Source organism: Eucalyptus grandis, chromosome 9 (genome assembly GCF_016545825.1).
Source record: "Eucalyptus grandis isolate ANBG69807.140 chromosome 9, ASM1654582v1, whole genome shotgun sequence".
Lineage (NCBI taxonomy): Eukaryota > Viridiplantae > Streptophyta > Magnoliopsida > Myrtales > Myrtaceae > Eucalyptus > Eucalyptus grandis.
Window position 1 is genome coordinate 25,645,282 of NC_052620.1, and position 138,580 is coordinate 25,783,861.

Consider the following 138,580-nt stretch of genomic DNA (forward strand, 5'->3'; position numbering starts at 1 on the left):
TGGTCGAGTTTGTGTTGTCAGCCATCCGACAAAATTGAAACGACACAATACAAAGACGATTAGCATGGGGTGTAGTTTCTTATATGTCTTTTGTTTTACCCCAATTGGGCTGAGCTGATAAACATTCGATGACAAGAAATTGAGCCAGAACCGAAGGTGGTCGATGGGTCGAGTCTTCGTAGGTGTAGCGGCTGTCTAGAACCGGTGGCCGTCTTCTGAGAGACTTCACTTGCAAAGTACAACAAACTATTAACAAGATTTTTGGCTATTCCCTTTTAACGTTTTCTACTGATGATGGCTGACAAATGCGAAATTCGTGGGTAAAAATGGAGTGAAAATTGTATCACTAGCAACGATAGGTTTAAAATTGAACGCACCTCTTAATTGAGAGTAGAAACATTGAGCTCAGGACCAGGCATTAAGGCAGTCACAAAAACAACAAGGGCAATCTTCTTGGGAAATGTCTCCATCACCTAAGAAAGAACCAACCCACCCAAGCTGCGATCGACAAGGATCACTCTCTTGTGTGAAGCTAGAACTTCCATGACATCTCTTAGGGACTTGAAGTACTCGATGATCGATTGCAGAGATTTGGCCTTTTTTTTTTTTTTTTTGGTCAGTTCAGAGATTTGGCCTTTGATGGGAGAACAATAACAAGAAGATGATTTTTTACATAACGGAACAAAACGATCTCTCATCTTATATAAACCTAATAGGAACCAATATAGTAGAGTAAAATATATACTAAGCACGCAAACACAAGATTTTTTACACGGAAAACTTGAGGAGATCAAAGACAAGAGGTCGAAGTCCACTCAAAATCTTCACTATCAACAAAATCGTGTGAACAAAGTTCTTCTCTAGTAAATATTAAATGTACATAGTAGCAAAGACGTCAAAAACATCATTTTTAGCACTACACATAAATTTCACAAGAGATGAAGTATAAATGTAACCAAAAACACAAGTTTTGATCAACCCATGAAAAACCTGATGTAGGAATTTCAAACGAAAATCAAACCGTTCAAATTCGATAAGAATGCACCATGAATACATGGACAAAAAATTCAATTTAATCAGATCACGAATCAACCTCCGATGCCAGCTTGATTTAAATCAGACTCTTCCTTATATCCTATATTTTATGCTTTCTCTTTCTTTCTTATCATTGCGTCTCAATTGACGTTTTTTGCGGCTACCATTTAAAAGATAGTGAGAAACCTTATTTTTTTTCATTTGACTTATTATACGAGCTCAAGCTCTTTTGGGGTTGCAATTCATTGGGCTTCTTCCACAAGAGTGAACCCAACTAACAACCTGAAGCAGGTCGATACCAAAAGTCGCTAAGTTAAGTGTAGTGACTCTGTAACCGGATGATCTTAGCAATTTCCCGATCTTGTACCAACACCTTGCACCGTGGCGTGAACCATGAAACAATGCAAATTGGTTGCTTTCAAGTGATGCTTCCTTCTACTCGAAGCAGAAGAGGAAGAAGATGAGGAGGGCAAGTGATGCTAGGTTCAGGTTCTTGTCCATATGCCTCTTGCTTGTGTTGGAGAAATCTTCCTGGAGCATTTTGAAGCTAACAAAACGTTTCCATCAGTCTAGTCTGAAGATTTGCATACTCTACTATTTAAAGTCTGAAGACCTCCGGACTGCCAAACTCAAGACTCAAAGTCTATTCTCATTGACAATTTCTAATCCGTCGAAGAAGGGCTATCCAGGACTGGATGTTTCGTTAAGGATTTGACCTTATCGACTAGAGAAGATCTCTTGGTTGGATATGACATAACGGAATCCTTTATTGATTCAAAGATTGAGGATCCGATGATTGGCGAAGTATACTTGGAATGTTCTACTTATGGAAACCAAGATCCTGATTGTATGGGCAAGCGGGATTGATGGGCTATCGACATGTTCCTTAAATAACTCGAATGATCTTCCTAATTGATTCTGTCCAACGGGAAGATTGGAAGAATTCCTTTGGTAAGTGCCAACGGGTATGATGGCATAAAGGAGTATAAAAGGAAGACGTTCCAATTATTCGAGTGCGTGCGCGATATAAGAATTCCAAAGTCTAAAGTTCTTTGTTCTTAGTCAATTCATTTTCTGAGCGAAATCTTGTACACAAAAGAGAGTTCATATTACTAAGAAACCTTGAAGAAGTGTGATAGAGTATCTACACTGTGGAATCAAGGGAGAACCTTGCTATAACATCTCTTTTGTTCATAGTGAAATCCAACCGGTGGGCTGTCAATGCGGAAGAGTGGACGTAGGCTTGGAATAAGCCAAACCACTATAATTTCTATGTTCATTTTCTCTTCCCTACTCTATGCTTTACTTTGATCATAATTTGCCTTGTTAACGAAAGGAGAACTTCCTATCTATTGTCTGCTTAGTATTACTCTCTTATCTTGAGAAAAAAATTTTACACATATTCACCCCACTCTAGGTGCTTATACTAGCTATCTCAATTGGTATCGAGCACATGTGTACTCACTTTATTTGAAGTGTTTTACTTGAGTTAAAGATCCATGGCTAGTATGTTAGCTCCAGGGCTGGTAAAAGGGCAAAGCAATACCAGACCGCCTTACTTTGATGGAAAAGAATACAACATATGGAAAAACAAGATGAAGGCGTTCCTAAAATCAAAGAATCCTCTGGAATGGGATGTTGTAGACAAAGGAATCATTCCTAAAGTTGCATCTGTCTTAGAGAGAGGAAAAGAAGCTGTTGAGTCTAGTGAAATGACTCAGGAAGAGATAACCAAGAGACAAGCTCTTGATGCAAAAGCAATTTATTCTTTATATTGTGCTTTGTCACATACTGAATATAACAGAATATCTTCTTATGTTATAGCGAAAGAAGTTTGGGATAGATTACGTATTACCTACGAAGGAACCGATCGAGTGAAAGAAACCAGAGTCAACATTCTCCTCGGTCAATACGAAGCCTTCAAAATGAAATCAGGAGAATCTATAACTGACATGTTTAGTCGTTTTACAAAAATCGTGAATGGTCTTGAAAATCAAGTTCAACTAATTTCTGATCCCATGAAAGTAAACAAGCTACTGCGTGGACTCTCTAAGGAGTGGAATCACATAAAGACTTCAATAAGGGAGACACAAAGAATTATGCCACTATATGTTGATGAGTTGGTTGGAACTCTTCAGTCTTATGAAGTGGAACGAATCAATGAAGGCGAAGATTCTAAAGGTAAGAAGTCCATTGCATTAAAATCCAATGATGATTCTGATGTTACAGATTCTGAAGATGATATGGATGATGAGGAGCTTGCTCTTATGATAAGAAGATTCAGAAAGCTGAATAGAAAAGGAAGAAGATTCAATCAAAAGAAACAAAGTTTTTAAAAGTAACAGACTAAGTCTGTTGAGGATGATGATCAAATAGAGATGTAGTCTGCTTTGAATGTAAGAAAAATGGACACATCAAACCCAACTGTCCTCTTCTGAGGAAGAAGAAAGGAAAAGCTGAAAAGTATCGAAATGCTCTTAAAGCATAAACCTGGAGTGATACAGAATGTGAAGAAAGTGATGATGATTTTGCCAACATATGTCTAATGGCACAATCGGATTCAGATTCAAACTTTGAGACAAACTCGGATTCAGATAGTGAATTTGGGGTGAATAACACTAAAATCCCTATTAAAGTTTCTAAATACATTGATGAATTGTGTTTTAGTCTTAAGATTTCTCTTAAAAGGATTTCCGAACTTAAAAAGGAAAATCCTGCACTGAAACAACAGGAAAATGTTTTGAAAGAAAAGATGAAATGTTTAGACATGAATGTTTCTACTCTTAAAGAAAGAGAAGACAACCTTTCGAAAGGAAATGTATTTTTTAAAAATGACATATCAAATATTTCTAAAAGATTTTCAATAGGATCTGAGAAACTTGAGAAAATTCTTTCAGCATAAATACCTTATTTCAATAAATCTAGTTTGGGAATGATTGTGGAAACCATTCCTTTAATTGATTTTCCTAAAGTGAAGGAAATAATTAAGCAAAGACCCACAAGAGATGCTTACAAAAATCATTTTAAAAAGGTCTTTGCAAAACCAGTAGGTCGCAATGCTCTCAGATGTTCAAAGTGCAAAAGTTCAGATCACTTTGAGAAAGAATGTCCTCTGGTTTGGAAACCTGTTAAGAAAGTATAGGCAAAAACCGCATATCATACCAACACCAATGGACCCAAGAAAATATGGGTACCAAAGAAAGTTTGAGTTTCTTTTTTAAATGCAGGTCACTATCAAGAAAAAAGGTAAAATGGTATCTAGATATTGGATGCTTAAGACATATGACAGGAGATTCAAATTGCTTCATAAAGCTTATTCAAGTAAATTGTGGAAAAGTCTCTTTTGAAGGAAACAACAAAGGAAGAATTGTGGGATTCAAAACTGTAAAGATTGGAAACCTCACAATCAGCAATGTTTCCTTAGTGAAAGGACTCAACTACAATCTGCTCAGTATCAGTTAGCTATGCGATACCGGTTTCAAAATCAACTTTCAAGAAGGATTATGTTTAGGAACCAGTAAAGATTCTACTCAATCATTCATGGGTCGAAGACATAGAAATATCTATCTCTTGGACGTGAAACCAGATGAATCGCAATGTCTAATCTCAATTCAAGACGAAGCGAACTTATGGCAAAGAAAACTTGGGCACATCAATATGAAGCAAATAGCCAAAATTTCAGCAAAGACGCTAGTTCGTGGTCTGCCCAATCTATCTTACCAAAAGTCTGATTTATGTACACCATGTGTATTGGGAAAGCAGGTAAGAAATTCATTTAAACCAATAAATCAAGTTTCCATTAATCGTGTACTGCAACTTTTGCATATGGATCTCTTTGGACCAACCAGAACTCAGAGCATTGGAGGTAAGAAATATTGCCTAGTAATTGTGAATGACTACTCACGATTTACTTGGGTATATTTCCTAACAAGTAAGTCTGAAACCTTTTCTTACTTTGAAAAGTTTGCTAAAAAGATTCAAAATGAAAAATGCTATGTTATTTCAAGTATAAGAACAGACATGGAGGTGAATTTGAAAATCAAGATTTTACAAAATTTTATGATGAATCTGGTTTTCAGCATGTGTTCTCCTCTCCATATACTCCAGAGCAAAACGGAATTGTGGAAAGAAAGAATAGGTCACTTCAAGAAATGGCTAGAACACTTTTAATTGAAAGTAACATCTCTTCACATTTTTGGGCTGAAGCAGTTTCTACAGCTTGTTATATTATTAATAGAATTTTTCTAAGACCAATTCTGGAAAAAACCCCCTATGAGTTATTCAAAGAAAAGAAGCCTATTGTTTCATTTTTTCATGTGTTTGGATGTAAATGCTTTATATTGAAAAATGCAAATGATCGAGTTGGCAAGTTTGAAGAAAAATCAGACGAAGGCATCTTCCTTGGATATTCTACCTCAAGCAAAGCCTACAGAGTCTACAATAAGAAATCTCAATCTGTGGAGAAATCAATGAATGTCAAATTATAAGATTCTATGCAAAACGAATCTATTCGGACTCATCTTGAAGAATCAACTGCTCCAAACTCTACAAAGTCAAAATCTCAAGAAGCAGCTCAGACTTCGAAAGACCAGCATCAAATGATTGATGAGGATTCAAATGAAGAAAGTGATCATCAACCTAACAAACCAACCAGTAACTGGAAGCATAAGTCCAATCATCCCAAATATCTCATTATAGGCGACATTAATGAAGGAATTCGCACAAGATTCAAAAGGCACGAAGAGTCTAGTGTTGTGGCTCTTATTTCTGAAATAGAACCCAAAAGCATAGAAGAAGCTTTATCTGATGAAAGTTGGATTGAAACTATGCAAGAAGAACTCATGCAATTCAGTATTAATGATGTCTGGGAATTGACTCCTAAACCGAAAGGTAAATCTATTATTGGAGCTAAATGGGTTTTCAGGAACAAGATGGATGAGAAAGGAAAGGTCGTAAGAAACAAAGCAAGACTCGTGGCCAAAGGATATACGCAAGAAAAAGGGATAGACTATGATGAGACTTACGCACCAGTAGCGAGGTTAGAAGCAATTAGATTATTACTTGCTTTTGCTTGTTATAAAAATTTCAGGTTATTCCAAATGGACGTCAAAAGTGCTTTCCTGAATGGATTTATCCATGAGGAAGTCTATGTGGAACAACCACCTGGGTTTGAAGACCCAAGGAAACCAAACTCAGTATTCAGACTGAAAAATGCCTTATATGGTTTAAAGCAAGCACCTCGAGCTTGGTACGACAAGCTGAGTAATTTTTTAATTCAAAATGGCTTTGTCAAAGGTAAAGTAGACACTACTCTGTTTATCAAAAGAGAAAGCAAAAGTTTTCTGCTTGTTCAAATATATGTTGATGATATTATTTTTGGATCCTCTAATGAAAGTATGTGCAATAAATTCTCTAAGTCCAAGATGAATTTGAAATGAGCATGATGGGTGAACTAACCTTCTTTCTTGGACTTCAAGTGAAACAATTGAAGGAATGAACTTTTATTCATCAAGAAAAATATGCTAATGATCTTGTCAAAAAGTTTGGATTGGAAAATTGCAAAAAGACTGATGTACCAATGTCAAGCTCTTTGAAGATAGACAAAGATGAAGGAGGAAAGAAAGTTGACCAGAAGCTATATAGGAGTATCATTGGTTCACTTCTTTATCTTACTGCTTCTAGACCTTGTTTAGCGTTTGCATTTGTGCCAGATTTCAAGCAGATCCAAAAGAATCTCATCAAAGTGCTGCAAAGCGTATTATCAAATACATCGCATCAACTTCAAGCATTGGTCTTTGGTATCATAAAAATGGAGACTTTACTCTTCTTGGATACTCAGACGCAGATCTAGCCGGATGCAGAGTTGATAGAAAGAGCACCTCGGGTACCTGTCAACTACTTGGAAGTAGGACAGTGTCTTGGTTTTCAAGGAAGCAAAATACAGTGGCTCTTTCTACAGCAGAAGCAGAGTATGTAGCTCTTAGAAGTTGTTCAAAAATTCTGTGGATAAAACAACAGCTAAGAGACTTTGGAATTGAAGATTCATGCACGGAGATTAACTGTGACAACACCAGCGCAATCAATCTCACCAAGAATCCAATTCTTCATTTAAGAGCAAAGCATATAGAGATTCAACATCACTTCATTAGAGATCATGTTCAAAATAGAGAAGTTTCGATTCAGTTTGTTGACTCGAAGAACTAACTGGTGGATATATTTACAAAGCCTTTGGAGAAAAATCAATTTGAAGTTATTCGTACCATACTCAACATCTTGAGGTTTAAAGAAGTAAAAGTCTAGAGTCTCTCAGACTTAGATAATCAAGATTTTTTATTGTAAGTTATTTCATTCTCTCTCAGATTAAATCTTGAAAAGGTACAATCATCTGTCCATAATTGATTTTTGCTACTTTCAATTTCCGTTATTAGTGCAATCTTTCTTTTTCGAAAATGGAGTTAATTTTTAAATGGCAGTTATCTAATTTTTTGAAAAATGTAGTTATTTTTAAAAGGGCATCTTTTTACTTTCCATTACAACGTTTTGTATGCCTCTCTTCGACTGACCTATATACTATCTGTTCCTCTCCGTTTAACTCCAAAACCCCTAGAAAGCATCGATCTTCCACTTCTGTCTTATTCTCTTGTTTAATCTTCGAAAAGTTGTCATCTTTTTTGGGAAAGTCAAGTTTGGAATCTTTCAAAGACTGTGAAAGATGTCGTCTCAAAGGAAGTCTTCGAGGATTGCGAACAGGGGACCGCAACAAATGCGTGAGGGGCTTACGCACTTTGATCTCACCGAGGAAGAAGATTTTCCTAGTCAGCAGCAGAGCCTACAACATTCTCAGCAGCGTCCATCTTCACCATCTAGACCGCGAGTGTTGCTTGTCAAGAAGAAGAAGAAATAATTGAAGATGCAGAACCCGTAAGAACTCTTAAGCCCTCTTTTACCTATAAGCTTTATCGTGCTTTGAAAAAGGGTGGAACTCCTTTGAACTACATTGATGAATTTCTGAAAGACAAATGGTTCAAAAATGAAACCTTCTTTTTACGCAAAATGGAACGGTTGGGAATTGCCCCTGCTGGGCCGGCAGAAGAGGCCAGCAGGGGCAAACATTCCAATCGATCCACGTGTTGGAGGGCTGAATTAGCCAGATGGGAATGATGATGACAAGTTGTACAATCAGTTTCAACCGAGAATGGGTGTTTCGGCAAAAATTAGGGGCAAAAGGATAGACTTGTTTCAATCGGAGGAACACAAGCATCTCTACTCTAAGTTGTTGAAGCGTGGGGTCATAAACCCTAGAAGTGTGGATTTTGATTTCCTTAATGCTGTGAACATTAATTTAAGGGAAAAATTCAGTCTTCTTCAACTTGAACAGTTCTGTTCTGAATCTACAGAAGCCTATGCTGAACTCACTGCATATTTCTATTCGAATCTCGGTTTCCTAGATGCGAATAGATTCTCTTTTAGTGTCCGAGATCAGGACTATGTGGTGGATGTAAATATGTTGGCTGATGTGATTGGGGTTGAGAGAGGAAGATATCAACCTTTCAATGTCTTTATTGCTCGTACTACGTTGGAACTTGTTAATGATAAAAGGACAGAGGGAAAGGTTTCCTACTCAAGGATGAGTGCATTCAACATTCTGCTTCACAAGATTGTGATCAATTGCCTCAAACCAAAGTCTACTTCAAAAACTGATGTTTCAAACTCAGAGACAAAGTTGATGTATGCCATCAATGTTGGAAAAAAGTTCTCTCTTCCTCATACTATTATATTCCACATATATAGAGTAGTGGTGAAGGACAAGGGTCAACTTCCTTATCCAGCTCTTGTGACAAAGTTATTCAGACATTTGAATGTTCAGCCTCCTCAGATTCTTTATGTTCTATCTTGTGATCAAATGGTAGTGTGACTGAAAATGGTGTCTAAAATGCGTTTGAAGGAACTCAACAAGGCGTTGGAGAAATTCAAAGAGAAAACTCCTGTCAAATCTCATCAAATCTCTTCGGCAGCAAAAAGAAAAGGAATGAGCCCATGGTTGCTCTATCCAAGAAAAGAAGAGCTCTCATTGTTGAGGATGAAAAAGATGAGGAAGACATCACCATTACTGCAATGGCATTGAAGAATCTGAGTCGTTCTGTTCCAGAATCAATGGAACGACAAGAGAAAGACTCTGAACAGAGGACTAGAGAAAGAGAAGATTTGGAAACATAAGAGAAAGAAACAGAGGAGAAAGAAGCTGAAGAGAGAAATGTAGAGGAGGAAAGAATTGAAGAAGAAGAGGAAAGAGGAGATCAAGAGGAAGGAGAGAGGGGGGAACAATCTTCTCCACCTGAAGGCATGGAAACAGGGGGAGATCATGAGAAAAGAGGAATGTCCTCATATCCTGCTACCAGTGAAGGAGTCAGCCGCTCTCCAGCAGATCCAGAGGACATTTATGCTTCTCAATTTCCTGAGGAGGGACATGATGTTTCATCGCCCAATCTGTGTGGCTATACTGATTTGCCATCGTCTACCTTTACTCCATCTAATCGTGCAGAAGCTAGTACGCAGACTGATAATTCAGCAGATTTTCGCAAAATTCTGGATGTTCTCCTAGAAATGTGGGGTCAGATATATGATCTTGGATGCGAAGTACAGAATTTGCAGAATGCGAGTCAAGCTTCTTCAGGTTCTTTGAATGATCAAATTCAAGCCATTGCTCTTCAGATTCAAGCAAATGCTAAGAGTGAAGAGGTGACTAAACTGAAGGAAGATTTGACAAAGCTGGAAGGCCTTGTCCAAATCAATGGGAGATTTCCAGCTTATTCGTATTCCCAAGCATTCTTGATTCCTTCTCAACCTTTCTTATGATGACAAAAAGGGGGAGAGATATGATTTGAACCTACTTTGAACCTTGAACCTTTTTGAACTTGAACTATTTGTTTTGATGTAACTTTTGTGTCTGGCTGTGGACTGCATTTTGGATTTCGGATTGACTGCTTATATTAAGTATTATTAATATCTTATGGATGGCTTTACTTAAATGCAAGACTAACCTATTTTCTGTGGTTGCAGATTTTAGTGTTTCTAGTGTTATCAATAAACCATTTATCTTTATGAGATATCCATATTTGCTTGAGTAATATTTTACAGGTCAAAGTTATCCAAATCCGTATGAAAGTTTTGTCACCATAAAAAATGGGGAGATTGTTGGAGAAATCTTCGTGGAGTATTTTGAAGCTGACAAAACGTTTCCATCAGTCTAGTCCAAGATTTGCAGACTCTACTATTTAAAGTCCGAAGACCTCCTGATGCCAAACTCAAGACTCAAAATCTATTCTCATTGACAATTTCTAATCCGTCAAGAAGGGCTATCCAGATCGGATGTTTCGTTAAGGATTTGACCTTATCGACCGGAGAAGATCTCTTGGCTAGATATGACATAACGGAATCCTTTATTGATTCAAAGATTGAGGATCCGATGAGTGGCGAAGTATACTTGGAAGGTTCTACTTATGGAAACCAAGATCCTGATTGTATGGGCGAGCAGGATTGATGGGCTATTGACATGTTCCTTAAATAGCTCGAATGATCTTCCTAATTGATTCTGTCCAACGGGAAGATTGGAAGAATTCCTTTGGTAAGTGCCAACGGGTATAATGGCATAAAGGAGTATAAAAGGAAGACGTTCCAATTGTTCGAATGCGTGCGCGATAGAAGAATTCCAAAGTCTGAAGTTCTTCGTTCTTAGTCAATTCATTTTCTGAGCGAAATCTTGAACACAAAAGAGAGTTCATATTACTGAGAAACCTTGAAGAAGTGTGATAGAGTATTTACACTGTGGAATCAAGGGAGAACCTTGCTGTAACATCTCTTTTATTCATAGTGAAATCCAGCCGATGGGCTGTCAGTGCGGAAGAGTGGACGTAGGCTTGGAAATAAGCCGAACCACTATAATTTCTGTGTTCATTTTCTCTTCCCTGCTCTCTACTTTACTTTGATCATAATTTGCCTTGTTAACGAAAGGAGAACTTCCTATCTATTGTCTACTTAGTATTGCTCTCTTATCTCGAGAAAATATTTCTACACCTATTCACCTCCCTCTAGGTGCTTATACTAGCTATCTCAGCTTAATGTTTTTTCTTACCCAAAATTGGGCCTCTACTAAGGTGGGAAGGCGATGGGTTTTGTTCAGCAAAATCGTTTGGTGTTGACTAAAGCTAGCGAAGGATAACCTTCATTGGTCACCAATTACGAAATCAATGGCGTTGACTATTCTTGCGATCCCACATTTTTGTCCCTTTTGAATTGAAAAGTATTTGATAAATGATATAATCAGTGCACAAGATAATCTGGAAAGAAAAGAAATTGCTTAGGAACAACGAAGCCATTTAAAAGCATGGTATTCCTAATAGTGTCATCCATAGTGTACCAACGACGTGGAGAAACTAATTATTGATTTAAATTTCAAGTGTCAACCAATTCTATCTCTATCTGAAACGATTGATTTATACAATCAAGCTCTCCCAATATGGAAAATTTCATGTTGGGCTTGGCTATCTCTTTATGATTGCTTGTTATCCAAATCTCAACAAAAACAAAAGAAAAAAATCGACAAAATATATTTTCTATGGACAATATTTGTATGTCGTATGCTCACGAAATGTTTCTTGATCACTAGACTATCATGTCGAGCAAACCAAGATCTTACTATGTAAATGGAAGAGAGGTCATTAGAAAAATGTATCCATTTCTTTCTATGTGTCAATTGTAGTTTAATGGATTTGAAGATCCGAGAATCTACTTGAACTAACGCGGTTCAAGTGGCAATCGGAGATTATAGAGAATATATGAAGCGTTGCTTTCTTTATGTTTATGTTCCATTTTTTTTTTAATCTCTGTCAGTTTGCAATTAAAATTGGTAGGGTTATGCTCAGAGAACGGTACCGTCACTTTCCATAAAGTGACGGAGCCCTCCTCACGACACATCCCAAAGTGTAGGATTTTGGAAATTGGTATATCAAATTGAGAAAATCTATTGTCAAAAATATCAGTACTATAAAATTGCCCTACTGTAAAATTGACCATACAACTTTTGAGCTTGTATGATGTCACTTGTTATTTTGTGAGATTGTCGTTTTCATGAAATTGACGAAATCCCCCTATCACTCAATTCAAAACTTAATATTAAATGAAAACAAAATCAACACAAACAAAAAATGGAGGCAAAGCATAAAAGAGGAACTGGACATAGATAAATAGTGGTGCTAGCAATGGCAGCTACAAGAGGCGAAATGGTGGTGGGGCTGGGTTCAAATGGAGGGAAGGCGAGGTTGTCGGGTGGCGGTGGATGTTGCGACGAGGAAGGATAGGCGGTGACAGCGAAGACAATGCTATTGCGGGGGTTTCAACATCCGACTCTCATGAAAGTCGACGCCTTCATGTTAAAGTTATCCCTCGCCGTTGCTATCGAAGCTTGCAATCACTCCCTATCGTTTGTCCAATCTCCTTCTCTGGTACAAATTCCATTCTCTGATCCTTTTCTTTTGGGTGGGAGTGGAAGTCGAGGCCACAACCCTTATTCAACGATGAAGACAGGTTTGGCCAAGCAAAAAGTTTGAAATCTATTACATTTATGCAAATTCCATTATAAATTCTCTAATTGTATCAATCGAGTACTAAACATCTTCATATTTTGCTAATTGAGTATATACGGTCAATTTTAATTGGAAGTCGCTGACTTTGATGTTGACTATCCTATGTGACATAGCCGGCGTTGATGACAATTCTTAATAATATTTTAATATTTTTTCAAAACTATTTTTGTTTTCCTTTTTTTTCTTTAATTTCCTTATTTTATTTTTTCTTTTTTTGACTTTTATCTTCTCTTCTCACCCTCAGTGGCTTGGCAAGGGCGAGGGTTGCCCTCACAAGGCTAGACATGGGCATCCCTCACCCAAGGCAATCGCTGGCCATCAACGATTCTCGACAATGGTTGATAGAGGGAAAAAATGGGAAAAAGATAAATGAAAAAAGAAGAGAAAAGGAAAAAAAAAAAAAAAAAAAGGAAAAGTAAAGAAGGGAAAGAGAAGAAAAGAATAAAAATAAATATAAAATAAAATTATTAAAATATTATTAAAATATTATAGAAAATTATTAAAAATTTATTAAAATATTTTTAAAAATTATTTACATCGATATTGGACTTGTCGTATAGAGCAGCCGGCATCCACATTAGTTGTTTTTTGTCCAAAATTGGCCCAACTCAACTAACAAAATATATCGACCAAAAAAAAAACTAACAAAATATGAAAAAAGTATAAGATTTAATAGGTATAATGTTAAAATGTTTAGAACTAAATTGATAAAAGTGTAATAAGTTCGGGACTTTTTTAGACAATTTTTTCTCAGTATCTATTGCACAAGATCCTTTGGAACAAGCTTATCATTCTTGCAAACCAAAAACATCCTGCCCAGAAAACCATAATTTTATGCGATAATGTTATTTGCCTTGACATGTCCTCGTCGCTGAATAAAAGTAGTGGCCTTATCAACATGTTCACCAACATCAAATCCTGCATATTCAGAATAGAATATGGAAAACAAAGGGAGAACTTTGATTGATCAAATCGTAGCAAATTCACAATCTTGCACCCACACCATGCCCCGTGGCCTGACCCATGAACCAACGCAAAGTGCTTGATTTCAAGCGATGCTTCATTCTACTCGAAGCAGAAGAGGAAGGTTGAGCTCCTATCGTCCGACGTTTTTCTTGCCCAAAACTGGATCTCGCAAGGGGGGAAGGTGATGGGTTTTTCGTTTAGCGAGATTGTTTGGTGTTGATAGCAAAGGAGAACCCTATACGCATAATATACTTGATGGTTTTTATTCATGTGTTGATGGGCCTAAGTGGGCCCGTCCGCCCATGTTGGGCCTAAAAATCCGGCCCGCAAGATAAGGGCCCATGGAGGAACGGTTGCGATGCGAGGGGTTGTGTCTTTTGGGATAGGTATTACGTTGAGGGGTTGCATCCTTTGGAGGAGATGCTTTGAGGGAAAGTAAAAAGGAAAATGAATGTGCCTTTTGGCGTACGTAAGTTCCAGTATCTTTCTCTCCCAAAAAGAACGTAAGTTTTCTCCCTTTTTGAAGTAACAATACGCTCCTCGACAAACCGGATTAGAATCCTTCCTCAATCTTCAACATTGGTGTTTAATCTGTAAATAAGAAGGTACGCTCAACTCCGTGGTATGTCTTTGATCGATGATACATGTTTGTTCTTGGGCTCATCTTCCGCATTTGTTTTAGGGGTTCGATTTAGTGTCGAATCCGTTTTAGGGAATCATTAATTCCCAACATTGGTATCAGAGTTATAGTTCATGTTTCTTGATCCCATTTTATGTTATTGAATTATTTTTTGTGGTCGAAATTCGAGAAAAGCCACTTCTGGTTGATCGGGGACGAATAATCCCGATACCCGTATACTGTTCACCCCATTTTTTTGATTTTCTGTAAGTCAAAATTCGTTTCTAAAAACGTAGGATCGAAGCTCTCGTCGATACGAGAAAAATGAGTGGCGGATCGCCGCTAGGGGCCGCTGGATGCGCCGCCACGCACGGCCGAAACGTTGCACGCGCCGATTAGGTCCCCCGCAAGCGCGTGCGATGCACGCACTGTTTCGGCTGAAGGCGCGTGCCACGCACGCACCGAATGACGTCATTGTAATGTCAGCCAGGCACGCACATGGTCTATGCCGGTCGATTCGTCCGACCGGTCCGATTGATCCGACCTAGCCCGACCGGTCCAACTCGATCGTCCGTTGACTCCAACCCGGCTGACCGTTAACCGTTGACTTTAACCATTGACTTTGACCATTGACAAAAAAAAATGTGTTTCTTTTTCCAATTAAGTTTATATGGATTATATATAATCACAACCACCCGTGGTGACGGCATAGTTGGTTGAGCACTCATTCCTTTTGCGAGAGGTCCAGTGTTCGACTCCCTGCGTCGTCTGCCTTGTTGGAAAGGAACCCACAACTTACTCGGCAGGCAAAGGTGGTGGTGACTCTACTTGTTCCAGCGTTTACAAAATATCAACGGGAAAATACAAAATGTCATATGGAATGGTCGTCCCATGCCACAATCTGAAATTGTACGATTTTTCATGAACACTCTTCCACTAGAATGGCAAGGAGTGTTGAATCACTTATGGGAAGTCAACACAGTTACTTCGTATAAGAGTCTTGTGATGGCTTTTATAGATGAATATTACTGGATTGTTACAAAAGAAAAGATTAAAAAATTGAACAAAAAAGGATCTTTCCCAATTCATAAATTGAATGGCCGTTAGATGTTTTGGCTGGCCTTTATTTAGTATGCTTTATGAACATATTATGTAATGTTTTCTACCTCGCTAGGCTGCTCGCTTACGGGGGTTCCCTAGGTTACCAAAAAAAAAAAAAAGATTATATGTAATCCCTTATTTGTTCTGTATTTGTTGTAGGAACAATACCTCCCCTTAAGTTGCATACACCTATTCGCGTAATTACCGATGAACAAAATGAAAGGCTTTCTAAGCTGATAGCTAAGCTGACTGATTATCGATGGAAGAGTGGCGACTTAATTGATCATGTTCTTGAAGTCAACAGGAAAATACAAAATGTCATATGGAATGGTCGTCCCATGCCACAAACTGAGATGGTGCGATTTTTCATGAACACTCTTCCACTAGAATGGCAAGGAGTGTTGAATCGCTTATGGGAAGTCAACACAGCTACTTCGTATAAAAGTCTTGTGATGGCTTTTATAGATGAATATTACTAGATTGTTACAAAAGAAAAGATCAAGAAATTGAACAAAAAATGATCTTTCCCAATTCATAAATTGACTTGGTGTTAGATGTTTTGCTGGTCTTTATTTAGTATGCTTTATGAACATATTATGTAATGTTTTCTACTTAGTTGTTGTTAGTGTGGCAACTGATATGTTAGTTGTATTATATGAAAGCATTATTATTATATCATTGTTTGATATCAAATATTATTCGCTTTTTGTTATTATTAACTATTGTGGGTAGTTCATAGAAATTTTTGTAATTTCAAAGAATTTATTTTGCATAAAATGTTATATTAATAATAACTCAAAGTTATGATTTTGGATGATGATTGGAAACATAGTGACATTTAGATTCTGAAATCTTACTTGAAATTATTCATTAATATGATGATTTTGTGCAAAATGGATGCATAAATGATAGGCATTAATAATTCGAGCATATATGTCTAATATGTTCAAATCAATGGCTTCAACCACAAAGAGCATAGTCGATGAGCTAAATAAAGGTGAAAAGCTCAATGGCGATAACTATGAAATATGGCACATAAAAATATAATATGTGCTGGAAGAGCAAGAGGCACTAGAAACTCTTAACCTGACCATGGTAGAACCTAAATAATGAAATATTGCGCAGCATAAGAGAGATAAGGATGCATTTTCTGCATGAAAAAGAAAAAACTCCCTTACTTGCCTTATGTTGCTGAGTAGCATGGAAAATGATGTCATGCGAGAGTTCGGGCGTTTTAAGAATGCTAAGAAAATATGGAAAGCGTTGGCAGCAAGGTTTGGTCATACTTCGGTAACCAGACTAAGACAACTCACTATTAGGTTTGACTCTTATAAGAAGCTTCATGGTCTGACCATGAAACAACACCTTAGAAAGATATCAAACATGATTAATGAACTGAAATATGCTAGTCATGTCCTGACTGATGAGCAACAAGTGCAAGAAGTGATTCGTTCTTTGCCTCAAAATTGAGAGCATATGAAGGTGCACCTGACCCAAAATGAGAATATCAAAATCTTTGAGGATGCTGTGCGTCATCTTGAGCTGGAAGAAGACCGCCTTTTGGCGGCTAAGCTGGAAACTGAAATTTATCATGCTAGTTCCAGCTCACATATAGCTTCAAGCTCTAAGCGCAAACGCCCTAATTGGTTCGATAAAAGGAAAGGCAGAGGAACAAGTTCTTCAGGGAAGAACCCTAACATTGACCAACATGAAGGAGGAAAGCGTCCTCGAATGAAGAAGCTGACAAGGGTGAAGTGTTACAATTATCATAAGAAGGGTCACTATGCTCGCGACTATCGTGAGCCAAAAAAGGTAAACACCCCTTGTACATTTCAGAACTTTATTTACGTGTCGTGTATTCTTAATTGAGTCTAATCCTTCGTGGACTGTGGATTCAAAAGCGACAGACCATATAGTGAAGGATAGAGAATCTTTCATGGAATTCTGATGAGTACCAACTGGAACTAAGTGGATCTATGTAGGAAACAACTTCAGAGCATAAGTAAAAGGGATTGGCACTTGCCAACTGAACATACGTGGTAGACGTACTTTGTTCTTACATGATGTATTGTATATTCCAGAGATTCGTCGGAATTTAGTATCTATTTTAGTATTGGTTAAGTTTGGTTTTAATATGAACTTCTATAATAGTGGTGTGGATTTGTATTTGGATGCAAATTATTATTGTTGTGGTTATTTTCTAGATGGTTTTATTGTATTAAATGTTAACTATAGTAATACCAATATTTGTTATTCCATTTTCATGTCTCCTAATTCATATGATAATGATGTGAGTGTGTGGCATGATAGACTTGGTCATATTGGCCAACAACGTATGAATAGACTAGCCAAAGAGGGCTTGTTAGGCAATATTGAAAAAGTCGATTTGTCCATATGTGAGCATTACCTAGCAGGGAAAATGACAAGAAAACCATTTGGAAAAGATAAAATAGCTGAATTTCCTTTGCAATTAATTCATTTTAACGTCTGTGGTCCGATGAATGTGAGAGAAAGGCATGGGGCTGTCTATTTCATCACATTTATAGATGATCATACTCGATTCAAATATATCTATTTGATTTATCATAAATCTGAAGTATTGAGTTGTTTCAAAAGGTTTATGAACTTGATAAAAATCAATTAGACAATAAAATAAAAGTATTGAGATCCGATTGAGGTCGAGAATATTTATCTGATGAGTTCAGAAATTTATGTAATGAAAAATAAATAAAAAGACAGTTGTCTATTCCATATACTCCTTAATAAAATGATGTTGCGGAGAGAATGAACATAACCATATTGAAAATGGTTAGATCCATGATGGCACATACTAACTTACCTATCACTTTTTGGAGTGATACATTGTTAACTACTACCTATATACTTAACAGAGCGCCTTTCACTCCATATGAGTTATGGACAGACAAAAAATCGGACTTAAGTTTTCTTAAACCATGGGATTGTGCTGCCTATACTTATGAGCCCTCTCACAAGTTTGGAAAATTAGGTCCTAGAGGAAAGAAGAGTATTTTCATAAGATACTCTAACACTCGAAAGGATATGCGTTCATAGGTAAGTAGAAAAGTGAAAGTATAACTGAATTCGAATAACGAGATGTCATGTTCTTAGAGAATAAATTTCCTAAGAATGGCGAAATAGGTGAGGATTACCCCCATTTGAAACCTTGGATCCAAAATAATGAATTTAATAAAGTTCGTCCAAGTGGGAGTAACATGAGAAGTGATGAATTTAATTCAACTCACTCTCAATTACAACCACATGATGAGATGATATCATCATTATTTAATCCGAGTGGGAGCATGATGGGGAATGATGTGCAAAGTGTACAATCTCCCATACAGGGGGTAAGTCGCAAAAATATTCCCCGTCAACGTTTTGACATTGAATGGGAAACTTTTATGGTTGCTCCACAAGATGAGGATGAGCCAAGAAATATTAATGAGACTCTAAATTGCCCTAGTAAGGAAACATGGATGCACGCAATGGAAGATGAGATGGAGTCAATGAAGTCAAATCATGTTTGGGAATTGGTTGATCTCCCAAAAGGATGCAAAGTTATTGGGAACAAATGGGTTCTCAAAATAAAGCGTAAAGCTGATGGCTCGATAGAAAGGCATAAAGCTCGCATTGTGGCGAATGGGTATAATCAACAGGAATGAATTGATTATGAAGAAACTTTTTATCCTGTAGTGAGATTTACCTCAATTCACATTATTCTGGCAATAGTGGCAAGTATGGATCTTGAGTTACATCAAATGGATGTAAAGACTACTTTTCTCAATGGAGAATTAGATGAAGAAATATATATAAAACAATATGCTGGTTTCATAATGAAAGGCCAAGAAGAAAAGGTATGTCGACTTTTGAGATCGATATATGGCCTTAAGCAGTCATCAAGACAATGATATATATGTTTTCATAATGCTATAATGGTATATGGTTTTACAATGATTGATGAGGATCATTGTGTATATATCAAAAGATCCAAAGATCAATTTGTGATCATATCATTATATGTTGATGAAATACTAATTGCCGGAAGCAATATAGAGTTTGTTAATACTGTGAATAGTTGGTTATCTTCCAACTTTGAAATAAAAGATATGGGTGATGATGCATACATTCTTGGAGTTAAGACTTTAAGAGATCGTTCGAAGAAATTATTATCTCTTTCGCAAGAAACATATATAAATAATGTTCTTGAACAATTTCGTATGCAAGATTGTAAACTCATAAATACTTGCAAAAGGTAAAAGGTTGAGCCATAGATTGTGTCCAATGACTCCATAAGAGAATGAACAAATTAAACATGTTCCTTATGCTAGTGCTGTTGGGAGCTTAACGTATGCTATGATGTGTACAAGACCTGACATATATTTTGTAGTTGGAATAGTGACTAGATACCAATCCAATCCAAGTCAAGCACATTGGAAGGCTGTTAAAAGAATACTGAGGTATCTTAAAGGAACTGTTAATTACAAACTAAATTACCAAGGAAAAGATCTGCGACTTGAAGGCTATTCAAATGTTGATTGGGGGGAGATTTAGATGAAAGAAAATCTACCTCTGGTTTTGCTTTCTTACTGAATAATAACGTCATATCTTGGAGCAGTAAGAAGCAAACGTGTATAGCATTGTCCACGATAGAAGCTGAGTTCGTGGTATTATCAGCAGCAGTACAAGAATGTATTTGGCTTAAAAGATTTTTGGATCATTTAGGTGTTATTGGGTATGCAGCAAATCCATTATTAGTTAACTATGATAGCCAAACAGCTATAGCGTACACCAAAGATCCAAAATATCATAGCAGGACCATACATATAGATACTAAGTATAATTTTGTCAAGATATGGTTGCATGAAAAGATGTGAACTTATAGTACATATCTATGCATAGAATGATAGCAAATCCTATGACAAAGTCAATACCTAGAGATGTGTTTTATAGTCATGTAAAATCTCTTGGACTGCGTAGAGGTTGATGTACTGAATATTGTAATTTTCCTGAGGTGTTCACATTTAATGAATTTGTATTTTTTCATCATTAATGCCTATGAATCTGTGTTTGACATTTATGCATCTTAATGCTCAGTGCATTATATTAAGTTAAGAAAGTATGTTGAACAGATAAAAGATTAGCCCACTCACACGGGTAATCGCCTCTATTTACTGTGTGATAAATAGAGATGAAACGTTTTTTAAGCTTATTATCTAGGTGATAATTGAAAGTTCAAGCTTAAAATACATATGTCACCTTAACTAAGTGTTAAGATGATGACATAATATTTAGTATGTCTGAAAGTAAAATAACTCACATATTTTATTTTATCTGTCTATGATGTCAGATGTGAGTTCTAATGAATTATGTGTATGAGTAGATATGTGAACTTAAGTTAGACATTATATATGTTTGAACTATCATCTGTACGGTATTGATGGTATAGACATACGCTCAATGGGAAATGAGTTAATACCGTAATACGTATTTCATACTACATATGCATGAGACGACCAATAAGAGTGATAAATGTTTTATCTCAATTTTTATGCCGTGTAAAACTCTTGAAGAAAAGGGTTCCTCAATTTAATGCCCTCATGACTCTTATTTATTCTCAAGATTTCTATTTAGTATTTACTATCTTAGGATGTTGCCAATGATCATGAATTGATTCGATCTAATGGGACATTTCTAGAAAAGCAAGCTAAACTGAAATTGAGAGTTTGAAGGAAAGAAGAAAATCAAATTTAGAGAATCACATATTAGTTATATATTCACTGGTCGACCAATTATGGCTGTTTTTGGGATAATCATAATTGTGAATACAATATATCATTATTTAAAAAGAAATCAAGAGAGAGATATAAATGTGATCGATCGATCTAGGGTATTATACTCAGAGTGTGATGCCCATTATGAGTTGCTATATATTTCTAATAGATATATAGCAACGAACTCTCAAAGTATGCTAGTCGCACGGATTATTCACTGGTATAAATGTTGTAGAGAAGTAAAGTGGATCATGTTCGGCCCTTGTGCGAGTGGGAGATGATGGTTTTTATTCATGTGTTGATGGGCCTAAGTGGGCCCATCCGCCCATGTTGGACCTAAAAGCCTGGCCCGCAAGATAAGGGCCCATGGAGGAACGGTTGCAATGTGAGGGGTTGCATTGAGAGTTTGCGTCCTTTGGAGGAGACGCTTTGAGGGAAAGTAAAAAGGAAAAGGAACATACATTTTGGCGTATGCAAGTTCCAGTCTCTCTCTCTCTCTCAAAAAGAATGTAAGTTTTCTCCTTTTTGATACGCTCCTCGACAAACCATATCAAAATCCTTCATCAATCTTCAACATTGGTGTTTAATCTGTGGATAATAAGATACGCTTGATTCCATGGTGTGTCTTTGATCGATGATACATGTTTGTTCTTGGGCTCGTCTTCCACATTCATTTTAGGGGTTCGATTTAGTGTCGAATCCGTTTTAGGGAATCAGTAATTCCCAACAATACTCAAATAAAGAAAGATGGTTTACAGCAAAAAAGGAACAACGCAGCCACTTTATTGAATTGCTCTGCGCACTGCTCAGCTACATTATTTATTTAGGTAAATAGACAATATTCACAATGCACGGTCGCATTTATTACATTCTACTGCGAAGTTTTCAAGTTGTCAATGCTAATGGAAAAGCTTCAGCTACAATTTGCTACATAAACTCCAGCGACTCAGCACAACAGATGGTCATCTTTTGGAGATTCTACTGCCCAATCTCATATCCTGAAATGGTCAATCTGGAGGTTCTCGACATCGAGCTTCTTGAAGTTGCTCGTTTTTCGGGAGACCAGGTACTTGCCCCAGTTGTACGGCCTGTACTTTGGAGGGTTGTGCTCATCGGTCAGTTCCTCCAGCGGCTGCACCATGGTGTAGTGCGGTGGCATGAAGAAGAATGGAATCGAGATCCTGTCTTTCTTCGAGTTCACCATCGCTCTATGCTCCACGCTATCATACGCCTCGTTGCTCCAAACCTTCACATAGTCAAGAGTTAATTAACCAAGATTACTCTGCCGAGTACTTCACCCACATTCACAAATGCGGTACACATGCATGACCAATGATTATGTTTTAAAATCACAGATATTGATCAAGTTAGAGGCAAGCGCGTGTGCATAAACTTGGAATTTGATTAATTGATTATTTTGGTTTGGCTGGAACATGAAGATTGACTGGTTTCATTAGAGAGAGATCCATAATAATCTTCATATTCTTCAAGAAACTACAGATGATCATGCCTTAAGAGTTAGATTGAGTAAAAGGGACGGATCTTAGACATTAGGCATAGGCACAACCACTCGTGGGCCAAATAATCTTTTATGTACACATTTTCGAGCGATAAATTGTGCATAAAGAAAGTTCTTTTTTTGATAAGCAGTACCTTAATAATGTCGCCGACATTGATAATGAATGTATCAAGGATGGGCTTGACTAGGACCCACTCCCCATCGCTCTTCCTCTTCACCTCGAGGCCTGGGATGTCGTCTTGAGCCAGGATGGTGAGCGCCCCCGAGTCCTTGTGGTGGCCTATGCCCAGAGCGAGGTGTGGTGTGGGGCACGGCGGATAGTGGTTGATGCGGACGAAGCTGGTATGGTCCTTAAAGAATTCATCAAACCTGTTAGCGGGCAAGCCCAGGCTCCGAGCTATCAGTCCCATCAGCTTGTGCGCGAGTTTCTGCACTTCCTGTGCATAATCTTCACATGCTTCCCTGAATTTAACAGCCGCAAGAGAGTCATTTTGGATGGGGCATGAGATGCGAGCTCCGTAAGAAAGGTAGGGAAAGAACAAAATCAACATTTTCTTTTTGGTTAAAGGAGGCACATTTCACAACGTGACTTCTTATATGATGTAAGGTACCAGCTTCTATTGAAACGCCATGTAGCCAAAGGAAAAACAATCATAGAAACACTAACCTTAGTCCAGGAGGGTACTCGGGCCACTGATTGGTCCACCCAATGACACCCTCTTCGTCGTCCTCGAGCGAGGCCGGGACTACGGTCGGTTCTTGCACGGTGAAGTCGAAGACCTCCTTCCAGTCCCTCACGTTCTTGGTGTGCTCCGTCTCGTAGTACCCCGGCGTCCTCTTCTCATCCCTCCGCACCTTCTTCTTCTCCTCCAAATCCTGCCTGAAGAACTCCCTCGCCTCGCGCTCAATCCTCTCCCTCTTCTCCACTGGCACCCCGTGGTTCACCGCCGAGAAGAACCCCCACTCCTTGCACGCCTCCCCTATCTCCGCCACGAGCCCTTTGATGGCAGCAGAGTCAGCGGCAGCACCATCTGAGGGTGAGTAGCCGGCGAGGGCAGCGAGGTCGATGAGCGGGATGCTTTCGGCTTGAGGGGGTGCGAGATTGGGCCTGTGTTCGACGTCTTGTATGAAGGCTGGATCCACGTCTCCCATTTTCTTTTTCTTGACAAAGATGGTGAGTGTGAACTTTGGGTTTAATCGTGAGTTTGTGACTGATAGGAAAGATCAAATTTTTTTTCTTCTCCTTCTTCTTGCCGTCGGTGATATTGAAGCAGTTATCGAGAGGAGCATTTTTATAGAGGTAATGGTGGTGGCTGACGCACGACCGATCCTGGACGCGATTGCGTGGATGATTCGGAGGAAAGTGAGGAGTGACTAGGATGGTGTCTGGCCATGTAGAAAATCATGAGGAGAAAGGCAAATTGAGGACCAAGAGTTCGGGATTCTTGACGTAAGAGCTTGCATATTTGCTTATTGAGGTAGTTTTGTTCGTGGAGTTGGCGGTAAATATTTTATTCCTGATTCCATCACGATGTGGTTGAAAAGTATTTGGACAGGCGATGCAATTGGTGCACAAGATAATTTCGAACAAGATGTGATGGTCTAAGAACAAGCTAGGGCTCAATGCGATATCAAAGAGTGATCATGATTCTATAATCTCTCCCATAGTATACAATGGTGTTACCGAATTAAAATTTTAAGTGTGATTGATTTTATCTTAATGCAATGGAACATTCTCACTATGAAAAAAAAATGGGGAAAATTACCAAGAATCATAAATATATTGTACGGATCACATTTAGTTTCAAAACATTTCAATTTGTTCAATTTAATCATTAACATTTTGACAATTTACCAATATAATCATTCCCATCAATTTTGGTAAAAAAATCGTTCATACATTTTGTGTGATATAACTAGCATTGACATGGATAAATTTTTATTTTATTTTATCTCTTTTTCTTATTTCCCTCTACCAGTTCGTGGCCTTGACAGTGGCCTACAAAGGGCGCTAGCCCCAAGCGCCGCCCTTGCTAGATTTGGCTTGAGCGGCCACACCCAAATCTGATGATGGCATCTCGACCCTTGTGTAGGGCCTCATTAGCCATAGCAAGGACCTGTGAGCCCTCACCCAGTAATCAACAAAGGCATTGCGGTCCTCATATAAAAATGAAATTAAAAAGAAAAATGAAAAAATCCAGAAAAATTATTTAAATATTGCAAAACTTGTCTACGTCAGTATCGATTATGCTACATAGAATGAATGGTATACACGCTAATATTTTTTGGCTAAAATTGGCAAAAATGACTAAATTGGTAAATTGTCAAAAAGTAATTGGTAAAATTAAAACATTTATAATTAATAGCAACAATACAATATGTTTAGGATTTTTTTTTTCTTTTGATAATTATCCCAAAAAAATTGTGATGGGTTAGGCTGTCTCTATATGATTGCGTGTTATTCTTAGGAGAAAGGAAAGAAACCGATAAAATACTTTTCTTTGGACAATAATTGGGCCTCGTGCTAAAATCTGTTGGATGAATGACAAAGCCAACACGGCATCGAATTCCTGCAATTCAAGTCACGCCAACTCTCTGGTAATGGGAAGCAGGCCATCAACCATGTAATCAAAGAAGTGATGCGTTCTCTGTTAAAGTTTTGAGCTTGTGCGTGGGAATAGTTCACTGGCAATTCTCTGTCTGGAGCGCAATGCGGACAACTTACTTATCGAAATAAAAAGGGATATGTTCAGCAGAAGTCCTAAAACTTGTCTAGAAAGTACAATTGAGTCCTAAAACTTATAAAAAGTTCAATCAAGTCCTAAAACTTGTCAAGTTAGTTCAATTGAGTTCTAAAGTTAACACCGTTAGCATTTTCCGTTAAAAATGCTAACGTGTAATTTTAAATTATTTTTTATTCATTTAAAAAAATTAAAAACTAAAAAAATTAAATTTATTCATTTTATCTTATTTTCACCAAAAATTAAAATAAAAGTTATAAAAGTTATTTTTAAAATTGTTTTAAAAAAATCAGCCCTCTTCTCCCCACCGCCGCCGCCGCCCGCGCGGAGGGGCCGAGCAACGGTCGTCGGCCCGGGCGGGGGTGGCCGGCCCTCGCCGGCCCCAGGCGAGGGCCGGCGACCGTCGCTCGCCCGGGCGAGGCTTGCCGAGATCCGCGAGCCTCGCCGGCCCCGAGCGAGGGCCGACGAGGCCTCGCCTGGGCGGTCGCCGGCCCCCGTGAGGCCCGGCGAGGCCTCGCCCGGGCGAGGACCAGCCACCCCGCCTAGGGCCGGCGACCGTTGCCGGCCCCTCCGGCAACGGGCGGCGACGAGGCGGCGGAAGTCCACCGGTGCCCTTTTTCTTTTTTGAACAGTTTTATTTTTTTTAATGAATTTAGATTTTCCTTTTCAGTTTTTAATCTAATTTTTAAAAATTTTGAATAAAAAATAATTTTAAAAAGCCATTTAAAAAATAAAAAAATCATTTAAAATATGACGTCGCACCACGTCGCAATTTCCGTTAATTTTCTTGACGGTGTTAACTTTATGACTGAATTGAACCAACTTGACAAGTTTTAGAACTTGATTGAACTTTTTGTAAGTTTTAAGACTCAATTGCACTTTCTGGACAAGTTTTAGGACTTCTGCTGAATATATCCCAAATAAAAAAGTTATGGAATCCACAAGATACACGCGTAAGTACACCGTACACCGAATTTTCGAGACTCTACATTTGCGTCGCCCATTCTAGATATGGTATGCTTACGGAATCTTTCTTGATCTTTAAGAATGTCATATCGACGAGAAAACTAGGATCTCATGATGTCATCAAAGAGAGAGATCTTGGAAGAGAAGTCCTAGGTGTTAACTGTGTTCGATGGATATGAAGATCTGAGAGTCTTCTCGGACTTTGTGCGGTTCATGCGGCAAATCGAAGTTTTCTCTGTGCTTTTGACGTTTGGCGAGGCAAATCAGGGTATTGTCCGGAGGGTGGTGGAGATCAGAGGCTCCGATTGATAATATGGTCATGATGTCTGAGCCGATAACATTATGGGTTGCCTGAATTCATTGCTGAGAATCCAGGACTAGAAAGAGACTGAATGGTTTTGCTGCAATAGTCAGGTGCTGCTGCTGAATCAAATGACTAACTTCCCATTTTGAGTTCAAAATTCGTCACATTTTTTTATAGGAAATTGACCTACTAATATACTTGCTAATATTGGTATAGCAAAACATTCAGATACTATGTTTTAATCGCAGCCTCCTAGGAGAATTATCTTATGTTTTGCTTAGTGATAAAATTGACATTATAGACTTAAAACGTTAATTTTTCTTAGTTTTGTATCTTGTATTTACAGACAAAAAAAAAAAGAGAGAGAGAGAGAGACTACCTTCAGGCTCACTTCAAAGAAGACTCATTAGATTTATTCATACTCTGATGATCAATGTGTTCATGGTATAGTCAGTTGTGATATGGGGATTTATGTGCTCCACCCAGTAATATGTTTGGTCTAATGTTGTAGCAAAGATATAAAAATGGGTTTCCCTTGACATATACTGGATCAACGCTCTTTTAGATGTAGAATACAACCTGATATAGCACAACACGATTTCTAAAACTTGATATGATCTATATGCATACGGCTTAGATTGACAAGGAAAAGAAAATGACTCATCACAAGCTCTATGGAGATTGCATCATCCAAATTTTGCACATTCCCTTGGCGATGCCATCATTCATTTCTCATGAATTTTCACAATCATTCCATCAACTTTACAATAATTCGTGAGGTAGGCGCAGGGCTAGTCTTGGGTTGCAAACATGTCTTTTCACAACTACCACAAGGCATACATAATCAAACGAACATTGACAAGCGCAAGGTGTTGAATTCATGATACATCGATCATGAAGTAGACATTGTGAATGTTCAAAAGGTAGATGATCTAGGATAAAAGGAATAATTACTCAGATGGCGAAAATAAGTAAAAATGTGCCTTTGTGGTGGGTGTCCTAAACATGAAGTTTACCCTATTCGTAAAGCCTCAACAATGTGAAGTTGTGAGCTAAAGGTTAAAAAAACCTAACAACAGCAAAAGCAAAGCAAGTGAACGGAAAATGTCGCTTGAAGAGACTGGCAAAGGAGGATTAAAGTGAGCCGAGCTTGATTTATTAATAAAATGGGTTGAAGGCAGAATTATAACATACTTGTTTAAATTCATATGTTTTGAGTTTTTAACTTTTAAGCCTATTACAATTCATATTTTAAGTTTGAAGTCAAAACGTGATTTAAAATATAGATTTTTTACTCATTTTGATAGTCCTATCATTAAGGCATAGACAAGTGTCTATTCCCTAAAGAAGCTCAAGAGATAAGTCCAATCATTAAAGATGAAAGTGACCTTATCATGTATTGACCATTGGTTGGTTGGCAGCCCTGCATCACGAAAAGTCTAAATGGTGTGAGCCAAAGTCGAAGATAAGAAGTTTGGCACCATCTTAGCTTAATTCGAGGAAGATAACGATAGTCTACGTAGAATGTCAAAGACCATTCAAGGACACCAATTATCTTTTGCTCGGGGTAAAGGGTGGCGGCGGTGGCGGCTATTTTCAGGTGCACGACAATTCAAAAGGAGGAACATCATGGGGATCGCACGAAAGATCTACGGTTTCGATCAATTTAGGTAGCCAAGTCAAAGGAAATCACCCTCTTTCTTGGGCCTTCGTGAAGGATGGATGAGCCCAACCTTCCCAAACGCCGATCCAATTCCTTGAATTAAGAAACCAATCCAAACATGCAGCCCGTGCAGAGGAAACTAATTCTCACACTGCTTGCGGTTCTCATCTTCCCTCTCTGCTTCGCTCCAAATGAAGCGGCGAACGCCAGAGGCAAGCACTTTGTGCTGGTCCACTGGGCGTGTCATGGCGCGTGGTGCTGGTACAAGGTGGCAACCTTGCTGAGATCGTCCGGTCACAACGTCACAACGATCGATTTAGCCGCCCCTTGACATCAATCGATTCAAGCTAGCTCGCTCCTATCGATTTCCAACTACTGCGAGCCCCTAAGAGATGTCATGGAAGGTCTATCTTCGCACGAGCAAGTGATCCTTGTAGGCCACAGCTTTGGTGGATTGAGAAGATACCCAAAGAAAATTGTAGTTGCTGTGTTTGTCACTGCCTTGATGCCTGGTCCGATACTTAATGTCACTACAATCTATGCCGAGGTATGGTAATTAGGTGACAGACACAATACTAGCGAAATAATAAGTACATACACTACCTAAAATGAATCAATTCTGTGGCATTTATTCTATTTGGTAACTTTTCCTTATAATTTTATTATCATGAAAAGTCAATTCTTATTAAAAAAAAGAAAAAAAAAGCAGTTATATCCTCAATTGACCACTGTGATGACTTCTCTGCTGTTCCTTGTGTCCGAAGTCGTCGAGAAGGACGGGTTCTCTAGGAGACAGCCGCTATAGCTATGACAAATGGGCCAAACAACCCACCGACCGCCTACACACTCGGCCCAATGTTCTTGGCCTCGAGGGCCTATCAACTCAGCCCGATTCAGGTACCTCCGAAATTCTCAAAATCAATCAAATTGGAGCTCCTCTTTAATAAAAATAACTTCTTTTTTTCCCTTCCGGTAGGATTGGACGTTGGCCAACACGCTAATGAGACCGCAACGCCTGTTCAACGACGAGGACATGACGAGGGAAGTAACGTTGTCCAAGCAAAATTACGGGTCTGTCCGAAGGGTTGCTGTCATATTCGAGGACGACAAGCCGATAGACAAAGACTTCATGCTGTGGACGATCGAGAGGAACCCACCGGACCCAGTGCTGGAGGTGAAAGGGTCAGACCATATGGTCATGATGTCCAAGCCCATGCAACTGCTCGCCCTTTTTCAGCACATCGCCAATACTACCCATTACTGATGTGTTTCGGGGTCTGTCGCCTCCGATATACTCTACCTAGTGTTTATTTTTCTGGATGCCAATAAGATTTCCATACAATAATGATTTGTCTTTATTAAAGCGGTCAAAATAAATCATTGACTCATTTCTTGACCTCTATAATAAATTAGTTTAAGCATAATATGGCTATTAAATAAGTCATAAACGAGTTTACAACTAGTTTATACCCAATACACATCTATGATTCCATCTTTCGTTCTTTTTCGTCCTCACTTGATCTCGCATTCGTCCATTCTGTACTCTCAACTCAATTTGGATATAAGTTTTATCATAACAATATGAGCCAAATCAAATATAACTCACTAAATTTGTATTGTATATAAATGAGTCAAAAACAGTTAAATAAATCGATTTCAATTGGACCATTTTCAACCCAACTCAAACCTGATTCAAGTCACCCATTTGACAGGTCTAAATTTTATATAGGGCTGGATTAATCTCCATTTGACAGGTCTAAATTTTACGTAGAGTTGGATTAATCTAAAGAAATCGCACTCGAATATGATTGGATGTAGATATAAACAATGGGCTTAATCACAAGCTCGATGCAAATTATCACTTTATTCATATGTGCTGAAGTCTCCTCCACAGTGCCAGCATCTTATGATCCATGGACTCTGATGTCCACTCCATCGGCAAATAACGACTTACACACATAATGACCGCCGTTGCTTCTTTCGATCCTAATTCGAGATCGATCACTCCGATACCTTGAAATGGTCGATTTGGATGTTCTCGACCTCTTGCTTCTTGTAGTCGCTTCGGTTTCTCATCGCGAAGAACACGCCCCAGTTGAACTCCTTGTACTTGGGAGGATTCTCCTCGTTCGTTATCTCATCCAGTGGCTTCACCGAGACTTGATGGCCTGGGAAGAAGAAAAAAGGAACGGAGAATCTCTCCTTCTCTGTGTTAACCACCACTCTGTGCTCCGCGCTCCAGTACAAGTCGTTCGTCCAAACCTGCACGAAAAGGCTATCCTTAGTTCATTTAATAGGAGCCGCAAATCGACTAGCTTCTTTTATCTCTCATTATGTGTGTAGCGTGCGAAGTTTCATCCCTTCGTCATTGAATCAGAGACATGAGAAAAGACTGACATAGATGTGCATGTTTTACTGAATTTTTTTAAGCAGCAGATGCTTAATCATCCTTCTAAGATTGGGGACTTCTCATCTCAAATTGTTGAAAGAAGAAATTTCCTGACCCTAGCATGGGGGACACGTACAACTACCGATAATTTTATTTTGGTTCCAAAATCCCACAAATATCACATGGAATGTCACTGCTTCAGCACATGTGCATATCTCTATTCAAGCAAGTAAATGAACCCAATTGCTATGAGGTGATGAAGATCACTTGAACTAGCGGAAGCAAACTTAAGGAAAGCTGAAGGTAGTAGACAAACAATTGAGGCAACTCTAGCTCAAATGAATCAACCAAGAATTCTGATGGCATCGCATGATCAAGACAAATTCCTCCACAAACTATATTTGTTCCTCTTGTCGGAGGTTTTCAAGTCCTTGTGACATGAGTGTCATTGCCATCACAAGTTCAAAGTTTCTCTTGTCCCACCACGGAGCATTCGCAGTTTTGCCTATGTCATACAGGACTGATGCATGCATTTTGGCGCTGATTTCATCACCACCACCTACTCTGCTTCACTAGTAGTCAATTAAGGGAACAAAAAGGAAGTTCATGGATGATACCTGCATAGCATTGCCAAGATTGATTACATAAGCATCAGGTGTCGGCCTTATTGAAATCCACTCTCCATCTGATCTCCGCTGTATCTGGAGGCCTCCCACAGAGTCTTGGGAAAGAACGGTCAGGGCCCCACCATCCTTGTGTCGGCCAACCCCGAGAGCCAACTCAGGCTGGGGGCACGGAGGATAGTGATTGAACCTGAGAAAGCTGGTCTGCTCTTTGAAGTAGCCATTAAATTTATCCGCTGGCAGCCCCAAACTGAGAGAGATCAGCTCCAGCAACTTAAACGCAAGGTTCTCCACTTCTCTTGCATACTCCTCACACGTCTCTCTGCACCAATTATGTTAAAATGAACCCTCATCAGTCCAAACTAAGATTGATGCGAGAACGCTCCAATTCAAAAGTTTTAGCTAGGTTCCTCCGAATCTGTCTTATGTATTTGTCATAAATATTTCCACATTTCTTGATAAAGCCCAAGTTTCTTAGAATTCTAAACACTCATGACTGTACAAGTACGTCGCTCCGACTGAACTGACAAATAACTGGTATTGGTCATCCATCAAGTCTAAAAGATAAAAGATCGAATTTTTAAGAGGCCACTTATCTGCAAAGAGAAGAGTAATCAAAGAAATAATTACATGGTATTATTACCCGCAAGCACTTCTTTTCTACAGAAAAATTAATCAAGTGTGACCAAGAGAAATTCTAGATCGCACCTGAATTGCGGGGGGCTTTGGGGCCACTGATTGGTCAGCTTCCTCAGGGACTTGTCCTCGGGGTGAGACAGAGCAGGGATCAGAGTGGGGTCCTGCAAGAAGAAATCGAAGACCTCCTTCCAGTCCCTCACGTTCTTGGTGTGCTCGCTGTCGTGGTACCCCATGGGATGGACCTCGTCCCTCTTCACTTTCTCCTTCTCCTCGGGGGGCTGATCGAAGAACTCCTTGACCAGCTCCTCCACCCTCTTGCGGAGGCCCAGGGGGACCCCGTGGTTGACCACCTGGAAGAAGCCCCACTTCTTGCACGCGTCCCCGATCTCCGCGGCGAGCTCTTCCCGGGTCCGGGCGGGCGAGTCGGAGAGGTCGATCATGGGGATGCCTTCGCCTTCCACCATCTTGAGGTCGGGCCTCTGCTCGGCTTCTTGGATGAAGGCAGCGTCGAGAGCACCCATGGCGAGTGGATATCTATGGACGGACGGACGGACGGGGCAGGAATGAGGAGAGGCAGGGCAATGACTTGGGAAGCAGTAGCCAGTTGGAGTTGGTGAAGAATTGGTCCAGATGCTTGTGCTTGTGGGTTTTGAAGACTACGTGTTCATTGAATCTGGACAAGATCATACGATGTGGAGGGAAAACTTCAAGACTGACGCACAGATCATCGTCCACATTTGACAACCCCAAAAAAGAACTTAAGCATTTTCCACCTCTCTGATTGGACGAACGTCTGTTGCATTGGAGTGAGTCGGTTGTTCGCCAAAAGAGGAACAAAATGAATAATTGGATCGAATTTGGAAGCGTTTCTTTCTCTGTTTTTTTGGGGAAAATGCGTGGGCGGGACAGGTGCGCTTTGTTTGGTCGCCCGTCCTTTTCGTCTAGAAGCATTGTAGCGAGAGAAAGGACAAGCAGACAATTCAGCACTGCAAACGAATCAGGGCCCGGCCCGCGTTGAATTTCACAACGGTGAGAAGTAGGCTCTACTGGTCACGAAGCTCAAGAACAAAAGTTTGTTTCAATGAATGTCGACTAGATTTCGGACAAAATCCTCACTCAAGGACAGCAAAACATCGAATTAAGAGGTTTATTCTGCTTCGCCATAACATCCATAAGGTAGTGTACAATTCCAACGGTTGACGTTCACAACCAAATCGACATCGTGAGGAACTTCGGTGAAAAAAAGAAAAGCTCCTATAATTCCAAATTCAAACAAATGCGAAGCAGTAAAAGAAAGGTTTTAAGCAATAACCGGGTCTAGGACTAAATATTTACAAGCGTCTGGATTTCATAAAAACTGAACGAAGACCTGGGTATAAGTTCGTCATGGAGCTGGCATTGAGGATGAGATGACCACATACGCCAGGTACTGCAGGCCGTCCTGAATTTTACCCACCGCTGTAGTCTGATTAGTCCGAAGATGCTCTGAGAAAGCACTGGCTTTCTGCTGGATCGATGCCTCATGAGGAACTTCATTTGAATCTGCAGTAGCCCCTTTAATAGCTGCTGAATAAGCTTCAGTTACGTCCGAAATTCCTGCATTGTGGAGCAACACTCAAGCTGTCATGCAGGAAGCTGGACAGTGTACATCATATATTAACTCCAGAAGAGCAAAACCTATGAGGTGCGAATTATGCAAGTATCAAGCATCGATCAAAAAATTCTCATGCTCAGATCTGATTTTCGATTCATATTATGTCTTCCTCTTGCAGCCAATAAAGTTATCCTGCTTCAAGATGATAAGACATATCAATGAAAGACTGCCGAAATAAAATGCCGAGGATCTCTCTGAATCTATATCAAGGATCAATATTGCCCAATGGTGCAAATCTATAGATAATGCCTCAAGCTTCAAACACGGATGCATACAAATAAACTAGATACCAGATGGAGAAATGGTGTAGAAAGTACCAACCAGTAATAAAGCTGCGAGAAATTGCTTCCACGTAGACTGTCATTGACTGCGCCTTAATCCTAATAATCTTGGCCTTTTCAAGTGAATCTTCAGGCCATTCAATGTTCACCACATCCATGTCATCATCATTCTTATCTTTGTTAGTGCTGGATATGACTGATTTACCGAGCACCAGCAGTTGAGTCACCGCAAAACAGCACATCTCTGAGAGCCTCTGCAAAAAACGCCAGAGACATTTTATCATGGATTAAGACCATCAAGAAATGACTGCATAGTGATATGCTTCCTCAAGAACAGAAAAGTTCCGTACATGAACCCCTTCAGAGTGAAGAGCTTCCAGTCTGCTTGCAGTCCTTTGAATCATTTCGCCGGTTGAAATTCCAGAGATGGCATTTGTAAATCTGGGAAAACGCCATGAGAGTTAGAACAGATCATTCAATATTGTCTGCTATATCTTAGACAACTAAAGCAAGGAAAAGACACCCTACCTTCATGATCAACTAAGAACCCCCATTGATCAATGAAGAATAATTAAATTGTCTTAATACAGTCCACATTCATGTCTATCACAGGAAGAATAAGAACAAAAAGTTATAAATCACAGTGAAAGGATTGTTGCTCAGCTAGTCTGCCCAAACCCTAATACAACATCTTCAACAAATTAATATGAAGTCAACGAAAATTGCTGAAGATCTTCAAAGAACAGCAGCAATGTCCCTTCTTCCTCAATGAAATGCCTCCACACACCAAAAACCAAAAGAAAAAAAAGAGAGAAAAGGCTATCCTGAAGCTTTGGAGCTAAAGGCATCCCTGAATAAGCACAGTAAGGTTGCTTCATCCTACCATCTTCTTTCATACAATATAAAATCCCGTTCAATTGGTACACTCTTAAGCAGAACCAAGAAGTTCATATGCATTAACCAAATGTATGCCTATAATGACATGGATTTTTGTATCTGTAATGTCAAGGAAATTGACTAAAGCAAGTTAACAATGAACAACAATAATTTCAGGGCCAAAGATGACAGATAAATGCAGAAAGAATAAAAAAATTGTCCTGTGCAGGCAATGTAGCTTCTTTTAAAAATTGAAGCAGAAAATAAAATAGATGGCCACTTTAAAGATAAGACATAAAGGACTCAAAAAAGAACAAAAACATTGGTTTAGTTAAAATTCAAAAAAGGTAAGCAGCACTAACCCTGTGGCCATGTCAGCAGCCTTGCTGACACTTGAATCATGTAAGTTCTTCATCTCGTTATCACTCATTTCAGGTACAGTCTCAACTTTCTTTCCTTTATCTACCTCTGTATTACCTCCATCTACTTCTTCACTAAAATTAAACATTTGCTGGACTTCTTTGAGCTTTCCATCATATAAAGCTTTCTGTTCTGAAGGCAACTTCGCTTTTCTTCGGTTGAATAACAGAGCATAGTGACTGGATAGTGCCTCCAATTCCTGAAAGATTTCCAATCAACAGTTTCTGTAATTAGTACTGCCATCATTACAACCACAAATACTCATTTTTAAGAATCAGCCATCAACCTCCAGCTGTTCTGGACCTCCATATATGTAGAAGCAGCGATCAAATGAGACTTCCTCAAACAACTGATCATCCTCAGTAAGTTTGTCAGTTTCCTTAGAATTCTTCTCAACTTCAATACCAGTCTCGCTGATAAGCAGATCTATCGTCTCCTTTCCAACATACTCAAGCACTTGAATTCCCTTGGCAGTAAAAGCTTTTCCAGTCTATAACACACGAATTAAGAATACTTTGTCACTTCCAAACGATGGTGTACATAAGGCAATAGCATGATCAATGAGCTAAAAATAACTAAGATCTGGAGAAACCTCGAGCAAAGATGGTGCAACAGAACCAGGTGATCTTGGTAGACCCCCCTGCTGAACGGTTTCGGCAAGGTTGACAGCAGAATGCTCGAGCCTGAGTATTTATTATACAATCAACCCGATATCAATACAATATAATAGCACAATATATAAAACATAACCATAAACACTTGAAGAAGGTGGCTGGCCTAAAACAAAACTTTGGAAAGGTGCACCCAAAACTCTACTTATTAATTAGCAGCAAAATGCCTATGCAATGCCCCACCAGCTTCCCCCACCCAAAATAACAACCCAATCCACCAATGAGAGAGAAGAAGAAAGCAAAGGAAATCGTGCAGCATCTAAGTTCTGTCATTCTTCTCAAGAAACCCTTCCAACTCGGCACCAAATGCTTGTGCACATTGACATACTTGCAAAACCTTTTTCCCTTCTTTCTCATAACAGACTCCACAAACCACATAGATCACCGAACATCCAACATCTCTCTACACAAAATGGTGAAGCAATACTATGCTGTTAAACATACTTATGAACTAGATTAGTGCCCCCTTTCCACGCATTTCCCAAAGCTTGCCATGCACCTGAAGCCAAATTCTCCACAGAACTATCAAAAGCCTTCAATTTCTGCACACACAATAAGAGGGGTCAACCAAAGAGGATTAATAATTTGGCATTGCAGTGATCATTCTTCCATAATCATATCTAAATAAAACAATTTGAAAGCATAGACTACCAGCACAGTATGTAATCCATCAGGCACGAATAAGTAAGCAAAGAGAAAGCTCCTGATAATCAGCTGAAGGGAGAAAGGTTTTTAGGGGAAAAAATAAAGAATAAACCCCACAACCTGATGACATAAGATGCTGCACAATGAGGCAGAGTCTGAATGCTAACTAATCATTGGAGCAACAATCACTGAATATCAGAAAAAAAAAAGACAAATAGCAACACTCAATGCAGCAATTTTTTTTTCAATGGAGTGTGATTGGTGCATGATTTTAATGGGAAAAGCACACATCTGAGAACCAAGGGATAAAAGTATAAATAGACTAATGTGCTAACTATCTCTATGCGGCTAAAAAATATAGGAAATCTGGGCAAAACAAAAGGGCACTTGACATTAATTCACTTGCCTGGCCAAGAAGCGATTCTTCACTTGCATTCTCCAGCTTCTCCAGTGCAGATTTCCGCCGCTGGTCACTCTCATCCTCCTTTTCCTCTACCACAGCAGACTGATCTGCCCCTTCTTCCTCCTTGGAAGAATCTGAGCTCTCATCAACGTTTTGAACATCAGAAATGCTCTTCGCAGCATTTTTAGCAGCCTCAGCAGCCTAAATGTATAAAGCGCAGCTTAAATAAAATGCACAACCAAGGACCTCTCAACATTACAGAGCTTGAAGCAGGAACTTATGGTAAGCCAAATTCCCAGTAATCAGATAAGTGCAATGTTGAAGCAAATTCATGAATGACTTAATTATTGTCATAAGTAGAGGACGGACTATCGACACAACAAATTCGTAAACGATTTAATCATTTTCATAAGCAATCAGATCTTCTCCTAAGTCCGGACCTCTGAACACTGTTATAACATACAAACGGGCTATCAACGCAACATGGAACTCAGCTATTTGTGGTCATTCTCAGATCCCACTGGCAGCTAATAATACCCAAAACTACATCAATCAGCGTAAAAGAAGATACGAGAAAAGCACACTGTACTCTAACAGCCACTGATGGCCATTCTCAATTATCCTGCAACCCATCTTCTAGTTCCACCAAACATGTATAGAAACAAATAACCGTTTTTTAGCCAACGACACCAGATCCGACGCCCGAGGAATCGGACCAAATCAAAACGAACAATGCACTCTATTCCAGCTTCCGAAATCGTAATCCAAGTACAGTGATGGACAAAACCTAACAATCAACGACGACGAAGATAAAAGGGAGAAGTTTTCGAGTACATTGCGCGAAATCTCCTCGGCCGCCTTCTGGAGGTCCGAGAACACGGACAGCGGCGAGAATCCCCACCCGCCCCATCCTCCCCCGCCGCCTGCTTTGGCAGCTTCCGCTGCCGCCGCCGCCGCCGACGCTTCTTGCCGCTGCTTCGTCTCCTCTCCGACCGGCGACTTCTCGTCGTCCTCCATCGCGGCGACCGGGCCTCGCGGTCGAAGCTCTGTGCTGCGATCGAACCTCTTCCGAGTAGAATCGAGGAGTGAGGGAATCTCGAGATCGTGAGAATTCCGAACTGAAATGTTCTCCCGAACTACTGCGACGAGAGATCTTTCACCGACGCGACGTGCGCGTGAAGTCTTCTCCCCCCAAAACGACGGCCCGCACCATGTGGACGTGGACCCGCCCTATACGACGTCGTCCCTCGCCGAGAGCCGCAACGGCCTGTCGTCTTGGCCGCTGGCGCTTTAGATGTTTTCTTGAGACCCTTTTGCCCTTCCTCTTTCCGAATAATCACACGAATCGTATTATACTTTTGCGATCTTGACCGGTAAAAATTATTTATTATACTCTTGCAAGCTCTTTCTATCGCAACTGGGCTTTTCGCTACAAAAATCTCGAATTCGATCGAGTCAAGTTTAAATTGTAATCTGAATGAAATATTTAAAATAATTCAGAATTCGATCGCTATAAATCATTATAATCATCAATATTTTTAAATGGATTATAATCATCAATATTTTTAAATGGAGCATTCGAATTTCTTATATGAAGAGCTTTGAGATGGAACAAATATAATGAAGATTTAACAACAACATGTATAAGCAAAAGAGGAAAGAGAGAAGAAAACGGAGTTTGAGGGAAAAAGATGTTGCCCAGCTAATATCCTTAAATCTATCACTAATAACATATATCGCAATTGCTTACTTATTGTAGGCGCTATGCAAAGAAAAATGCGACCATAGTTATTTTCAATCTCCACTATAAAATGAACGTGTTGATTTTTCTCTGGGACAACGTCACGACAGAGAAGATAGCCAAAAATACAACAATGGGAGAATACTTAGTATCCCGGGAACATTGGAGGAGGCGGGGAGGAGTACTGAGATCCAAATATTGGTGGCAGGACGATGTTGTCGTCGTAGCTTGGTGGTGGGGGAGATTGGGCTGCCGGAGGAGGCAGAGACCTGACCGGAGGCGGCAGCGACCTGACCGGCGGAGGCGGGGAGTGCACCGGTGGTGGGGGAGAGAAGACCGGCGGAGGCGGGGAGTGCACCGGTGGCGGGGGAGAGTGGACGGGTGGTGGCGGGGAGCGGACCGGTGGGGGAGGAGAGTGGACGGGTGGTGGCGGGGAGCGGACCGGTGGGGGAGGAGAGTGGACGGGTGGTGGCGGGGAGCGGACCGGTGGGGGAGGAGAGTGGACGGGTGGTGGCGGGGAGCGGACCGGTGGGGGAGGAGAGTGGACGGGTGGTGGTGGGGAGCGGACCGGTGGGGGAGGAGAGTGGACGGGTGGCGGTGGTGGTGGGGAGCGGACCGGTGGGGGTGGAGAATGGACGGGTGGTGGTGGGGAATGGACAGGGGGTGGAGGTGAGTGGACTGGTGGTGGCGGAGAGTGGACGGGTGGGGGAGGAGGAGAGTGGACTGGTGGTGGCGGTGAGTAGACGGGCGGGGGCGGAGGAGAGCGGACGGGCGGGGGCGGAGGAGAGTGGACGGGTGGTGGTGGGGAGTGGACCGGTGGGGGAGGAGGAGAGTGGACGGGTGGTGGTGGGGAGTGGACGGGTGGCGGTGGAGAGTGCACCGGTGGAGGTGGTGAAGGAACCGGCGATGGAGGCGGTGGAGAGTGGACTGGTGGCGGCGGCGGTGGTGGAGAGTGGACTGGTGGTGGTGGGGGTGGAGATTGGACCGGCGGAGGCGGAGGCGAGTAGGCTGGTGGGGGTGGGGGAATGTACTCGGCCGCCAGATGTGGGAGGATGTTTGGGTGATGGCCCTGGTTTAGGAGATGGCTCAGGTGATGGTTTTGATGATGGGGCTGGTGCGGGAGCCCCTGGGGCTGGTGCGGGAGCCCCTTTCGGTGGCCTATGACGAGGGACTTCTCCCCAATCTTTAGGTGATGGACCGGAAGCCGGAGGTTGCTTAGGTTGGCTAGGAGCCGGAGCCCTGGGTGGAGAAGGAGCAGAAGAGGTCGGAGGTGACTTCTGCGTCGGTGTCGGGGATGTCGGAGGTGTCGGGGCCTGTGATTTCGGTGTTGAAGGCGGGGGAACCTGTGGCTTAGGCGGTGTTGGTGCTTTCTTAGGCGGTGTTGGTGGTGTTGGTGCTTTCTTAGGCGGTGTTGGCGGTGTTGGTGCTTGTTTAGGAGGTGATGGTGACTTGCTTTTGGGTGGAGAGTGGACAGGAGGCTTCGAGGGACGTGGCCCACCACCGCCTGGGGATGCCGGCGATGGGGACGAGGATCCGCCGCTGCACTTGTCCTTGCTGCAGTCAACGGGCTTGCTCACGACTGGGAAGCATGTCTTCGGCAGCTTCTGTCTCGGCCTGTTGGGCAAACAATTGCTGCCATCATCCAATGCTGTCTCGTCGTGCGAAGACGGAACACAGGCACCATCCTCCTTTGTGAAGTAGTTGTACGAGAATGTGAAATTCAAGAGACTCGGCAGCTTGCAGATCTTCTCCGACACCAAGCCTGTCAGCTTATTGTGGGCGAAATCCAACACCTGAACACTGTCCAAGCTCGACAAGCTCTTGGGCAAGGTTCCGATGAATGAATTGTGACTGGCGTCGAAGAGCGTGATGTTGTCGAGCAACCCGATCTCTTCAGGGAAGCAACCGCTCAATCCGTTCTGCAAGAGGACGATCTCATTCAAGTTGGTCATGTTGCCAATGGAACGAGGGATGCAACCGGTGAACTTGTTGTTGGCAAATGTGATAGCTGATGCCGGGGATTTGCCAATCGTATCCGGGATGGTCGAGGTGAATCTATTGTTGTTCAAGAACAAGGCGTCCAACTCCCTCAAGAAGAGCTCCGGAGGCAATTTCCCTTCGAAATCGTTGAACCTGAGATCGATATACTTGACACTGGGCCATGAGAGGACAACCTCCGGGAACGGACCGACAAAGCGGTTGTTGCTCACGTCGAACTCGTGCATCAATTGGAGCTTGGAGAAGCTCTTCGGGATGATCCCACAGAAGCGGTTCGAGTTAAGGTGTAAGAGCGCAGTGTCCGTCAACAGGCCCAACTCCGCAGGGAGGTACCCGGCGATGTCGGCATGGTTCAGATCGACGCCGGCGACAACGCTCAAGGAAGGGTCATCGAGTGCTGGGGCGCAGAACACTCCATTGTAGGCGCACACGTGAGGGCCAACCCAGTTCCCGGTCGTGTTGAGAGGGTCCGAGTACATGGCCTTCTTCCAGGCCTGGAGGGCAATGTAGGCCCTCCGTAGCCTCTGGTTCGCGAAAGTCACCTTGATATCGACCTCGTATTCGAAGTCCTGAGGGAGATCATCGGTCTCCTTGAGCGTCAAGAGCTGACGACGGGCGATATAGGACGCCTCGGCATCGGTGAGGGCGGAGGAGAGGGTCGAGAAGGAGGCAAGGAGGAGAGAGAGCAAGAGAAAGCAGCCCGAGGCCGGCATGTTGACACGGGTACCCATTGGAAACGACCTTGGTCAGGCCCAAGGCTGCTTATAGGAGGTGGGGATACGACCAGGGTGTTATATGGAGGGAGGAGAAGGCTGGAGTTGACGATGCGTTGAGAGGCTGTACAAAGGACTCTCGACTCGCGGCCTTCCTGAAAACTTGGATGCACCTCTCATTCTCGTGACAAATATAGGGTGGAGGTTATAAATTCACAGAAAGCAAAACCACCTCTTGACAGAGGAGTTTGTTTTGTTGGGGCCGAAACCGTTTGCCATTTTTGACGGACGGCTTTTTCCACCTCCAGATCATATAAGAGAGTGAGAGGAGATGCCATGTTTTACTCTCTACCACCACCGTAGGCTCAAATAACTTCTCCATCAGATAGCATCGTAACTTCTGGAGTTCCCTTGAAGAACTCATCGTGGGCTTAGGAGACGGTGAAAATCACCATTCGCTGTCCAAGCATATAGACGTCAAAGTAGCATGCTAATGTCATGGAATCATTAATCAAGGAAATGTGAGCATGAGATATTGATTAAGAGGGTTTTGGTCCAAAATTTAAGTAATTTCGCAGGGGTGATGATTGAAATCCGACCTTTTCAGACTCAACAGAAGGTGTTCGCCATTATTATTACTGGAATGTTCCTTGCTTGTTGCCGCAAGTATGAAAGTTTCCATCGAACCAATAAAAAACATTAACCGGTTTATTATTGAACAGGATAAACTAAGCGCAAAATCTCTAGATTCATATCAGATGACGGACCTTGGAGACTGGCAAGTGAAATCAACGAGGGCAAGCGAAATGAAAAGCATGCAAATATGACTTTTAATCAATTTTATGCATTTAACCTTCGCATATTGGTCATAACCAGCCTCTTTGTTGTGTAATCTTGCAAGTCACATTCTCATTCTCACTTACTTTCTTTGAGCTAGCTTGTGAAATCTCAACCAACGCAAAGCATACTGATTGGGCAATACTTCCTTTCTTTGAGCTGGCTCTTGTTTGGACGTGAGCCTGTAAGTCTATGTCTACCTGTTTCGTCCGGTAAATAATGGCCTCTCTTTTCTGAATTTTTACACTTTCAGCAGCAGAAAATCAGGTTACCTCAACATAGATCATACTGCAGTAAAGTGAAGTCAAATCTGATGGATAAAATCCTGCATCTTCCACACAGCTCTCCCGAATTGGAGAACTGCAACAGAAGAGTTCTTTTCAGCAGCAACAAAGACAACCTCGTAGATGTTAGGAGAGACGATCCCAATTCACAACTCTTATATGATCCATATCTACACAGACGACAGCCTCAATCACCAACACCTTCCCAGCAACCTAGAATAAAACTCACTCACTCTCATCAGCAACACATCCTACAATATATCCACACTAATCAGCAATTTTAGCTCAAACTTGCAAGAAATCATTTTTTATAAAAGGGTTCGCTGCTTCAATCCGTTTCGTGGTCTGGGGCAGGTGAATACCAAGCAGGAAATCTTCCCTTGCTTCTGAGCAATCTTGTATAGGGCGAATCAGGCATTCTCCCCATCTCTTCTTCCTCCAATTCTTTCAGCGACTTCGGTAACCCATCCGGTATGGGACAGTGCTTCTCCATACCTTTCTCGGAGTTCGATGGCTTTGGCCCGGCAACTCTGTCCTTCTTAGCCTTATGGATTTCTGCTATACCGTGGAGGCACCCGACTAAGGACTTCACACCCCCTGATTCAATGATCAGCCTCTCAACTTCTTCTTTAGGCGACTCCTTCTGCAGCCATGCCAGTATTATCAATATACCGCACTCGATTACAAAGCCATTGAAACTGGAATCTCCCACTTTAATGTAAAATAAGCGAAGTTCGAGCATTCTGACTATTCACTTTCTTTCCAATTATGGAAACAAATTCCAGGGAGACCTTATTTAGAAACATATGATACTGTTCCAGACAGTACTGGGAAAGTAAGACTAGGTTTTTAATCAGAATCGCATAAGCGATTAGCAATTAACCGCGAAATTTCCCAGGCTTTTGTTTTCACTCGAAAGATAAGATTGACCTTCAAAAAGAATGACCTTCAAACTAACAGATAAGACTGACCTTCAAAAAGAATGACCTTCAAACTAACAGATAAGATTAACCTTAAAAAAGAATGACCTTCAAATTAACAGCTCTCTCTCTCTCTCTCTTCCTTCTTCTTATTCTATCTGAAGACAAATCTGGGAATTTTCCGATCCGTTTGAGCAGGAAAACGAAGAAAATCTCACCGTTTGCACACTATCTTCTTGTCTACCAAACAGGAACAGCACAAAACCATTAAATAAGAGCAAGAGCAAGCGAGCTAATCTGCAGACTTACTTCGAGGTCCTTCAGTTCAAAATAAGCTCTCCAGCAGCTGTACGAGCTGTCCCCTTCGAGCGTCGAACAATAATCTAAACAACAAAGCACCGCATCAAGAATCTCCAACGCCACAAATCCCACCCACCGAAAGATCTTAAAAAGAGGAAGAAACACACACGCACGCACGCACGAACGAAAAAGGCATCGACAGAAACCGGTCCTCACCAGCAAGTTCGTTCTCGCACTTTTGGATCAAGGGGGGCTCCCTGAGGCCGCGCTCGAGCCTGGTCCTGCTGAAAGGCTCGAGCTTCGGTATGCAGGCGTCGCTCCGGGAAGAGCAGCGCACCGCGGGGGCGAACCGCCGCGACGGCGATGGCGCAGCCGCCCTCCTCGTCGCGGCGGTCGGCGACGATCTCAGGCCGCAGAGGTCTCCCGCTTCCGCGAGCGGAGGGGACGAGCAAGAACGGATCAGCACGGACTCCATCGGCGTGCGTTCCTTCTCTCGCAGCAAAGCCAAGGGTAGAGACGGTGGAAACTGGAAGGGATTGAGATTTTCTTCTTTTTTTCACGACGGAGATGGTGATGAGAGAGATGATATTATGGGCAGTGGCGTTTCCGGATAGGAGCGAAACTGTGGGACGAGAGATACCATTAAATACGAGTCACCAGCGCCTACGAGCAGCGGCGTTGTGGATAAGGATCGGAATATTTTATTCCTGTTATTTGTTCCTCATTACATAGGCTTCTTTTTTTTTAGGATAAGTGTTAATAAAATCTCTGAAACAGGTTCTTCCCAGTTCCCATCGCAATTAAATTTTAAAATTTCCAAAAATGATAATTAAATCATAAAATTTATTATGAAATGTAATTGAATCTCCGAACTTTTGGAAATGACTGTTCACTTTCCCATCAGGTTTTAAATTTAATCGTACTTTCTTAAAATTTTATAAATTGATTATATTTTTCTGATAAATTAGAGGGTCTGATTACATATAAATATATATATATACGTACTTTTATGATAAGTTTTGAAGTTGTCGGTGTATTTATTTGTTTTATAGAGTTCAGTGCCAGTTAAGAAAGTGTAGCGAGATGAGTGAATCCCGGCCGTTGAGAACGGTCAGACGGACGGCCACCGTGGGCTGTGAGAGGGCATTTGATCCGACGTGTACGGTGAGTAAGCCGATGCTAGAAAGCCCGTGCGATCGGGGTCGTTGGTTTCGATGACTCTTCGCTCGTCGTGGGATCAGGAGGAGGAGCGGCGGAAGCGGACGGGCCAATGGCCCGGTCGCTGTGGTGGGGCCCGGAAATGATGCGATGGGGCGCAGGAGTTGTGGGGACCACAGGCTTATCTACACCTTTTTGCCTTTTTAAGGCGGGGGGTCAAATCTGGGGGTGGGGCCCACGCACTCTCTATCTAAATCGCCAGTGGGCGGGGACGAGATATTTGCAGCGCACGCCGTTTTGCGTTCGGTGGTTTAGTAGGTCCCTTTGTGATTGAATGGAGATATTTGATGAATAGGGTACCGATAAGATACCTTTATTTTGATAACACCAAAATCGTTTTTCTAACATTTCGAATTTATTGAAATGCTTTGTAGGTTAACTTTTTTTTTTTTTTTTATGACCCAGGGACCCTACGCACCGTACCAATATGAACCGCATGAATAGTATAAGTTTATAGATGAACTTTGTAGGTGAACCTTTTGGAATATGGTAATTCTTTTAAATATCTTTTTAACATGTGTATAAGTTTTTCCCCCTCTTTTGCAATTTTTTTAACTGCGAAAAGTGGAAAACTAACCCAAATAGTATATATTGTCTAGATGAAAATTATTCACAAGGATCCTCTTGTTTTAATGAGAATATAATAAAATACGAAAAATATTTACTAAGAAGTTAACTTTTTGGGAAGATAGTAGTATTTTTTATGACATGCGAAAATTCAAAATTTACCATTTGGAATATAAGGCTAATAGGAATTGAGTATTCTTTCAAAAGCACTTTGTTGCATTGCTTGATTTCTATGCTCTGATGGATAGTTAAGTGTCAGTAGAGGTGTCAAAATGGGTCTTAGACCCATATATGACACATTTAAATCATAAAATGGATCATATATGGATCACTTGTTTTTGACAAAAAGTAATTAAATGGGTTTACTTTGATAGGTGGATTTTAAGTGGGTCTTAAGTGTGTCTTAAATAGGCCTTAAATGGGTTTGGTTTTAAATGGGTCTTTAAGAGAGACTCTCTTTTCTCTTTTTAACTTTACAAAAATATTTTTTTATAAATACTGAAATTATAATTTTTTTTTATTTTAATTTTCTTTTCTTTCTTCTTCCTCCGATCGCCTGTAAGGGAATGCCCAGAACCGGCCAAGCAGCTCGAGCTCACCAAATCTAGTGAGGTGGAGGCCTCATCATGCCCGACAAGGCTTAAACCTCATCGATCTAGCGAGACTTGAACTCATCGGCGTCGAGCGAGGCTCGAGCCTTGCCAAATCTCGGCAAGGTGCGAGCTCGAGCTCGCTTGATGCCGGCGAGCCTCACTAGATTCGGCGAGGGGCGAGCTCGAGCTCGCCCGACGCAAGTGAGCCTCAAGCTCACCAAATCGGCGAGGCTCAAGCCTTGCTAGATCTAGCGAGGGGTGAGCTCAAGGCTCACTTGTGGCCGGCCGTCGGCCGTTGTTGTGGCCTGCGGCCAGCCAAAGAAGAAGAAGAACCAAAAAGAAAAAAAGAAAATTATATTTTAAAAATAAGAATAAAAATAATTAAAAATAATTTTTAAAATAAAAATAATTAAAATTCGATTTTTTAAAAATAATTATTTTAAAATTATAAAAATTGTACATTAAATTTGTGGTGTATAAAACTATTTTAACAATACCATTTTAAATATATATATATATATATATATATATATATATATATATATATATATATATATAATAAGAAATAAGCTTGGAATTTTTTTAGTAAGATAATCTTTAAAAAAAAAAACATAAGAATAAGTTTTCCTAAATTTGGTTAAATATTAATATGGGTCGGGTCGGTTATGGGTTGAAATTTTTGCATTATGCTTAAATGGGTTATAAATGGGTAAATGGGTCAATTTGGGTCGACCAATTAATAACCCGACCTAAACCCGATCCGATCCATCCGTTTAACACCTCTGTGTCAGATTGATGTATCTCCAATTCACGTAATAACTATTACTATTTTAGCAGGACCTCCTTAGTTTTAAGTAAACCTTTTTGGGATATCATATATTTTTCTCTTTGGAAATGACTTTCACCTTTTAAGCTATGAAGTTGTTTTTGTTAGCTTTTTAAAGTTGGTTTGTATGGACTGAAATCATTTCCCTGCGATCGGTTTATTTTCCTACACTAGACACAAGTAAATGGAAAAAAGTCATTTCTGATATAATGTTTTATTCCAAATAAACGAAACTTTACTCTCATTTGCTAAAGACAAGAATAATAAAAAGTCGTTTATGATATAATGTTTTATTCCAAATGAAGCTTTAATCTCATTTATTATCTTCGCATTAGATGAAAAGATAAGAATAAAGTTGGTGTGATTTTTCATTTTTCTTTATTCTTAGGGAAAAAGTTAAAGCATCACGTGAAAGCAGTAAGAAGATGAACCAAAGAGATGGAAAAGGAAGATGATGGATAGAGAAAAAGAAAAAAGCACATGGACGAAAATGCCCCCATCACGGTGGCATGTGAGATGCACCTGTTTTGTTGAACCCTTAATTGAGACTATATTATCACTTGAAGCCCTTAATTGGACCATGGTGATCACTTCAAGCCTTAAATGAAACAATGTTTACTTTGAATCATTTTTTTTAAAAAAATGGCTACACTTTATGCCCTTATTTATAATTTTTCCTTTATTTTGTTCACTCACACCTAAAGAAAAACCCAAATTTAACCCCCCTCTCTCTCTCCCCCACTTCCCTAACCCATTAGAAAAATATTTTTATGCATAAAAATTAAATTAGTATGGTTTATCCAAAATTTAGTAATGTTTGTCAAAATTGATTTGGCGTAACAAGTTATAGGTTAAAATAATTACTAATTTTGCGTCAAAGGTTTATTTATTAATTTAAAATAAAGGATAAGTTGAATCTTTTTAACTATGATAATCAGAAATTTTTCTATTGAAAGGATGGATTTTTCGATTTTGTTTTCGAAACAGACGATTTCTGATACACGCGAAACAAGAACGTGCAAATACTCATCTTGCATGAAAAAAGAGATCTCTTTTGACTCATTTTTCAGGACACACAACCCTTTTCTTCCAAAAGAAACCACGCACAAGTCGAACGTTAATTCATGCACAAGAGCCATCCTCTGCAATACAAAGATCACCAACCCTCTGACATTGAATTTGCAAGGCTCGGGAACAGATGTCTGAACCTGAATTCGGGTCGTGACGAGTGCGTTCCTGCGAAAGCAACGTTGTAGCTGTTAGAACTCGCAGTCCGCCTCTGCCTCAGCCTTTTTCTTCTTTTCTGTCCACTCCCGCACAGCAAATTACGGCAACAGTGGACAGAGCCATGGAGATGTTGAGGACCACCTGCATTTGCCATATTTGGAAACTTCTTGACCCAATCTTGATTCTCACACGCGAAGACGAAGACCAATCTTGAATCCAACTTATTAGGACCTTTGGCGACCGAGGCGGGTCTCCTCCATTATTGCCGTGGAGAGCTCTGAACTGCGAAGAGAGCTCGCTGAAGAAGAAAAAAGGGATCGAGGAAGAGCAAATTTGAGTCGGGTTCAGGAGAAGAGAGCCTGCTTCTACAAGAGAAGTCGACGACGACCAAGAACGCCACTCCCAAAACAGGACGAGTTCCGTCTGTTTTGTTGAGTCCAGCGGTTGCAGTCATTCCCGTGGTCGCCTTACTCAAGTCTGATCAGCGATCATCGCAGGTAACGATCCTCTGCTTGTTCAAACCGAGGTTGCTCTGACTCTGCTGCTAACTAATGTAATAGAGGCCATGAACCCTATTTGATGTTTGTGAAAAAATTAGTTGTGATCGAAGCTCTTTTAGTGTCTTGAACGTGTATTGATGCTGTCGCGATGATCTGAACCAGATTTTTGTTGTTCGTGATGACTGGGAATGAATCGCTTGTATTAGATCCCGGATGAAATGCTCACAATCAGCTCAACAAAATGAGCTCTTCTTCTGAACAAGAACGAGTTTGTCGATTTGTGAGATCATTCGGTAGGGAGTTAAGGGAAATGAGTGCGGGGATTTGATGAGCCGTCAGCAATGCTCTTCTGTGGAAAGTGGTTCACTGAGCATCTTTAGATTTTCTTCTACCCTAGACAGAATATTGGGCAAGTCAAATCTCCTATTGTCCCCAAACAGGGGTTAGGAACGCATGGCATGTTAAATGACGTAATTTGTACAAGATTTCAAGAAAGCGCTACAAGAGCATTTGTTTTAGCATTCCTAATTTATGATTATTGTAATCAAATCTCAACAAAATGAATCTCTTATTCTAGCTATCATTGATAATTTTTTTATTTTTCTTTTAATTGAAGAAAGCAAGTCGGTGTCATAGAGTGAAACCGAGATCCCTCCTTCCTGTTCCTCAGTCTTTCCGATTCATGCCGTTCTCTGCTCTGCTCTGCTTTAACTGTGCTCAAACAAGAGGAGGGGGTGATCTGAGGCTTTCAAAAGTAGACTTGCCTTGCAACCTGTCTTGGAAGAAACCTTTCTTGTCATCAATATTCTACTAAAATAGGTTTTCCTTCTTGACTGATTGGCTTTTAAGTAGTACAATAATTGTCGATGAGGATGCGTTTTGAGCATGGTTTCCGAGAGCATGGTGTCTGTTCGAATTGATATTGCATTCACCGAGATTCTCTAAGCTAGCTTACATCAAACTTTAGGATATCGACTCCCCTCCACCTGCTAACAAAGAGAAGATGGAGAATGCTCGAGCGAGAGCAACGATGAGCTGGGTTCGGGACGAGAGAGACAGCTTCTGCCAGTTGATCTTCCAAAAGGAACCCATGCGAAACCTGGTCATCTTCTTTTCCTCTGTTTCCTCTGGACATTTTTCTATCATGCATTTATCTCAACATTAACTGCTCAGCATGTTATTTTTCGGTTTCGTCACCTAATGCCAATCAAAAGCGAGGCTGTATATAATTAGCGCATAGACACTAATTTTAAGTACACTCAGTGAGATTCATGCATTTGAGTATTCGTGGAGGCAAAGCTGTAATGATAGCTTTCAGTCTCCTTAGTGTGGCCTGATTAGTCAGTTTTGCTCAATCTTTTGTTTCTGGTACTTCATCCATCACCAAGTTTATCGTAGGAAGAACTGATGCAACGTTCAATGGATCCGCATCTTAATTTGTCCATGATAAAAAGTATATTAACCTTCAAATCCCAAGTCTAATTGAAATTAAAAAATCAGCTGCTAACTACTAGTCTACTTCGATATATTGCAGAGAATTCCCTCAGAGTTTTCGGAGCTCTATCATCATGAACTTCCTGATACAGTGATCTTCAAGGGCCCATCAGGCAACGAATGGCCTGCCAAATTGCAGAAGGACATTGATTCCGTGTGTGTGCAGGATGATGGATGGCAGAATTTTTACAGAGACAATGCTCTAGGAAACAGTGAGTTCTTGACTTTCTGGTATGATGGGAAGAAATACTTCAATGTGCAGGTTTTTGATCCAACTGGAGTGGAGAGACTTAATGTTGATCCTAGCAAGCATAGACCAAGAGGCGGACCCCGAAAGCATCCCGTTGGCTCCCAAAATATCCCTCTGTCAAAATCTCCCAATTCTCACGGTAATGCACTTTCTGTCCTTTAGCAGAATAAAATAAGTCAAGACAACACTCGTTGCCTGTCATGAATTAACTATTCAAGTCATCTCTCCTAGATTGCTCCATGCTTCCTCTTATGTTTTTGATACTAAGGCATACCGATGGAAGAAAACGTACCTAAAGCTATCGTTTACATTGGGCAGGCAAGCATAATCCTGAACTTGAGCAAAACAGGCTGGAGAAAATCCAAGTGGAGGAAAGACTGAGTGAGTTAAAAGAAGAAGGAAAGGACCTTCCTGATGTTAGAATGAGTTCGGATCCTGGCAAGCACAAAAACAAGAACAAGCAAAGGCAGGTCAAAGCCGAAAAAATTGCTCCACATTTCCCGATTTGCCAATCGAGATTGCGGTGTCGCCATTTAGAGAAGAATGCTTCTACTTCCGAGGAAAATGCAAGGCTGGAAGCAGTAAAAGAGACTTTTACGTCAGACTTCCCCTTCTTCATGAGTTATATGAGAAGGTCCACCGTGGAGAAAGCAAAACTGCTGGTTAGTATTCACTTTCTTCTCAACCACCCTATCTTAGAACTGGGCCATTGTTTGCCTTTCCTTTTCTCTGATTTTGAGAGTGCGGTGTGAACCAATGCAGCCTGTTCCGTCGAAGTTTGCTAAAGAACATTTCCTGTGGCGAAGGACGAACATTGTCTTGCGCGATGCGGAAGGTCAAACTTGGAAAGTTGCCCACCATTGCAACGGGAAGAGACATTACTTTTCTCGAGGGTGGCGAGCCTTTCTTTATGACAATGAGCTGAAGATTGGAGATGTGTGCATCTTCGAGGTTCGCAACAAAAAGGAAGTCCAAGTTCACATTTACCGTTTGCCAGGAACTTCAGCCATATGAATGAAGACATGGCCAGTAACATTACGAGCTGACTGTATTCACCTGTGGTCCGTCTACAACAGTATCTTGTGATAGTCCTCTATGTGGTAGTAGTCTTCTTAATATTGGTCGGTAACTGAGTGGTAGTTGCTTTTAGTATTGACCATTGAGTTAGTAACTTCCCAAACAAATCAAGTAATGATCACGAACCATAGAAAGACCGATCTTGCTGTTGTGCTGCTAACTGGAATCATTGTACTTATGATGATGAACAAGCAGTGGTCTTGTTGGCAAATGCCAAAGCTACGTTTAGATTGTCTGGTATCTCATAGGTTCACAAGGAGAATGTTTTCTTTATGACGTAATGCTTGTTATGCCATCATCGTTGTGATTCATAGTTACTCTCTTGTGATGTAGTTTTTGAGTTGGGGATGATCCGAACTTTAATTTGGATTTATGATTCTGACAAGTGTTGATCTCCTTTGGTTTTTAGAGGCATTGGCACTTCTGAAGTAGCATCTCAAAGAAAAAATGATTCGATGATCCAATGCTTGACTATGAATCAGGCTTCAGTAGTTAGTCTTAGTAGTCCTCTGGCTCATGGTTTTTTGGCCACTAACAGAAAGCAGCCCACGAAAGTCTATCTCCAGCTACGTTGTCACCTAGGAAGTTAAGTTTCTGGCTAAACGAATTCATGGATAAGTTCTTCCTGATAGCGACGGATTTTGTGACACATGACTTAGGTTCAAAGTTTATACATTGCAACTCAATTTCATTCCAAGTCTTGCTTAACTTCTTTTCTTTTGATGATTCAAATATTCCTATGTTATATCATCTCATAACCTTTTGACAATGTTAACACCTAAATTTTGCGATTTGTTTAAGTGTTTATTAATTTCATTGGAAAATTATGAATTAATTTCTAACCCTTAACAAAAAAATTTCATTAAAATTGCATCACATATAGACATTAGGAGCATTTGCGTCACTGGTTTTAAAATTTATCATAAAAATTTACAAAAAAATTAAAATAAAAAAATTCGAAAGAAGAAGAAAAAAAGAAAAAAAAAAGAGGGGCAGTCGGGTTAGGTTCGGATAAGCCTTGGGCTGGCCCCTTCCTTTCTTTCCTTTTCTCTTTCCTTCGCGCTGGGCCCGGCCCAGCCCTTTTTCCCTTCAGCCCAGCCCGCGCATGAGCTGGTCGTCTCCCTCCCGTTGTCCTTCGACGACCTGCAGAAAAGAGAACAGGGGCAGCAGGGGCGAGGCAGGGGATCGCGAGGTCAGAGGATCGCGAAAGCAGAAGACGGCGTCATCTCAGGGTCGGAGATCAAGCGGCCCAGGCTGGCGGTGGCAGAAGCCATGCGCGCCTGTCGTTGGCCGAACTTAAAAGGAAGAGAGCAAAGAGCTTTGGAGGGGTTTTTTTCTCGCTGGGGGTTCAAGGGAAAAACGAAGCGAAGAACAGAGAGCACCAAACAGAGAGAGAGCTTGAGCGAGAGAAGCGAGCACAGAGAGAGAATTTGGAGCGAGAGAGGTGCTGGAGAGAGGGTGTGGAGCCAAAGGAAGGATCGACTGTGCACAGGATCCCGCTCCCCGACGCCTTTCTTCTGGAACGCAGAGAGAGAAGGAGAGGCGGAGGAGACCCCCCCTAAGCCGTCGATCGCTGCCGTCGATCGCTGCCGGAGTTTCCGACCGCCTCCAACCCCACCGGAACCCTGGAGGCAGAATAAACAGAGAGGGGGAATCGGAGACAGAGAGAGACGAGGAGAGAGTTCGAAGGGTAGAGAGCGGACCAGAGGGAGGAAGGAAGCACGAGGGAGCAGCTAGCCGTCGCCAAAGGCCCGTCCGCCCGCCGTCGTCCGCCGTAGCCCTTCCCCGGACGAGGTAGGTCCCCTGAACCCCGTTGTCCCATTTCTGGAAAATGCCGGGCCGGAGCTCGCGGCCGACCAGCTCGCGCGAGCTCCGGCCCTCGTCACCTTTACATTTTGTCCCCATGTTCCTTATATGTCACGTTCAAAGACTCCTAAAGCATGCTCGAGGCTCGGTTGAGCCGGAAACCTTTGAAATCAGTAGTGCCCATTAACTGTTCGACGAAATGCCTCATTGAAATCGCCGAACACAACCCTCGACCGAAGCTTGGTTTTTGTTTTTGTTTTTTTTTTTGCGTTGCTCGGAGTTATACTGTTGTCACGCACCGTTCCAGTCGATTTCCTAGCTTTTCGGTAGGTTCCTCTGCGCCGTTAGGGTGGGACGACGCGTGCGCATCCCGCCGGAGTCTATCCGGCGACTCTCGGAACGCCGGCCAACCGGCGGCCGGCGGCGCTCGATGTCGGTCGGACAGAGCCACCGACGCTAGGCGATGGTACGGTGACTTCCTTAGGGCGGCCAGTACTCGCAGCGGTGTCGGCGTCGGTCCGGCGAGGGAGCTGAAGGAGTTTCGGGCGTGCAGCGCAGGGGGAGAAGAAGACCAGAAAAAAAAAAAAAAAAAATATATATAAAATATATATATAAATATATATATAATACAAAAGGGCCGAAAATAAAAATGAAGAATGGGCTTCGCTTCGGGCTTGTCTTTGCTTCGTGGGCTGAATATTTTGGGCTGAAAATAGCAATTGAAAAATAGATCCTCAGGTGGGCTATGGTAGAAAATCGAAGATGGGTTTTGGGCCAAGTGCTATTCCCTTTTTCTTGTAAGAAAATTCGTGTGGGCCTTTTGTTTCTCAGTGGGCTTAAGGTCGGCCAGATTCCTTCAGCCCAGCCCGTGCCGGTCCGGCCCCCAAAAAATTAATTACAAATAAAAAATAAAATAAAATAATTCGAAAATCTAAAAATTGAAACGTTTGGTTAGGAATGCTATGAATTGGCATTTTAGTGTAATTAGGCATTTATCTGCTTGTATATTGATTATGTCGCATGTGTAGTTTGAGTATCTTGTTATGTCTAATTGCACGTATTTAATTTTATAGCAATTAGGATTTTGGTAGTTATAATTATTATTTTAATAATTGCGTACTCGCATGATCATCTCATATGTTAGTGGACAGGTATAAAATCAATTCAAATTGCTTGACAATTTTTTTTTAAATGAATAAGATTAGGTACGAAATGGCACTAATTGATTAATTGTAATCAAGTCCCCGGCCCTAGATTCTTTGGTTACATAGGAAGTGTGGCATGCTCTCGTGCCTTACTTGGTTTCTAGCTCGACCCAATAGGTTAGTGGCGACTCTTTTTGTGTAAATTTTCTAAAAAAAATATCCCGATTTCACGCGGGACATAGGCTTGGGAGAGCCCGTGCCTAATCAAAGGCCATAAGCCCATCATTTAGACAATACCCTAAAACTACTCCTTCCCCCGAGGGATAGGTCACGATAGACAAACGCGCATAAATTCTTCCTGGTGATCGGTCAAATGAAAAAGATGCTATGGATCCCTTTCGAAATGCAGTCACTTGAAGACCCCAAAATCTTACGCAACCCTGTGAAAAAAATTATTTGATGTAACAGTGAAATGAGCAACACAATGTCAATAAATTTGAGGGAGTTATATACAAATGAAAATCAACTCTGGTTGTAATTTCTAAGCACATTGTTTATGAGCGAAAGAATAGCATAAGGACTTCCATGAATGCCACTCTTAAGGATTTAGTAAAATTATGCGAATTAAAAATGTTATTTGATGTTGAAAATGTCAACCTTTCTCGTTTCCTTGTTTGTTTTCAACTTAAAACTCATTCGTCCAATGGTATGAAAAAGACTCTGCTCAGTCCGTACGCAAAGATATGGTCTTCTTCTCTTGATTCTCATGAGCTGCGCATGTTTTTCTTTATGCCTTTCTGTTTGAAGCCCTGTAGTGTTCTTGACAGACAAGATCAGATCAAAATCCGAGTGTAGTACGTGTACCAGTTCATAGAATAATTTCCCGCAATTTGCATGTTGGCACTCGTACTGGCAGTCTCTGTCTCCGGTCCTCTGCCTCCAGAGAAGAAGAGGTACAGTTGGCAGAGCAACGTTGGTTGGCCCCTGTTTTTTGCCAAGCCATGATGCCCACCACTGATCTTCTTCTCTTTCGCTTTTCGGAAGGTCTATAACAAGGGAGTCCTCCGGCCATACCGGTGTGAAACTCCCAAGAAACAGCTGCTTGGAGAATGGAGGGTCTCGGAGAAAAGCATGAGTTGGGCTCAATACTTAAGATGAAGATGAATTGTTTCATCAAGTTGATCCTTCAGAAAGAACCCATGCAAGAGCTGGTATGATCTTCCAAACTCTGTTTTCTCAACAAACAGGATCCGTCTCCTGTCCCATTTGTCTTCTATTGTGCAGTAGAAAAGAGTAAACTTCTCCTTCAAATTACAGCTTCTGACGTCTATTTGAAAAACTACATGTGCGTTATCTTTTTGTAGAGTACTTAGAACCATTACAATGGCTAACAGGCAGAAGGCTTGAACTGGCTCAAATCAAAGTGGTTGTGCCATTTGAAATGAACGAAGTCTATTTGAGTTTTACACTTCCTTACTGTGTCTGACCTTATGAAGGAGAGATGACGCCCTAAGCTCGTTTGCAGATGATAAATCAAGGGAAAGGAAAAAAAGACTGTTGCATTGTGAGGTTTCTTGAGTGATGCATGAGTTGAAAAAAATAAAACGAAAGGTGAAAGTGTCACACCAGACTGCTCTTGTGTTGCACAATTCAATTTCACTTGCTTCAAAAGTTTGGTTGTGTAGACTAAAGGATGCGCGTTAGGCTATATGACTGCTAAATCAGTTATGTGATGAAGTAGGAGAATGAATCATATTTTCTCAAGCTCTTCAGAGTCCAGATGAAAGATCCTGTTTCTTTCCATGCACGTTCTGGCTTGTCTTATTGTGTTTCAGTTTCATTGCCTACCACAGTTTGAAGACCAGGCTCATATAATTAGTAGATGTAATCCTTATTTAAGCATGTTCTACGACAGTGAAAATCTGTGTTTCGGTGTTTGTTAAATTGAAGTTGTGGTGTGTTGATTTCAGTCTCTTTTGTGTTGCTTGATTTATCGGTTTTCTCAATCCTTCTGTTTTCACTGCGTCTTCAATTTTTAAGTTTGAAATGGTTTGATAGGCAGGGTTGATGCAAGTGTAGTCTCATCTGCATCACTATTACTACATGATATACTATTGTTGACTTCACTTTCAAGTAGTAAATCCAATTTGTATTTCATGTTTCCTTGTTTGATTAATTGTCACTCAGCTAGTAAAGCCTCCAGCTTGCACTCTGGAATCCACTAACCGCAACATTTACTTGACTATAATGCAGAAAATCCCACCAAAGTTTGCGAGGCTTTTTTCTGAAGAACTCCCCCATAGAGTGATCTTAAAGGGCCCATCTGGCGGAAAGTGGAATGCCAAATTACGCAAGGACAACGCTGGCCTGTATATACATGATGGATGGCGAGAGTTTCACATGGACAACTCCCTTGGAAATAAGGAGTTCTTGCTATTTGAGTACGATGGGAAGAGAAGCTTTGAAGTGGATATTTTCGATCCAACTGGATTGGTGAGAATCGATGTTCCTGTTACAGAAGGAACAGAAACAAACCTTCATAATGGGAAAAGACCACGAGGCAGACCCAGAAAGTGTCCTGTTGTCTCCCAAAAAACGTATCTCAAATCTCAGGGTAATGCACTTTGTCCTTTTCTTTGGCAGATTTACATAAGTGCAGATTATACCTTTTACATGTCGTGAATTTACTAAATGACATATTTACCTACAAAACTTACGCATGTAGAAAACATGTCCAAAAGGCTAGACTTACATTTACATGTCATTGGACAGACAAGCAAAATCTCAAAGAAGAAATGGACCTCCGTGCTATTATAACGAGTTTAGAGCCCCGCAAGCGCAAACAGAAGAAAAAGCTTGGCAAACTCACCGGGGGTTTTCCAGTATCTAGATCGAGATTTAGGTGCTGTTCTATTGAGAAGAACGCTTCTAGCTCTGAGGTAAATGCAAGGCTGAGAGCAGTAGAAGAAAAGATGTTCGCTTCTAAGTTCCCCTACTTCATGACTTATATGAAAATGTTCAGTCTCGAGAAGGCAAAGATGCTGGTTAGTGTTTGCTTTCTTTCCCACTCCCTGTTTCACGACTTTTGTTATTGTTAGTCCTTTCCTTTCTTCAATACTGAGTGTGTGGCACAAAAAAAAAAATGCAGTATATTCCCAGGGCATTTGCTCAAGCGCATTGCCCATTGGAAAGGGCAGACATTGTACTGCGAAATCTGGAAGGGAACACTTGGAATGTCGTCTGCGTGATAAATAAGAACCGGCATTTCTTTTCTGGAGGGTGGCCAGCCTTTATCCAAGACAACAAGCTAGGGACAGGAGATATATGCGTGTTCGAGCTTATCTCTAGCAAGGAATTCCGAGTCACCATCTTTCGTTCCCCAAAAACTTTGCATGAATGAAGATTTGGCCAGGGAAATTAGATTATGGTAGTATATATTTAACTATCGTGATTCTGCTCACAGAAAAATTACTCACTAGGGAATATGTTTCTTCATGATATGATGCTTGATTAGGCCTCGAGCAGCTCTAAGTTTGTGTTTTACTTTTCTTATGAATTTTGAGCTGCCGATAATCTGAACTTAAACTTAGATTTATGATTCCAACTAGTTTTTGACTTGATATGCTTGATTTGACGTTCCTTGTTTCAATTCATTAGCATTTCGAACCAGCATAAAGAGAGAAGAGAGAGGGCATGATCTTTCAATATAGGATTCCACCTTCAATGTCAGCTTCAAAGTTCCTCCCATCATGAAAATCTATCTTGGGCCACATCTTCATGGAGGTAGTTAAGTTTCCAACTGGATGAATGCGTGCATGGTGATTGTCGCAAAAATGTTCCATAGCAAGTCAGCGGACCATTATATCGAGTATTCTTGCCATCCAATTTGAAAAATGTGTTGTATGGTTGCCCAACTTGTCCAAGTAGTCTGTCAAGTCAGTGTAATCACTTGATCAGGAGCTGGGAGGAGGATTTAGTTTTAGAGTCCCCTAATCGTCTGTGGAATTCTATCTGGAAAGCAGAAGATGTTGTAGTAAATGGAGAGTTGCTTCTGAAAATTTTCCTTAATGCAGGAGGTTTTGCTTAATCCTCATGCAAACTGGGCTTGAACTAATGCTTTTGTTGTTTACCTTTCTTTTTTTGATTCAATCCACTTCCCTGTTCTTCTGGATCTGTTGTTGCTGAGAGAACCCAGCTAGTCCATGTACTTTGGTCTTTAGATGAACGAATGCAAGCTCATTTCCCATCCAAAAGAGAGGACAGGCAAAAAGGATATAGGGATCTTCAAAGGACCCTTCCAGTCTTTAACATATGAACTCCTGCGTTGGCCGGTGATCTTGTGCTGTTTTTGCCTTTCTGTCATTTATTATGTTCTTTTTTTAACAGAGACTGATAAAATACATACCAGAGTAAACATTGGTAAACATTTCATCTCAAGTGAGGGCCCTTTTTGTTGAAGCATTTTCAGATGCCCTTTCTTGTGAAACTGACAAGGAAAATCAATTTTTGATTTTTAATGTATTCGTTTTCTAGAAAATGTGCTTATAAGAGAAAAGTGGAACCTTTTTCCTATAAAAAGAAAAAGAACCCAGTGAGGGAACTTATTTGTTTTCTCTGATCAATTCCCAGTGGTGACGGGAACATCCACTGAGCCCTTAGATGACACTTTGGACACCAAGAATTGTTTCATCTCAAAATTCTCATGGAGATTCACGTAAGAACAACGTCACGGGAGGAGGTGAGGGTGGCTGCAGATGGAAGAAGGGCATGCATCTTTTACAGGTTGATGGTGGACTCCCTCATCCATGAGAAGCAACTGGCAATTTTTGAACTGACCGTCATCTAACTCACCAGTCACCATGCTTGTTTTTTGTGTCCCCTGCTTCTCAAGAAAATGGACTCACGCAATCTCTTGAGCAGAGGAAAAGAAATCTATGCATGGCTAATTTTGTCTGTTCTTTTCCTTTTCTTTAAGCATATTCAGTAGAAGACAAAATGCAGGAGACTCTACTCTCAGCCGTGTGCACAGAAGGCTAAAATTTTTGCCTGTTTGACACAATCAAGTTAACCCAACTTCACTCAAAAGTTTGGCCTGGCATGAGCGGAGTTAGAGTATGACCCAAACTCGCTTAAGATGTCAATTGCATTTTCAGTGTGGATTCTTTCTTTAATTCAGGGAGTAAAGAAGGGTCTGCAAGAGCAAATTTGGCATGCGTGGTATGTGCGCAGCTGTTTTAGTTTGTTCCTTATACTAGCTCACAGTCTCCGTACTTATGGGGTCCATGAACATCATGCGTGATAGAATATCAATATTTTGGCCCTGTGGTGATGACCAATTTAAGGAAGAATGCCATCAAATTTATTTCAATCTGCAAAGGATTCCAAAAAGGTTTTCTCGATATTCGGGGACGAAGTTGCTGATCTTGTTAGCAAAGAATTAATTTCAGGCAAGCAATTTCAAATGCATATGAAGAAAAATCAAGATACTCACAGATGTCGTCAAAATCAGAGACATTTTCTGGGCATGCCCGATTTGTACAATAACCAACAAGTAAATTGCATAATCATAAGTGTTGGGTTGAGGAAGGATCACTTCCCATTTTCAAAAGCCTAGGGAAAAACTAAATTTGGCAGGGATACAATTCCGAAATGTGTAGAAAGCAAATCGATCGCCTTAGCAAAACAGCCCAACGAGCTTTTTTTGGTTTGTCAATGGTAAAGCAAAACTAGACCTTGCAAAAGTTAAATAATCGACTACTAAAAATAATGCGTGATTTACTTCAATTTCCTAGACGTGCTTCTTTGGTCATCCTTTTTCAATAGAAAATTTTCCAAAATTCATCTCGTGCAAAGGATTGAAAACTAGTTGAAATGGAAAATCGTGATTCAAGTCATTAAAAATTACTGTAATTGACGTTGACTTTGTTCTGCTGTAATCTTTAAGTTTAAACTGGGAGCGTAATTTATTCCCTAAATTCAAAAGATCCAAAATTTCCCCCCCACGATTATGTAGTTCCATAGGTATTACAACCCATAATCTTATTTATCTCATTTACTGAAGTTAGCTCTCCATTCGTCAATAACCTAAGTTTTTTTTTGTCGAAAACCTAAGTTTGTTTAATTGTCAAGGAAAGTGGCGGTGGTGTTCCCAGACCCAAGTCTCATTCCATTAAAAGACGCATTGGCCAATGGCCGTCACTCTCAAGACTGTACTAAGTGGCCTGCAACTCAGCAGTATCCTTCAGCTACTTCATATGGAAACTCGACTAGACAGCTCAACTACACATCTTTTCTTCTTTTGTACCACAAGCTGAACTACATCTCCAACATTGTCTTATAAAAAAACCGAAAGAGACGGGTTCGGGCATGAGGTGAGCCTAAATTGATGTAAAGAATGCCGGGTCATTATCTGAAGCGGACGAAAAGTTATAACAGTGTGTACAGCAATATCAAATGTCGCTTTTTTCTGAGAAGATGACGTCTCTTATTTGTAAAATAAAATATTTCTCTACATTTTACTTGGTTTCTAATCAATCCATAATAAATTAGTGATGGCTTTAAATTAAATTGATTTGCATGTTTAATTGATTAAATTAAGATCTCGAAGTTTGACAAAAAATGTGCATCAGGTCCGGCTGCAAGAGAACAGTTAGGTCAAATTTCGTGCAACGGAAATTAGGGTTCTCTCTTTCCTCATATGCCATTGCACTGGAAATGGAGAAAATAATGCATGGCTTTACAAAAGCTGTGGCATGGATTCTCATCACCTTTTGCTGGTGCACGATACATCCAACTTTTGAAGTACTTCTAATTTTGTCCCTCATTTCAAAACATACATAATCTAACATCTTGATGTTCTATATTTTTGCGGTGATTGATTTCATGCTTGAAATTTATAAGGATGATAAACGAATCTTTCTTCAATAAGAACTTAATCGATATTTGAGTTCATTGCTGATATAATGATTCCACAAGTTCATAGTCAATATGATAATTTACACAGGATTTGTCGTCCTCACAAATGTATGTCACATCATTTCTTTTTGGGACAAAATTTTCTGCTCGACCAATTCCGTCAAAGTTATTAAATAGTTCAAAAGTATCTAATCAACAAAGAGAAAAATGTCAATGAGCTAGAGGCAGTCGGTGATTATCTATGAAAGTTTATCAACTGTGTCGATTTCAAGTTGACCGCGTCGGATTATGCCGTGTTCAAATTAGTATTCAGGTTTCTCAACAAATTCATGTCGTGTTAGAGTCATGTCTCTGTGTTGTATCAGAAATGAATCCCTAATATGAAACGATTTGTATTCATTTTAATTCCTGCAGTACGTTGTAATGGCAGCCTGCACACATGCAGCCTCAGCCAGTTCGAGTCCCGCAAGATGCAAACATAATCATGCACCCTAGCCGCGAACGCTACCAGTAAGCAGATTTTTCGCTGACCTTTAGGCCATGTTTGGTACGAAGGCCATGGATTCTCTCTGTATAAGTGAGAAGGCAAGCTTTCAAGGAAAGGAATATGACATGATTTTGCTTGATTATACTGCTGAACTTGTCTCTTCCCTAACAAAGAATTTTTTCATTGGCAGATAATTCGTTTTATTTTGTGTTCAAATTCATGACTGAGGTGGTTCTGGAACAGCACACTGATGATGTCCGCAAATGGAAAAAAGTGTCTTTCATTAAGTGGAGCAAAAATGGAAAAAGAAAGTCGACCGTGTTCCTGAATTGGAATAAAGTACAACTGGATGAACGGAGGAAAGACAGGAAATTGGAATTGATGCGCAACCACCGCATTGATGCGCAGCACCTCTGTTTTGACGATATAGTAAGAAACCTCCATGTTCACTGCCATTTTATCTGCGTGCATGAGCTTGATAATCTCTGTGAGAAAGAACCCGACTTACATACACGTAAGAAAGCAGAGCCGGCATTGGAACGAGTCCCAGAACCGGAAGCAAGAAAGCCCACGAGTTGCTCTCGCCTCACCATCAAAGGCTTCGAAACATCCACCTCCGAAAACAGAGACTGAGACTTGCAAACGACGACCAAGAACGCCACTCCCAAAACAGGAAGAGTTCCGTCTGTTTTGTTGAGTCCAGCGGTTGCAGTCATTCCCGTGGTCGCCTTACTCAAGTCTGATCAGCGATCATCGCAGGTAACGATCCTCTGCTTGTTCAAACCGAGGTTGCTCTGAATCTGCTGCTAACTAATGTAATAGAGGCCATGAACCCTATTTGATGTTCGTGAAAAAATTGGTTGTGATTGAAGCTCTTTTAGTGTCTTGAACGTGTATTGATGCTGTCGCGATGATCTGAACCAGATTTTTCTTGTTTGTGATGACTGGGAATGAATCCCTTGTATTAGATCGTCTTGAACGTGTGTTGAGGCTGTCACGATGATCTGAACCAGATTTTTCTTGTTTGTGATGACTGGGAATGAATCACTTGTATTAGATCGTCTTGAACGTGTATTGATGCTGTCACGATGATCTGAACCAGATTTTTGTTGTTTGTGATGACTGGGAATGAATCGCTTGTATTAGATCGTCTTGAACGTGTATTGATGCTGTCTGAACGATGATCTGAAATGTTTGTGATGACTGGGAATGAATCGCTTGTAGATAGATCCCGGATGAAATGAGCTCAACAAAATGAGCTCTTCTTCTGAACAAGAACGAGTTTGTCGATTTGTGAGATCATTCGGTAAGAAGTTAAGGGAAATGAGTGCGGGGATTTAATGAGCCGTCAGCAATGCTCTTCTGTGGAAAGTGGTTCACTGAGCATCTTTAGATTTTCTTCTAGCCTAGACAGAATATTGGGCAAGTCAAATCTCCTATTGTCCAAACAGGGTTAGGAACGCATGGCATGTTAAATGACGTAATTTGTACAAGATTTCAAGAAAGCGCTACAAGAGCATTTGTTTTAGCATTCCTAATTTATGATTATTGTAATCAAATCTCAACAAAATGAATTTCTTATTCTAGCTATCATTGGTAATTTTTTTTTTTTTTTTTTTAATTGAAGAAAGCAAGTCGGTGTCAGAGACTGAAACCGAGATCCCTCCTTCCTGTTCCTCAGTCTTTCCGATTCATGCCGTTCTCTGCTCTGCTCTGCTTTAACTGTGCTCAAACAAGAGGAGAGGGTGATCTGAGGCTTTCAAAAGTAGACTTGCCTTGCAACCTGTCTTGGAAGAAACCTTTCTTGTCATCAATATTCTACTAAAATAGGTTTTCCTTCTTGACTGATTGGCTTTTAAGTAGTACAATAATTGTCGATGAGGATGCGTTTTGAGCATGGTTTCCGAGAGCATGGTGTCTGTTCGAATTGATATTGCATTCACCGAGATTCTCTAAGGTAGCTTACATCAAACTTTAGGATATCGACTCCCCTCCACCTGCTAACAAAGAGAAGATGGAGAATGCTCGCAGAAAAATCCCAGATTTCTTCAAAGCGTACAGGCCAGAATATAGCTCCCAAAGAATGGTGAGATAACTCAGGCTCTTTTGAACTGTTTTTGACTCAGCAAATTATTTCATTTTGTGACTCACACGCGGCTGTTCATCACAGCACGTTCCCAGAGCTTTCCTGGCGCAACTAGATGGGCCGCTGCCAGGAGAGATCCTCCTCAGGCGTCGAATGGGGCGGCAATGGCATGTGAAGGTGACTCTGGAGGCACAGGACGCCTATTTTGAAGATGGCTGGCAAGAATTTGTGCGGGAGAACTTAGTGGAGACAAATGATTATATGGCGTTCTCCTACCAGAGTCCCGGTGTGTTCAGAGTCGTTATCTATGGGCACTCCGCATGCGAGAAGAAAGAGTGCGCCCTCCCTGGGGAGGTAGGAGAAGGAAGTGAAGTCCAAGAGCACGACAGTGATGATGATGATGAGGACTACAGCGAGGAGGAGGAGGAGGAGGAGGAGGAGGAGGATGAAGGCAGGAGCAAACGGTCAAAAAAAGAAGGTAATAGAAATCATTTAAGATTCTTTTATTTTCAGCACATTTTGATTATATTGGGTGTACATAGCTTCTAAATGGTGAATTTGTTAGTTTGTTTGACTTTCCTAGTGTTATCTGATATTCAGGGAACGTTGAAGAGAGGAAAGCTGCTAATGATGATCCTACCAATGTGAAGAGGTATATCGACCTCAAAAATCCTTACTTCGTGACGGTGGTCCAGGCTCTAAGAAGTTCTTGCTTGGTATGCTTGCTCTTCGATCCCGTTTTCGTCTCACATTGTGTATCCTCTTGTGATCTTGTTATGAATGTTTTGCTCTTGCTTAGAATTTTTGACATAGAGTCCTCATTGCATTCACCTGTCTTGTTGCAGTATGTTCCACGCAGTGTCCTTATCGATTATGAACTCAAGTTACCTCAGGCCGTTTTGTTCCACGATCCCACTGGGAGGACATGGAGAGGGACGGTTAAGGTGTGGACAGACAGACGTACCTGGATCACCGGCTGGGGGGCCTTATGCCGCCATAACAATTTAAAGATTAATGACCGGTGTATATGTGAGCTTCTGGAGGAAAATGGAGTCACCGGTCGCATCATTAAGGTTCACATAGTAGGAGGCAACAGTACCTGAAACCCCAGAAAAGTTCTTGCAAGTCTTGTAATTGCACTGTACTGCAAACCAAAGGCTCTAACTTCATTGCTTTTCTTGGACAATGAACATTTTCAACTGGAAATAGGCACAACTGGAAATAGGCACACACACATTGTCTTCCCAGAAAGATCTAGCTCTTCTAACTGCTGTGAAATGTTCTTGATTTCTAATTGGGCTGTGGAATTCCAGGATATGGCAACCGCCTCTGCTACCATCGCTCCTTTGGCTCTCACTGCCTCTGCCTCTGCCGTGACCAAAGGAAAGAGGACGAACAATCTGAATTACATAACAGGAATGAATGCATTTGGTGGGCTAAAAGCTCACAACAGAGTGGCTTCCCTAGGAGTCCCTGTGTGCACTGAGCAGTCATTTGCAAACATGGTGGGCTCTTTGAGGTCACAAGGAAAAGGCAGAGGCGGAGGCACTCTGTCTTCTAAGTGCAATGCTGTTGGTGAGATATTTCGGATTGCAGCCATCATGAATGGCCTTGTTCTAGTTGGTGTTGCAGTTGGGTTTGTTCTTCTCAGGATTGAAGCCTCTGTGGAAGAAGCCGACTGAGATGTCATAAGATAATTTCATGATAGGTTGCAGCTTATTGTATTCTTTGCAATGATCTCATTCCTTTAGCTACTGTCAAACCAAAAGATGGCAATTTTGTATGTTTCTTTCTACTAAAGATTGCATTCAAACCAGATTCTACCCTGTGCATCTCGATGGCTAGTTTTCATTGCAAGGATCATGTGTTTCATGTCAAGGGCTAAATTGGCTTGGTCATCGTTTACTTGGCAGCACATACAGGAACTTTTACTCAAACAGCACCGATACATTAAAGTCACAGAGACTAAATTTGAAAAATTGGAAGGAATTTGGACTGAATTCTGATGAGGCATTTACAGCTTGAGAGTCTGGCAGCAATAATTTTCTGAACAACCATTCTCAGACATTAACTGTCATTTTCAGGCAACCATGGCACGCGGCATACTTTGCAATGCAACAAAAATGCAAAGTTGTGGGCCTCGCTCTGTGTACTTGCACAGAAATGCTATCTCCCTCCAATCAGGGACTGCTGATCTTGAAACTTATGCCCTTTCCTGTCAACCACTCTCAACGTTGACAATGAACAATGGGGCTGCTAACTCTACTACTTGAGAAAAGATTTGGTGCGTTTGAGATTCCTTCGGTTTTATGTTGTCTAAGTATGTATCCTATCCAAAGCAATAAACGCATAAGCTTTCATCAAAATTAGAAGACAAGCATTTCATGAATAATTAAGGTGTTGTTTGGTAATGTTCCGAGGAACACTTGTTTCTATTTTTTTTTCCCCGGAACAGAAATAGAACAAAAAGTGCGTTTAGTAATTTTTTTGTTTTCGGGAATAGATTTAGAACAGAAACAAGAAATTAAAAAAAAAAAAAGTGACAACAATGAAATTTAGAGTAAGAGGAAAATCCATCGACTTTAAAAATCATGAGGGTTCAAGTCCCTCTATCCCCAAAAAAGGACCATTTGACTCCTTAACTTAATGATTTTTTTTTTTAATTCCCGAGAACAACTCAAAAAACAAGTTTTTGTTTCTTTTCTTTTCTTCCTTTTCTTCCTTTTCTTTTTCTCTTCCTTTCTTCTTCCCTAACTGGTCACTGGCTCGGCGATGGCTGGCAATCGGCTAGATGAGGTTGCCTCGAGCTCGCCGACCACCGGCGAGGCTCGGGGCCTCACCGTGGCCGGGCAAGGTTGAGCCTCGCCCAAATCTGGCAAGGCCGAGCCTCACCCGGCCACCGTAAGGCTCAGGGGACCTCACCGGTGGCCGGTGAGGCTCCCAAGGCCGGCGAACGACTAAGAGGAAGGAGAAGGAAAAAAAATGTAATAAAATTATTAATATATTAAAAGAAATTTTAAGTCACAAAAATTTTGGGATTGTACTAAACGTGTTTTTGTTCCTAGAATATAAATTTTTATAATTACCAAATGCCTTAAAATGCTCAAAATTGTTATTGAGAATAAAAATAGAAAAAATATATGTTTTTTAAAAGAAACTATTTCTGGGAACATAAATGTCACCATATATTTTCTAAGTGCCTCCGATAATATCTTTAAACTTTGAAGGATGAAAAAAGATATGTTTTCACATGTGGTTCTCTAATCGCAAAACATGCAGCTGTGGTTGCCCTTTCTAGACATATGACACAATTTCATCCGATCAATACGTTTGAGTTGTGTCAACGGCACCTCGTGATAACAGAGTTTGTGACTGCCATTGCACAGATGTACAAGCAAAAAATGTCGGCGCTGTCTTCTAGTTGTTGATGCTTGTGGGATGCAATTACACTACGAGATCTAATTTCAATTGAAATGAAACTTCTGTCAAAGTCGAGATCCCATAAGATGTACCCTCCAGTTAACTGGACTGGATATGCAGAACACAGCAAACAGGTTAAGGACCTCTGATTGATGTGATACGCAACGAGTACTTGCACAAGTACACTCAAACCGATGCACAAAATAAGTCGTGTTCCAACATGTGTTCCTTCTTTTGTTTTCGTTTTTCCTTCCATTTTTTTGCATAGCTGACATAGTGTACTTTTGGATTGTATAGGGATCTCTGGGAATGATCCAATCAGATGTAATGAATTAGCAGATCCATAATCAAGCCTGAAGATTTTCATGATTAGAATAGCTCCCCATTAGAGGAGGTAATATGGTTATAAGCAGACTGCCGGATGCTAACACTAGTGATTTCTCTTTTCAAACGAGGTTAAGAATAGTCATTGGTTGTATTAGGTGATCTCAGGCCTCTCTCACCTCAAAAGTTAGCTCAAGAGATGAGGTTTGTCCTCATGCTTATAAACTAACCATTAGCCCCTCCCACAACCAATATAGGACAATTTCAACAATCTTCCCCTCAAACATTAGGCCTTAAATTAGAGGCGCAATAATCTGTAACTCTCCTATGCGACTCAAATCTAAACTTATTGGCAAATTGGGCTCAAATACTAATATTGAGTGATCTTGGGCTTCTCTTACCCAAAAGCTAATTCAAGGGGTAAAGTTTTCCTCGTACTTATAAATTGACCACCCGCTCCTTTCACAACCAATGTAAGACAACCTCAACAAGTTGGACGTTTTTTTTTCTCTCTCTATTGGATGAGAATTGTGTGCTTTGACTTGCTTTCAAGATAAGATACGGTAGAAGATAACTCTTCTGGTCAGGTCATTTTCACCAAACACTGCATTTCTCGCTGAGAAAATGTAAGAGAATTGCATTGCAGATATAGTTTCTTCCAAGAAAGGGACAGAGTTCGCAATCTGCTCGCCGTCCATCCCGTCCCTGAAAAGATTGACCTATTACACTATTTCCCGTTTCTGAGGATCAAATAGCGATCAAGCCAGAGAGAATTGCTTGTGAACAATACATAAATACATAGTTTTAGAATCCAAGGAGAGGAATCTCTCTCTCTCTCTCTCTCATGCACGTACACGTGTGCAGACGTGACTGGTAGTAGAAACTGTTCTCTTCTATATAGATGGGTGGCCATCAATTTTAAGAGACTTTTCTTGCCTCCTACAGTCCAGTCCAAACTAAAACAGAAAGCTTCCCACAATAATCGGGACTCCTCAATGTCCACTCGCTCCCCTCAGAAAGAAAATAACGTGTTCCCATTGTCCATATTCATTTTACGGATCAAGTAGATGATATGACATTCAACAAACAATTTGGCTGGCGCTTGGAAAGGAAAGCATATATTCCCCACATATCGCTCATTTGGCTGTTGGTTTTATCCTCTGCATCATCCATGAAACAAGTCTAGATAATGGTTTATCACTTTGCGTTCCCGTAAAGTCTTCTAAGCCTTCGTCGTATCAGCAAAACAGGCCATCCCGACGTTGCTCACAAACCATCTCAAGACTAACTGCAAACCATGGAGCTGCTCTCCCTCGACCTTCAAAAGATTGGCCTTGCTGTTCTTCTAGTCATCATCTATCTCAGTGCTTCACTGCACAGATCCAAAAGAAGCAACAAAAGGGGCCAAACACTACCAGAGGCAGCAGGAGCATGGCCTTTGTTTGGCCATCTTCATCTTCTGGGGCCAAACAAGCTACTGCACAGAATCCTGGCAGCCATGGCCAATCAGTATGGACCGGCCTTCTCTATCCGCCTCGGCATACACCGAGTACTCGTGGTAAGTAACTGGGAAGTGGCTAAAGAGTGTTTCACTTCAAATGACAGGGTCTTTCCCACCCGGCCCAGATCACTATCTGTCAAACTCATGGGTTATGACCATGCCATGTTTGGATTTGCTCCTTACGGTCCATACTGGCGCGGTATGAGGAAGCTCGCCGTGGTTGAGCTCCTCTCAAACCATCGGCTCGATTTGTTGAAGCATGTGAGAGATGCAGAAACCAATCTTTTCGTCAAGGGGTTGTACGAGAAATGGTTAAGCAACGGTGAAATCCCAGTTACAATGGAGATGGAGAAGAATTTTGGGCATGTGGCTATGAATATAACGGTGAGGATGGTCGCAGGAAAACGTTATCTGAGTGGCAACGAAGGGGATGAAGAGGAGTCATCAAGATGCCGCAAAGCTCTGGGAGATTTCTTCCATCTTGTGGGGGAATTTATGGTCTCAGATGCAATACCTTTTCTAGGATGGCCAGATGCAGTGAGGGTAAGAAATGTTTAAACATAATCAAATCGTTATCGAATCAATCAACCAGAAGTTTGATCCAATCGACAAGCAACGCATGTATCACTCGAATTTTTCTAATAGCTTTGTCTATTGAGTCCCCATATCAACCATACCATAAATCATTGCCTAGCTAAATACTCTTTTTGTGAAGGGACGTGTGGCTGAAATGAAGAGGACCGCCAAGGAACTGGATTGGGTCCTGGGAAGGTGGGTCGAGGAGCACCGGAAAAGAAGGGCCGTCGCAAAAGTCGAGGATGATGAGCAAGACTTCATTCATTTCATGCTCTCTGCAACGGAATTGGAGGAAGGGAAGTACTCTGTTCAAGAGGCTGATACCATCGTCAAGGCCACTTGCTTGGTAAACCTGTTAAAACTTTCACTGCAAAACCTTCTCGATCATTTTTTACATTTTTTTCTTCTTTAAGGCTGCTAGCTAACAGTTTTGGTCCGTGTCTGTGCTCCTAGTTCCCAGTCAGATTAACAAGTTAAGATGTAGAAGTCGAAGTAAGTGATAGCGAAAACCTCTTTATAAGAAGTTCAAACACGATTGATTCCAGGTCAGGACCCACGACCAGGAAAGTCTAGCCAATCAAGGAAATCTATGCAACTGCTTTAGAGGGTCACCACACATTTCAGGAAAAAATCTACGCCATGATAGACATACAAATTAGTCATTACACAAACTTGCGATGTCATTTAGAACGAAAAATCGAGAGAAAAAAGGGCTTCTTCATTTAATTATTTCCAAAATAACCTAAAATTCAAACTTCTACAATGTCTCCAAGTGGCAATATATCATATCAGCAAAAAACATTTCAATGCTCATATAGAAAAGAAAAGAAGAAAAACAAAACATTGCAATGCTTGAATATTAGAAGATGAATACGTTCTTCATTTTACAAACTTTTGGACTCTTACCCTAAATCGTTTAATTAACTACAACAAGAGCACAAAACTAGCCACTGGGAAATGATATTCATTTATATTGCAGAGTGTGATCTTGGGGGGCAATGACACCACAGTGTTGACTCTTACATGGGCACTATCACTTCTCCTAAACAACCCCCACTCGCTAGAAAGGGCACAAGATGAACTGGATGTCCAAGTTGGCAAGCACCGCCAAGTGGAAGAATCGGACATAAAGAACTTAACCTACTTACAAGCTGTAGTCAAGGAAACACTGCGTCTTTACCCTGTACTGCCACTTTCTGTACAAAGGGAAGCCATGGAAGACTGCATCGTAGCCGGCTTCCATGTCCCGGCAGGTACGCGCCTTATGGTTAACTTGTGGAAGCTGCAACGTGACCCCAGAGTCTGGTCACACGCATCAGAGTTTCAGCCAGAGAGATTCCTGACCGACCATGTTCATGTGGATGTTAGAGGTCAATCTTTTGAATATATACCATTCGGTACTGGTAGGAGGATGTGCCCAGGGGTCTCGTTTGGCCTACAGGTAGTGCAACTTATTCTTGCCCGGCTGCTTCATGCATTCAAACTGGAAAGAGTCTCGGGTGCAGAGGTTGATATGAGTGAGAGTCCTGGATTGACAATGCCCAGAGCAACACCACTGGAGGCTGTACTTACACCAAGGTTACCAGCCACATGCTACTAAGCGTTTACAGAGAAAGCAACAAGTCAAGTGTGTCCCATGTCTGTACCTATATTCACACTACATATCTGCCTGTATGCATAAGTTAAATGGAGTTCCCAAGTTTGCTCTGCCTTGCCTTGTCAATCATTTGCTGCAATACATCTCTAGCCTAATTTCTTCTGAAAAAATAATATGGTTGAAGTTTCCTCATATTGATCTGCCACCTCCCCTTATCAAGTAAAACAGCCATGATGCTGGTTAAGTCGATGTGACAACCCAAATCTGATCCCAGCCAGGAGCTGATGGGCCCCTAATCACCCTTACATACGCGGCAAAACATATCCCTTCATGTGATATATTCAACTTTCTAAACATAGAGGTATTAATGGTATCTTCTCAAAGAAAAAAAGAACTTTGTCGCGACCTCCCCAAAGCGGGTGCGACCTCCCCAAAGCGGGTTGGACCACCTAAGGGTTGGTAATGGATTCATGCTAAGCCTGCTTCTGAGCTCTCTAAGCTCATACCAATTCACAACTTATGGTTTAAGTTTTTAACATGCAAATGATGTTTATCATGGAGTCGCCACTAATCTATTTTTGGTGGGTCGATTAGAAACCAAGTAAAGTAATGGGAGAATTACTTCACTCCTACGGACTAGAGATTGTGAGTTCGGGGACTTGATTACACTAGATTTCTCTAATGCCCTTTCGGTACCATTCTTTTATTTTCAAAAATATTTTTGCAAGCAGCTTGAATTGATTTTAATTTATCTTCCTAACATGTGAGGTGATCATGCGGGTGCGCAAACCACCAATTTAACACCCAAGAAAGCAATGAATAAATTGCAAGACTTATCTCATAGCAATGAAAGTATTTGCATTGTTAGATCAGAATTCACATCAACAGACCTAGATATGATTTCTAATTAACACGCAATTTCCTTTTTTTTTTGGTTTTCACTTATTTAATGAGAATCATGCTTCATGCAATGCATACTATTAAATTTAACATGATATGTCATGGTAGTATATCCTAAACTATATGACATGAGCAAAATAATAATTTTTTTTTAGAAATGTAATAATTAAATGTGCAACCTAAATTAACCTAATGACTTAATTATAATGACGAGCAATTTCTAATTAAATGAACCTAATAACAATCACTAAATGACATCTAATCCTACATGGCATGCACATGACATTTTTTCTTTTTTTCTTAAAAAATGCAATTTATCCTAGAAAATAAAACTAATTTATTCTAAGACATTTTTTGTATTTTTCATGAAATTCGAATAAAAATGAAAATTATCTATCTAAATTAAAATATCATCTAATTTGTATTAGGAATGAGGTTAAGCCAAATCCCGATTTAAACTAGAATGTTATCGTAACTTAGAAATCCCTAACTAAAATGCAATCTATCTAAAAATTTATCTAAACTCATAATAAATTAAAAAACTATTATCTAGAATTAAATTATATGAAATTTTACCCTAAAATGCAATGACATGCAAAGAATGCCATAATTCTAATTTTTTTTATGTTTTTGTATTAATTTCGAAATTAAAAATTGTCAAGGTATTAAACATGAAACCTAAGTTAAAAAACTAGCAGCCTAAATTGATTGATTTGATTTTTTTAATTCGAAATAAAATTCCTATTCTAAATATGCAAACCTTAAAATAGGAAATAAACCTAATTCTAACCTACATTTTTTTGGATTTTTATTTTTTATTTTATGAAAGCGAAATTCAACCAACACCACTAAAAATCGACAGGATAGGATTGATATCTAAAAATCACGAACCATATCTCGCGCATGAGATCGGGTTGGCCATTTTAAATAAAATCGCGAATCAAATTTCTGCGTGAGATTGGATTTGGCGATTTTTCAAGAATTTGAATGGATTTCGGACGCGAAAATCGGACTATCAATCACAAATTTCACATGCTATTTCATGTTGAACATTCTCAATCTTATATTAAGGAATAATTCTACTAAAAAAGAACAAAGCAAATGATAAATAAATAAATAAAATAAACAAAAACACTACCTAGTTTAGATGATTCGTTTCCAAAACGGGACCGGCAACAAGGGACTCACGAACGGCAGCGATGACACGGCCACGAAGGTTGGGGACCTGTGATTCAGTTGTTCGCCAGAGGCTCTACGGGTGGCTTGGATAAGCTGCAGTGTTTGGTTCGAGCTGATTGGCTTGTTAGCAAGAAGTGCTCGTAGATCAATGGGGTCCACACACGTGTATTTCTTTTCGTGAATGGGTCTCCACTAATTCCCACCTTCACCATTTTGCTGTTTTGCTCTTTTTCCTTTTATTATCTTTCCTCCCCAGAGCACGTGACTTTGGAATTCGCTGCAGGTGGAGATATCTGCAAAATAAAAGCACATGAAGGATTCAGGTGGACAGTGGCGACATTCCAGAGTTGGATTCAGCAGCACTGTCGTCTTTGCCGAGGGATAGCGTCGAGCAGCGTTCACCGGTAGAAGATTGGTAATAGTGTCGTTGCTGCTCATGGCATCGAGCTGGGTTCCGGCGAGCGGTGGCAACAGCAATGAGGGCGGTGATGTGAGCACCGGCTTGGACGAGTAACTTCGGTGCAGCAACGGGGGGTGGGGGTGCGGAGCAGAGGCGGAGCTCGCGGCGGCTGGCGTCAACAGCAGCGGTGGTGGACGCGGGGGCGGCGCAGGCACGGAGAGAGGGACAACGGCGACTAGCGGAACGGCGGTGGCGCGACGCGGGCTGCTGCAGTGACGGCTGGCGGAGAGAGACACCGGCGTTCGGAGGGGTGGCGGTGCAGCGCAGGGATCGGCTCAATGGCAGCGGGCTCGCGACCAAAGATCCTGCAATAAAACTTGTGGAACCGACTCGGTTCGGACACGAGTGAGAATAGGGGGCGGTAGGAACGCAACAGCAGCTCCTGGTCAATCTCGTCGTGGGCTTTATGGAGGCAACTCAGGCGCAGCAACTGGAGAGGAAGAGCTGGTGGACTCGGCGGACTGAGAGGCAGCGGCGCGGGCGGCGGCAGCGACGGCGTTCGCGCGGGCTGCTGCGACGGTTGCTGCAGTGGTGGCGACGAGCAGAGGTGGCTGCTGGTTGCAGGAGTCTGGGACGGTACGGAACGGCAGGGGTCGACGGCAAAGCCTCGCAAAGAAGAAGAACAGCAACTGTTCTTTATTCTCTCTTTTTTTGCTTTTCTTTTCTCTCGCCTCTCACGTCCACTCTACGGGCTCTCTTTTTTTTTTTAATAGCTCTTTTTCTCACAAACCTCTCAAGTGAATTTTTTCGTTCCCTCCTCCTTGACTTCACCTTCGGTTTTCCTCTAACGAGACTCTCTATCTCTCTTAATCTCTTCTTTTTTCACTCGTCTGTATGTCTCTCAGCGGGCCTTTTTCATAGATTTTTCTCTTAACTCCTCTGGCCTCCCTCTCCGACCACACTCCTTCCGTGGTCTTATTTATAGGCGTTCCACCACCTCTTGAAGATAGCCGACTTTAGTGTGAAAAGATCCAGCCGCAACTTTTCCAAAATCCAAGTTCAACTTTGCTTTCTTTCTTCTCCAGACCTTTCTTTCGATCTCCACTCCAGCAAGGAAAATATTATAAAAAGGTTAGCCCATCTTCTTGCAGGCGTCCGTAGAATTTTCACGTCCCCCATTCCATGCATGCATGTGCATGCATTAATGAGGGGGGAGAAAATGGACGTTGGATTCTTCTTTCTTCTTCATGCTTGGAGCTTCTTGTGCGGCTACTTGTCCCTCCCTTCTATAGGATTGCCGCAACTTTTGACTTTTCTTGTTTATTACTTGCTTCCTTCTTCAGCAAATTTCTCGTTGCTTCTCCTGACAACCCACACTTGAGAGAGAGCATATTATATAATATATCATGGGCTCATTTTGCTTCTCTGAGGGCTCATCTAGAATCCTCACGTTCGCCGAATTTGTGCGTGCATGCGCATGAATTAATGAGGGAGAGACAACGGACGTGCAAGAACCTCCTTCCTCTTTTTTTTTTTTTTTTTTTGACTTTCGCTCTTTTACGCGTTCAGACAAGCGAAGAGAGACCATTCCTTCTGTGAACATTATCGACCACGAGCCGCTGCGTCTTGTTGCCTTTTGGTACCGATGCATATGTAACTACATGAAATATAATTTTTACTATTTTTTTTAGGGGTTAAAGATTAATCCCTAAAATTTTTTATGTAATTAATTACTAAATGATTAGTCAAAATTTAGGCGTCAACAAACTGGAGCATGGATCTTTTTTAGACTCTCTTGCCATTATAAATGCAAATGTAGCCATTGGTGATGTTACGCTAAATTACAATGGGCCAAATAATATGATCTTGCAACCGCATCCGCTACTGGAAAGAACATTTTACAGAAGTACATTCTTACAGATTTCTTATCACCATGGAGCACTAACCTCCTCCTGGAACACATGTTCATGCATTCCTTTAGTGCCAGCCGCCATGTTTTCCTCCAATTGCAATTTCATATACACAAGAATTTTAACATTTGACGTTAGCTTTTCCCATAAGAAAATATTTTTTATTTTTAAAAATTGAAAAAATACCCAAAACTCAATAACTATTTAGCTCCAAAGTTGGATTTTTTTTTTTTTCATTTGTAAAAGCAAATCAGATATCTATCAATATAATTTAAGAATTTCAATAAAATTATCTAGAGACCAAGTTATGGTAATAGCCTGGAATAGTCAGTTAACCATCAAATAGAAAAAATATCAGCATTATTATAGCAAGGGAATTCTATGAATTCAAATTTTTTGAATATATATAAATAATATATTATTATATATGTTGACCTTACTTTTCGTGCGCGAGACAATATTTGTATTTTCCCACAATATTATAGCGGGTGGTCACTCCTCGCTGCTTTCTCAAGTGCGTCCAGTCACTCCCTTTTCTGATTCGTCTCCGTTTGGAAAGCCAGTAAGGATAGGGGAGAAAGTGAAGGAAAAAGCAGCGAGAAAGTGAGAGAAAAAGGCGAGAAAATCCCCTTAGAAAAATCATTCCGTCCCTCCTTTCAATTTCAGCTCTCAATTGGTTGGTCTGGAAAGGCCTTATTCTCTGCTTCACAATGGAACGAGCGCATCATAACTCTAGTATTGCATTCAATTGACTTCCCATCGGGTGTTTCTCCTTCTATCCATTATGGAATTCTGCTCGACCGACAAACGTGAAATCCACTCCGAGTTTTCTCGAAGCACTCCTTCTATGCCTCAGAACCAATACTAGACGTGCCAACGAGTTCGCTCTTCTCACCAAGAAGCAGGAAATGAATCACAGTGAAGAAACAAAGAAGGCAATTAGCACGTACCTCGTGCTCCTGCTGTGACTCACCTTTCCCCATACTCTCAAACACAGACACCCTGGAATCCTAAGGAACAAAAACTTGCTGGAGACGTCATGATGAGATAACGCCAAAATTTGAACCTTTCATTGAAGAAAGATACAAATTAGTTTAGTAAAGTATCTCTAGAACCATCCCAAAGATTGACTCTCCTAGTGTTATCTGATATTCAGGGAACGTTGAAGAGAGGAAAGCTGCTAATGAAGATCCTACCAATGTGAAGAGGTACATCAACCTCAAAAATCCTTACTTCGTGACGGTGGTCCAGGCTCTAAGAAGTTCTTACTTGGTATGCTTGCTCTTCAATCCCGTTTTCGTCTCGCATTGTGTATCCTCTTAAAGTGTGATCTTGTTATGAATGTTTTGCTCTTGCCTTCATAGATCCGCAGTCTGTCAATTTTGCTGCCATGTCACTCTTTCTTTCTTGCTCTACAGAATGATCATTACAGAACACTTATTTTTACAAATGAGAGATTTTGGCCTAGAATTATTGACATAGAGTCCTCATCGCATTCACCTGTCTTGTTGCAGTATGTTCCACGCAGTGTCCTTATCGATTATGAACTCAAGTTACCTCAGGCCGTTTTGTTCCACGATCCCACTTGGAGGACATGGAGAGGGACGGTTAAGGTGTGGACAGACAGCCACACCTGGATCACCGGCTGGGGGGCCTTATGCCGCCATAACAATTTAAAGATTAACGACCGGTGTATATGTGAGCTTCTGGAGGAAAATGGAGTCACCGATCGCATCATTAAGGTTCACATCATAGGAGGCAACAGTACCTGAAAACCCCAGCTCGTGGTGCCCAATCTGATCTGGGACTTTGGCTAGCTGTGATTAATTTTTCATGTGAAAGTTCCAGTTATTTGAACGGTACTTTATTACTATGCTGGACTTCAATGTGGTTCCTGTTGTGTCATATGTTCAAAACAATGTTATATGCTTTTATTCGGTTCTTCAGTTCTTGCAAGTCTTGTAATTGCACTGGGATTTAATAGATAGAACAAGCTGGCATGAACGGGTAGTCCATATTCACTGCAAACCAAAGGCTCTAACTTCATTGCTTTTCTTGGACAATATTTGAAGCTGCAGCAAATCTGCCCTCGAGCCAACCACACTCACCTTATCCTTTCTCTATCTCCCATTCTTCCACATACAAAGCCTCACTTTCCCTCCATTTAGTTCAGCAAGCTCAGAGAAGTAACCCGCTGCTTAAAAAAAGGTATTGAACATTTTCAACTGGAAATAGGCACACACACATTGTCTTCCCAGAAAGATCTAGCTCTTCTCACTGCTGTGAAATGTTCTTGATTTCTAATTAGGCTGTGGAATTCCAGGATATGGCAACCGCCTCTGCTACCATTGCTTCTTTGGCTCTCACCGCCTCTGCGTCTGCCTCTGCCGTGAGCAAAGGAAAGAGGACGAACAATCTGAATTACATAACAGGAATGAATGCATTTGGTGGGCTAAAAGCTCACAACAGAGTGGCTTCCCTAGGAGTCCCTGTGTGCACTGAGCAGTCATTTGCAAACATGGTGGGCTCTTTGAGGTCACAAGGAAAAGGCAGAGGCAGAGGCACTCTTGTCTTCTAAGTGCAATGCTGTTGGTGAGATATTTCAGATTGCGACCATCATGAACGATCTTGTTCTAGTTGGTGTTGCAGTTGGGTTTGTTCTTCTTAGGATTGAAGCCTCTGTGGAAGAAGCCGACTGAGAAGTTATAAGATAATTTCACGATAAGTTGCAGCTTATTGTATTATTTGCAATGATCTCATTCCTTTAGCTACTGTCAAGCCAAAAGATGGCGATTTTGTATGTTTCTTTCTACTAAAGATTGCATTCAAACCAGATTCTACCCTGTGCATCTCGATGGCTAGTTTTCATTGCAAGGATCATGTGTTTCATGTCGAGGGCTAAATTGGCTTGGTCATTGTTTACTTGGCAGCACATACAGGAACTTTTACTCTAACAGCACCGATACATTAAAGTCACAGAGATTAAAATGGAAAAATTGGAAGGAATTTGGACTGAATTCTGATGAGGCATATACAGCTTACAAAAGGTACTATCAGAGAGTCTGACAGCAAGAATTTTCTGAACAACCATTCTTAGACATTAACTGTCATTTTCAGGCAACCATGGCACGACGACATACTTTGCAATGCAACAAAAATGCAAAGTGGTGGGCCTCGCTCCATGTACTTGCACAGAAATGCTATCTCCCTCCAATCGGGGACTGCTGATCTTGAAACTTATGCCCTTTCCTGTCAACCACACTCAACGTTGACAATGAACAATGGGGCTGCTAACTCTACTACTTGAGAAAAGATTTGGTGCGTTTGAGATTCCTTCGGTTTTATGTTGTCTAGTATGTATCCTATCCAAAGCAATAAACGCATAAGCTTTCATCAAAATTAGAAGACAAGCATTGCATGAATAATTAAGTGCCTCCGGTAACATCTTTAAACTTTGAAGGATGCAAAAAGATCTGGTTTCACATGTGGTTCTCTAATCGCAAAACATGCAGCTGTGGTTGCCCTTTCTAGACATGACACAATTTCATCCGATCAATACGTCTGAGTTGTGTCAATGGCACCTCGTGATAACAGAGTTTGTGACTGCCATTGCACAGATGTACAAGCAAAAATGTCAACAGTGTCTTCAAGTTGTTGATGCTTGTGGGATGCAATTACGCTACAAGATCTAATTTCAATTGAAATGAAACTTCTGTCAAAGTCGACATCCCATAAGATGTACCCTCCAATTAACTGGACTGGATATGCAGAACACAGCATACAGGTTAAGGACCTCTGATTGATGCGATACGCAACGAGTACTTGCACAAGTACACTCAAACCGATGCACAAAATAAGTTGTGTTCCAATGTGCGTTCCTTCTTTTGTTTTCGTTTTTCCATCCATTTTTTGCATAGCTGACATAGTGTACTTTTGGATTGTATAGGGATCTCTGGGAATGATCCAATCAGATGTAATGAATTAGCAGATCCATAAACAAGTCTGAAGATTTTCATGATTAGAATACCTCCCCATTAGAGGAGGTAATATGGTTATAAGCAGACTGCCGGATGCTAACACTAGTGATTTCTCTTTTCAAACAAGGTTAAGAATAGTCATTGGTTGTATTAGGTGATCTCGGGCCTCTCTCACCTCAAAAGTTAGGTCAAGGGGTGAGGTTTTCCCTCATGCTTGTAAACTAACCATTAGCCCCTTCCACAACCGATATAGGACAATTTCAACAATCTCCCCATCAAACATCAAGCCCTGAATCAGAGGCGCAACAATATGTAACTCTCCTCTGTGACTCTTGAGTCTAAAGTTACTGGCAAATTGGGCTCAAATACCAATATTGGATGATCTTGGGCTTCTCTTACCCTAAAAGCTAGCTCAAGGAGTAAAGTTTTCTCTTGTACTTGTAAATTGACTACCTGCTCCTTCCACAACCAATGTAGGATAACCTCAACAAGTTGGACATTCTTTTTTCTCTCTACGGTAGAAGACAACTCTTCTGGTCAGGTCATTTTCACCAAACACTGCAATGCTTAAATGTAAGAGAATTGCATTGCGGATATAATTTCTTCCAAGAAAGGGGCAGAGTTCGCAATCTGCTCACCGTCCAGCCCGTCCCTGAAAAGATTGACCTATTACACTATTTCCCGTTTCTGAGGATTAAATAGCGAAGCCAGAGAGAATTGCTTGTGAACAATACATAAATACATAGTTTTAGAATCCAAGGAGAGAAAACTCTCTCTCTCTCTCTCTCTCTCTTCTCTCGCATGCGCACACACGTGTGCAGACGTGACTGGTAGTAGAAACTGTTCTCTTCTAGATGGATCAGTGGCCATCAATTTTAAGAGACTTTTCTTGCCTCCTACAGTCCAGTCCACTCACTCCCCTCAGAAAGAAAATAATGTGTTCCCATTGTCCATATTCATTTTACGGATCAAGTAGATGATATGACATTCAACAAACAATTTGGCTGGCGCTTGGAAAGGAAAGCATATATTCCCCACATATCGCTCATTTGGCTGTCGGTTTTATCCTCGGCATCATCCATGAAACAAGTCTAGATAATGGTTTATCACACTGCGTTCCCATAAAGTCTTCTAAGCCTTTGTCGTATCAGCAAAACAGGCCATCCGGAGTTGCTCACAAACCATCTCAAGACTAAAGCAAACCATGGAGCTGCTCTCCCTCGACCTTCAAAAGATTGGCCTTGCTGTTCTTCTAGTCATCATCTATCTCAGTGCTTCACTGCACAGATCCAAAAGAAGCAACAAAAGGGGCCAAACACTACCAGAGGCAGCAGGAGCATGGCCTTTGTTTGGCCATCTTCATCTTCTGGGGCCAAACAAGCTACTGCACAGAATCCTCGCAGCCATGGCCGATCAGTATGGACCGGCCTTCTCTATCCGCCTTGGCATACTCCGAGTACTCGTGGTAAGTAACTGGGAAGTGGCTAAAGAGTGTTTCACTTCAAATGACAGGGTCTTTCCCACCCGGCCCAGATCACTATCTATCAAACTCATGGGTTATGACCATGCCATGCTTGGATTCGCTTCTTACGGTCCATACTGGCGCGGTATGAGGAAGCTCGCCGTGGTTGAGCTCCTCTCAAACCACCGGCTCGATTCGTTCAAGCATGTGAGAGATGCAGAAACCAATCTTTTCGTCAAGGGGTTGTACGAGAAATGGTTAAGCAACGGTGAAAACCCAGTTACAGTGGAGATGGAGAAGGATTTTGGGCATGTGGCTATGAATATAACGGTGAGGATGGTCGCAGGAAAACGTTATCTGAGTGGCAACGAAGGGGATGAAGAGGAGTCATCAAGATGCCGCAAAGCTCTGGGAGATTTCTCCCATCTTGTGGGGGAATTTATGGTCTCAGATGCAATACCTTTTCTAGGATGGCTAGATGTAGTGAGGGTAAGAAATGTTTAAACATAATCAAATCGTTATCGAATCGATCAACCAAAAGTTTGATCCAATCGACAAGCAACGCACGTATCACACGAATATTCTAATAGCTTTGTCTATTGAGTCCCCATATCAACCATACCATAGATCATTGCCTAGCTAAATACTCTTTTTGTGAAGGGACGTGTGGCTGAAATGAAGAGGACCGCCAAGGAACTGGATTGGGTCCTGGGAAGGTGGGTCGAGGAGCACCGGAAAAGAAGGGCCGTCGCAAAAGTCGAGGATGATGAGCAAGACTTCATTCATTTCATGCTCTCTGCAACGGAATTGGAGGAAGGGAAGTACTCTGTTCAAGAGGCTGATACCATCGTCAAGGCCACTTGCTTGGTAAACCTGTTAAAACTTTCACTGCAAAACCTTCTCCATCATTTTTTACATTTTTTTGTTCTTTAAGGCTGCTAGCTAACAGTTTTGGTCCGTGTTTGTGCTCCTAGTTCCCAGTCAGATTAACAAGTTAAGATGTAGAAGTCGAAGTAAGTGATAGCGAAAACCTCCTTATAAGAAATTCAAACACGATTGATTCCAGGTCAGGACCCACGACGAGGAAAGTCTAGCCAATCAAGGAAATCTATGCAACTGCTTTAAAGGGTCACCACACATTTCAGGAAAAAATCTATGCCATGATAGACATACAAATTAGTCATTACACAAACTTGCGATGTCATTTAGAACGAAAAATCGAGAGAAAAAAGTGCTTCTTCATTTAATTATTTCCAAAATAACCTAAAATTCAAACTTCTACAATGTCTCCAAGTGGCAATATAACATATCAGCAAAAAACATTTCAATGCTCCTATAGAAAAGAAAAGAAGAAAAACAAAACATTGCAATGCTTGTATATTAGAAGATGAATATGTTCTTCATTTTACAAACTTTTGGACTTTTACCCTAAATCGTTTAATTAACTACAGCAAGAGCACAAAACTAGCCACTGGGAAATGATACTCATTTATATTGCAGAGTATGATCTTGGGGGCAATGACACCATAGTGTTGACTCTTACATGGGCACTATCCTTCTCCTAAACAACCCCCACTCGCTAGAAAGGGCACAAGATGAGCTGGATGTCCAAGTTGGCAAGCACCGCCAGGTGGAAGAATCGGACATAAAGAACTTAACCTACTTACAAGCTGTAGTCAAGGAAACACTGCGTATTTACCCTGTACTGCCACTTTCTGTACAAAGGAAGCCATGGAAGACTGCATCGTAGCCGGCTTCCATGTCCCGGCAGGTACGCGCCTTATGGTTAACTTGTGGAAGCTGCAACGTGACCCCAGAGTCTGGTCACACGCATCAGAGTTTCAGCCAGAGAGATTCCTGACCGACCATGTTCATGTGGATGTTAGAGGTCAATCTTTTGAATATATACCATTCGGTACTGGTAGGAGGATGTGCCCAGGGGTCTCGTTTGGCCTACAGGTAGTGCAACTTATTCTTGCCCGGCTGCTTCATGCATTCAAACTGGAAAGAGTCTCGGGTGCAGAGGTTGATATGAGTGAGAGTCCTGGATTGACAATGCCCAGAGCAACACCACTGGAGGCTGTACTTACACCAAGGTTACCAGCCACATGCTACTAAGCGTTTACAGAGAAAGCAACAAGTCAAGTGTGTCCCATGTCTGTACCTATATTCACACTACATATCTGCATGTATGCATAAGTTAAATGGAGTTCCCAAGTTTGCTCTGCCTTGCCTTGTCAATCATTTGCTGCAATGCATCTCTAGCCTAATTTCTTCTGAAAAAATAATATGGTTAAAGTTTCCTCATATTGATCTGCCACCTCCCTTATCAAGTAAAACAGCCATGATGCTGGTTAAGTCGATGTGACAACCCAAATCTGATCCCAGCCAGGAGCTGATGGGCCCCTAATCACCCGTACATACGCGGCAAAACATATCCCTTCATGTGATATATTCAACTTTCTAAACATAGAGGTATTAGTGGTATCTTCTCAAAGAAAAAAAGAACTGTGTCACGACCTCCCAAAGCGGGTTGGACCACCTAAGGGTTCGGCTAATGGATTGCTAAGCCTGGACTTAACTCGAAAGCTCATACCAATTCACAACTTATGGTTTAAGTTTTTAACATGCAAATGATGTTTATCATGGAGTCGCCACTAATCTATTTTTTGTGGGTCGATTAGAAACCAAGTAAAGTAATGGGAGAATTACTTCACTCCTACGGACTAGAGATTGTGAGTTCGGGGACTTGGTTACACTAGATTTCTCTAATGCCCTTTCGTTACCATTCTTTTATTTTCAAAAATATTTTTGCAGGCAGCTTGAATTGATTTTAATTTATCTTCCTAACATGTGAGGTGATCATGCGGGTGCGCAAACCACCAATTTAACACCTAAGAAAGCAATGAATAAATTGCAGGACTTATCTCATAGCAACGAAAGTATTTGCATTGTTAGATCAGAATTCACATCAACAGACCTAGATATGATTTCTAATTAACACGCAATTTCCTTTTTTTGGTTTTCACTTATTTAATGAGAATCATGCTTCATGCAATGCATACTATTAATTTAACATGATATGTCATGGTAGTATATCCTAAACTATATGACATGAGCAAAATAATAATTTTTTTTTAGAAATGTAATAATTAAATGTGCAACCTAAATTAACCTAATGACTTAATTATAATGACGAGCAATTTCTAATTAAATGAACCTAATAACAATCACTAAATGACATCTAATCCTACATGGCATGCACATGACATTTTTCTTTTTTCTTAAAAATGCAATTTATCCTAGAAAATAAAACTAATTTATTCTAAGACATTTTTTTGTATTTTTCATGAAATTCGGAATAAAAAATGAAAATTATCTATCTAAATTAAAATATCATCTAATTTGTATTAGGAATGAGGTTAAGCCAAATCCTGATTTAAACTAGAATGTTATCGTAACTTAGAAATCCCTAACTAAAATGCAATCTATCTAAAAATTTATCTAAACTCATAATAAATTAAAAAAACTATTATCTAGAATTAAATTATATGAAATTTTACCCTAAAATGCAATGACATGCAAAGAATGCCATAATTCTATTTTTTTTTTATGTTTTTGTATTAATTTCGAAATTAAAAATTGTCAAGGTATTAAACATGAAACCTAAGTTAAAAAACTAGCAACCTAAATTGATTGATTTGATTTTTTTAATTCGAAATAAAATTCATATTCTAAATATGCAAACCTTAAAACAGGAAATAAACCTAATTCTAACCTACATTTTTTTGGATTTTTATTTTTTATTTTATGAAAGCGAAATTCAACCAACACCACGGAAAATCAGAGATGATATGATTGATATTTAAAAATTGACGAACCATATCTCGCGCATGAGATCGGGTTGGCCAATTATAAATAAAATTGCGAATCAAATTTTTGGCATGAGATCGGATTAGCGATTTTTCAAGCAATTGCGAGTCGGATTTCGGGCGCGAAAATCGGACTGTCAATCACAAATTCCACATGCTATTTCATGTTGAACATTCTCAATCTTATATTAAGGAATAATTCTACTAAAAAGAACAAAACAAATGATAAATAAATAAATAAAATAAACAAAAACACTACCTAGTTTAGATGATTCGTTTCCAAAACGGGACCGGCAACAAGGGACTCACGAACGGCAGCGATGACACGGCCACGAAGCTTGGGGACCTGTGATTCAGTTGTTCGCCAGAGGCTCTACGGGTGGCTTGGGATAATGTTTTGCTCTTTTCCTTTTATTATCTTTCCTCCCCAGAGCACGTGACTTTGGAATTCGCTGCAGGTGGAGATATCTGCAAAATAAAAGCACATGAAGGTTCCTCACTCCTCGGGCTTATGAAAGTAACAAGGACACGACGGATTCAGGTGGACAGTGGCGACATTCCAGAGTTGGATTCAGCAGCACTGTCGTCTTTGCCGAGGGATAGCGTCGAGCAGCGTTCACCGGTAGAAGATTGGTAATAGTGTCGTTGCTGCTCGTGGCATCGAGCTGGGTTCCGGCGAGCGGTGGCAACAGCAATGAGGGCGGTGATGTGAGCACCGGCTTGGACGAGTAACTTCGGTGCAGCAACCGGGGGGGGAGCGAGCAGAGGGACGCGCGGTTGCTCGGCTGCAGGGGCGTTGCTGGCGATGGACGAGCGAGCAGGGGTGCGGAGCAGAGGCGGAGCTCGCGGCGGCTGGCGTCAACAGCAGCGGTGGTGGACGCGGGGGCGGCGCAGGCACGGAGAGAGGGACAACGGCGACTAGCGGAACGGCGGTGGCGCGACGCGGGCTGCTGCAGTGACGGCTGGCGGAGAGAGACACCGGCGTTCGGAGGCGTGGCGGTGCAGCGCAGGGATCGGCTCAATGGCAGCGGGCTCGCAACCAAAGATCCTGCAATAAAACTTGTGGAACCGACTCGGTTCGGACACGAGTGAGAATAGGGGGCGGTAGGAACGCAACAGCAGCTCCTGGTCAATCTCGTCGTGGGCTTTATGGAGGCAACTCAGGCGCAGCAACTCGAGAGGAAGAGCTGGTGGACTCGGCGGACTGAGAGGCAGCGGCGCGGGCGGCAGCAGCGACGGCGTTCGCGCGGGCTGCTGCGACGGTTGCTGCAGTGGTGGCGACGAGCAGAGGTGGCTGCTGGTTGCAGGAGTCTGGGACGGTACGGAACGGCAGGGATCGACGGCAAAGCCTCGCAAAGAAGAAGAACAGCAACTGTTCTTTATTCTCTCTTTTTTTGCTTTTCTTTTCTCTCGCCTCTCACGTCCACTCTACGGGCTCTCTTTTTTTAATAGCTCTTTTTCTCACAAACCTCTCAAGTGAATTTTTTCGTTCCCTCCTCCTTGACTTCACCTTCGGTTTTCCTCTAACGAGACTCTCTATCTCTCTTAATCTCTTCTTTTTTCACTCGTCTGTATGTCTCTCAGCGGGCCTTTTTCATAGATTTTTCTCTTAACTCCTCTGGCCTCCTTCCGACCACACTCCTTCCGTGGTCTTATTTATAGGCGTTCCACCACCTCTTGAAGATAGCCGACTTTAGTGTGAAAAGATCCAGCCGCAACTTTTCCAAAATCCAAGTTCAACTTTGCTTTCTTTCTTCTCCAGACCTTTCTTTCGATCTCCACTCCAGCAAGGAAAATATTATAAAAAGGTTAGCCCATCTTCTTGCAGGCGTCCGTAGAATTTTCACGTCCCCCATTCCATGCGTGCATGTGCATGCATTAATGAGGAGGGAGAAAATGGACGTTGGATTCTTCTTTCTTCTTCATGCTTGGAGCTTCTTGTGCGGCTACTTGTCCCTCCCTTCTATAAGATTGCCGCAACTTTTGACTTTTCTTGTTTATTACTTGCTTCCTCCTTCAGCAAATTTCTCGTTGCTTCTCCTGACAACCCACACTTGAGAGAGAGCATATTATATAATATATCATGGGCTCATTTTGCTTCTCTGAGGGCTCCTCTAGAATCCGCACGTCCGCCGAATTTGTGCGTGCATGCGCATGCATTAATGAGGGAGAGACAACGGACGTGCAAGAACCTCCATCCTCCTTTTTTTATTTTTTATGACTTTCGCTCTTTTGCGCGTTCAGACAAGCGGAGAGAGACCATTCCTTCTGTGACATTATCGAAAAGAGCCACTGCGTCTTGTTGCCTTTTGGTACCGATGCAGATGCAACTACATGAAATACAATTTTACTATTTTTTTTAGGGGTTAAAGATTAATCCCTAAAATTTTTTATGTAATTAATTACTAAATGATTAGTCAAAATTTAGGTGTCAACAAACTGGAGCATGGATATTTTTTAAACTCTCTTGCCATTATAAATGCAAATGTAGCCCTTGGTGATGTTACGCTAAATTACAATGGGCCAAATAATATGATCTTGCAACCGCATCCGCTACTGGAAAGAACATTTTACAGAAGTACATTCTTACAGATTTCTTATCACCATGGAGCACTAACCTCCTCCTGGAACACATGTTCATGCATTCCTTCAGTGCCAACCGCCATGTTTTCCTCCAATTGCAATTTCATATACACAAGAATTTTAACATTTGACGTTAGCTTTTCCCATAAGAAAAATATTTTTTATTTTTAAAAATTGAAAAAATACCCAAAACTCAATAACTATTTAGCTCCAAAGTTGGATTTTTTTTTCATTTGTAAAAGCAAATCAGATATCTATCAATATAATTTAAGAATTTCAATAAAATTATCTAGAGACCAAGTTATGGTAATAGCCTGGAATAGTCAGTTAACCATCAAATAGAAAAAAAAAATATCAGCATTATTATAGCAAGGGAACTATATGAATTCAAAATTTTTGAATATATATAAATAATATATTATTATATATGTTGACCTTACTTTTCGTGCGCGAGACAATATTTGTATTTTCCCACAATATTATAGCGGGTGGTCACTCCTCGCTGCTTTCTCAAGTGCGTCCAGTCACTCCCTTTTCTGATTCGTCTCCGTTTGGAAAGCCAGAAAGTGAAGGAAAAAGCAGCAAGAAAGTGAGAGAAAAAGGCGAGAAAATCCCCTTAGAAAAATCATTCCGCCCCTCCTTTCAATTTCAGCTCTCAATTGGTTGGTCTGGAAAGGCCTTATTCTCTGCTTCACAATGGAACGAGTGCATCATAACTCTAGTATTGCATTCAATTGACTTCCCATCGGGTGTTTCTCCTTCTATCCATTATGGAATTCTGCTCGACCGACAAACGTGAAATCCACTCCGAGTTTTCTCGAAGCACTCCTTCTATGCCTCAGAACCAATACTAGACGTACCAACGGGTTCGCTCTTCTCACCAAGAAGCAGGAAATGAATCACAGTGAAGAAACAAAGAAGGCAATTAGCACGTACCTCGTGCTCCTGCTGGGACTCCCTTTCCCCATACTCTCAAACACAGAGGCCCTGGAATCCTAAGGAACAAAAACTTGCTGGAGACGTCATGATGAGATAACGCCAAAATTTGAACCTTTCATTGAAGAAAGATACAAATTAGTTTAGCAAAGTATCTCTAGAACCATCCCAAAGATTGACTCTCCTAGTGTTATCTGATATTCAGGGAACGTTGAAGAGAGGAAAGCTGCTAATGAAGATCCTATCGATGTGAAGAGGTACATCGACCTCAAAAATCCTTACTTTGTGACAGTGGTCCAGGCTCTAAGAAGTTCTTGGTATGCTTGCTCTTCGATCCCGTTTTCGTCTCGCATTGTGTATCCTCTTAAAGTGTGATCTTGTTATGAATGCTTTGCTCTTGCCTTCATAGATCCGCAGTCTGTCAATTTTGCTGCCATGTCACTCTTTCTTTCTTGCTCTACAGAATGATCATTACAGAACACTTATTTTTACAAATGAGAGATTTTGGCCTAGAATTATTGACATAGAGTCCTCATCGCATTCACCTGTCTTGTTGCAGTATGTTCCACGCAGTGTCCTTATCGATTATGAACTCAAGTTACCTCAGGCCGTTTTGTTCCACGATCCCACTGGGAGGACATGGAGAGGGACAGTTAAGGTGTGGACAGACAGCCGCACCTGGATCACCGGCTGGGGGGCCTTATGCCGCCATAACAATTTAAAGATTAACAACCGGTGTATATGTGAGCTTCTGGAGGAAAATGGAGTCACCGATCGCATCATTAAGGTTCACATCATAGGAGGCAACAGTACCTGAAAACCCCAGCTCGTGGTGCCCAATCTGATCTGGGACTTTGGCTAGCTGTGATTAATTTTTCATGTGAAAGTTCCAGTTATTTGAACGGTACTTTATTAATATGCTGGACTTCAATGTGGTTCCTGTTGTGTCATCTGTTCAAAACAATGTTATATGCTTTTATTCGGTTCTTCAGTTCTTGCAAGTCTTGTAATTGCACTGGGATTTATTAGATAGAACAAGCTGGCATGAACGGGTAGTCCATATTCACTGCAAACCAAAGGCTCTAACTTCATTGCTTTTCTTGGACAATATTTGAAGCTGCAGCAAATCTGCCCTCGAGCCAACCACACTCACCTTATCCTTTCTCTATCTCCCATTCTTCCACATACAAAGCCTCACTTTGCTTCCCTCCACTTAGTTCAGCAAGCTCAGAGAAGTAACCCGCCGCTTAAAAAAAGGTATTGAACATTTTCAACTGGAAATAGGCACACACACATTGTCTTCCCAGAAAGATCTAGCTCTTCTCACTGCTGTGAAATGTTCTTGATTTCTAATTAGGCTGTGGAATTCCAGGATATGGCAACCACCTCTGCTACCATCGCTTCTTTGGCTCTCACTGCCTCTGCCTCTGCCTCTGCCGTGAGCAAAGGAAAGAGGACGAACAATCTGAATTACATAACAGGAATGAATGCATTTGGTGGGCTAAAAGCTCACAACAGAGTGGCTTCCCTAGGAGTCCCTGTGTGCACTGAGCAGTCATTTGCAAACATGGTGGGCTCTTTGAGGTCACAAGGAAAAGGCAGAGGCGGAGGCACTCTGTCTTCTAAGTGCAATGCTGTTGGTGAGATATTTTGGATTGCAGCCATCATGAACGGCCTTGTTCTAGTTGGTGTTGCAGTTGGGTTTGTTCTTCTCAGGATCGAAGCCTCTGTGGAAGAAGCCGAATGAGATGTCATAAGATAATTTCATGATAGGTTGCAGCTTATTGTATTCTTTGCAATGATCTCATTCCTTTAGCTACTGTCAAGCCAAAAGATGACGATTTTGTATGTTTCTTTCTACTAAAGATTGCATTCAAATCAGATTCTAACCTGTGCATCTCGATGGCTAGTTTTCATTGCAAGGATCATGTGTTTCATGTCAAGGGCTAAATTGGCTTGGTCATCATTTACTTGGCAGCACATACAGGAACTTTTACTCAAACAGCATCAATACATTAAAGTCACAGAGATTAAAATGGAAAAATTGGAAGGAATTTGGACTGAATTCTGATGAGGCATTTACAGCTTACAAAAAGTACTATCAGAGAGTCTGGCAGCAAGAATTTTCTGAACAACCATTCTTAGACATTAACTGTCATTTTCAGGCAACCATGGCACGCGACATACTTTGCAATGCAACAACAAATGCAAAGTTGTGGGCCTCGCTCTGTGTACTTGCACAGAAATGCTATCTCCCTCCAATCAGGGACTGCTGATCTTGAAACTTATGTCCTTTCCTGTCAACCACACTCAACGTTGACAATGAACAATGGGGCTGCTAACTCTACTACTTGAGAAAAGATTTGTTGCGTTTGAGATTCCTTCGGTTTTATGTTGTCTAGTATGTATCCTATCCAAAGCAATAAACGCATAAGCTTTCATCAAAATTAGAAGACAAGTACTGCATGAATAATTAAGTGCCTCCGATAACATCTTTAAACTTTGAAGGATGAAAAAAGATCTGGTTTCACATGTGGTTCTCTAATCGCAAAACATGCAGCTGTGGTTGCCCTTTCTAGACATGACACAATTTCATCTGATCAATACGTCTGAGTTGTGTCAATGGCACCTCGTGATAACAGAGTTTGTGACTGCCATTGCACAGATGTACAAGCAAAAATGTCAGCACTGTCTTCTAGTTGTCGATGCTTGTGGGATGCAATTATGCTACGAGATCTAATTCCAATTGAAATGAAACTTCTGTCAAAGTCGACATCCCATAAGATGTACCACTCCATTTAACTGGACTGGATTGCAGAACACAGCAAACAGGTTAAAGACCTCTGATTGATGTGATACGCAACGAGTACTTGCACAAGTACACTCAAACCGATGCACAAAGTAAGTTGTGTTCCAATGTGTGTTCCTTCTTTTGTTTTCGTTTTCCGTTCCATTTTTTGCATAGTTGACATAGTGTACTTTTGGAATGTATAGGGATCTCTGGGAATGATCCAATCAGATGTAATGAATTAGCAGATCCATAATCAAGCCTGAAGATTTTCATGATTAGAATACCTTCCCTTAGAGGAGGTAATATGGTTATAAGCAGACTGTCGTCGCTAACACCAGTGATTTCTCTTTTCAAATGAGGCTAAGAATAGTCATTGGTTGTATTAGGTGATCTCGGGTCTCTCTCACCTCAAAAGTTAGCTCAAGGGGTGAGGTTTTCCCTCATGCTTGTAAACTAACCATTAGCCCCTTCCACAATCAATATAGGACAATTTCAACAATCTCCCTCTCAAACATCAAGCCCTGAATCAGAGGCGCAACAATCTGTAACTCTCCTGTGTGACTCTTGAGTCTAAATTTACTGGCAAATTGGGCTCAAATACCAATATTGGATGATCTTGGGCTTCTCTTACCCCAAAAGCTAGCTCAAGGAGTAAAGTTTTCTTTTGTACTTATAAATTGACCACTTGCTCCTTCCACAACCAATGTAGGATAACCTCAACAAAAGTCGGACATTCTTTTTTCTCTCTATTGGATGGGAATTGTGTGCTTTGACTTGCTTTCAAGATAAGATACGGTAGAAGACAACTCTTCTGGTCAGGTCATTTTCACCAAACACTGCAATGCTTAAATGTAAGAGAATTGCATTGCGGATATAATTTCTTCCAAGAAAGGGACAGAGTTCGCAATCTGCTCACCGTCCAGCCCGTCCCTGAAAAGATTGACCTATTACACTATTTCCCGTTTCTGAGGATTAAATAGCGATCAAGCCAGAGAGAATTACTTGTGAACAATACATAAATACATAGTTTTAGAATCCAAGGAGAGAAAACTCTCTCTCTCTCTCTCTCTCTCTCTCTCTTCTCTCGCATGCGCACACACGTGTGCAGACGTGACTGGTAGTAGAAACTGTTCTCTTCTAGATGGATCGGTGGCCATCAATTTTAAGAGACTTTTCTTGCCTCCTACAGTCCAGTCCACTCACTCCCCTCAGAAAGAAAATAATGTGTTCCCATTGTCCATATTCATTTTACGGATCAAGTAGATGATATGACATTCAACAAACAATTTGGCTGGCGCTTGGAAAGGAAAGCATATATTCTCCACATATCGCTCATTTGGCTGTCGGTTTTATCCTCCGCATCATCCATGAAACAAGTCTAGATAATGGTGTATCACATTGCGTTCCCATAAAGTCTTCTAAGCCTTTGTCGTATCAGCAAAACAGGCCATCCGAAGTTGCTCACAAACCATCTCAAGACTAACTGCAAACCATGGAGCTGCTCTCCCTCGACCTTCAAAAGATTGGCCTTGCTGTTCTTCTAGTCATCATCTATCTCAGTGCTTCACTGCACAGATCCAGAAGAAGCAACAAAAGGGGCCAAACACTACCAGAGGCAGCAGGAGCATGGCCTTTGTTTGGCCATCTTCATCTTCTGGGGCCAAACAAGCTACTGCACAGAATCCTGGCAGTCATGGCCGATCAGTATGGACCGGCCTTCTCTATCCGCCTTGGCATACTCCGAGTACTCGTGGTAAGTAACTGGGAAGTGGCTAAAGAGTGTTTCACTTCAAATGACAGGGTCTTTCCCACCCGGCCCAGATCACTATCTATCAAACTCATGGGTTATGACCATGCCATGCTTGGATTCGCTCCTTACGGTCCATACTGGCGTGGTATGAGGAAGCTCGCCGTGGTTGAGCTCCTCTCAAACCACCGGCTCGATTCGTTCAAGCATGTGAGAGATGCAGAAACCAATCTTTTCGTCAAGGGGTTGTACGAGAAATGGTTAAGCAACGGTGAAAACCCAGTTACAGTGGAGATGGAGAAGGATTTTGGGCATGTGGCTATGAATATAACGGTGAGGATGGTCGCAGGAAAACGTTATCTGAGTGGCAACGAAGGGGATGAAGAGGAGTCATCAAGATGCCGCAAAGCTCTGGGAGATTTCTCCCATCTTGTGGGGGAATTTATGGTCTCAGATGCAATACCTTTTCTAGGATGGCTAGATGTATTGAGGGTAAGAAATGTTTAAACATAATCAAATCGTTATCGAATCGATCAACCAAAAGTTTGATCCAATCGACAAGCAACGCATGTATCACACGAATATTCTAATAGCTTTGTCTATTGTGAAGGGACGTGTGGCTGAAATGAAGAGGACCGCCAAGGAACTGGATTGGGTCCTGGGAAGGTGGGTCGAGGAGCACCGGAAAAGAAGGGCCGTCGCAAAAGTCGAGGATGATGAGCAAGACTTCATTCATTTCATGCTCTCTGCAACGGAATTGGAGGAAGGGAAGTACTCTGTTCAAGAGGCTGATACCATCGTCAAGGCCACTTGCTTGGTAAACCTGTTAAAACTTTCACTGCAAAACCTTCTCGATCATTTTTTACATTTTTTTCTTCTTTAAGGCTGGCTAGCTAGCAGTTCTGGTCCGTGTTTGTGCGCCTAGTTCCCAGTCAGATTAACAAGTTAAGATGTAGAAGTTGAAGTAAGTGATAGCGAAAACCTCCTTATAAGAAATTCAAACACGATTGATTCCAGGTCAGGACCCACGACCAGGAAAGTCTAGCCAATCAAGGAAATCTATGCAACTGCTTTAAAGGGTCACCACACATTTCAGGAAAAATCTATGCCATGATAGACATACAAATTAGTCATTACACAAACTTACGATGTCATTTAAAACGAAAAATCGAGAGAAAAAAGGGCTTCTTCATTTAATTATTTCCAAAATAACCTAAAATTCAAACTTCTACAATGTCTCCAAGTGGCAATATATCATATCAGCAAAAAACATTTCAATGCTCGTATAGAAAAGAAAAGAAGAAAAACAAAACATTGCAATGCTTGAATATTAGAAGATGAATATGTTCTTCATTTTACAATCTTTTGGACTCTTACCCTAAATCGTTTAATTAACTACAGCAAGAGCACAAAACTAGCCACTGGAAAATGATACTCATTTATATTGCAGAGTATGATCTTGGGGGGCAATGACACCATAGTGTTGACTCTTACATGGGCACTATCCCTTCTCCTAAACAACCCCCACTCGCTAGAAAGGGCACAAGATGAGCTGGATGTCCAAGTTGGCAAGCACCGCCAGGTGGAAGAATCGGACATAAAGAACTTAACCTACTTACAAGCTGTAGTCAAGGAAACACTGCGTATTTACCCTGTACTGCCACTTTCTCTACAAAGGGAAGCCATGGAAGACTGCATCGTAGCCGGCTTCCATGTCCCGGCAGGTACGCGCCTTATGGTTAACTTGTGGAAGCTGCAACGTGACCCCAGAGTCTGGTCACACGCATCAGAGTTTCAGCCAGAGAGATTCCTGACCGACCATGTTCATGTGGATGTTAGAGGTCAATCTTTTGAATATATACCATTCGGTACTGGTAGGAGGATGTGCCCAGGGGTCTCGTTTGGCCTACAGGTAGTGCAACTTATTCTCGCCCGGCTGCTTCATGCATTCAAACTGGAAAGAGTCTCGGGTTCAGAGGTTGATATGAGTGAGAGTCCTGCATTGACAATGCCCAGAGCAACACCACTGGAGGCTGTACTTACACCAAGGTTACCAGCCACATGCTACTAAGCGTTTACAGAGAAAGCAACAAGTCAAGTGTGTCCCATGTCTGTACCTATATTCACACTACATATCTGCCTGTACGCATAAGTTAAATGGAGTTCCCAAGTTTGCTCTGCCTTGCCTTGTCAATCATTTGCTGCAATACATCTCTAGCCTAATTTCTTCTGAAAAAATAACATGGTTAAAGTTTCCTCATATTGATCTGCCACCTCCCTTATCCAGTAAAACAGCCATGATGCTGGTTAAGTCGATGTGACAACCCAAATCTGATCCCAGCCAGGTGCTGATGTGACCCTAATCACCCTTACATACGCAGCAAAACATATCCCTTCATGTGATATATTCAACTTTCAAAACATAGAGGTATTAATGGTATCTTCTCAAAGAAAAAAAAGAACTGAAGCATGGATCTTTTTTAGACTCTCTTGCCATTATAAATGCAAATGTAGCCATTGGTGATGTTACGCTAAATTACAATGGGCCATAATATGATCTTGCAACTGCATCCACTACTGGAAAGAACATTTTACAGAAGTACATTCTTACAGATTTCTTATCACCATGGAGCACTAGCCTCCTCCTGGAACACATGTTCATGCCTCTCCGCATTAGTCTTCAGAGATTCTATATCAGCATCGAGTCTTTTCTTCAACTTCTTCAACTTCAATAGCCTCACTTGAACGGTCCTCATCTCCTCCTGGACCGCAGCTTGCTTATTTTCAGCATCTCGATACCTCTCTAACTCCGAAGCGACATTCTTGATTTGGTCCAACCGAGCACGTAAAAATCCAACTTTCATTCCCAAAAGCTCAAATCCCTCCAAAGTCTTGTCCCACATCTCAAGGTCCGCTCTTGAAGTGGAAAGGTTGCTAGCTTTAATTGCATCTGCAATGTTGACCGTCTCAGAAATCATCTCAGCAGCCAACTTGTAATTAATGCTCTTGAGAAGGTTGTCATGCAGAAACCCATTCTGACTGGAGCAGAGCTCCAAATATCTTGTCCTCTGGTACTCAGAAAGGTCAGAGTCAATAGCTGTGCCACTGACAAGTACAGTCAGACTGCCGTTGCTTGTTGCCTCTCCGCAATCAATGGCAGATATTGAGTTTGAGAGTCTAGTCCCATGTGTGGCATCTGGACCGATCTCATCACCCAACTTGCCAGGCTGATCAGGCGTGCATGGGGGATTAGTATCCAAAACCATCAAGCTTTTGCTTTGAGCATTGTCAGGAGATACGTCTTGTGAAACAGGTCCTGAACTTGGGGTCTTCTCGTTGGGTATGACTTCCTTGTCCATGCGGTTTTCTTTAGCATTTTGGGAACATTGAAAAGTTAGTTTCAGAGACTTTGCAGAAGCATTTGGAAAATATAGCAGAGGGGAAAATGTGAAGATCTACAGTTTACCAGAATCATTTTGTTTTCTGGATGCATCCAGACCAAAAACCCCTTGGGAATTATTCCCTCTCACAATGTGTACCTACAGTAAGATCAATGACAAGCGGATATGATCAACTATGAAACTAAACTTTAATCTTGGTCATCAAAGCATGATCTGGCTAAGAAATGTTAACAGAAATCTGGAAAAATAAGAAAAAGACAAGCCTGTTATCTCTTCTCTCAGTTTCTTTTGATTTGTCACATTATTAGGGTCACGGTGGTAATTGTTTACATCCCCAATATCATCTTCTTGATTTTGACTCAAGCTTATACACATGCTACCAGCATATTGTGGAAATTATGCGATACTATATCATGCAGAAACAGTCCCAGACCTTAATGAAATTTACCAGACAGGCCACAAATCTCAATCCTGCTGCTCCAAATAAGTGGGCAATGATCCTGAATACTAATATCCAATCCTATCACCGGGCTATTCCTCACTAAAATTACTCTTTCCTCTTCCTGCCTTCCACAATCACAGCTAGGCAGTGCTAGTAACACACTGATTTAAATTTGCAATACTAGGCTCTGTTTGCTAACTGCTACAGATCTCATAGGGTGGTTGTGCTGATCTCAAAGCATTTAGAAAAGCATTCAGGACCATCAACTGCCTCCTTTAGTTTCCCTAGCAAGAGAAGTACTCCATCTTGAAAGTTTGCATGAAAGTGATGACGTATGACTTATTGTATGAAATTTCAAATAAGTAAATTAGAAATAACCCCAATTCAGCAGCACTCTCTTAGCTATCACATCTTACAGTGAACTACCATCCATTTCTTTCTCAGGTAGAATGGCATTTCAAACTCTTTGTTTTTTTTAAATATTTATTACAGATCAAAGAATCCATTATCACCAAAATAAATCAAAAGAATCTTGCTTTGCTTTATCACATATCCAAAACTAGCACCAGTCTAGATAATTTCTATTCTGTCGTATTCATCAAACAAAAACAAAAGGGGTTACCTTGAAGACGGAAGCTCTGACCAACTGGAAAACTAGTACATCACCCTCCATTAATTCCCGTGCACTTGAGAACTTTTTCCATCCAGCACTTAGTGCTGTCTTATCCACAATGTAGTTTACAGGGTATTCGTCCCCATTCTCATCTTCCAAAGTAACAGTGATATTATTTCTGGGCATATGCAATTTGCAGAATGGCATGGGAAGATGCTGCACGAAAGGAATGGGGAAGTGAAAATCTCAATTTCCTCCAAGGACTTTTCTCATTCAACTGTTAGGAAAGAGTTCTGGACTCACCAGCCAAAATCCAGTAGTAACATTTGACCGCACCATAGTCTTCAGGAAGCTAGGGATTTCAGCTGGCAAATTTGCTCGAAAATCTTCTGCCCGCTCCATGGCAGGAGATTTCCCCCCAACATGATCATAGTGATATAAATCATCAATAACAAGTCTCTTCTGTCTGAAAATAAAGTGGTTGCTGAAGCGGTCAGACGTTAGTTACTGAAGTTTATTGCGACTTGAAGAAGAGTGAAATTACCGACCTTTTTGTCTCCCTATGGTAGGTTGATGCCACCTGCTCATGTATCGTGAAAGTTTATGATCAATTAATAAGAGGTATCAATGTATGCACTTTTAGCTGATAATAAAGAACTGCATCTAATACAACTAGATGACAAGTTCAGACTTGAAACACACAGGAAAAAGAAAAAGGCCAAATAAGTAACCCGAGAATTTAACTAGGAGCAACTGCAAACTTTTTCCGCGTATCCAAGCAAGTCAACAAACTTCTTGTACTTAGGCATCAGCATTACCAAATCAATAATATAATGAAGTAACTCCAATTGACAACAAAAAACACAAAAAAAGAGTAACCCTTTTCCCAGACACAGCACCCCAGTGGTCAAGCTAGAGAAAGAATTTGAGAAAAGTCAGGTTGATGTTGTTTTGGTCATTGCAGTTAGACTGACACCTGCAAATTCTTCAACATGAAAGTGTTCAAGAAATATAGTCTTAAGTCCAGGATATCTCATCAAATGTGATGAGGGAAAAGATAGAGTTTTTGAGAACTTAAGTTCTGGTCCTAGTGAAACCAACATCAGCAGTTTTCCTAGGTATTTATCTAGGAATTCTTAAAAACTGCCCTAAAACTGCCAATGAAAAACTGGGCAAACTTGCCCAGAATGAAAACTAAGCAGTCAAAAGCTTCCTAATTTGAAAAAGAAAACCACATGATGCCCGTCTGGTGGCTCCTTTCAGAATCCTAGAGCACAAATTCTGAGGAAACTGGATGCATGAGTACACATCACGACGAACTCTGATCATCATCAGGCTCCATTTAACAAGTTCAATCAATCCTGGAGCGTTTGGCCATTCTTGCGAAGGCACGAAAACAGGAACAAACAATCTCGCCCTTCTTCAGGATCAAACAAAAACCCTAGACAAGAAGCGTCCTAAACACTGAAGTGGCAACCGCATGCAGTACACGAGCACAAACTCCGACCCATTACTTCCCCATTCTTCAAGACAGCTGCACACATTGAGGATAAGCAAATGACCCCCCAAGCTCAACCGGTCCTGAGAACGGGAGTCTACGACGATTGCCAACTTCAGGGAGGTCGAGAAGTAAACAGTAAGAGAGAGACATCCTCACTTGTTCGGACTTGGGATCTGGATCCACCGGCTTCTTGACTACCAGCGACATCTCGATCTTGGGTCGTCCTTGCTGCGCTCTTTCTGGGCAGGAAAACCCAGAAAGGATTCAGGGTAAAGATCAATCAATCCCAACACAGAGAGATAGAAAGAGATGCTGGGAAGAATCAGTCAGGAGAGCTGCGAATCCTAGTCAGACATTTTGGGGGTTCTGCATCGTCGTTCGCTCACCTGAAATGCCGGAGCAGGCCTCTCTCCTCGAAAGCCCGACGTTGTTGTCACGCTCCTCCGTTGCCTTTTCTGGTCCGGTCTTCCATGAAGTCACTAGGAACCAAAAACACCGGGTGAATCCGAAGGGATGTGTCCTAGCAGCGACAGCTTCTCCTAGATTTTTTTCACCTAGTGGTATTAAACTCCCGTTCGGGTGGCAAATTTAATACCGTCCGCCGTGCGTATTCGACGTCGAACCAGCGGAAGAGGACGTAGATTCATGGTGGAATCAGCATACAGACCTACGTCAAGATCAAATTTTTGTAGACAAGATCAAATTTTTATCGACGACAAAGCAAGAGTCGAAGCTCCGATTTCACCTCCGTGTAAATAGAACCCGAGATTCTTGCATTTTTGTCGTGGACCCACTAACCTTAACATCGAATCTTGAATCTTGAAACCTCTTCCCTAATCTTCTCGTTCTTGGTCTTGCGAAATATCTAAAAACTTGAGGTTGGATGGTCTTTTCCTACCTCTTTTTTTATGATAAAGATTTCTGATGAATTCATCCTCAAAAACCATTTTTTTGGTCGAAACCCATCTGATCAGTAGCTAATTACTGTATTTATTAGACAATTTTTTTTGGGGCGTCAAATCTTTCAGATGATTAACCAAATGAGGAAGAGGTCTTTTTTTCTTTTTTTTTTGAACAGAAGGAAGAGGTCTTTGAAAAGGAAGGTTTTCACGTTTCACTACTTTAAAAATCATCTCCAATCTTCTTAAGATTTTCTCACTTAATTGTCCACCTCAAAAGTTGTCATGCTGTCTTATTTACTCGAGTAGTTTAGATTACATTTTGCTAGAATATTGCATGAAATTAACTTGGGATCAAATGCGTAGGATGTTCGTCATTAAAGGTGATGGGTTCTTAAAGTGAGGTTTGTCGAATTCATTGGGCTAGATTTTCAATGGGCAAGTCAGATTCCTCTTATTTTGTAGGTTAGGGCAATTAGGAACACGAGTACCTTTATACTCATACTTTCACTCTCTCTTTTTCTGATCAAGTGTCTAATTATATAACCACAACATTGTACCCCAGCATTATCTATATTAAGTAAGTTTTCTTTCACATGTCCTCCTCAGCATCCGTACATTTTTTACGCATCATCCTTCGGCGTCACCCAACGAGGATGTTGGCTTAATTCAGTCGAAGTCAGAGAACTTAATTAGAAGTTAACTTGGGATGAAATGCATTAGATGTGGGTGAACTTACTTCTAGAACATTAAATTTGATGGGTCTTAAGTGAGGTTTGCCCAATTTAATGGTCTAGATTATTAGGGGCAAGTCAAATTCCTCTCATGGCATAGGTAACTACAATTGGGAACATGAATAATTTTCATACTTATGCTTTAGCATTTCTTTTCTAATCAAGTATATGTTTGTATAATCAAGTCCTATTACTTGTACAAATGGTCTAATCAGATTCTTCTAACACCAAATTTAACTAATGTGATCATCAAACAATATTGTATTGTGATGTGGATAAAGTTTTTCCACTATGGATGTCCATATGAGAGTCCATATCATACTTCAATATTGTCTTTATAAATTAAGTCATTCCACACTTGTCCATGTCAGAGTGTGCATTAAACTTTGCACATGGGCGGACAGGATATTAGCTTAATTTAGATGACTTAATTAAATAATTTGTAAAAATAGAAGGATTCGATTGGATAAATTAAAAATATATGAAATTGGTTAGAAAATGCGTGAATATATGAGGACCAAAAGTAGATTTTTTTTCCCCTTATTGAACGTATGATGGCATAACAATAAATATGAAAGCGAGTTTCTTTGCCACTAAGCCATTAATGCTGAGTTTGTTCCCTTTTACTGATAGTGTATAGTTGCCAGGAAAAATATGATTATACATGTCTAATGTATTTATAATTTATAACCTATGATTATGAAAGAGAGTTTTTTGTTCATTTGGTCATTGATGCTGCATTTCTTTTTTGTGCACAATCAATGCTATTAAACCTCCAGTCTCATCTAATAATCAATCTACGAATGGTTTTTCAAAATGGTTTATTTTTTCCAGCTGTTTTTAAAGGATTGATGTCTAATTAATTCAAATTGGAAGAAATGCAGCATAGAATGAGAAGGATAGATAAATGTAAATTTATATTTGCAAATGACTAATCAATTTAAATTGGAAGAAATGCAACATAGAATGAGAAGGATAGATAAATGTAAATTTATACTTACAAATGACCTCCTGCAAATAAAAAAAATAAAAAAAAGGATCACGAAAAAGAATGAAAAGTTTACAAATGTATAGTCACAACATAAACCAAATCATGAAATTTTAATACTCATCTTCAGAATTTCAACAATCTATATTCATAATATATAATAACAAGCCTGTTGGTAATTAACAAACTTCAATTTATAAGTTGAACCTCGTAGGGAAAACAAGCCTAACGAAATTGTCTTGAATCAAAAGTTTGCTAAATAATGCAGAAGGTTTTATTTCCTATAACGTGTTATTACGACATTTCGTTTATCAAAAAATAATTTTCAAGGCCATCAAAATATTAGTAAATCTTACAATTGCTCCATAAGTGTAGATAATTTTTGCATAATGTGTTTTTCTTTTTGTTATTTTCAACGTGAGCATTCCTCATGGAAAGCAGCAATGAACATTCCTAAGATTGAAGAAACTAGAAAAGCACGCGCCCCGTCGAGAGAGAGCAGAAGTTGAGCGCCAAGAGATGCGGAAGCGAATCCCATCGCCATCAGATTCATCTCCGCCGTCGCCGTCGCCGTCGCCGTCGCCGTCGCAGTCGCAGTCGCCGCCGCCAGCTCCGCGATGCAAGGTCTCCATCACCACCCGCACCAGCTGCAGCAACACCAGCTAGCGGCTCTCCTCTCCGTCGCCCTCCCCAAGGACGACTCCTCAGCTCCTGCCTCCTCCTCCTCCGCGCCCTCGCCGTCGCCTTCTCCGCCGCCGCCGGGGCCGGCGGCGGGGAAGCCCGCCCCCTCCGCGGAGAGCGACGAGTCCACTCGCCTCGGCGCCATCAGCTCGCTCCACCGGGCGATTCTCTACCCGCCGAACTCCCTCCTCGTAGCTCACTCCGCGGCTTTCCTCTCCCAGGGCCTCTTGCAGCTCCTGTCCGACAAGTAAGAACACTACTCTCTCTCTCTCTCTCTCTCTCTCTCTCTCTCTCTCTCTCTCGTGTAATTGCGTTCGAGAATGATCGTGTGTTTGTGACGTGCAAAATGCGCTTCACGTGGTCGTTCGATTGAAGTTCGAGTTCGTGGTGGATACTTCCTGACTGGCCAATCGTGCGAACAGATGATTTTCTGTGAAAGATATTTGGTTCAGATTTCGCTATGATAGGGCCTTATTCGAGGTGTGGGATGTAGGAGGCAAAGGAACCGAAAGGAGAAATAGGAATTCAAGGAGTTTTTGTTTCGGTTCGACCCTGCGCTGTATTGGGGAGCCCATCGGATCAGCTGACTGTTTCAATCTGTTGGAAAGATCCTTCGAGACCGGTGAAAATTTTTAGAGCCTCGATAAAGCCAATTGAAATCACGTTTTCTTCGTTTGTTTTGTTGCATTCTCTGGTTAGTGAGTTTACATAGTGCTGTAATTGGAGAACAAAAAGATGTGCACTACAACTTTTAGGAAAAAGTCGCTTAGAATATTGTTATGGTTTGGCAATTGCAATAAACTTGTAATGCTAGCTTCAAACAGATTGAGCTTTGAATGAGACCTTGGCAATCTGCCGATGCTTTTGTTTTTTGGCCCTCCTCTGAAATATGATCACGTAGGTTAAATAGATGCAATTGAGGGATTCCTGACCTCCAATGCAATCAGTACTCTTTCCTGAGGCACAAAATCTCTAAGAGATTGAAACATATTGCATGATCTTGATTGATTCATTTCTTTATACAAGAAGTTAGCAGTTTGGGGCCACTGTACTGGACCTCAGGGTTATAGAGGCAATCACTTCAATTAAAAAGCACCAGAGTAACTGATTTCATGTCTTCGTAGACAATGCTGTTTTCTTCAACTTGAGATAAAACTGAGCAAAAGGATTCATATAGCCAACCCCACTTAGTGGGATGAGGCTTAGTCTGTTTCTCTTATCAATGTTGTTGCTCATTTCTCCACCACCTTTCATATTCGATTGATGCATGGTGCAATCTATTAGTTGAAATCATAGCACAGTAGTTTAATCTATAGTAATTTTATCAACTTCCTGAGCAGATCATATTCAGTCAGGCAATTAGCTGCCACAGCATATGGGGCCCTCTGCGCTGTAGTTTGTTCGATTCCTATAACATCAAATGGAAGACAAAACCATGTCATGCTTGGTGCTATGGTGGATAGGTTCATTAGCTGGTCATTACCGTTGCTCAGTAATGTTAATGCTGGAGATGGTACAGCAGAACTGGCACTCGACAGTCTCCGTGAGTTTCTTAACGTTGGGGATGTTAATGGAATTGAAAGATATGCACTACCAATTCTCAAAGCATGCCAACAGCTGCTTGAAGATGAGAGAACCCCCTTGAGTTTATTGCATCGCCTTCTTGGCGTTATTACTCTGATCTCACTGAAGTTTTCTAGATGCTTCCAACCCCATTTTATGGACATTGTGGATCTGCTTCTTGGTTGGGCATTGATACCGGACTTTGGAGAATCAGATAGACGTGTTATTATGGATTGTTTCTTGCAATGCCAAAAGCATTGGGTCAGTAATTTGCAGTTCTCGCTTGGACTAATGTCAAAGTTCCTGGGTGACATGGATGCCCTGCTGCAGGATGGGAGTCTGGGAACTCCACAACAATTTCGAAGACTGCTAGCCCTGCTTTCTTGCTTTTCTACCATCCTGCAGTCCACTGCTTCTGGGTTGTTGGAAGCAAATCTTCTTGGACAAATAAGGGAACCACTTAGCAAGATGCTTCCACAGCTACTAGGCTGTTTATCTTTGCTTGGACAGAGATTTGGATGGTCAAAATGGATCGGGGATTTGTGGAAGTGCTTGACTCTATTGGCAGAAATTTTACGTGAAAATTTCTCCACCTTGTATCCACTTGCCATAGAAACTTTATTCCAGAGCGTGAGAATGAACAATGGTCATTCAGCTACGGGCACTGGAAAATTAAGTTCATTTCAAGTTCACGGAGTCTTAAAGACAAATCTTCAGCTATTATCATTGCAGAAGCTTGGCCTTCTCTCATCATCTGTGCACAAAATACTGCAATTTCATGCCCCGGTATCTCAGCTCCGTTTGCATCCAAATCACGTAGTGACAGCAAGTTGTGCTGCAACTTATGTTTTCTTGCTGCAACATGGTAATAAAGAAGTTGTGCAACAAGCAATGGACTCGTTGTTAGTGGAATTGGACATGCTGAAAGATATGATCAAAAAAGCTTTGGTGCATGGAGATGTTGAAGTCAATGGTCCTCACCAGGAAACCTATTCTAAACTCGAGCTCTTTGCGCTTATTAAGTTTGATTTGAAAGTTCTATTGACTTGTGTCCTTTTAAGTGGAAATGAAAGCTTGATTGATCGACCAGATGTTGCGACCTTGTATCTTCAGAGATCAGAAACATTAGCATGTTTTCTTCTTGAGCATCTGAATCCCTTGAACTTTCCTATTGAGGCCTGCCTTGATTTGCAATTAAGTGTCATGATGGCATTAGAAAGGCTAAGTACGGTCGAGTTCTTGAGCAAATGTGCCATGGGTGATATTTATACTCAGAATCCTTTAGTGGATGTTGCTTCAGAAGACTTCCTTACTGATGCTTCACTAAAGAAACGGCTTTCAGCTATAACTGTGGAGCATCTGAGGAAGTACTGCTGCCTCCTCGTCAAATCTTTGCATGTATCTTCTCCCCTTGCAGTTAAATTAGCCGCCCTAGAGTGGGTGCAGAGATTCTGTGAGCATGTCCTCACAATGACAGAAAATTTGAATGCACGAACCTATTTATTTGATTCATTTATATGTACTGGGGATCTCCGAAATTTGATCTTCTCTGTATTGGATGCTGCATCTGATAAGGAACCCAAAGTGAGGTCCCATGTTGCATTAGTTTTGGAGCTGCTTTTGAAAGCAAGACTATTACATCCCGTTAACTTTTCTTTGATAGCTCAAGCCATCCTAGAAAGACTTGGTGATCCGGAGCCAGACATAAAGACTATTTTCACAAAGCTTCTTTGCCATGTATTGCCTGCAATGGTTTATTCCAGTGGTCTCTATGAGTATGGTACTAGTATTATGAGCAAGCATCTTAAGGGAAACATTTCCAGCTTGCATTGGAAGCAATTATTTGCTCTGAAGCAGTTGCCTCGACAACTTCAAGCTCAACAGCTTGTTTCCATTCTGAGTTACATTTCTCAGAGGTGGAAGGTCCCTTTGTCTTGTTGGGTTCAACGGCTCATCCATAGTTGCCGGAGACTTAGGGACACCTCTCCAAATCAACTAGAGGAAATCGGAAGCTTGGGCACTTGTGGTGCATGGTTAGACATTGAAGTGGACGATAATGTTCTTGAAGAAATTTGTTCCGTGAATGTCCTGGCAGGTGCTTGGTGGGCTATACATGAAGCGGCAAGATATTGTGTTTCGACACGCCTCCGGACAAATCTTGGTGGACCCAGCCAAACATTTGCTGCATTGGAGAGAATGCTCTTGGATGTCGTGCATGTGCTGCAACTTGACAGTGAGCAAAATGATGGTAACCTAAGTATGATAAATACTTCTGGTGCTCATTTGTTGCCTATGAGACTATTATTGGAATTTGTAGAATCCTTAAAAAAAAATGTTTATAATGCCTATGAGGGATCTGCGGTGTTACCATCTGTTACTCGTCAGAGTTCCTTATTTTTCCGGGCTAATAAGAAAGTCTGTGAGGAATGGTTCTCTCGTATATGTGAACCAATGATGAATGCTGGATTGGCGCTAAATTGCCATTATGCTACCATTCAGTACTGTGTCTTGCGATTGCATGAGTTGAGGAGTCTCGTCTCTTCAGCTTTGAAAGAACCGTCCAGGTCACAGATTTCAGAGACTTTCCAGACTATCAGGAGTAGATTTTCTGAAGATATCCTAAGGGTAGTGCACCACATGGCATTGGCTCTGTGTAGGTGCCATGAACCAGAGGCTCTGGTTGGCCTACAAACGTGGGTTTCAATGACTTTTTCTCCATTGCTTGTTGAGGAGAACCAGTTCATGGATCAAAATGCGGCTTTGAGACCCTTAGCATGCATCACTGGGCTTGTATACCAGGCAGAAGGTCAATATGAAAAATCTGCTGCTCACTTTACTCACTTGCTTCAGAATGAGGAATCTCTTAGTTCAATGGGTTCGGCTGGGGTGCAGTTCGCTATTGCACGTATCATTGAGAGTTATTCTGCTCTATCAGATTGGAGAAGTCTAGAGTCCTGGTTGGTGGAATTGCAAATGCTTCGTGCCAGACATGCTGGTAAGAGTTATGCCGGTGCTCTAACAACAGCTGGTAATGAAGTAAATGCTATCCATGCCTTGGCTCATTTTGATGCTGGTGAGCATCAGGCAGCATGGGCCTCCCTTGATTTGACACCAAAAAGTAGCAGTGAGCTCTCACTTGACCCCAAGGTAGCATTGTTAAGGAGTGAACAGATGCTCTTACAGGCAATGCTTCTTCAAGTGGAAGGAAAAATAGAGAAGTTGCCCCTTGAGTTACAGAAGTCCAAACAAATGCTGGAGGAAGCATTGTCTGTTCTGCCTCTCGATGGTTTAACTGATGCAGCAGCATATGCTACACAGTTGCACTGTATCTTGGAATTTGAACGCGGATTTACTCTCAGAGGAGGTCAGGACGAATCCAAACAATTCCAATCGATACTGAGTTCATATATCCATCCAATTCAACATCCTCTTAATCTAGCACACCAAGATTGTTACCCATGGTTAAAGGTTCTCAGGGTATATCGGACCATCTATCCAGCTTCTCCTGTTACAATGAATCTGTGTATGAATTTGTTGCGCTTAGCTCGGAAGCAACAGAACATTATGTTGGCACATCGACTAAAGAGTTATCTTATAGAAAATGTATCGAGATGCTCAGAGGAGAGACTGTGCAATTCTTTAAAATTAAATTTGGAGTATGAGGGAGCCTTGCTAATGTATGCTGAAAAGAAATATGAAGATGCTTTTAGTAGTCTTTGGTCGTTTGTCCGTCCTTGCATGATATCTTCAGCGTTGAAAGTTTCTGATGCCGATGAAAGTATTTTGAAGGCAAAAGCATGTCTGAAACTATCAAACTGGCTACAACGCAAACATTCAGATATATCCCTGGAGATACTATCTGCAAGGATGCAAGCCGACTTTGAGATAACCGATTTTTCTTTTATTGGTAAAGGAGGGCTCTCTTTGAATTCTGAAAACTTAAGCTCTCAAAGAGATGCCAGCCTCATTATTGAAGAAATCATCGGTACAGCTACAAAATTGTCCACCCGTCTTTGCCCATTTATGGGAAAGTCATGGATCTCTTATGGCTCTTGGTGTTTTAATCAAGCCCGGAATTCCCTGCTCAAATCACATGAAACAGCCCTTCATTCATGCTCTTTATCTTCTTTTCTTGTCCCTGAAGTCCAACCTGACAGACTAAAGTTGAATGATGATGAGATGATGAGAGTTGAGTCAATGATTTTGCAACGGGTTAGCAAGCTGGGTCATGCTGTGGGCTTAAAGGATAGAGTGGGAGAAAAGGATGTTTACCTTCTTTCTGCTGAAAATTTGAGCAATGTTAATCTTGTGAAGGCTCTGTTGCAGCAAGTAGTGAACATCATTGAAGTAACGGCAGGGGCACCTGGTGCTGAAGATTCTGCCAGTGACCGCCTTTCTGATTCTGTGGTTTCCAGGTTACGGACATTCTTTCTACATGCAAATATTGGACTGGAAGAGAGAGACATTGTATGTCTTGTTGATGAGTTAGTTGATATTTGGTGGTCTCTGAGGAGAAGAAACGTGTCTCTTTTTGGCTGTGCTGCTCATGGATTCATACAGTATCTTTCCTATGCCTCATCAAATACTTGCAATGGCAAATTGATTGGTTCAGGCTATGAGTCATTGAAACATAAAAGCAGCAGTTACACTTTGAGGGCTACACTGTATGTTCTGCATATTCTTCTAAATTATGGAGTGGAATTGAAAGAAACTCTTGAACCTTCTCTTTCAGCAGTCCCTCTGTTTCCATGGCAGGCAAGTGCTTCTGTGCCAAAGTTTCTTTATTTTTTCAATTAATTGTTTTTTTAAATCCTCTGGATCTTTACAGGAAGTGACGCCTCAATTGTTTGCTCGGTTAAGTTCTCATCCTGAACAAGTAGTTAGAAGACAATTGCAAAGCATATTGATGATGCTGGGGAAGCGTTCACCTTGGTCCATTGTTTATCCTACCCTGGTTGATGTAAATGCCAATGAAGAGAAACCTTCAGAGGAGCTAGAGCATGTATTGGGTTGTCTGGTAATCCATCTTCTTTTGCTGCACTTTTCTGTCATGTGAATAACTCTCTTGGCTAGAAAGTTCCATTACCCATGGTTGTGGAGTAAACAGCAAAGCTTACTATCTCCTGGTCTGATTTGTCTTCTCATTTTAAGAAAAGTGAATTTTATATAAACAGGTGAGAAGGTTATGAATATGGCCTTATCTTGAAGGTAAAAATTATAAAGATGTAATTTTTTTTTAAGCTCTTTAATTGCATTGAAATCTACTAAGGGTTGCAATCTAAAATATGAAAGATATAGTGTCTCTGAAAAGTAATGCTATTCACGATAGCTGAAGAAGGAGTTAGTTCTGCTTATCAAATGCCAGCCTCTCTTTCTGACAGCGTACAAGTTGCTAGACTGAAGCACAGAAATTATCCTTTTGCCAATGTTTTCCTTTATATTTTCCAGCTGAACACCTTGTAGACATCATTGATTTTCTGGATCTGGTTATGGTTACTTATCATTAAGATCATCTAGTAGAGAAATGCTACAAAAGGATGGTTGCATGAGTCCATGCTTTGTAGATCCACCAACAGAAGATTATCTTTTTCGTTTTCTCACTACCCACATGTGGTTTATGCTGCATTTATGCATGAGAAATAGCATGGAAATTCCATGTAAGTGGACAATGCCTTGTTACAAAGCTATTTATAGTAAATTATGTGGCACCGAAAAAGGAAATAAGTGGTAGTTAAGATGTCATCTTACCCTTATGTACTTATCTTTATTAGTTAAGGACTACGTTCAATTTGTGTTAGTTAAGGACTATATTTAATTTGTTACTTTTTGATGAGTCATGAGTGCACTTCTGTAGTGGCTGGTTTGCTCAGTGAAACGGACTCAAGATTATAAATCTTAATGGACAACATCCCTCCAGAAAAATAAAAACCTGGAAAAAGTACCGTAAAATGAGGAGCAAGAAAGTGAACATTCTTGGTGACATTATTACCTTGGGTCCGCACAGGCTACCACCACGTGGTGGTCACTTGACCAGATCTGGAGTTGTGAGCGATGACAAACTCTGTTTTGCTTCCGCAGAGAGCTTTTCTGTAATACAGTCATTGCTTTGTTTAAGTATTAACCTTTGATAGTTACCAATATCTATTTACATGCAGCTAGATCTTCACCCAAGATTGATTCAAGATGTTCAGCTCATGATTAATGAACTTAGCAACGTAACTGTTCTCTGGGAGGAACTCTGGCTTAGCACACTTCATGATCTTCACTCAGGTACTCTTGCCTTTATGGACAAGGCATTTGTTGTGTTGTGTTGTCTAACAGGTCAAGTTTTCTGATCTTTTAAGCATGTTGAGATTTCATGGAGGCTGAAGTTTTCTCTTTTTTCCTTTCCATTCTTTATGAAATCTGATGTACATATGGTTTTTTTAAGTAAAACTCTCTCCAAGATGGAATGTTAATTGGGTCTCTGTTTATGTTTATTCGCTGTTAAGCCAACTTTTCACTAATCTGAGGCCATCCAAAAAATTTTCATGCAGATGTAATGAGGCGCATCCACATTCTGAAAGAGGAGGCTGCACGGATTGCAGAGAATATCACTCTCAGCCTGAGCGAGAAAAGCAAGATAAATGCAGCTAAGTATTCCGCTATGATGGCGCCTGTTATTTTAACCCTTGAACGTCGTCTGGCTTCTACAACCCGAAAACCTGTAACGCCTCATGAAATGAGGTTCCATGAGCAGTATGTCGAGCAACTGAAAAATGCAATTTTGACGTTTAAGAATCCTCCAAAATCTGCTGCTTCACTTGCAGATGCATGGCGGCCATTTGATACCATTGCTGCATCTTTAACATCTTATCAGAGGAAGTCTTCAGTTTCCTTGGGAGAAGTAGCTCCACAACTTGCTCTCTTGTCATCATCTGATGTTCCCTTGCCTGGGCTTGAGAAACTGGTCGCACTATCTGAAGCAGACGGAGGCCTCACTGTTCTTCCCAGTGTTGTAACAATTTCTTCCTTTTCTGAACAAGTAACAATAATATCGACAAAGACTAAACCTAAAAAGATCTACATCATTGGTTCAGATGGTCAAAACTACCCCTATCTGTTGAAAGGAAGGGAAGATTTACGCCTTGATGCCAGAATAATGCAGCTTTTGCATGCTATTGATAGTTTGTTACATTCATCTCGTACGACTCGTAGTCATTTGGTTGGTGTTCGCCATTATTCAGTGACTCCAATCAGTGGTCGGGCCGGTCTTATCCAGTGGGTGGACAATGTGATAAGTGTGTACAGTGTCTACAAGTGTTGGCAAGCCCGAGATCAAGCAGCTGTACTGCCATCTTCTGGCATTGGAAACACAAAAACAGTTGCTCCACCTGTTCCACGTCCAAGTGATATGTTTTATGGTAAGATCATCCCAGCACTCAAAGAAAAAGGCATAAGGAGAGTAATATCTCGAAAAGACTGGCCTCATGAAGTCAAGCGTAAAGTTCTTATGGATCTTATGCAAGAAGTTCCTCGGCAACTTTTGTATCAGGAGTTGTGGTGTGCTAGTGAAGGATTCAAGGCATTCAATTCAAAGCTGAAAAGGTGTGATTCCATTTCCTGGTAGTAGTTTGCTCTCGGTGGTGAAGTGTTTGTCCTATAGTTAAATTGGTAGTCTGATGCTGCTAATACTGTAGTTGTGGACACCAACATTTCTCATTATCACTTGAAAACATTATTGCTATTCAATTGCAAGTTGTAACATGGCCTATGATGCATTCCCCCCCCCAAAAAAAAAAAACTTGCAGGTACTCTGGAAGTGTTGCAGCTATGAGCATGGTCGGCCACATTCTTGGTCTTGGAGATAGACATCTAGATAATATTCTGGTGGATTTCCGTAGTGGAGATATACTTCATATTGATTACAATATATGCTTTGATAAAGGGCTGAGACTCAAGATCCCAGAAATCGTTCCTTTCCGATTAACACAGATGATTGAAGCAGCTTTAGGGTTGACTGGAGTAGAAGGGGTTTTTAAAGCCAACTGTGAAGCAGTTCTTGGTGTCCTGAGGAAAAATAAAGACATACTCCTGATGCTACTAGAGGTTTTTGTCTGGGATCCACTTGTAGAATGGACTAGGGGAGACTTTCACGATGATGCAGCAATTGGCGGTGAAGAGAGAAAGGGCATGGAGTTGGCTGTGAGCTTAAGCTTGTTTGCATCTCGAGTGCAAGAAATTCGTGTTCCACTGCAGGTACTTATCAATTCAGACTCAGCTTGTGTTTCTGTTTCAGAAGTAAAGTTTAGGCAAATTAATTTAAGAAACTAGCCTTTTTACCTGCTTGATGCACTTGATTCTCAAAATATGGTTTACTGATCCCATATTTCTTCCAAAAATAGTATTATTTCTCGAGAGATGTATGCTAAATTTGTGGAAGAAATCTGGAGTACTTTATGAACAAAATTTAACATACAATAAACGGTAACTATAGGCTGAGTTTAATTTGGATACATTATGATGAAACTATCTATGGAGACTATGAGTAGCATTGTGTTCAGTATTAAGTGGATTAAAGAGTGTCATTTAATGTCTTAATAGTGATAAGAACCTGTTTGTCATTAGAACAAGAATAAATAACTAACTTTTGTGGTTGTGAGGTGTGCCTCAACCGCTTATTGCATCATTTCTACTCACTTCTATTTTTCCCTTTTTAGAATATACAATTGATACTGGACGGTTGATAAAAAATAATTCTAATTTTAGACTGCTTCTTATTTACCGATTCATGAGTTGTTATTTTCTTGGGGTCATTGCTGAACCTGTCTTTCAGTTGGCATGACCGAAGTGAGTGGTGTTTTACCTTGTGCACTTTGTCATAAAGCTGATTAGAGAACCCGCAGCAAGTAGCAAGAGAGAAAGAAGAAAGAGAGAAGGAATAGAGAGGAGGAGAAGAAGAAGGAGAACATAAAAGACACAAATAGGGGGCTGTTGGTTTCTGTGTAACAGAAGCCCTACACCCATTGTGTTTATATTAAATATAAATTGTATATGACCATAGTACCCTTATGTAAGTAAAAAAAAGGAATAAAACTCAGAAAATAAAAAATAACTCAATTAAAGTAGTGTAACACACTTCAATGCGTAGTGCTCCTCACACTATGCACTGTGTTTATCACAATACTATATGGAATTAGCTGTTTGTATGACCACTGGCTGACACTAATATCTGAAAATAATTGATATTTTGTGTCATTTTCTTCAGGAACATCATGATCTGTTAATATCTTCCTTGCCAGCTGTTGAATCTGCCCTTGAGGTATGAAAATCGACTGCCTGGAAATTTTGGTACTTCGAGTGGAAATGTGTCTTGAATGATATTTCTTTGCTGACATTGTTAATTATTTACCAGAGGTTTTCTGATGTGCTCAACAAATATGAGATTGTTTCTGCCCTATTCTGTCGAGCTGATCAAGAGCGTTCTAACCTGATTCTACATGAGACATCTGCAAAGTCAATCGTTGCTGAAGCAACTTGTAATTCAGACAAACTCCGTGCTTCTTTTGAAATTCAGGCTCGTGAGTTTTCTCAAGCAAAAGCTTTGGTAGCTGAAAAAGCTCAAGAGGCAACAAGCTGGATTGAGCAACATGGAAGGATCATTGATGCTCTTAGGGGCAATCTGATACCAGAAATAAATGCCTGGAATAATCTAAGTAGTCTTGGAGAAGCTTTGTCCCTTTCATCAGCAGTCCTGGTGGCTGGGGTGCCACTTACTGTCGTTCCAGAGCCAACACAAGTACAGTGCACTGATTTAGATAGGGAACTCTCTAAGCTTGTAGCTGAGTTAGATCATGGTGTGTCATCATCTCTCACTGCAATTCAGGTTTACTCTCTAGCTTTGCAGAGAATTCTTCCTCTAAATTACCTCACGACCAGCACGGTGTATAGCTGGGCACAAATTTTGCAGTTATGTTCAGGTTTTCTTACATCTGATATCATATCCATTGCCCGAAGACAGGCTGCTGAATTGATATCTAAGCTACTAAATGATTCTCGTGATTCAGTCAAACATGCTCATGATGACATGTGTCTAAAAGTCGGTAAGTATGCCTTTGAGATAGGGAAAGTTGAAGATGAGTGTGCTGAGCTAGAGAACTCTGTTGGCTCTGAGGCTGAATCTAAAGCTAAGGACCGTCTTCTTTCTAGTTTCATGAAATACATGCAATCTGCCACTGTAGAAAAGAAAGGTGATTTACATTCACTGGTTTATCATGGTCAGTCTGAGTATGATGACACAAACATGGCAAGGTATCATAGCCAGTTAGCAGAGAAAAAAGAGAAGGCCTTTTATGTGTTGAACTTAGCTGTTACATCTATTTATGATGATGTGAAAAAGAGGATTGTTGATATGGCTGATGCCAACGGAAAAGGGAATGGCAATAGGTCTCTGGATGATTCCTCATCTTTGATTGTTGAACTTGAAGAGCTAGTAGAGAAGTGCTCAGTCATTACTGAATTCGTGAATGATCTACGGCAGTTTGCTGACTGGGATGTTCCTTGCAGTGACACAAGTATGGAAAGTCGAGAACTTTTTCCTGAAGAAAACTGGGCATCAATTTTCAAAAGCACTGTTGTTTCCTGTAAAAGCTTGGTCGATCAATTGTCTGATGTTTTACCAGATGTGATCAGAAATGCTGTTACATTCAATTCAGAGTTTGCAGATGTATTTGGATCAGTCTCACAAGTTCGTGGCACTATTGATTCTGCACTCGAGCAGCTATTGGAGGTTGAAATGGAGCGGGGAACTGTCATTGAACTTGAGCGGAATTACTTTGTTAAGGTAGCCCTCATCACTGAGCAGCAGTTGGCCCTTGAAGAAGCGGCTCTTAAGGGTAGGGATCATCTTTCCTGGGAAGAGGCTGAAGAATTAGCATCTCAGGAAGAATCTTGTAGGGCACAACTTGACAAACTCCACCAATCCTGGAACCAGAGGGACAGACGTACTTCTTCTCTCATTAAGAGAGAAACAGATGTTGAAAGTGTCTTGAGTTCATGTCAACGTCATTATCAGTCTTTAATGAATGCTGAAGAGGAAATAGACTCACTTGCTTTAAGAGGCAAAGCACTTTTGTCCACATTAGTCAATCCCTTCCTTGAATTAGAATCACTGGACAAAGTTCTGTCTTCAGATGGTGCTTCTTCTTTGCATGCAGGCATTAGGGATCCTAATTTAGCAGAACGTATAAGTTCTGGGCAAGTGTTATCTGAGAAGGTCTGGAAGTTTGGTGGTTCTGTGAAGAAAAATGCCTTCTTTATTTGGAAAGTATGTGTTCTGGATTCATTTCTTGATGTATGCACCCATGAGGTGGCTTCGTCCATGGACCAAAGGTTAGGTTTTGACCAGCTTGTCAATGCTGCGAGGAAAAAGCTTGTGCTTCGGCTCGAGAAACATATTAGCCATTACCTGAGAGATCGTATGCTGCCTATATTTAGGGCATGGTTAGAGAAAACGAATGACCATTCTAAGCAACTGAATGGGTCAGGGAAGGAATTAGTCTTTGAGCAGTCGCACAAAGACCTTGGGGCCGTTAAAAAGGTCCAGCTTATGCTTGAAGAATACTGCAATGCACATGAAACTGCTCGTGCTGCGAGATCGGCAGCATCCCTTATGAAAAGGCAGGTACATGAGCTCAAAGAGAACGTAAAGAAGGACTGCATAGAGATTGTTCAGATGGAATGGATGCATGATGTTCTATTGACCCCCTCGCCTAATAGCCGGATCACATTGCATAAATTGCTAGCCAGCGGTGACAACCTGCAACAAATTATTCTAAATCTCAACAGGCAAAGACTGTTGGAAGTAATGCAATCTGCTGTATCCAGAATAGCTCGGACAATTGAGGGTCTGCAAACTGTTGAAAGAACTTCCCTTGCTGCAGAAGGACAGTTGGAAAGGGCAATGGGATGGGCATGTGGTGGTAGCTCTTCCAGTCTTGCTGGAAATAGTTCCAGTAAAATATCAAAAATTCCTCCTGAGTTCCACGAGCATTTAACGAGGAGGCGGCAATTGTTGTGGGATGCAAGGGAGAAAGCATCGGAAATAATCAAAATTTGCATGTCTATACTGGAATTTGAAGCATCTAGAGATGGCGTTTTCTGGGTTCCTGGAGGAGAACATCCATTGAGGACGAGCAATGATTGCAGAGCATGGCAACAAGCAAACTTAAGTGCTTTGACAAGATTGGATGTCACTTATCATTCTTTCACACGTACATGACTGTGTCATCTTTCTGTACATGACCTGAAATTTTAGCTATAATTGCATTGTGAAGGATGATGCTTTCTGTATTTGTTGCTCAGGTATTGAACAAGAATGGAAGCTTGCACAAAGCAGCATGGAAGCTGCTTCAAATGGTTTATTTTCTGCCACCAATGAGCTTTGCATTGCTTCTCTCAAAGCAAAGTCAGCTTCAGGTTTTGTGTGTTTCCTTCTGTTGAATTAGTCACACCTTTTCTTTTCTTTTTTTTTTTTTTTTGGGGGGTGGGGGTCGAATAGTCACATCCTTTTTATTCAAGTACTACATAATATATTTTCTTCCTTTGCAGAAGAGTTGCAGAAAACCATACTTGCCATGAGGGACTGTGCATATGAAGCCAGCATTGCACTATCTGCATATGGTCAAGTGTCGAGGGGCCATACAGCTTTGACATCAGAGTGCGGTTCCATGCTTGAGGAGGTTTGATGCTTGGTTCATTTGATACTTCCAATTACAGCTTATTAACTGGTTATTTTAATCAGTTGAGCGATTTTTTAAAAATGAAAACTGTCAGTTCAAAGCATATTTGCTTATAGTGGTTGATACAATAAGAGTGTGATGAAGATTAGCATTTAAATTTTTTAGAACACTAATAAAATGATAATGAGACGTCTGCTCCTAATTTCCAGCCAGTGAAATTTTCTTGTGTACTGCATTCGTAGCTGATCGCAACTTATTGCTGTTGTAATCAAGACATCTTCTCAATTCTTCATGTGGCCACTGATCTTTGAATTTCTCTTTAGGTTCTGGCAATAACTGAAGATCTACATGATGTACACAGTCTAGGAAAGGAAGCTGCATCAATGCACCATTCTCTAGTGGAAGGCCTTATGAAGGTTTTTCTTGACACCCTATGCTTTTTTTTTTTCCCATTTACTCTTTTCCTTTGAGATCGGGGAACAGAATCTGTAAATGATGAAATGGCTTGTCTCTTCACATACTTTTTATTTTTCTGTGGGGGAACAGGCAAATGCAATCCTTTTGCCACTTGAATCGATTTTGTCCAAAGATGTGACTGCCATGACTGATGCTATAGCAATGGAAAGAGAGAGCAAAATTGAAATATCGCCCATTCATGGACAAGCCATATATCAGTCTTATCGTACAAGAGTTGGGGAAGCTAGTCAAGCCCTGAAGCCATTGTTACCAGCACTTACATCATCTGTGAAGGGACTTCTCTCTCTCCTGACCAAGCTTGCACGGACTGCAAGTCTTCATGCGGGAAATCTCCATAAGGTAAAGTTTGTTTGATCAGCTAGGTTTGTGACCTTTTTAACTCTTTCCTGCCATTTATTGCAATTACCACTTGACCTAAGTAAGCGTCAACTTGCATTCTGTCCAGGCGCTTGAAGGTGCAGGAGAAAGTCAGGAAGAAAATTTACTGGCAACTGATTTGTCGAGGCCGAATTTTTCAGGCAATGCCTCTTCCTTCAATGACAGGGAGGGGGAACTATCAGCACCTGATGAGGAAATCACGCAGGATTTTGTGAGCCTTGCTGGACTTTCTTTGCAAGATAAAGGATGGGTATCTCCACCAGACAGCATTTGCACTAGCAGTTTGGGATCCAGTGTTTCCTCACCTGAAGCAAGTATTGCAGATAGTTTAAATGACCCAGCAGAAGAGATCAACTCTAGCTGCAGAGATGATGGGGCTACATGTACAGATCCTTCATCCCAAAGTGACCCCCCTCAAATCACTGAAATTACACATGAAGGGGCCAAATATAGCCAGAGTATTCCTGTAATGCCACTTACAGGTGGCACAACTGAGCAACCCAATGATGGGGCATCCACAAGAGATCAAGATATAGCTTTCCCTGTTTACACTTCAGACACCTTGAATAAGGAAACAGAGCTGGAGAATAGAGGTAAAAATAAGGTGCCCTCATCCCGAAATATCATTGATGATGGATGTAGTGAAGCTCCTAATCCCAATGGCCATGCTGGTGGTCGAGTTACTAGGGGTAAGTATTGTATCTTTGTACTTTCAACTTTTTCTTAGATGTCTTTATGGTGGTTTTTAAGTTCTTATCCTCGTCTGAGTCTTTTTCAGTCGGCATGTCCTGGCTGTAACTGGGGGACTAAAGGACTTGGGCCTGAATATTTTTCTTTTTTAACTTCCAATCACAATCTTTGTCAGCGATGGCTGAACTGAAACCTGGATCCAGGCCCAACCCTGAAAGATTGGATTTTAGTTGTGTCAACCAGTGACTCTTGAAATCACAAGGTTATGTTTGACGTATAATGTCATAAATGAACGAACCTTACAACTGCATTTCAGCAGGAATTTTATTTCTTCGACAGCAACTACAGTTTTGTTTGATGTGCCTGACCCAATTTTTCAGCCTATATTCTGTTGTTAACCACGAGAATTTGGGCATATGCAAATACATAACGGTGAAAGGGACTGGATTCCTTTTCACCCACCTTCTACCAGAATAATTTTCTTTTATGAGTTTGTGGTGGTAAAGAAATGGATGCTAGAAGGTTGCAGCTATCAGGGCTCATACTAGTTCGCAAAAGTTCAATGTGTTACCGTTTGGCTTATTCCATGATTAACTAATGTTCTTTGTCTAATATTCTAATCAGTTGAATTTTCTTCTTTCATTTCTGGAAATGTTGATCTAATAATACTTCTCAGGTTCTCTGTTACTGTTTTTTTATGTCTAGTATTTTATCAATATATATATATATTGGGTCATAATCTTATTTTTTACATTCTCGATCATCTGTAGGTAAAAATGCTTTTGCATTGTCAGTACTGAGGCGCATAGAGATGAAACTAGATGGCCGAGATATTGATGAAACCAGGTAAATTTCTATCGATTCTTCATACTTTGTGTTAATTTTGTAATAACAGCAATATATTTTATTCTCAGAGAATTGAACACAGCGGAGCAGGTGGATTATCTAATTAAGCAAGCTACTAGCGTGGAAAACCTTTGCAACATGTATGAAGGGTGGACACCATGGATTTGAGTTTGTGACAACAGCAATTTGGATGGGATTTGAGAGCTGCATTCTCAGAACATCACATGGTGCAATGTGCAGCACATTGCATTTGCATGCAAATTCCAACTCCTGAAGTCAATGGAGCCAAAATCGATTCGAGCTACACTGGGAATAAGCAAATGGTATGTCAAAGTGCCAGTCAAACTTGTCTTGAATCTCGCTGTGTCTGGTGAATGAGCTGCAGCGCGTTGATTGCCAGGTCAATTTGGCACTTTGGTTTGGGCTCTGGCTTGGAGTATAATTTCTGTCCAGCCCTGCTTGAGACATATAGCTCCAAAATACTTGAACTCGCATCAAGAGACACCATGTGGTGGGAGTGCTTTACACCTCTCCTCGCTCCTAGGGAACAGGTGGTCTCTCAGTTCAGAGTCTCACACTGGGGAAGTTCTCGTCTGGTTTTTCTTCTTTTGATGATGATGGCAATACAAGGACTTGAAGAAGAAGAGCCATTTAATTTTCTAGCTCCATCAGCTTTATCATTCTGTAGCCGGAGGAGCCTTCCAAGTTCTTGATGGGTTTATAGAGTTGGAAAGATTGACAGCTTTGGACGCTCACACCACATGCTGCGAAGGCTAATCCGTGGGCTGGAGAGTGATGGTCGGGGCATTTTCAGTGGGAATGCAGGCCAAAAGAAGGAAAACTGTTTCCGGGAAAAATTCATTGTATCACACAGGAACGTTTGCTGCCCATTAGGAGATTTGTGGGGTTTAGGCTGGTCCATACTTCCCTCCAACTTCAAGACAATCTCTCTTGTTCAGTAAAATGGGTGATAGCTGCATGTCGAGCACTCAGTGACCGAGTTATGAGCAACTGGAGTGTGTTACCTATTTTGTAGTCGAACTATGTTCTTTCTAAACTGTCGCCTTATTGGATGAACTTGTTCCCGCCTGTTGAATCATCTTATCAGATATTTTGAATAGAAAGTTAGCTTAATACAATCCGCAGTGATGGCATAGGGTTGTTAATAGATTCTTATCCTGCCGTCCTGCAATTGTTGATTGTGATGCTAACACCTTCCTCTCGTGGGGTATCCGGTGGTTGGAAAAGATTATCAATCCACCATCGAGAAATGGATCGATTCTCTTATTTTTTTCAGATTATTTCACTCATGCATTTACTCTTCCTCTTGATCCCATAACAATAGTTCGAATCAAACAAAATTGCCCAAATTACTAAAAACTAAAATAAGAAAATTGCCATATCTTTTCAAGCATTCATTTGGCTCTATCACTTGAAATAGCAACTAAATTCAATTCGAGTATGATGGCATGTCTCACTTCTTGTTTAATAAATGAAATCTAACACCCATTTTTTCTTCTCTTTATTTATATAATTAGATAACGAACAAGTATTGAGGGAGTTTTATAAAGTCCAGAACAAGACAGCATTTCTCCATGAGTTATACGCAATTGCAGAGACAATATTCTATTTCCTAACCTCAACTATTACAAGCCTATATATATATAAAGCAGCAAATATGATCTTATATTAAAAACATATATATTGCCTCAGACACTGGAAGACTTATCCGGTATTGACCGTCCAAAAAGCCGTACATGGATTTTTAACAATCCATCAGCAACATAGACAAGACGATACCATTTGCTTGCCCTGGATTTGCACTCTTTTCTCCCCACTTTGGAGCAACAAAAAGAAGAGGGAAAAAAAGAGTTGCAGAAAACCAAGTGATGATCTCTGAGAGCACACAGATACAAAATCAACCATGTTCTCTCCAAAACCACCTGGTCAACTTCCCCTATAAAACCCCCAACTTTCACATCTCAACATCATCCAACCAACTCAAACAGCTTCCAAATTTCTCAGTTACCGTCTCCCTCTGCTTCTGTCTGAGAGCCTAGTTCAACTCAGTGAACTGAAGTTTTTGATAATTCTGAAGTTCTAACCATGTCTGGGGTTGTGGACAAGTGGACCAGGAAGTTACAGGAAAGGGGTCAAGCCATATTCTCAGCTGGCTCGGCGAACTCGGCCAGCGAAGCTGCCGGTCAAGCAGAGGCCGGGAGCTCGGGCTGGCTGTCTCCAGTGTTCAGCCGAGCCAAGCAAGTCAAGTCACCAAATCTCCTCCGCTCCGAGGCCTCGGTGGGTATGCTTGTTGAGTGTTTCAGCCCTTGAAATCACAGACCATACCCGGCTTGGCTCAGTCTAAACTTTTGCTCCGTCTTGGTCTCTGGATATGCTTCCTTCCCAGGAGTTTGTAACAAGAAATGTGCTTCTTTTTTTCAACTAATGACGTTAACTGTTCTTGAGTTTTCTTATTGTGTTTCCTGGAAATTACAAGTAGATTGAATGTCCATCAAGTGCGTAAAAATAGTCCAACCCTCCACGTATTAACTACGTTTAGGCATTGCCTTGGTTTCCACCTCCCCACGTTTCCAAGAAGATGAATTCCATTTTCGGCACACCGGAGGGTGTCCCTTTCAGCATTTTGGGCCATTTGGCAGGCTCTTTAATCCTGATCTAAATGATTTCAGAATTTTCAAAACAGTGAATTCTAAAGATAAGGTCAACCATCTGAATCGGTGGGTCATTGCAAGTGCGCTTATCCTATCGCCCCTAGCTAGTCCCAAACAGAATGGGGTCCACTTTTCCTGTGGATTGAGCAACGTCCTGTGGGTTGTCAGCAACGTCCTGTGGGCACAAGCATCTGATACAGTGGCTATCATTTTAGCAAGTTAATTTGCATATACTTCGGTGATCGGTGTAATCAGATCTCCTTCTCACCTGAAAAGACACATGAATTCGACCAAACACTCGACTGGACGAATAACAAACGATCCATGACCCAAAACCATGGACTAAATGTTTGGAACTGGTGAATTTCAGAAGGTGACGTAAATTTTTCAATTCCGTAGTAGCCATCAGTCTGCATCGTTGCCTTCCGAGCTAAAAAGGTATCGCTATATTACGGATCTCTAAACCCCTTGGATGAACTCAACTGCTGTATTGTCCTCGACCCAGGATTGGAATTTTCTCAAAGCTCCCAAGTCAAGATTGCTTCGTCAAACAGTACCGAAAAAACTGATCAATATCTGAACGCGGCTTCATACATGTGCTCCGACTTGGAATTCACGATCCAATCACATCTCTGCCCCAGGATAAAACGAAGCCGTTGTTTTAGAATATTCTCGAGTTAGATCCTTCACACCTTGTCCCTCATGTTTTGACATTATTCATGGCCTCCGAAGGACATCAATTATTGTCCTCCCACACCAAACAGGACATTCTTATAGTCTTCTTCGACGAACCCATCATTCTCTCTCCTTTTATTGATGCCCATGTGCTTCTCTTCTGATCTCCATGTCAGAATTGGTAAAGATCCAAACTTTCGATCCCATCAAGAACTTGTGCTGCTTTCGATCAAGAAGTGTTCCTTCGATCGCGCTCAAAACGTCTGCATTGGTGGAGATGTGGGAGAATGAGCTAGTAAAACTGAGAGAGAAGGTCTGGTTCAGGAAGTTAGTCTTGCACAAATCAAAGCATGAAGGGGAAGTTGCCAATGAAGGAGGCGAAGTCGAAGACAAGAAAGACAAGGTAGAAGGCAAAGGCGTCCATAGAGAGACCACGTTATCCGAGGACACGCTCTGTTTGATTATGGATCGTTTTACACCCTGTTAACTTATTGTGCAGATGTTTTCTCGTGTAAGAAGTTTCAGTGATAATTTATTAAGGATATGCATGTGCGATTTATATGTATAGAAGTCCAGGGCATGCGCCAATCAACGCCCTTTGAAAATGCAAACCGCAACTTTTGCTTGCCTAGTTCTCAATTAGTGCGATTGAGAATCCACCTATAACCACCACAACTTGATAAAATCAAACCACCTGACAGATGAAGAAGATATGGTAATCCCTGGATTCTTTCAAGTGACGAGAAGCCTACCCTTTCACCCATTACAGTATATAAGGCTCCAGAGTCGGAATGTGAACCTGCAGTTACATTTAAGTATAAACCCTGTTTCTATAATCAATATGGAAAACGATGTGGCCAGAATAGTTCGTTCATTTATCCATTCACAGAACAGTTCACAATAAGAGACGCATTTCATTCTGCATTCACATGAGTACGTCTTCTGAATGCATCATAAGAAGGAATTAAAAATCGAAGCTATTTCACTTCATATGATCCACCTAATTGCCAGTATATATTGACAAGAGTTTATGGAGCCACGTCTTCTTCATTAGGCATAACCAGATGGTCGCCAATTGGGAGAGTGAAAAAGAATAAAATAAAATAAAAACTAAGAGGTGCTTGCCTCCAAACTCAAAAAAGATTCCTCATCGATGAAAGTGATATCTTCTTCGTCCCAATTCATAATCTCCCTCGCATATTTAAGAGATTTATCCACACTATCCTGCTCAAGTCCTGTAACTAGGGAAACATACAGCTTGCGTTCAGTAAGCGAATGGAAGAGCCATTTGAACTTCACTGCAATGTAGTGAGACGCAAGCTCTGCCAACAAAGGAGCCGGATGAACATAAGTCTCAATATTGCAGTTAGAGTCGATCACTGGATGGAAATCACAAAACCATTCACATTGAGTTAAAGGAGACTGTTCAATCTTTTCTTCGAGCAGATCGAACTTGTTCATAATCAGAAGGAAGTCCTTTTCATATAAGGTCGGATGAGTGACGACACTTTCAAAAAGTTGTTTGCTTGCCATCATCTTGTTTATCAGTAATCCTTTATTATCCTCATAGAACTCATCGTAGTCTGTCAATGAGATGCAGAACAAGACGATATTAACATCTTCGAAAGTCTCCAACCACTTGCAGTTTTTCCCTAGGCTTCTAGGATGCACCCTGATGAGTTGGTACCTACAGATTCCAGCAAAAGCTATATCAGATATAGTTTACCCAAATTATGCAAACTCTGGCCAGCATGATCCTGCCCAGTCAAGAAAATAGCTTGCTTAATTTGCACATCATATATCAGCCTGGTTGACCATACTTTTATAGTTTGATGAATTTATGAGAAATAGTAGTTGATGGTGATTTTCTATCAAGTGCATTTTGGTGTGACATTTGCCTGAGGAGCAACAATGAAGAAACACCAACTTCCAGAACAAAAAAATACCACTTAAATCACCCAATTTCTCTGATAACTATTCTTTGGGGTATATTAAGAGAACATGAAATTATCATTTTGAGCTACTAAAGTTTTGGCTGTCGTCTCAGATAGTAAACTAGTTAAACTGCAGGCTCATTTGGTAGCTCATTGATTGCCATGCCAGCTAGTCCTAGCACTTCATCAATTAAATTTGGGATGAAAAATAGCTGATTTACAAAATTTTCACTAAACCTTATTAAACTCTGTGGTTGACAAAATCAACAAGCCAACAAGCAATGTTTAGTGAAGAAGAAGATTGTACCTCATCATGCTGTAGTGCTGATCAATGGAGTCTATGTATCCATCTGCTTTTGCTGACGTGGGAAATGAAAATTCCATGCTTGCAGGACCATTAGAAGAGGTGATTCCCTCTCGTAGAGAATATCCATATCAGAGGGCTCATACTCTTCTTTTGAAATCTCAACTGCCAAGTCAAGTAAATTGCTTAATTTAGTTTGCAAAACATCATATATCAACCTGGTTGACCATACTTTGATAGTTTGATGAACTTACAAGAAATAGTAGTTGCCATGATTTTCTATAAGTGCATTTTGATGTGACATTTGTCCGAGAAGCAACATTGAAGAAGCGACTTCCAGAATACAAAAATGCCACTTATATTGCCCAATTTGTCTGATAATAGTTCTTTGGGGTTATATTAAGAGAACACAGAATTATTGTTTTAAGCTACTAAACACGGAATTATTGTTCTAAGCTACTAAAGTTTTGGCTGTCATATCAGATAGTAAACTAGTTTTTTTTTTTTTTTTTTTTTTTTGGGGGGGTCAAAAGATAGTAAAATTGTTAAATGCATTTGGTAGCCTATTATCGATTGCTATACAGGCTAGTCCTAGCGCTTCATCAATTAAATTTGGGATGAAAATAGCTGATTTACCAAATAACTCAACCACATTCAAGTCTGTGGTTGACATAAACAACAAGCAATCTGCAGTGAGAAGATTGTACCTCATCATGCTGTAGTGCTGATCAATAGAGTCTGTGTATCCATCTGATTTTGCTGACATGGGAAATGAAAATTCCATGCTCGCAAGACCGTTAGAAGAGGCAATTCCCTCTGTGTACAGAATATCCATATCAGAGGGCTCATACTCTTCTTTTGAAATCTCAACAGCCTGATAAGAAAGAGAGTCTAAGTTGACCAGACCGAGCAGTCAAATTTGTGACTATATTAGCACAGCATACAAAGCTTGAATCAAATATGTCCAGGCCCTTGGTAAAGTGCCTTTTTGTAATAGTTATCTATAAAAAATAACATCTTTTGCAACGTAGGTGAAATTGTGATTTATTATCGACTCTGAAGTGAAGAGTACCAAAAATGGTGAACCCACAAATTAAGAAAGGTACAAGGACAGAAAAAGGATCTGATTTAAGGCTAGAAACTGCAAATAATCAGAACAGAGATCAAGATGGGCGACCTCACCCGCTCCAGAAAATATGTAGCTACTCTAGGGAGCTTTTCTAACTCATTCCTTCGGTTGTATGTGGCTTGAATGGCTTCATCCTTCCACAGTTCCTCAATACGAGGTGAGTATTCACGACTGGCAGAAAGAACGATGGCTTCTAAATTACCAGATGCTATTTCCTTGAGAAGCCAATCCGAGAATCCTTTAAGCTTTGAGTCTATGGAATAGGTCAACTTAGTTTCCTTCGAATACATTATCCCTGTCAATTGAGTAGTAATTAGTCCAGCAGATCCAGACAAAGAAACACATATGAAAACTAGTAGATTAATTTCTGCTATGACATTTTAGAGCATTTTTAACTTCCCAAATGCCTCACATCCCATCGCTCAGTGATCTAAAAGAACCCAAAGTAACTGTTCGAACTCCAGAGGAAGTAATGCAGTTAAGAGAGAGGTTCAAAAGATGCGGACTTTCCTTATGTTATACCTGAAGAGTGGCATCCATCAATCATCAGTCCTTTTCCCTTCTCCCTCGAGCTTCCTCTTTCAAACCGTTTGTGCCCTACAAGCAATACGCCAAGATCTGACTATGACTATTACCATCATTGCAAAGGAATATATGAAGAGGCGAAGGCAGCTTTCTTCACAACATACCCAAAGAACTGGGTTGGTCAATTAACAGGCTTTTCCCCTTCCCCTTCAGAGTTTCCTTTTGAAATCTCTCACGTCCTTTGAGCAGTATGCCCAGATAGCAGTACAGATTGCTCTGGATCATTAACTTGATTTTTTGACGCTCATCTTCAGAAAAGGAGACACCATACAGAATCTTGGCCTGAAATTAGAACATAATTGACTAAGAGTACACACAGCATTACATCCCTGAACTTAACACTGCTTCGCTTGACATCAAGATTAACAAAGCTGTTCGGTATACCTAGAAAAGCACATAATCGAGCATGAATCACTGCTTTTTCAAGATAAATCAGCGCTTAGAACTATTCTAACTTATCTAACCTGCTTGAATATAGTGCTTGTGCCAGATTTATCAAAGCCGACCAGAAGCAGTTTGTGATAAAGATCATTCTGGCCACTGCTGCCTTTGGTCTTTTCTTCACCAGATTTTGCATTATCCGCAGGAATTGGCAAAGACAAGATTGCGCAGACTAGCTTTGTCTTAGTCTGTAGATGAAAACACCAAGCATCGCCAGAAGTTCAATAAATAAAAGAAGATAAAAAATCACTATAACAAAAAGTCCACATCATCACCATAATTTACCTTCTCCCATATGCGGCCTTTAGCATTCTTCTGCCCCTCTTCCTGATAGCATCCATCTGCACTCACCCAAAAATGAGGTTTTCCTTCGCATGGAATTCCAGCTGACTGCAAAAATTCAAGGACAAACATTCAGTTGATTATCATAGTATGAATTGCATGACAAGCAGAGTGAAATAATGCCTAGAGAATCACCTTGAGCATCCAAACCTCTTCTTTTGTAATTTCCCGGTTATTAATTAATACGCCTGTGTTTCCGTTGCTAGCAGTTGGTTTAATGTAACCCCCAACATCTAAGTGGACACTGATTATTTGGCATGGTTTCTGCCCCTCCTGCCAAATTGACCAAGATTCAACATCATCAACTTTTTTCATAGCGTGACAGAAGATGATGTGCAATGATAAGTTATAAGAGACGGAAGAATCAAAACAAGCTTCTTAAGTAAGCTAAATTTCAAACTCACCTTACCCCAAAACCCAGCCACTTTATCATACCAGTAGTGTCCCGGCCTTAGCTTTTTCGGAGGATTTGGGCAGCCCCGCAGCAGAAGCAACTCTTTATGATCAAGACGCTTATTATTCACATAAAGAAGGTTTGGAGGGATTTCATTTGCTGGGCACAATACCTCAGAACTCATTATTTGCTTAATTTCTGATTCTGGCAAGAGCCACTTTAGCATTCTAGAACATTTCCCCAGGTTACTTCGATTTATTTCATCGATCCTAAAGCCTATGCAGGTGACGCATTTTCTGCCTTCAGGCATCGATCCCATAGCTCTGAATACACAATTCTGACAATACTTTGCACCGCAAACAAGGCAAACTTCTTTTTCTGTGAATCTGTTCCCTTTAAAGCAGCGGTAGCATGACCCTTTCTTTCCATTATTTTCAGCTTTCTGCTTCACGGGGAAACTGTCGACCTCATCAAAATCCGATTCTTCATCGCAAATATCATCTGAGTCCGGATCTCTGAAAGTGACAGGAGATGGTATCCTGACGTGTTGGGGCATCTCGTTATCAGAATCCTCCTCCCTTTGGGACAAAATGTTCGAGGACGGGCGGCAAGGAGTGGAATCTGCAGATCGCATTTGTATATTCCTCTCAACCTCGCCCGAATCAGATGACTCAGAAACACATGCATCCTCACGATCACAATCTCTGAAACTATCTACCTCACTTGCTGATGTAAGGGAGGCATCGTTTCCATTGCCAAGCAGCGCTCGAGCGCCAGAGCCCACAGTGCCAACCAAAGGCTCAATTGAATGAGCTGAAAAGAATACCTCTTTGGTTATTCTCAACTCCTCGAACAATATCTGGTTGAAGTCGGTTGTCCTAATCGGCTGAATGATTGGCAATGACCTGTCCAGCGACATCGCCGGAAAAACAGCAGCCATCGGAATTTCGTCGATGTTGATGGGTAGCGCTCGAGGAATATCACAAGAGACAAGAGGGCCTTTGTGCTGCAAAACGGTGGAGTGCTCAAGGCTACAATCTCCATCAGGGACTGTACTAACAACAGGCAAGAACTTTCTTAGAAGTGGAGTCATATCGCGACGGAACAATTACAATGGTCCTTAAAGAAAGAAACCGCCAAACCAATTAGCGCAAAATAACAACACTCAAACTGTATGAAGCCCCAAGAAAATGTTGATCAATGGTATCGAAGGGCATTAACTCGCTAACCCGAGAAGGAAATTGCCAACTATTTCAACATTCCCATTAACCAAACAATAGAACCTCACAACCCACGAATGGAAAATCGTCACTCAAACCAAACTAACAAAAGAAAAAGAAGAAGAAGAAGAAGAAGAAGAAAAGTTTCAGAACAGCGTGCTGCTGAGCCAAAACTGAAGCAGAGGAGACGAAGCGAGGACGGGAAACCAATAATGTTCTTCACCGCTAGAAAGCCCGTGGTTTCGCACACATCAAAACTGGTTCGAGACTCAGTGGGGCATGAAACTCTTGAGGGCATGGGGATTCAAGAACGATTATAAAATTCGAGCATGTTAGAACCAAGAAACGAAGTGGGTAGAAATTAAACGATGCCAGGGGTCAAAATCTTACAAGTAAACGCCACAGAAGACTGGAGAGGAGACTGAGGAGGAGGATAAGAAGAAGAAGGGCCATTTCTTATTCTTTTTTTCTTTTTCTTCTCTTTCCCCTCCTTCCGAATCACCGTGTTGACTGGAGAACGCTTGGAATTTCGACGGCTCGCTTTTCCTGCCGAGCCGTTCCGGTGCGGCATCTCCACCACAGCTCCTCCGTCCCTGACGCACGTCATCGAGATGAAAAGGCAAGTCTTTCAGAGAGAATCGACGCTACCGGCCGGACTTGCAAAGACGACCGACAAGGACCGTACCTGAACCGGTGCAATTCGCCGAACCTGCTGGTGACGCCGATGCAACCATGGCAAGCTTGAGGAGAAGCCTCAGACGACGAAGGCGGGAAGGCCGGCGGTGAGCCGGGCCGAGTGTTGAGGTAATTATCGTCGGGGATGAAAGTCAAGTACTTGAACACCATCGTCGAGTGAGGAAGGGACTGGACCGTGGATGAAACGAGCGAGGAGGAGCTCCCGTTAGTTCCTGACACTGACCTTTTGAAGTAGGAAGTCGAACGAGCCGTTGACTCTCCGTCGTCCTGGAAAGGAAAAAGGTGGCGAGCCTGCCCTTTGGAGGGAAATTTCCACCGGGACCCCCCACGCGCATTTGAAGGTACGAGTTGGGCATGATATTTGCTTTTCTTTTTTTTTTTTTTTGGGTTTAGTCAAAAAGTGAGATAGATTTAAAAAAAAAAAAATTATAAACAAAGAAATGTAATATTCTCATCTTCTTAAATAAAGATTTGAAGTGAATTTTATTTTAAATAGGATTAATACCTCTAAAACCCCAAACCCAGACAAGTTTGTGATAAATTTACCCTAAACTATTTGTTTGACCATGAAAAATCTTAAATCGATACACTTGTGACAAATTTACCCCGATGACCATAAAAACCATAAATTGACACATTTATGACAAATTTACCTCAAACTAATTTATTCAACCGTAAAAACCACAAACCGATAAATTTGTGACAAATATATTATTCGCTAAATTGGATTAATACCACAAAAAAATCACAAAAATTGTAAATTGTGACAAATGGATTGTAAAATCTCAAATTGGTATACCAGTCAATTGTCATGTGTCATTTAATTTAATAATTTGACAATAAAATTTAACGAAAACTAATATAAGGTAAAATTGTCACAAGTGTACCAATTTGAAATAAATTTGTCAAAAGTATATCAATTTTGGGTTTTTAGCGGTCAAAAAATAGTTTAGGATAAATTTATCACAAATGTACCAGTGAAGGGTTTTTTAGGGTATTAACCCTTTTAAATAAGAATCTAAAATGTGTTAATTTCTCACATGTCAATCTCAAATAATAGCCTAACTCATCAGCTGATAAGAGCATTTTGGTCATTTCTATTTTTTTAATTTCCTTTTTTCCTTTTTCTGTATTAGATAAAATATAAATTTTAAAATTGGAAGGGATGGAAAATGGCAAGGGCTCTATAGGCCTTTACCACTGCCGCCGCCCCCACCATCGAGGGAAGCATTGAGGATGGTGGGGAATGGTCGGCCAAGGATCAACGAGTCATCAAGCCCCGGCCAGCACAAGGGAGCACCTACAAGCCCTCACTTAGGCAAGGGTCACGAGCCCTTGCCGTGATCTAAAAGAGGGCCAATGACCCTTGGTCCCTTGTTGGCCATCCCCCACCAACGCTAGCTCTTCTCGACAACAGTGGGGTGACCACAACGGCGATGGTGAGGACTTAGCCTTAGCCTTAGCTTGATTTCCTTGTTTTTTTAAATAAAAAAATCAATTTATTTTTAATATAATTTAAATAACATTTAAAAATTATATTAGATAAAAATGCCCTTGGTTGGCTAAAATATAGAGCCAGCCAACAAGTCAAGTCCTTACTTGAAACTTTTATGGCTAATTCAAGGCATTATTTGAAACTGTCAATTATTTCAGATCATTATTTAAAATAAGATCCATTTAATGTTCTTATTTAAGAAAATTAGAGCACTTCATATTGTTATTTGGAATTAAAAAAAAAAAAAAAGAGGAAGGAAAAGGAGGTGTTGTATAAGGAGGGGAGCTGCACGAAAGAGAAAAGGGGAAAAAAGAAGATGAAGATGAAGATGAAGGAAAAGGTAAAAGGTAAAAGAAAGAAAGGGAAGAAAAAGGAGGAAAAGGAGTTCGGGTTCACATGGTAAGTGGTTCTTTCAATTATAGAAGTTATCGAAATTAGGACTTAAATTCAAAGTTTAGTGAGATTTGAGTTGCAAAGTTTGACTTTTTAGTTGTTGAGCTATGAAATTTTATGAAAATGGTGGATTATGGCATTGTGAAACCGTTAGTTTGACTGAAGTAAGTTTGGGGTAGCCATTAGTTGTAGTAAAATTTTAGGATTTCTCGAGTTTGACGTCGCAAACGGCTTGAATAATTGCTTTGGCTGATTGACATGTAGGTGTCGTTTGTTAGTGTGGATAACCTTCGCAACATGTATGAAGGTTGGACACCGTGGGTTTGAGTTGGTGACGAGCGATTCGAATAGGAATCGGGAGCTGCATTCTCAAAATATCACATGGTGCAATGTGCAGCACGCTGCATTTGCATGCAAATTTCAACTCCTGAGGCCAAAGATGCCGAAATGGATTCGAACAACAACTGGGAATGAGCAAAATCGTGCTGGTCAAACTCGTCTCAAATCTCGCTGTCTGGTGAGTCAGTTGCAGCACGTTGATTGCCAGGTGAATTTGGCACTTTGGTTTGGGCTCCGGCTTGGAGTGTAATTTCTACTCATCCCTGCTTGAGACATATAGCTCCAAAATACTTGGACTCCCATGGAGAGACCATGTGATGGGAGTGCTTTACGCCTCTCCTCACTCCCTGGGAACTGGTGGTCTCTCGGAGTCTCACAGCAGGAAGTTCTCGTCTGGTTTTTCTTCTTTTGATGATGATGGCATTACAAGGTCTTGAAGAAGAAGAGCCATTTAATTTCCTGGCTCCATCAGGTTGGATATCGTTTCGTAGCCGGAGGAGCCTTCCGAGTTCTTGATGGGTTTATAGAATTGGAAAGACGGACTGCCTTGGATGCTCACACCTCAAGTTGCGAAGGCTAATCCGTTGGCTGGAGAATGTTGTCCAGGGCATGTAAGGGCGCGTTTGGCAACGATTCGTTCTCGAGCCGATTCCGACTAGAAATGATTATTTTTGATGCTCCTTAACGATTCCGAGTAAAAACGTGTTTGGTAACCGTTTAAAATTTTTATTCTCGAATAGAATTACGTTTGGTACCGTATTAATTGATTCCGTTCCAAATTAATTTCTTTTGATTTTTAAATAAATTTTAAATAATTTCTTTACTTTTTTTACTTTTTACTTTTTTTCTTTTTTTTTTTTTTTTCTATTCTTCTTCTTCTTCTTCATTTGGCCGGTCGCCGACCGGCGACCGGCCGACGAGGGCCGGCGACGCTCACCGGAGCGTCGCCGACCCGCGAGGCGCCTTCGTCGGCCGAGCCTTGCGGGGTAGCTAAGCGAGGCTCGCCCAGCCTCGCCGGTGGCTGGGCTTGCCTCCGGCGACCTCGCCGGACCGGCAACCGGCGGCGAACCGGCGACCGGCAGGCGGCGGCGGGTGGTGGCGGGCGGTGGCGGACGGCGGCGGGCGATGGCGGATGGCAACCAAGGGTTTTACGTTTTGATTCTTTTTCGATTCTCGGACGTAGAATCAAATTTTTTTATTCTCAAATCTTGTCCAAAATCGTTCCTGAACAAAAATTTACCAAACGCAATTCTCGTCCCAAACCGATTCCCGAGAACAAAAATCGGAATCGCATCAAGTTTGGACGTTGCCAAACAGGCCCTAACTGGGAAAGCAACCTAAAGAAGGATAACTGTTTCCAGGAAAAGTTCGTTGTATCACACTGGAACGGTTGTGGCCCGGTAGGAGATTTCTGGGGTTTAGGCTGGTCCAAACGTTCCCTCCGACTTTAGGACAATCTAGTTCAGTGAAAATGGGCGATAGCTGCATTGTTCTTCTTCAAGTCATTTTGCATTCTCAGTGATGACGTGTCTGCAGGCGGAGTTATGAGCAGCTGGAGTGCCTTGCGTATTTTGTAGTCGAACTATGTTCTTTCCAAATTGCCGCCTTATTGGATGAACTTGTTCCCGCATGTTGAATCATCTTATCAAATATTTTGAATAGAAGTCAGCTTAATACAATCCGCAGTTAAGCATAGAGTAGAGATTCGTCTCGTGCCCTCCTGCAATAGTCAATTCGCCTATGACAGCAAATCTCACTTCTTGATCAACAAATGAAATTCAACGCCTTTTTCTTCTTCTCTTTATTTCTATAATAGGACAACAAACAAGTATGGAGGGAGTTTTATACTGTCCAGAACAGGACATCATTTCTCCATGAGATGTGTGAAATTACAAAGATCCTACTCTATTCCCTAAACTAATACAAAGCTTATATAAAAGGAAAGCATCAGATCTGATCTTATATTAAAAACAAATATATTGCCTCGCACACTGGAAGACTTATCCGGTATTGACCGCCCAAAAGGCCGTACATGGATTTTTAATAATCCATCAGCAACGTGGACAAGACGATACCATTTGCCTGCCCTGGATTTCCTTTCCTTTGTCCCCTCTTTGAAGCGACAAAAAGAAGAGGGAAACAAGGGGGCAAAAAAAAAAAAAAGCGTTGCAGAAAAACCAAGTGACGATTTCTGAGAGCGCACAGATACAAAATCAACCATGGTCCCTCCATAACCACCTTCTCAACTTCCCTATAAAAAACCCCAACTTTCACATCTCGACATCATCAACCAAAACAGCTTCCGAATTTCTCATTACCGTCTCCCTCCACTTCTGTCTGAGAGCTTAGTTCAACTCAGTGAACTGAAATCTGATAATTCCGAAAACATCAGCCATGTCTGGGGTCATTGACAAGTTGACCAGGAAGCTACGCGAAAAGGGTCAAGCCATATTCTCGGCTGGCTCGGCAAACTCCGCCAGCGAAGCAAGTCAAGCGGAGACCGGGAGCTCAGGCTGGCTGTCTCCGGTTTTCAGCCGAGCCAAGCGAGTCGCGTCACCATCTCTCCTCTGCTCCGAGGCCTCGGTGGGTATGCTTGTTGAGTGTTTCTGCCCTTGAATCACAGACCATACTCGGCTTTCGCTCTGTCAAGGCTTTCGCTCCATCTTGGGTCTGGAATTGTCTATGTATATGCTTCCTTCCCAGGAGTTTGTAACAAGAAACGTGCTTCTTTTTTTCAACTACTAGCGTTAACTGTTCTTGAGTTTTCTTGTTGTATTTCCTGGAAATTGCAAGTGGATGGAATGTCCATCAACTGCGTAAGAATAGTCCAACCCTCGACGTACTAACTACGTGTAGGGATTGCCTTGATTTCCACCTCCCCACGTTTGCAAGAAGATGAATTTCATTTTCGGCACCCCCGAGGGTTCCTTTTCAGCAATTTGGGCCATTTTGCAGACTCTTTAATCCTGATCTAAATGATTTCAGAAGTTTCAAAACAGTGAATTGGAAAAGATAAGGTCAACCAACTGAATCGGTGGGTCATTGCAGACGCGCTTATCCTATCGCCCCTAAGCCCCTAATTGAATGGGATCTACTTTTCCTGTGGATCAAGTAAAGTCCTGTGGGCGGTGGGTTGGGACTAGGCTCGAGCATTAGATACAGTAGCCAGAATTTTAGCAAGTTTAATTGGATATACATCGCTAGTCAGTGTAAGCAGATCTCCTTCTCATCTGGAAAGACACATGAATTCAACCGAATACTCAAACTGGGCAAAAACAAACGATCCATGACCCAAAACCACGGACTAAATGTTTGGAATTGGTGAATTTCAGAAGGCAATGGTAAATTTTTCAGTTACGTTAGTAGCTATCTGATGCAAGCCAAGGGGAGGCTTTCTCAAACAATAGGATCGGGAGAGTGACTCGTGCATGGGAAACGGGACCGACAGAAATTTCAGCACTGCGCGAGCTCAGGAGAACAGTCGTATCTTTGTCGATACAGATCGGATTGACCTGATTCCAAAGCCAAATGAACAAAGACTTCTGGATCTACAATTTCTCTGTTTTGGGTTTTCTGAAATAAGCACCGTAGGATAGTCGAAATTGGGTTGGAAGTAACGAACAGAACAGGAAAAGATAGGAACTTCGTTGGTTGCTCTTCTAGGCCTCCAAGGAAGTTGAGGGGCACCGATTCTTCTAGATCGATGACTGCAACTCTTCAAGGATGCAGATTTCAAAAGCTCCGACTCTTTAAGGACGAAGTGAAAACTCTTTTAGGTTTTCAAGGATATGAACTCTACAAGGTTCACGATACTTGCTTCAAAGCAAAGTTTTTCATTTATCAAAAGTCGCCTGTCTTCTACAAGGAATTGGATAGCTTATAACACCAAAGAAATAAAGATAGAGCATAGAAACTTGAAGCATTAAAGTGCTTAGGAACTAGAAACTAGAAAAATAATAAAGAGCTTAGGAACTAGAAACTAGTAAAAGCATAACGTCTTCATGGCTCCCAAGGTGTCTTCTTTCAAACTTCTGGGATGGACTCAAGATATCGATACGGCTTCTCGGTTTCGTCAAGCTTGAATGCGGGCCAATCTTCTTGGTCGAGAGAGCCGGTCTTCAATGTGGGCTGCATCACTATCAGTCTGCATCATTGCCTTCCAAACTTTGAATGTATCACTACATTACGGATTTCTAAACCCAATGGATGAGCTCAACTGCTATATTGTCCTCCACCCTGGATTGGAATTTTCTCAAAGCTCCCAAATGACATTTCTCCAATATCAAGAATGCTTTGTCAAACAGTACCTGATCAATATCAAAACATGGCTTCATACGTGTACTCTTGACTTGGCATTCACAATCCAATCACGTCTCTGCCCCCAAGATAAAACGAAGCCGCGTTGTTTTAGAATATTCTCCAGCTATATACTTCACCTTGTCCCTCACGTTTTGACAGTATTCATGGCCTCCGAAGGACATCAATTATTGTTCTCTTACACGGAACAGGAAATTTTTATGGTCTTCTTCAACCAACCCATCATTCTTTCTCCTCTTTATTAACACCCATGCACAAGAATCGGTAAAGATCCAAACTTTCGATCCCATCAAGAACTTGTTCTGCTTTCGATAAAGAAAGTGTTCCTTCGTTCGTGCTCAAAATGTCTGCATTGGTGGAGATGTGGGAGAATGAGCTGGGAAAGCTGAGAGAGAAGATCTGGTTCAGGAAGTTGGTCTTGCACAAATCAAAGCACGAAGGGGAAGTTGCCAATGAAGGAGGCGAAGTCGAAGACAAGAAAGACAAGGTAGAAGGCAAAGGCGTCCAGAGAGAGACCACATTGTCCGAGGACACTCTCTGTTTGATTATGGATCGTTTTACACCCTGTTAACATATTGTACAGATATCTTCTCCTGTAAGAAGTTTCAATGATAAATTATTAAGGATGTGCATGTCTTAATTATATGTAAAGAAGTTCAGGGTATGCGCCAATCAACGCCCTTTGAAAATGTAAACCGCAACTTTTGCTTGGCGAATTCTCAATCGGCGCAATTTAGAATCCGCCTATAACCACCATAACTTGATAAAATCAAACCACCTGCAGAGTCGCAGGTGAAGCCTACCCTTTCACCCATTACAGTATGAGGCTCCAGAGTCGGAATGTGAACCTGCAGTTACAAACCCTGTTTCTATAATCAATATGGAAAACGATGTGGCCAGAATAGTTCTTTCATTTATCCATTCACAGAACAGTTTACAATAAGAGACGCATTTCATTCTGCATTCACATGAATACGTCTTCTGAATGCATCATAAGAAGGAATAAGAAATCAAAGCTATTTCACTTCATATGATCCACCTAGTGACCAGTATATATTGACAAAAGTTTATGGAGCCGCGCCTTCTTAATTAGGCATAACCAGATTGTCGCCAATTGGAAGAGTGAAAAATAATAAAATAAAATAAAATAACTAAGAGGTGCTTGCCTCCAAACTCGCAGAAGATCCCTCATTGATGAAAGTGATATCTTCTTCGTCCCAATTCATAATCTCCCTCGCATACTTAAGAGATTCATCTACACTATCCTGCTCAAGTCCCGTAACTAGGGAAACATACAGCTTGCATTTGGTAAGCGAATGGAAGAGCCGTTTGAACTTCACTGCAATGTAGTGAGACGCAAGCTCTGCCAACGAAGGAGCCGGATGAACATAAGTCCCAATATTGCGGTTAGAGCTGATCACTGGATGGAAATCACAAAACCATTCACATCGAGTTAAAGGAGATTGTTCAATCTTTTCTTTGAGCAGATTGAACTTGTTCATAATCAGAAGGAAGTCCTTTTTATATAAGGTCGGATGAGTGACGACACTTTCAAAAGCTCTTTGCTTGCAATCATCTTGTTCATCAGTAATCCTTTATTGTCCTCATAGAACTCGTCATGGTCTGTCAATGAGATGCAGAACAAGACGATATTAACATCTTCAAACATCTCCAACCACTTGCAGTTTTCCCCTAGGCTTCTAGGATGCACCCTGATGAGTTGGTACCTACGGATTCAAGCAAAACCTATATCAAATATAGTTTACCGAAATTCTGCAAACTCTGGCCAGCATGATCCTGCCCAGTCAAGAAAATTGCTTACTTAATTTGCAAAAATATCATACATCAGCCTGGTTGACCATACTTTTAGAGTTTGATGAACTTACGAGAAATAGTAGTTGATGGTGATTTTCTATCAAGTGCATTTTGGTGTGACGTTTGCCTGAGGAGCAACAATGAAGAAACAATAACTTCCAGAACACCAAAATAACACTTAAATCATCCAATTTGTCCGATAACTGTTCTTTGGGGTATATTAAGAGAACACGAAATTATTGTTTTAAGCTACTAAAGTTTTGGCTGTCATCTCAGGTAGTAAACTAGTTAAACTGCAGGCTCATTTGGTAGCTCATCGATTGCCATACCAGCTAGTCCTAGCACTTCATCGATCAAATTTGGGATGAAAAATAGCTGATTTATTAAATTTCACTAAACCTCATCATGCTGCAATGCTGATCAATGGAGTCTATGTATCCATCAGCTTTTGCTGACGTGGGAAATGAAAATTCCATGCTTGCAAGACCATTAGAAGAGGTGATTCCCTCTGCGTACAGAATATCCGTATCAGAGACCTCATACTCTTCTTTTAAAATCTCAACAGCCTGATAAGAAAGAGTCTCAGTTGGCGAGACAGAGCAGTCAAATTTGTGATTATATTAGCGCCAAATATAAAGCTGGAATTAAACACGTCTCGGCCATTGAGAAAGTGCCCTTTTGTGATAGTTATCTAAAAAAAATTAACATCTTTTGCAACGTAGGTGAAATCATGATTTATTATCGACTCTGGAGTGAAACATGCAAAAGATGGTAAACCCACAAATTAAGAAA

The 138,580-nt window shown here is 41.1% G+C and overlaps 16 protein-coding genes, 1 non-coding gene and 1 pseudogene across 23 annotated transcripts in view; 10 read left to right on the forward strand and 8 right to left on the reverse strand.

Annotated features, from left to right (window-relative positions):
* Nucleotides 1-21,917: 21,917 nt before the first annotated feature.
* Nucleotides 21,918-23,919, reverse strand: LOC104418782 (probable 2-oxoglutarate-dependent dioxygenase At5g05600). The gene is made up of 3 exons (XM_039301642.1): nucleotides 23,339-23,919; nucleotides 22,806-23,133; nucleotides 21,918-22,398 (listed from the first exon to the last, which is right to left on the reverse strand). The coding sequence occupies exons 1-3, from the start codon at nucleotides 23,821-23,823 to the stop codon at nucleotides 22,144-22,146; spliced, it is 1,068 nt and encodes a 355-aa protein (XP_039157576.1). The 5' UTR covers nucleotides 23,824-23,919; the 3' UTR covers nucleotides 21,918-22,143.
* A 4,823-nt stretch (nucleotides 23,920-28,742) lies between these two features.
* Nucleotides 28,743-29,609, forward strand: LOC120288481 (salicylic acid-binding protein 2-like). The gene is made up of 2 exons (XM_039302484.1): nucleotides 28,743-28,892; nucleotides 29,322-29,609. Exons 1-2 carry the CDS (start codon nucleotides 28,743-28,745, stop codon nucleotides 29,607-29,609), a joined length of 438 nt encoding a protein of 145 aa, XP_039158418.1.
* A 551-nt stretch (nucleotides 29,610-30,160) lies between these two features.
* On the reverse strand, nucleotides 30,161-32,801 carry LOC104418783 (protein DMR6-LIKE OXYGENASE 1). Its single transcript, XM_010030226.3, has 3 exons — nucleotides 32,066-32,801; nucleotides 31,352-31,679; nucleotides 30,161-30,607 (listed from the first exon to the last, which is right to left on the reverse strand). Exons 1-3 carry the CDS (start codon nucleotides 32,515-32,517, stop codon nucleotides 30,347-30,349), a joined length of 1,041 nt encoding a protein of 346 aa, XP_010028528.1. The 5' UTR covers nucleotides 32,518-32,801; the 3' UTR covers nucleotides 30,161-30,346.
* A 316-nt stretch (nucleotides 32,802-33,117) lies between these two features.
* Nucleotides 33,118-38,119, reverse strand: LOC104418784. The gene is made up of 9 exons (XM_010030227.3): nucleotides 37,781-38,119; nucleotides 36,950-37,147; nucleotides 36,343-36,440; nucleotides 35,820-35,910; nucleotides 35,514-35,717; nucleotides 35,170-35,426; nucleotides 34,282-34,372; nucleotides 33,972-34,185; nucleotides 33,118-33,592 (listed from the first exon to the last, which is right to left on the reverse strand). The coding sequence occupies exons 1-9, from the start codon at nucleotides 37,961-37,963 to the stop codon at nucleotides 33,381-33,383; spliced, it is 1,548 nt and encodes a 515-aa protein (XP_010028529.2). The 5' UTR covers nucleotides 37,964-38,119; the 3' UTR covers nucleotides 33,118-33,380.
* A 592-nt stretch (nucleotides 38,120-38,711) lies between these two features.
* Nucleotides 38,712-42,390, reverse strand: LOC120288276 (pollen-specific leucine-rich repeat extensin-like protein 3). Its single transcript, XM_039302022.1, has 2 exons — nucleotides 40,031-42,390; nucleotides 38,712-39,717 (listed from the first exon to the last, which is right to left on the reverse strand). The coding sequence occupies exons 1-2, from the start codon at nucleotides 41,414-41,416 to the stop codon at nucleotides 38,833-38,835; spliced, it is 2,271 nt and encodes a 756-aa protein (XP_039157956.1). The 5' UTR covers nucleotides 41,417-42,390; the 3' UTR covers nucleotides 38,712-38,832.
* Nucleotides 42,391-42,529: 139 nt separating this feature from the next.
* Nucleotides 42,530-44,365, reverse strand: LOC104418785 (CCG-binding protein 1). The gene is made up of 3 exons (XM_010030228.3): nucleotides 43,956-44,365; nucleotides 43,749-43,822; nucleotides 42,530-43,162 (listed from the first exon to the last, which is right to left on the reverse strand). The coding sequence occupies exons 1-3, from the start codon at nucleotides 44,212-44,214 to the stop codon at nucleotides 42,848-42,850; spliced, it is 648 nt and encodes a 215-aa protein (XP_010028530.1). The 5' UTR covers nucleotides 44,215-44,365; the 3' UTR covers nucleotides 42,530-42,847.
* Nucleotides 44,366-48,472: 4,107 nt separating this feature from the next.
* On the forward strand, nucleotides 48,473-51,876 carry LOC104420531 (B3 domain-containing protein Os01g0723500; the record flags this gene model as incomplete). The annotated part of the gene is made up of 4 exons (XM_039301574.1): nucleotides 48,473-48,667; nucleotides 50,205-50,553; nucleotides 50,733-51,076; nucleotides 51,177-51,876. Coding segments are annotated over 4 exons (1,140 nt in total), but the record flags the coding sequence as incomplete, so codon positions are not given.
* Nucleotides 51,877-55,176: 3,300 nt separating this feature from the next.
* Nucleotides 55,177-65,033, forward strand: LOC104420532 (putative B3 domain-containing protein Os03g0621600). Its single transcript, XM_039302485.1, has 10 exons — nucleotides 55,177-55,395; nucleotides 55,487-55,653; nucleotides 56,696-57,056; nucleotides 57,215-57,486; nucleotides 57,591-57,832; nucleotides 62,477-62,603; nucleotides 63,823-63,930; nucleotides 64,015-64,408; nucleotides 64,531-64,646; nucleotides 64,776-65,033. Exons 2-10 carry the CDS (start codon nucleotides 55,552-55,554, stop codon nucleotides 65,031-65,033), a joined length of 1,980 nt encoding a protein of 659 aa, XP_039158419.1. The 5' UTR covers nucleotides 55,177-55,395; nucleotides 55,487-55,551.
* Nucleotides 65,034-65,246: 213 nt separating this feature from the next.
* On the forward strand, nucleotides 65,247-65,612 carry LOC120288174. Its single transcript, XM_039301657.1, has one exon. The coding sequence runs from the start codon at nucleotides 65,247-65,249 to the stop codon at nucleotides 65,610-65,612; it is 366 nt and encodes a 121-aa protein (XP_039157591.1).
* A 3,102-nt stretch (nucleotides 65,613-68,714) lies between these two features.
* On the forward strand, nucleotides 68,715-71,459 carry LOC104418788 (cytochrome P450 CYP82D47). The gene is made up of 3 exons (XM_010030231.3): nucleotides 68,715-69,718; nucleotides 69,891-70,097; nucleotides 70,731-71,459. Exons 1-3 carry the CDS (start codon nucleotides 68,972-68,974, stop codon nucleotides 71,349-71,351), a joined length of 1,575 nt encoding a protein of 524 aa, XP_010028533.2. The 5' UTR covers nucleotides 68,715-68,971; the 3' UTR covers nucleotides 71,352-71,459.
* A 6,604-nt stretch (nucleotides 71,460-78,063) lies between these two features.
* LOC104418790 lies at nucleotides 78,064-78,436 on the forward strand. Its single transcript, XR_005546466.1, has one exon. It is a non-coding gene; the product is annotated as an uncharacterized LOC104418790 (transcript).
* Nucleotides 78,437-80,917: 2,481 nt separating this feature from the next.
* LOC120288482 lies at nucleotides 80,918-83,357 on the forward strand (annotated as a pseudogene).
* A 4,189-nt stretch (nucleotides 83,358-87,546) lies between these two features.
* On the reverse strand, nucleotides 87,547-99,804 carry LOC104418792 (B3 domain-containing protein Os01g0234100). Of its 2 annotated transcripts, XM_039301784.1 has the most exons (8): nucleotides 99,449-99,804; nucleotides 99,219-99,301; nucleotides 98,110-98,141; nucleotides 97,865-98,027; nucleotides 97,571-97,777; nucleotides 96,572-96,644; nucleotides 95,751-96,472; nucleotides 87,547-87,672 (listed from the first exon to the last, which is right to left on the reverse strand). In XM_039301784.1, the coding sequence occupies exons 2-8, from the start codon at nucleotides 99,267-99,269 to the stop codon at nucleotides 87,649-87,651; spliced, it is 1,272 nt and encodes a 423-aa protein (XP_039157718.1). In that variant the 5' UTR covers nucleotides 99,270-99,301; nucleotides 99,449-99,804; the 3' UTR covers nucleotides 87,547-87,648. The 2 variants fall into 2 exon arrangements, with proteins under 2 accessions (XP_039157718.1, XP_010028536.2); XM_010030234.3 differs by lacking the exon at nucleotides 87,547-87,672 and having other exon boundaries at nucleotides 95,484-96,472; nucleotides 99,449-99,803.
* On the forward strand, nucleotides 89,943-90,314 carry LOC120288217. Its single transcript, XM_039301785.1, has one exon. The coding sequence runs from the start codon at nucleotides 89,943-89,945 to the stop codon at nucleotides 90,312-90,314; it is 372 nt and encodes a 123-aa protein (XP_039157719.1).
* Nucleotides 92,663-95,299, forward strand: LOC104418791 (cytochrome P450 CYP82D47). The gene is made up of 3 exons (XM_039301783.1): nucleotides 92,663-93,597; nucleotides 93,716-93,922; nucleotides 94,556-95,299. The coding sequence occupies exons 1-3, from the start codon at nucleotides 92,851-92,853 to the stop codon at nucleotides 95,174-95,176; spliced, it is 1,575 nt and encodes a 524-aa protein (XP_039157717.1). The 5' UTR covers nucleotides 92,663-92,850; the 3' UTR covers nucleotides 95,177-95,299.
* Nucleotides 99,805-102,205: 2,401 nt separating the features above from the next.
* On the forward strand, nucleotides 102,206-120,333 carry LOC104420534. 2 transcript variants are annotated; one of them, XR_005546556.1, is made up of 16 exons: nucleotides 102,206-102,611; nucleotides 103,705-108,682; nucleotides 108,756-108,944; nucleotides 110,083-110,197; nucleotides 110,464-111,514; nucleotides 111,718-112,165; nucleotides 113,175-113,228; nucleotides 113,322-116,178; nucleotides 116,270-116,383; nucleotides 116,516-116,646; nucleotides 116,970-117,062; nucleotides 117,193-117,462; nucleotides 117,569-118,190; nucleotides 118,962-119,037; nucleotides 119,106-119,360; nucleotides 119,438-120,333. XR_005546556.1 is itself a non-coding variant. In XM_039301930.1 (15 exons), exons 1-15 carry the CDS (start codon nucleotides 102,301-102,303, stop codon nucleotides 119,203-119,205), a joined length of 11,409 nt encoding a protein of 3,802 aa, XP_039157864.1. In that variant the 5' UTR covers nucleotides 102,206-102,300; the 3' UTR covers nucleotides 119,206-120,333. The 2 variants fall into 2 exon arrangements, 1 of the variants encoding a protein (XP_039157864.1); XM_039301930.1 differs by having other exon boundaries at nucleotides 119,106-120,333.
* A 2,905-nt stretch (nucleotides 120,334-123,238) lies between these two features.
* On the reverse strand, nucleotides 123,239-129,677 carry LOC104418795 (extra-large guanine nucleotide-binding protein 1). Of its 4 annotated transcripts, none has more exons than XM_039302023.1 (11): nucleotides 129,419-129,677; nucleotides 129,124-129,326; nucleotides 127,524-128,563; nucleotides 127,255-127,392; nucleotides 127,063-127,167; nucleotides 126,801-126,965; nucleotides 126,441-126,618; nucleotides 126,274-126,348; nucleotides 125,805-126,046; nucleotides 125,330-125,496; nucleotides 123,239-124,071 (listed from the first exon to the last, which is right to left on the reverse strand). In XM_039302023.1, exons 1-11 carry the CDS (start codon nucleotides 129,577-129,579, stop codon nucleotides 123,495-123,497), a joined length of 3,051 nt encoding a protein of 1,016 aa, XP_039157957.1. In that variant the 5' UTR covers nucleotides 129,580-129,677; the 3' UTR covers nucleotides 123,239-123,494. The 4 variants fall into 4 exon arrangements, with proteins under 4 accessions (XP_039157957.1, XP_018718211.2, XP_039157958.1 ...); XM_018862666.2 differs by lacking the exon at nucleotides 125,330-125,496 and adding an exon at nucleotides 124,626-124,734 and having other exon boundaries at nucleotides 123,936-124,071; XM_039302024.1 differs by having other exon boundaries at nucleotides 124,035-124,071; nucleotides 125,330-125,438.
* A 7,707-nt stretch (nucleotides 129,678-137,384) lies between these two features.
* Nucleotides 137,385-138,580, reverse strand: part of LOC104429911 (extra-large guanine nucleotide-binding protein 1-like) — a 2,124-nt gene continuing 928 nt past the window's right edge. The window contains exons 2-4 of one of the 2 annotated variants that reach the window (XR_005546592.1): nucleotides 138,188-138,354; nucleotides 137,860-137,915; nucleotides 137,385-137,700 (exon numbers count right to left, since the gene is read on the reverse strand). Coding sequence is in view for 1 of the 2 variants with exons in the window: in XM_039302026.1 (XP_039157960.1) it covers nucleotides 137,666-137,700; nucleotides 137,860-137,915; nucleotides 138,188-138,296 (200 nt within the window). In the remaining variant the exon portion in view is untranslated. The remainder of the gene's footprint in view (nucleotides 137,701-137,859; nucleotides 137,916-138,187; nucleotides 138,355-138,580) is intronic. The other variant, XM_039302026.1, reaches the window with a different exon arrangement.

Coding starts and splice junctions, on each gene's coding strand:
- LOC104418782 (XM_039301642.1), bottom strand. CDS start 23,823: ATGGGAGACGTGGATCCAGCCTTCATACAAGACGTCGAACACAGGCCC. Junction 23,134..23,338: donor GAGTACCCTCCTGGACTAAG/GTTAGTGTTTCT, acceptor TGTTAAATTCAG/GGAAGCATGTGAAGATTATG. Junction 22,399..22,805: donor ATGTCGGCGACATTATTAAG/GTACTGCTTATC, acceptor GACTATGTGAAG/GTTTGGAGCAACGAGGCGTA.
- LOC120288481 (XM_039302484.1), top strand. CDS start 28,743: ATGGAAGGTCTATCTTCGCACGAGCAAGTGATCCTTGTAGGCCACAGC. Junction 28,893..29,321: donor TCACTACAATCTATGCCGAG/GTATGGTAATTA, acceptor CCCTTCCGGTAG/GATTGGACGTTGGCCAACAC.
- LOC104418783 (XM_010030226.3), bottom strand. CDS start 32,517: ATGGGTGCTCTCGACGCTGCCTTCATCCAAGAAGCCGAGCAGAGGCCC. Junction 31,680..32,065: donor CAAAGCCCCCCGCAATTCAG/GTGCGATCTAGA, acceptor TAATTGGTGCAG/AGAGACGTGTGAGGAGTATG. Junction 30,608..31,351: donor ATCTTGGCAATGCTATGCAG/GTATCATCCATG, acceptor CTTTTCGTGCAG/GTTTGGACGAACGACTTGTA.
- LOC104418784 (XM_010030227.3), bottom strand. CDS start 37,963: ATGGAGGACGACGAGAAGTCGCCGGTCGGAGAGGAGACGAAGCAGCGG. Junction 35,718..35,819: donor TTGCACCATCTTTGCTCGAG/GTTTCTCCAGAT, acceptor CGTGTGTTATAG/ACTGGAAAAGCTTTTACTGC. Junction 35,427..35,513: donor GAGGTCCAGAACAGCTGGAG/GTTGATGGCTGA, acceptor GAAATCTTTCAG/GAATTGGAGGCACTATCCAG.
- LOC120288276 (XM_039302022.1), bottom strand. CDS start 41,416: ATGGGTACCCGTGTCAACATGCCGGCCTCGGGCTGCTTTCTCTTGCTC. Junction 39,718..40,030: donor CAACACCGCCTAAGCCACAG/GTTCCCCCGCCT, acceptor CTGGCGGCCGAG/TACATTCCCCCACCCCCACC.
- LOC104418785 (XM_010030228.3), bottom strand. CDS start 44,214: ATGGAGTCCGTGCTGATCCGTTCTTGCTCGTCCCCTCCGCTCGCGGAA. Junction 43,823..43,955: donor GTGCGAGAACGAACTTGCTG/GTGAGGACCGGT, acceptor TTTGTTGTTTAG/ATTATTGTTCGACGCTCGAA. Junction 43,163..43,748: donor TTGAACTGAAGGACCTCGAA/GTAAGTCTGCAG, acceptor GCATGGCTGCAG/AAGGAGTCGCCTAAAGAAGA.
- LOC104420532 (XM_039302485.1), top strand. CDS start 55,552: ATGGAGGGTCTCGGAGAAAAGCATGAGTTGGGCTCAATACTTAAGATG. Junction 57,487..57,590: donor TCGAGAAGGCAAAGATGCTG/GTTAGTGTTTGC, acceptor AAAAAAATGCAG/TATATTCCCAGGGCATTTGC. Junction 63,931..64,014: donor AATATAGCTCCCAAAGAATG/GTGAGATAACTC, acceptor TGTTCATCACAG/CACGTTCCCAGAGCTTTCCT.
- LOC120288174 (XM_039301657.1), top strand. CDS start 65,247: ATGGCAACCGCCTCTGCTACCATCGCTCCTTTGGCTCTCACTGCCTCT.
- LOC104418788 (XM_010030231.3), top strand. CDS start 68,972: ATGGAGCTGCTCTCCCTCGACCTTCAAAAGATTGGCCTTGCTGTTCTT. Junction 69,719..69,890: donor GATGGCCAGATGCAGTGAGG/GTAAGAAATGTT, acceptor CTTTTTGTGAAG/GGACGTGTGGCTGAAATGAA. Junction 70,098..70,730: donor TCGTCAAGGCCACTTGCTTG/GTAAACCTGTTA, acceptor TTTATATTGCAG/AGTGTGATCTTGGGGGGCAA.
- LOC120288217 (XM_039301785.1), top strand. CDS start 89,943: ATGGCAACCACCTCTGCTACCATCGCTTCTTTGGCTCTCACTGCCTCT.
- LOC104418791 (XM_039301783.1), top strand. CDS start 92,851: ATGGAGCTGCTCTCCCTCGACCTTCAAAAGATTGGCCTTGCTGTTCTT. Junction 93,598..93,715: donor GATGGCTAGATGTATTGAGG/GTAAGAAATGTT, acceptor TCTATTGTGAAG/GGACGTGTGGCTGAAATGAA. Junction 93,923..94,555: donor TCGTCAAGGCCACTTGCTTG/GTAAACCTGTTA, acceptor TTTATATTGCAG/AGTATGATCTTGGGGGGCAA.
- LOC104418792 (XM_039301784.1), bottom strand. CDS start 99,269: ATGTCGCTGGTAGTCAAGAAGCCGGTGGATCCAGATCCCAAGTCCGAA. Junction 96,645..97,570: donor TCAGAGCTTCCGTCTTCAAG/GTAACCCCTTTT, acceptor ATCTTACTGTAG/GTACACATTGTGAGAGGGAA. Junction 96,473..96,571: donor CAGAAAACAAAATGATTCTG/GTAAACTGTAGA, acceptor AAAATGCTAAAG/AAAACCGCATGGACAAGGAA.
- LOC104420534 (XM_039301930.1), top strand. CDS start 102,301: ATGCAAGGTCTCCATCACCACCCGCACCAGCTGCAGCAACACCAGCTA. Junction 102,612..103,704: donor TTGCAGCTCCTGTCCGACAA/GTAAGAACACTA, acceptor CTTCCTGAGCAG/ATCATATTCAGTCAGGCAAT. Junction 119,038..119,105: donor CGAGATATTGATGAAACCAG/GTAAATTTCTAT, acceptor TTTTATTCTCAG/AGAATTGAACACAGCGGAGC.
- LOC104418795 (XM_039302023.1), bottom strand. CDS start 129,579: ATGGTGTTCAAGTACTTGACTTTCATCCCCGACGATAATTACCTCAAC. Junction 126,619..126,800: donor CAAGCACTATATTCAAGCAG/GTTAGATAAGTT, acceptor TTCTAATTTCAG/GCCAAGATTCTGTATGGTGT. Junction 125,497..125,804: donor CTACATATTTTCTGGAGCGG/GTGAGGTCGCCC, acceptor CTTTCTTATCAG/GCTGTTGAGATTTCAAAAGA.